Source organism: Papio anubis, chromosome 12 (assembly GCF_008728515.1).
Source record: "Papio anubis isolate 15944 chromosome 12, Panubis1.0, whole genome shotgun sequence".
NCBI lineage: Eukaryota > Metazoa > Chordata > Mammalia > Primates > Cercopithecidae > Papio > Papio anubis.
The window spans coordinates 106,635,299-106,779,477 of NC_044987.1; the positions used below are offsets into that span (position 1 = coordinate 106,635,299).

The 144,179-nt window shown below is 36.5% G+C and overlaps 11 protein-coding genes and 1 pseudogene across 13 annotated transcripts in view; 10 read left to right on the forward strand and 2 right to left on the reverse strand.

The window, feature by feature from the left end:
- The window catches only part of LOC101012664 (olfactory receptor 4A5), a 5,082-nt gene extending 1,199 nt beyond the window's left edge, over nt 1–3,883 (forward strand). The window contains 4 exon segments of the mRNA XM_031653560.1: nt 1–84; nt 1,077–1,812; nt 1,815–2,030; nt 2,033–3,883. The exon segment at nt 1–84 is cut by the window's left edge and continues 26 nt beyond it. Of these exon segments, the coding sequence (XP_031509420.1) occupies nt 1,128–1,812; nt 1,815–2,030; nt 2,033–2,073 (942 nt within the window). The 5' untranslated portion in view covers nt 1–84; nt 1,077–1,127 and the 3' untranslated portion in view covers nt 2,074–3,883.
- A 4,043-nt stretch (nt 3,884–7,926) lies between these two features.
- Nucleotides 7,927–9,104, forward strand: LOC101013391 (annotated as a pseudogene).
- Nucleotides 9,105–16,328: 7,224 nt separating this feature from the next.
- Nucleotides 16,329–18,823, forward strand: LOC110740385 (olfactory receptor 4A15). The gene is given in 1 exon segment (XM_021925773.2): nt 16,329–18,823. A coding segment is annotated over 1 exon segment (1,044 nt). The 5' UTR covers nt 16,329–16,513; the 3' UTR covers nt 17,558–18,823.
- A 2,839-nt stretch (nt 18,824–21,662) lies between these two features.
- LOC108580394 (olfactory receptor 140-like) lies at nt 21,663–36,033 on the forward strand. 3 transcript variants are annotated; one of them, XM_031653561.1, is made up of 4 exons: nt 21,663–21,701; nt 25,913–26,125; nt 32,541–32,586; nt 35,024–36,033. In XM_031653561.1, exon 4 carries the CDS (start codon nt 35,058–35,060, stop codon nt 35,979–35,981), a length of 924 nt encoding a protein of 307 aa, XP_031509421.1. In that variant the 5' UTR covers nt 21,663–21,701; nt 25,913–26,125; nt 32,541–32,586; nt 35,024–35,057; the 3' UTR covers nt 35,982–36,033. The 3 variants fall into 3 exon arrangements, with proteins under 3 accessions (XP_031509421.1, XP_021781467.2, XP_031509422.1); XM_021925775.2 differs by lacking the exon at nt 21,663–21,701 and having other exon boundaries at nt 24,383–26,125; XM_031653562.1 differs by lacking the exons at nt 21,663–21,701; nt 32,541–32,586 and having other exon boundaries at nt 24,383–26,125.
- Nucleotides 36,034–37,828: 1,795 nt separating this feature from the next.
- On the forward strand, nt 37,829–45,324 carry LOC108582145 (olfactory receptor 4C6-like). Its single transcript, XM_021925772.2, is given in 3 exon segments — nt 37,829–38,418; nt 42,034–44,640; nt 44,643–45,324. Coding segments are annotated over 2 exon segments (909 nt in total). The 5' UTR covers nt 37,829–38,418; nt 42,034–44,240; the 3' UTR covers nt 45,152–45,324.
- Nucleotides 45,325–56,935: 11,611 nt separating this feature from the next.
- Nucleotides 56,936–60,388, forward strand: LOC101008450 (olfactory receptor 4C15). The gene has a single exon (XM_021926927.2). It carries the CDS (start codon nt 58,706–58,708, stop codon nt 59,741–59,743), a length of 1,038 nt encoding a protein of 345 aa, XP_021782619.1. The 5' UTR covers nt 56,936–58,705; the 3' UTR covers nt 59,744–60,388.
- A 9,287-nt stretch (nt 60,389–69,675) lies between these two features.
- LOC101008081 (olfactory receptor 4C11) lies at nt 69,676–71,148 on the reverse strand. The gene has a single exon (XM_003909894.4). It carries the CDS (start codon nt 71,076–71,078, stop codon nt 70,146–70,148), a length of 933 nt encoding a protein of 310 aa, XP_003909943.1. The 5' UTR covers nt 71,079–71,148; the 3' UTR covers nt 69,676–70,145.
- A 2,384-nt stretch (nt 71,149–73,532) lies between these two features.
- On the forward strand, nt 73,533–75,046 carry LOC101011954 (olfactory receptor 4P4). The gene is given in 2 exon segments (XM_021925771.2): nt 73,533–74,237; nt 74,239–75,046. Coding segments are annotated over 2 exon segments (810 nt in total). The 5' UTR covers nt 73,533–74,103; the 3' UTR covers nt 74,915–75,046.
- Nucleotides 75,047–78,808: 3,762 nt separating this feature from the next.
- Nucleotides 78,809–85,282, forward strand: LOC101007730 (olfactory receptor 4S2). Its single transcript, XM_021925770.2, has one exon. It carries the CDS (start codon nt 83,193–83,195, stop codon nt 84,144–84,146), a length of 954 nt encoding a protein of 317 aa, XP_021781462.1. The 5' UTR covers nt 78,809–83,192; the 3' UTR covers nt 84,147–85,282.
- An 8,804-nt stretch (nt 85,283–94,086) lies between these two features.
- On the reverse strand, nt 94,087–99,472 carry LOC101011605 (olfactory receptor 4C16). Its single transcript, XM_021925769.2, has one exon. The coding sequence runs from the start codon at nt 97,649–97,651 to the stop codon at nt 96,710–96,712; it is 942 nt and encodes a 313-aa protein (XP_021781461.1). The 5' UTR covers nt 97,652–99,472; the 3' UTR covers nt 94,087–96,709.
- Nucleotides 99,473–113,307: 13,835 nt separating this feature from the next.
- Nucleotides 113,308–117,484, forward strand: LOC101011249 (olfactory receptor 5D13-like). The gene is made up of 3 exons (XM_031653970.1): nt 113,308–113,341; nt 113,436–113,506; nt 114,733–117,484. The coding sequence occupies exons 1-3, from the start codon at nt 113,308–113,310 to the stop codon at nt 115,768–115,770; spliced, it is 1,143 nt and encodes a 380-aa protein (XP_031509830.1). The 3' UTR covers nt 115,771–117,484.
- A 4,734-nt stretch (nt 117,485–122,218) lies between these two features.
- On the forward strand, nt 122,219–126,752 carry LOC101010912 (olfactory receptor 5D13). Its single transcript, XM_031653983.1, has one exon. The coding sequence runs from the start codon at nt 125,513–125,515 to the stop codon at nt 126,383–126,385; it is 873 nt and encodes a 290-aa protein (XP_031509843.1). The 5' UTR covers nt 122,219–125,512; the 3' UTR covers nt 126,386–126,752.
- The last annotated feature ends 17,427 nt before the right edge of the window (nt 126,753–144,179 follow it).

The window sequence follows — 144,179 nt, forward strand, 5'->3', positions numbered from 1 at the left end:
ATACGTTCAGAAAATGACCCAAATCCATGCCTTTTTACACTGAACATGGAATTTCTACTAGAACATGCTTCATTTTGGAATCTGGTAACTAAGATTCTTCTTTTTGCCTACTCTTGGTATCTAAGTAGTGTTATGAATAAAACTGCATCCCGCTGTTCTGTACCTTTTTCTACAGTGTCTATTTTCTCCTCTCTCTCTACCTAGTTAATCTCAAGAATTCAGAAGAAAAAAACTCCTGGCATATTTGGTAGTTGGTGATAGCCATGAGTTAGTTCACTTGAGTTCAAATTAACTTCTGAAAATTTGAATATTGTATATAAATATGGTAAAAATTGGAATATAAGCAAGGATAAAATGGAGAGAATCACAGCTCCTTATAAGGTGGACAGAGAGTCAGACTAAGTAATTGCTAAAGGGAACAATGTAATAAAAATATAATCATTATTTATACAGTTCAGAGTCCTGTCTTTTGGCATGTAATGAAAGACTAATGAATACTGAACATCCTTCGAGGCATGAAGGAATGGAGTCTAATAGTAGAAGGCCAGAGTACTGAGTGAGATATTTCAGAAAATGTTATTCTTGGTGCGACCCAGATCATACTATAAAGATACCAGAAATACAAACACCAAGGGATAAAGCTATGTCAATTTATTTATATAGAGTTTATTACCACTACCAATCAATTTATTTTATATAGAGTTTATTACCGCTACCAAAGAGTAAGGTTTTTGAGACCAAGAACCCATTGCCTATTCATCATAGCTGACTTCTATGCCAAGAAAAATGCTTTAAATAAGAAGTTATGTAATATATGAATGGCTATTGGAGCTTTAACACTCCTTCTGTATGGAATATTCACTAAAACATAGAGGTGGAAGCCTTTACCTGTGGCTGAAAATAAAATCTTTGAGGAGAAATAGTCATCAAGGGAAGATGGGCTCTTTGAATGAGAAACTCAGTAGAGACTTACTCAATGTTTATTGTGTTTTAATCACTATTCAGGATACAACAGTGAAGATGTGCTCTGTGACACAGTGGATGTGATCATATTCCTGTTCATTATTCCATTACAGGTCCTGTTCTCCTGAGCTCTAACCTCTGATACACCTTCTGAAAAAGAGTAAATGAGACAGAATAACAGTATTACAGAATTTGTCCTCCTGGGCTTCTCTCAGGATCCTGATGTGCAAAATGCATTATTTGTCATGTTTTTACTCACATATATTGTGACCATGGTGGGGAACCTGCTCATTGTGGTGACTATTATTGCCAGCCCTTCCTTGGGCTCCCCAATGTACTTCTTCCTTGCCTGCCTGTCATTTATAGATGCTGTGTATTCCACCACCATTTCTCCCGTATTGATTGTAGACTTACTCTGTGATAAAAAGACTATTTCCTTCTCAGCTTGCATGGGCCAGCTATTTATAGGCCACTTGTGTGGTGGTGCTGAGATCTTCCTTCTGGTGGTGATGGCCTATGATCGCTATGTGGCCATCTGTAAGCCACTGCACTATTTGACCATCATGAATCGACAGGTTTGCATCCTTGTCTTGGTGTTGGTTGTGACTGGAGGTTTTGTGCATTCTGTGTTTCAAACTGTTGTTGTGTACACTCTCCCCTTCTGTGGCCCCAATGTCATTGACCACTTTTACTGTGACGTTTACCCGTTATTGGAACTGGCGTGCACTGACACCTACTTTATAGGCCTCGCTGTTGTTTTCAATGGTGGAGCAATGTGTATGGTCATCTTCACCCTTCTACTAATCTCCTATGGGGTCATCCTAAACTCCCTTAAAACCTACAGTCAGGAGGGAGGGGTAAAGCCCTGTCTACCTGCAGCTCCCACATTACCGTGGTTGTCCTGTTTTTTGTTCCCTGTATTTTCATATATGTGAGACCTGTTTCAAACTTTTCTATTGATAAATTCATGACTATATTTTTTACAGTTATTGCACCCATTTTGAACCCTTTTATATACACGTTGAAAAATTCAGAGATGAGAAATGCTATAGAAAAACTCTTGTGTAAAAGTTAACAATATTTAGAATAAGAGTGTCCATTCTCTTGTAGATAAGGAGGTATGTAGACAAGGTCTTCCCAGTGAAATGTTCAGACTTCTAAGGATAATTCAAGGATCCCAAAGTGGGAAGGCAGGACTGAGATGCTCCCAGCTCAATTAAGAAGTCATCCCATCATGGCATCTGTTTGAAGTTCAAGATCTCAGCCTCTATATCCAGACTGAGAGTGGATGGAGCTGCTAGGGTTCAGGTCCTATTGTGCACATTTTAAATTATGGTTTTTCTCTATTATACATCTATTGAGTCGGGATATATCGATTGAGTCAGAATGGATAAAGGGAGGCACAGGTAATTAAAATAGATGCTCCTGTTCAAAAGGGAAAGCTACGGTGATTCCCTCTGAGTAATTTATTTAAAGGCCTGGGGAATATACAAGCACCATATTCACAAATATCTTTGAAACTGGCCCTTCTCAGGTTTGAGCTGAAACTCTATTTGCCATCAGAAAATACTCTTAAGAATCTTAGAATTATGTTCGTACAGTTTAAAGTACTTTTGAGACACACCATTAAATTTTTCTGAAGTCTTTTCAACATGTCTTAACATCCACAACTTTGAAATGACTTTTATTTTGATGACCTTTCTTACTTTTAGAGTGCTTAGCTCTTTGCAGAGACTGGAAAGGGAAACGATTTTTATCTCTGAAACCATCAAGTTCTGGCTCTTTTATGTTTCTTGTAAATTCTGTCTGAAAATGTAACAGTTAATCTTTTAAGTAATACATATATATATATTTTAAAAATCTATGACTTATAAGGTACAGTAGTGCCATAAGAAACAGCTGTAACTTTTAATATTCTATTTGGAAATTTTAGCCAAATCCACCTATTAAGTACATTTTTTATTTTCTGCCTTATTATAGGTGACAGAATTACTAAATTTTTTCAGCACTGGATAGTGACTGACTTTTTTTATAGCCGGCAGAACAGTTACATCTGTATTTTCAGCCTTTACTTATAATATCCTGGAGGCCCCTATTTTCGTATACTAAAGCCAGTGCCATACACTTTCAATTGTTGTTATGGAAGCACTACACCTTGACTTGCCACTTTTTATTCTGGTTCTTTCTTCGTGTATGGTGCAGGACTCCACATTTTGTGATTTCATACAACCATCATTTTATTTTATCTCAAAATTTTGTGAATCAGGAATTCAGATAGTAGTTGGCTGGGTATTTCTTCTGTTTTGTGTGGCAAGGGCTGAAGTCACTGTCTTATTCAACTGATAACTGAGATTTATGTAAACGCAGAATAACTCAATTCATATTTGTAGCCTATTGGAAGGGATCACAGTAAGAGATGCACTGGATCCCTCTTCCTTTCTCTTTAAATGAAGGAACACAAGATCACTCCAGAGAATAGTCCAGCGTTTTACATGGTGGTCAGATATCCCATTGGTAGAAAGTAGTTGGGTCCAGCCAGTTAAGGGCTATGTCCAGAACTGACACAATGTCACTTGCATCATATTCTATTTGTCACAGGGATCACATGACCACCCAGATTTGAGATTTTACAGATATAAAAGATAATCTTTGATGGGGAAGTGGCAAAGTCACTTTGCAGAGCAGCGTGCAGAACAATTGTCTACATCTCAAAAAGAGCATATTGGAGTTGTATTCATTTTAAGTTGGATCCATAAATCATCCTGTACTGACAACATCTTAGCAATGTTGGGTTTTCTAATTCCTGAATACAGTATATCTGTTAGGTATTTCGAATGTTTAGTTTTGAAGAGTTTTGTAGTTTATATTCATGTAAGGATCTTCCTTATCTATTCCTCAGTATTTATGTTTTCAGATTTCATCACAGATTTTTAATTTAAAAAAAATTCCAATTGTCATTGTTGCAAGTATATGTAAAGGAAATGGAATTTTTTATTTGACACTTGAGTCCTATAAACTTGCTAAATTTACTTCTTATTCCTACAAAGTTATTCTTTAGGGTTTTCTGAAGCGCTATCACGTTAGGTACACGTAACGAAAGCACATTACTTGGAAAGACATATGAGGTGTTTCAGTTTTTTTGTGCATGTCATTTTTAGAAGGTTGCCCTTTCCCTACATTTTACCTAATTCATCTAATCTGTCAAATTAATTGAAATGATGTATTTCATAACAATCCTTTTCTAACCTTTTAAGTCTAAAGGATCTATGGGTCATTATTTGTTTTATGATTTCTGATGTTGGTAATTTCATTTTCTCTTTCTTTTGATCACTCATGCTGGCAATTTATCAATTTCATTATAAAATTCCAACTTTTGGCTATTTTCATTTACTCTATTTTATGTTTTCTATTTTATTGGTTTTGATATTTATGTCCTTTCGTTTACTTACCTTGGCTTTTATATACTCTTCTTATTCTAGCTTCTTAAGGTGAAGGTTCAGATGGCTGCTTTTGAACATTTATTTAAAATGTAAGAATTCATAGCTATATATGTTTCTTTAAGTACTGTTCTGATTACACCTTACACATTTGGATATGTTTTTCTTATTGCTAATTTCTAAATATTTACTTATTTCCATTATACTTTTTTCTTTGATTCATAGATTCACTAAATATTTATTAGCATGCTTCCCAATATTTGAAGCATATTCTAGATATATTTATAAGTTATTTATTTATTCATGGCAAATTATTTCAAAACTTAGTGATTCAAACAATATGTACTCATTGTCAATTTTTGTAGGTCAGGAAACTAAGGCTAGTTTAGAAGGTTCCCATGCTTCAAGGTCTCTCACAAAACTGTAATCAAGGTGCTGGTTGGGGTTACCATCTCATATAAAACTTGACTGAGGAAGGATTTACTTCCACACTGATATTGAGATGTAGGTCCTATTTTTACATTAGTTCTTCATCTTGGAATCATAATTTAAACCATGGTATCTTTGACCATATCTGATAGTTCTTCAGAATTAAACATGTTTGTGCGGTTTTAGCACTTGCCAGTAACACAGCATAGCACTTATAGACATGCTCTTTGAATTTTAGCAGTAACACAGATTACATTTGGGGTGGAATAATTTAATCCATGTATTAGATAAGTTGAAAATGACTAACTTTTAGTGTACCCTCTTATGTGATAAGTGTCTACATAAAGTATTTATGTAATAAATATTTTAGCTGGTTCAGATAGGTATTTATGGGACTCTTTATCTAAGACTTTTATGACATAGAGATCCAATATTTAACTAAATGTATAATGAGATGTAGGGATTCAGTGGACCCAGTGGTAAGCCAAGTCATGGAAATAACAATGGAAGTCCTTGAATACTGCTCCCTTGTTGGCAAATACAAATTTCTTTATTGTAGAAACAGTTATTGAATTGATATGGGAATAAAATTTAAAAATTGAGTTAATGAATGTATTAATCTGTTTTCACACTGCTGGTAATGACATACCCAAGACTGGGAAGAAAAAGAGGTTTAATTAGACTTACAGTTCCACAGGGCTAGGGAGGCCTCAGAATCATGGTGGGAGGTGAAAGGCACTTCTTATATGGCAGTGGCAAGAGAAAAATGAGGAAGATACAATTCAAGTTGATATTTGGGTGGGGACACAGCCAAACCATGTCAGTGGGCTATAGATCATTACTGTTATATCTGACATAGATGCAGGTCTTGATCAAAAGCCAGTACTCTAACCTAAAACTGCAGCACTATGATTACCTATTTTTGCAAGAATCCGAAAGTCAACTTCCCTTCTTAGGCTCTCTGCCTCTGAGCCTCAGGGCTTCTTGGACATGGACTTTCTAATAGGAAGGGTAAGGCCCTCCTTACTGGGAACACTTTTAGAGAAGAGAACCTGGGGCTGGTTGTCTTTTATTCTGGCTGAAATATTACTTGCCTTACCTAAATATTTCATAACATGAAACCCATAAATTATTCAATTTACTTTAAAATTATTTTTTTCATAATGCAGGCATTTCACATTACTTGTCATTTAGTTATTCTTCCTAGCAATAATCAGTTCTTTTATCTCTAGCAATTTTTTAAGAAAAAAGTATACAGAGAGGTTGCTTCATTTGAATTTGTTCCAAATATTCTAATTAACTAGTCTTTAATGACCTTACTGTCTCTTTCTAAAATATTGTTGATGCAAAATTCATAGATTGTGTCTACACACAAAAATGGAAGAATTATTTTTCTGATAGAACAACCCAGGAGATATCAAAAAAGTTAACTTTCTGCCCAAGGTAGAGTATGTCTTCAGTTGGTATCTGGTCTTCTAAGTGTAATGTTTTTTGTAATATCTACCATTGCTTGTAAAAATGAGCGAAAGGTCTCAATTTCCTGGAATGAAATTGGGGAGATATAGAGACATGCTTTTACTTAGGAAAGAAGTGGTCTTATGGATATGCTAGAGTTTTTAAATGTAAGTGAGACTTAGAGAAGTTCAGTAAGTGACTCAAAGTCACATGGTAAGTGGTAAAGTTGGAGTTACAACTGAGGCAGTGTGGCTCCTCTGTCCATATTATTCACCACATGCTACGCTTTCTCTCCAAGGATTTCTTGGATCTGAAATATGCACATATTGAGTGGGAAATCTGTAGTCATAAGTTACTCACACTACTCATGAAACATTTACCACTGACCACCATTATTCATGCAACAGTCATGAGCTTGGAAATTGCCATTTAATTATAAATATATGAAAAATGAACAAAAGCAGAATAGAATAAGGGACAGGTGCACTAATAGTTTTGTAGATGGTTGACTAGAAAGGATTCTCAGTTCACTTAATTTAATCACTTTGTTTTCCAGTGAGCAAACTGAGACAGACATGTAAATGCATTCAGAAAATGAATCAAATTGATGTCATCTTCCAGTGAACTTAGAATTTCTCTTTGAGTATGCTTTTTTTTTTTTTTTGAATCTGGACACTAAGGGTCTATTTTTGAGTACTCTCAGTATCTAAATAGTGTTATAAATAAAACCATTTACCACTGTTCTGTAACTCTTTCTACACTGTCTATTTTCTCCTGTCTCATTATCTAGTTCACCTGAAGAATCTGGAAAAAAATACTCACAGCTAATGTGGCAGTTGGTGATAGCCATCAGTTAGTTTTCTTGAGTTCAAAATTATTTGCTGAAAGTCAGGATACTGTATGTTTATATGATAAAAAAATTGTAGAATAGGTAAGGATAAGATGCAGAGATGTACAGCTTCTTATAAGGCAGAGGGTCAGACCAAGTAATTGCTACAGCGAATAATGTGATAAATAGGACTTTACTATTTTTACAGGTTAATGTCCAGTCTCTTGACATTTAATTAGATATTTATAAAGACTGAACATCTTTCGAGGCATGAAGGACCGAACGTGTAACTGTGGAATGCCATAGTACTGAGTGAGATATCTCAGAAGATGTTATTTTCTATGCTACACAGAACATAACAGTAAAGACATCACAACAACTACAAACTCAAAGCACTGAGTCTTCGTTAATTTATTTAGAGTTTATTACCATCAGGAGAAAGTAACTTTCCTGAGACCAATAGTCTGTTGCCTGTAAATCATAGCTGACTTCTGTGCTAAGAAATATGTTTTAAATCAGGAGTTATAAAATATATGAATGGCTGTTGGGCCTTTCACTCATCTTCTATACAGAATATTCACTAAAAGTTAGAAGCAGAAACTCTGCCTGTAGGCTCAAAATAAAATCTTTGAGGAGATGAACTCAGTAGAGACTTACAAAATATTTATCATCTGTGTAAATCACTATTGAGGATACAACAATGAAGATGTGCTCTGTGACATCATGAATGTAATCATATTCCTCTTCACTACTTCATTACATGTCCTGTTCTCCTGAGTTGTCAACTGGGACACAAGTTTTAAAGAATACTAAATAGAACTGAGTAACAATATTACAGGATTTGTCCTCCTTGGCCCAACTCAGGATCCTGATGTGCAAAATGCATTATTTGTAATGTTTTTACTCATATACACTGTGACTATGGTGGGAAACCTGCTTATTGTGACTATTATTGCCAGCCCCTCCTTGGGTTCCCCAGTGTACTTCTTCCTTGCCTGCCTGTCATTTATAGATGCTGTGTATTCCACCACCATTTCTCCCATATTGATTGTAGACTTACTCTGTGATAAAAAGACTATTTCCTTCCCAGCTTGCATAGGCCAGTTATTTATAGACCACTTGTTTGGTGGTACTGAGATCTTCCTTCAGGTGGTGATGGCCTGTGATCGCTATGTGGCCATCTGTAAGCCACTGCACTATTTGACCATCATGAATCGACAGATTTGCATCCTTCTCTTGGTGTTGGCTGTGACTGGAGGTTTTGTACATTCCGTGTTTCAAATTGCAGTTGTGTATAGTCTCCCATTCTGTGGCCCCAGTGTCATTGACCACTTTGTCTGTGACATTTAGACATGACTGGAGCTGACGTGCACTGATACCTACTTTCTAGGCCTCACTGTGGTTTTCAGTGGTGGAGCAACCTGTATGGTCATCTTCACCCTTCTACTAATCTCCTGTGGAGTCATCCTAAACTCCCTTAAAACTTACAGTCAGGAAGGGAGGCGTAAAGCCCTGTCTACCTGCATCTCCCACATTGCCGTGGTTGTTCTCTTTTTTGTTCCCTGTATTTTCATATATGTTAGACCTGTTTTGAACTTTCCTATTGATAAATTCATGACTGTGTTTTATACAGTTAACACACACCCATGTTGAATCTGTTAATATACACACTAAGAAATTTGGAGATGAGAATTGCTGTAAAAAAAACTGGTGTAAAAACTTAAATATAGTTAGATTAAGTAAAAGAAAATAGGAAGAGAGGAACTTAAACTATGTTTGCAGACAACGTAATTCTGTATTTAGAAAGCCCCATAGTCTTGGCCCAAAAGCGCCTTGATCTGATAAACAACTTCAGCAAAGTCTCAGGATACAAAATCAATGTACAAAAATCACTAGCATTCCTGTACGCCAGCAACAATCAAGCCAAGAACCAAATCAAGAATGCAATCTCATTCATAATTGCCACAAACAGAATAAAGTACCTAGGAATACAGCTAACCAGAGAGGTGGAAGATCTCCACAATAATGTTTTCTTTTTACTTTTTTTTTTCCTTCAGAAACAGGGTTTCACTATTTTGCTGAGGCTGAGCTTGAATGCACAATCTTCCTGCCTTAACCTCCAGAGTAGCTGGGACTACAGGTGTGTGACTCCACTCTGGGCCCACTGTTTTCTACAGAAATTTTTTGGGGAGTTCAGCATCAAATCTGGGGTCATACATTAAATTTAGTTGATATTTCACTTTATTTTAACCTGGACAGCTTTTTAGTACTTCTTTAACTTTTTCTTACATTAACATTTTGAGGAACATCTCCCACTTGCTTTGCAGAATATCTTTCAATCTGAGTCTGATAATTTCCTTATTTTGAGATTAAACTTATCCATACATGTCAGGCATGCTACATGCTAACTTATCTTTGCCTGCATCAAATTACAAATTGAATTAAGGGTACTAAGGTTCAACCTGTTTACCTTGATTAGGACATCTTTGAGGCCACCCCTACCTTAAAGTTTCCTATAATACTGGCCTTTGATGCAATTACGTTCATGTTAATGTCTCTCTCTGTCCACTGTTTTGTTACAGGTGTTATTCCCTACAGCACTCACCAACAAATCCTGCATACAAATCTAGCAGAAATGATTTTTTTTTTTGGAAACCCAACCTACACATTTTTGTAAATGTTCTTTGCTCTTGGTTCTCTCAGAGGGGGTAATGAATTGAAATGTTAAGGTTCTCTTTTTGTGGTTTCTTCTTACCAGGCCTCTGTATAGATAGAGTAAGAGTTAAGGTTTTGGGGTGTCTTCAAAGATTTCTAGTTCATAGGTGACTTTTTTATATTTTTTTCAGCATAGTGAAATTTAAGTGAGGAAGGAAGAATTAAAATACCTGTAGATTTTGTCATACTTCTTTGTTTCCTCAGGACTTTAATTTCCTCTTTTCACTTCTTTATTTTTCTTTACCATGAAGTCACCCAAGAGTACATTTCCTTGCTACTTATCCTCATCTCTTCCAGAAGTGATGCCTTTTGGAGAATAGGAGAATACCATCGTAGGTCCTGCATATTTTCATTTTTTCCCTCTGCTCAACATCCTGCTTCATCAGACATCAAATCTCTTTCATTAGTGATTTTGAAATGGGTGTGACTTACACTTTTGTGGGTGATTCTGGCTGTGCTCCGTCTCCCTTAGGCTTCCTAGTTCCCTCTCCTGTTCTCTACAGTCTTTTCAGGGTTCCCTTACCTTTCTCTCTGTTTGGAGCTGCAGAGATCTCTCTGCTGGGATTTGATGTTTATTTCTCTATTTAGAGGTAATTTGGGATTCATAGTATTCTCAGTGTCAGTTATGCTGAATGTCCTAGTTATGTGTGATATTATGTACTTGCTGTGCTGTATGCACTGAATTTTTTTGGAGGATGTATAGAGAGATTTTGATTTCAGGAGCTGCCATTGTTATCAATCAGGCAAGAGAAAGAAATCAAGGGTATTCAGTTAGGAAAAGAAGAAGTCAAATTGTCCCTCTTTGCAGATGACATGATTGTATATTTAGAAAATCCCATTGTCTCAGCCCAAAATCTCCTTAAGCTGATAAGCAACTTCAGCAAAGTCTCAGGATACAAAAGTAATGTGCAAAATTCACAAGCATTCGTATACACCAGTAACAGACAAACAGAGAGCCAAATCATGAATGAACTTCCATTCACAATTGCTTCAAAGAGAATAAAATACCTAGGAATCCAACTTACAAGGGATGTAAAGGACCTCTTCAAGGAGAACTACAAACCACTGCTCAGTGAAACAAAAGAGGACACAAACAAATGGAAGAACATACCATGCTCATGGATAGGAAGAATCAATATCATGAAAATGGCCATACTGCCCAAGGTTATTTATAGATTCAATGCCATCCCCATCAAGCTACCAACGAGTTTCTTCACAGAATTGGAAAAAACTGCTTTAAAGTTCATACGGAACCAAAAAAGAGCCCGCATCTCCAAGACAATCCTAAGTCAAAAGAACAAAGCTGGAGGCATCAGGCTACCTGACTTCAAACTATACTACAAGGCTACAGTAACCAAAACAGCATGGTACTGGTACCAAAACAGAGATATAGACCAATGGAACAGAACAGAGTCCTCAGAAATAATACCACACATCTACAGCCATCTGATCTTTGACAAACCTGAGAGAAACAAGAAATGGGGAAAGGATTCCCTATTTAATAAATGGTGCTGGGAAAATTGGCTAGCCATAAGTAGAAAGCTGAAACTGGATCCATTCCTTACTCCTTATACGAAAATTAATTCAAGATGGATTAGAGACTTAAATGTTAGACCTAATACCATAAAAACCCTAGAGGAAAACCTAGGTAGTACCATTCAGGACATAGGCATGGGCAAAGACTTCATGTCTAAAACACCAAAAGCAATGGCAGCAAAAGCCAAAATTGACAAATGGGATCTCATTAAACTAAAGAGCTTCTGCACAGCAAAAGAAACTACCATCAGCGTGGAAAGGCAACCTACAGAATGGGAGAAAATTTTTGCAATCTACTCATCTGACAAAGGGCTAATATCCAGAACCTACAAAGAACTCCAACAAATTTACAAGAAAAAAACAAACAACCCCATCAAAAAGTGGGCAAAAGATATGAACAGACACTTCTCAAAAGAAGACATTCATACAGCCAACAGACACATGAAAAAATGCTCATCATCACTGGCCATCAGAGAAATGCAAATCAAAACCACAATGAGATACCATCTCACACCAGTTAGAATGGCAATCATTAAAAAGTCAGGAAACAACAGGTGCTGGAGAGGATGTGGAGAAATAGGAACACTTTTACACTGTTGGTGGGATTGTAAACTAGTTCAACCACTATGGAAAACAGTATGGCGATTCCTCAAGGATCTAGAACTAGATGTACCATATGACCCAGCCATCCCATTACTGGGTATATACCCAAAGGATTATAAATCATGCTGCTATAAAGACACATGCATACGTATGTTTATTGCGTCACTATTCACAATAGCAAAGACTTGGAATCAACCCAAATGTCCATCAGTGACAGACTGGATTAAGAAAATGTGGCACATATACACCATGGAATACTATGCAGCCATAAAAAAGGATGAGTTTGTGTCCTTTGTAGGGACATGGATGCAGCTGGAAACCATCATTCTTAGCAAACTGTCACAAGAACAGAAAACCAAACACCGCATGTTCTCACTCATAGGTGGGAACTGAACAATGAGATCACTTGGACTCGGGAAGGGGAACATCACACACCGGGGCCTATCATGGGGAGGGGGGAGTGGGGAGGGATTGCATTGGGAGTTATACCTGATGTAAATGACGAGTTGATGGGTGCTGACTAGTTGATGGGTGCAGCACAGCAACATAGCACAAGTATACATATGTAACAAACCTGCACGTTATGCACATGTACCCTAGAACTTAAAGTGTAATAATAATAAAATAAAATAAATTAAAAAAGACATCTGAATATCAAGTGTCAAATATTTCCATATTTAATTTTCTTCTTTCTTATCTTCATAATAATTTTTAAATTATAGGTCCTAATTACTTGTTTCTATATTTCTTTTTAAGAGGTGCATAAATTTTCCCTTCTCTGGGCAAAATTTCTGAGTTGGGTTTGATATGTAGATGTTATCTCATCTGAGTTGGATGGAAACTTTTAGTAAGTTGATTATCAATGATCTTTGCTATTCTCATTAAGTATGTTTGCCACACACAAAACCTTAAGCTTTCCATTTTACTCTGGTGCTTTCTTAGAGTTGAGAATTTCAACTGTATACTCATTAATCAGAAGCAAGTTAATCTTGCTCATGCAACTTTATGTTTTTGTGTTTTAATAAGGGGCTTGCTCTTTGATGCTACAATGCTACTTTTTTCACACTTAAAAGTGATTGTCCAGGAGAAACTTCTAAAAATGTAGAATACCCTGGAAAGATCATGTGGAAGGGCTCTTTTCTCTGGGGCATGATTCCTCAGTGAATTAATACTGAATGAGCAGCCGTGGGGACAAACAGTTTGAACAACTCAGTGAAATATTTTGTTGTTTATTGTTAAGTCATATCTTCTCTTACCTGGGAGAAGGTTTCTCCTCAGATATTAATGTTACTGTCCAAATATAAAATAAAAGCCGTTACCTTACTAGACATGAACCATACTAAAGCAGTCATATGAACATATGAGTGCTTTTAAAATATTCAAAACCGAGCCAAGTTTCTAGATTATCTTTGTGCACTATTGACTATGGAAGTTATAAAAGGTTCGTTCAATCAATGAGGTCAGTAAACATAATAAGGAGCTTTTAAATTTCTTTAACTTTGATATGTACATTTCTCAATGACATCTTTTCAATTTGGTGATTCATCAGTCATATCAACTGTTTATTCCTGAAACCAACTCTGGATAATCCCATAGTCCGAATGAAAATGTTTACGAAATTTGGAGAAGATGATCATGCTTTGTTCAGGCAAAAGGAGATATATCCCTGTGTGACAAAGCATTTGCAACTTTAGTGACCGTTTGCCCTCTTCTTTTCTTTGCAGTCACGCCTGGATTCATAGGGTTGCAATCCTGACTTATTTTCATCAAACTAGGCAGTCATCTTCTAGGACCAAAGAAAAAACTGTAGAAGCCTGGATTTGGAACAAGTGACCAAGGAGGAAATAGAAAACCAAGGTAACAAATTAACAAAAAATTTTTCACTGCTATTATGATAGGGATAAAATAGATTTTGTTTGAATGAGTTATACATCTTTTGTAAGAAGTAGGTTTTATCACTTAATCTCAAGCGTTTTATGCCAGAACCTCCAAGAATAAGACAACTTACACATTTTCTTCATTTTATAGTATAATAATAGAATAAATACAATGGCAATAATTTTCCCTAAATTTTTAATTAGAATTGTTTAATGACATATTGAAATACAGAAAATGCATAGCACAACAAAACAATATAACGTGACTATATTTATTATTTATAATGGCTTCATTTAGATTGCTTTATGTAATTTAGAGAATGCAACCATTATTTATCTTATATCTTAATACATTGATAATAATAGTAAAGATTACTATAGTTCTTTATTTTTTTTCACCTTGTATATAGTATTTTTAAATGTCCTGGTTCTGTGCTGATGTTTTATTTGTGTTGTTATTTTTTATTGTGGTAAAATATACATAACACATTGTTGTGCAACTATCATCACTGCCCATCTCCAAAACCTTTTCATCATCCTAAACTGAAACTCCATACCCATGAAACAATAATTTTTTCTTACCCCCTCCCCTTAGCTCCTGGTATCCACTGTTGTACATTCCGTGTCTATGAATATGACGATTCTAGGTGTCTTGTAAAAGTGAGATCATAACGTATTTGTCGTTTTGTGTCTGGCTTAGTATGTCTTCAAGGTTCACCCGTGTTATAGCATTATCACAGTTCCATTGCTTTTTTTTTAAGGTTGAATGATATCCCCTTGTATGTATATACTACAGTTTGTTTATTCATTCATTAATTGATGGGTATTTAAGTTGTTTCCATTTTTGGCTATTGTAAATAATTCTGCTATGAACATCAGTGTCCAAATATTTTTTTCAGTCTGTGATTTCTATTCTTTTGTGCATATGCCCCAAATAACATTGACATTACCATGTGAAAATTCACCATCTGTCTTTCTCCATAGCTCTTTGACATGTATCATTAAAATTAATTTATTCTGAAGTACCTTTTTGTAGGTTAGGGGATCAACTGGGTACAAAACAGGATGTGTCCAGTTTTACTCACTACGATTTTAAAACCCTAAAAATAGGGACATATTCACGTAATTAATTCAGGCAGAAATTGATGTTGGCATTTTCCCTAAGTTTCTATAGATCTTGTACCTAAGAAATTTATAACCTCTTTTTCCATGGACACGAAATTACCCTTTCTGTTAAGGTGTATGTGTAGGTGCATAAATTTACCTAGTAGCTAGATTTTTCAGAATACAAGTTTTTATATTTTGTAAAAATTGTTACTGTGGAATACCTATCATGGATTCACATTTTCTGAGTATTTCTTAATGATTTACTCATTCTTATTGAATATGTTAAGAAATTTGAAGAATCTTACAAATGTTTGAATCAGATATATATGTTTTCATAAAATATAATACTGATAAAATACAGAATTTTTAATCATCCAAAGTGATAATTTTCAATAGTTTAGAATAATAGTAATGCTCCAAAGAACATTTTAATAAGTGAAATGTCTATTGAGTACTTGAAATAAATACGTGTTATAAGTACAAACTGTCAACAGGAGAGACTGTCCTACTGGAGGTTATCTCCTGAATGCTCAGGTAGCTCCTGTAAATTGTGAGTACTTATTTTTCCATTATAAATGCAGAATAGTTTTATAAATGTCAGTAAAGGTATTTAATTATGTATATATGCAACAAAATATCAGAAGCCTCAAAGATGGAACTTCCAAGAAAGCTAATCTTATCTACTGACTTAGCCTAAAGTTTAAAAGCTGATTTTTAAAATTTTTCTTTGGCCCAAATATAAAGATTCCTAGAAGTAAGTGCTGACACTGATGCTGAGTTAGCTTCCAGGCCACCTCCTGATTGGCAGCTCTGGGGATCTGATAATCTTCTATTCACAACTCATTCAGGACTCTCAACCAAAATGCTTACCAATATTTCATTCAGCTTATGGCCTTTACTTATTTCCATATGCCTTTACTAAGTTATCTTTTATTTTATTTATGTCTATGTTTTTACTCTCCCTCTGACCCTTAAATATGTCTTGGCTTGCTTTGATGCATAAAGGATAGAAAAATCTCCTGACCATCACAAATGAGCATCACTATATATTCACTCACATATACCTTCCAGTTAAAACCATGAAGCCTCATCATTGTGGTTAAAGCAATACATTTGTATTTTTTAAATTCTTTTTTTTTAATTATACTTTAAGTTCTGGAGTACATGTGCAGGACGTGCAGTTTTGTTACATAGGTACACATGTGCCACATTGGTTTGCTGCACCAATCAACCCTTTGCCTACATAAGGTAATTCTCCTAATGCTATCCCTCCCCTAGCTCCCCACTTCCCGACAGGCCCCGGTGTGTGATGTTCCCCTCCCCGTGTCCATGTGTTCTCCTTGTTCAACTCCCACTTATGAGTGAGAACATGTAGTGTTTTGTTTTCTGTTCTTGTGATAGTTTGCTGAGAATGATGGTTTCCAGCTTCATCCATGACCCATTTATAAAAATGAAAAGGATAATTGTGGGAGAATATTCTAAACACTCCTTTTCTAATGAGCTGACCTGTGTGAGGCCCTGGTCAGGGGAAACATGGTTGAGTAAGGCATCACATTTTTGACATGGAGCTTCTGACAAATAATCTCAAATTTATCATTGACCCTTTTGTTTATAGGCTCTGACACCTGAGTCCAATACCTTCAGAAGAACACATGGAAAATAGGAACAATAAGAACAATGTGACTGAATTCATCCTCTTGGGACTCACACAGAACCCTGAGGGCCAAAAAGTTTTATTTGTCACATTCTTACTCATCTACATTGTGACGATAATGGGCAACCTGATTATCATGGTGACCATCATGGCCAGCCAGTCCCTGGGTTCCCCCATGTACTTTTTTCTGGCTTCTTTATCATTTATAGATACCATCTATTCCACAGCCATCGCTCCCAAAATGATTGTTGACTTGCTCTCTGAGAGAAAGACCATTTCCTTTCAGGGCTGTATGGCTCAACTTTTTATGGATCATTTATTTGCTGGTGCTGAAGTCATTCTTCTGGTGGTGATGGCCTATGACCGATACATGGCCATCTGTAAGCCTCTTCATTATTTGAGCATCATGAATCGTCGAGTCTGTGTTCTCATGCTGTTGGTGGCCTGGATTGGAGGGTTTCTTCACTCATTGGTTCAATTTCTCTTTATTTATCAGCTCCCTTTCTGTGGCCCCAATGTCATTGACAACTTCCTGTGTGATTTGTATCCCTTATTGAAACTTGCTTGCACCAATACCTATGTCATTGGACTTTCTATGGTAGCTAATGGAGGAGCGATTTGTACTGTCGCCTTCTTTACTCTCCTACTTTCCTATGGTGTCATATTACACTCTCTTAAGACTCAGAGTTTGGAAGGGAAACGCAAAGCTTTCTACACCTGTGCGTCCCACATCACTGTGGTCATTTTATTCTTTGTCCCCTGCATCTTCCTGTTTGCAAGACCCAATTCCACCTTTCCCATTGATAAATCAATAACTGTGGTTTTAACTTTTATAACTCCCATGTTGAACCCACTAATCTATACCCTGAGGAATGCAGAAATGAAAAGTGCCATGAGGAAACTTTGGAGTGAAAAAGTAAGCTTAGCTGAAAAAGGGCTGTATCCCTCATGAAAAGATGATATTCATTCTTTCGCAGAAGCAAGGAATAATTTCACTATCCTATCTGATTACAATTTCTGTAATCATTCCCCTTTAGTTACTTAGCTTACTTATTCTGAAGCAGTCATATAAATTAATATTTATCTACGTACAATATGTTATGCCCATTACAGACCAAGGTAATTGCATAGATTTAACAGTGTATACTGTTTTTTTAATCATACTGTGTTAAGATTCTTTGGTAGATAACAATATTTAGTTGTATTTAAAGATCTTTTTAATTTTAAAAATCATTTATTTTTCTTTTTTATTTTAAATTGACAATAATTGGGTATATTTATGGAGTACAATGTGACGTTCTGATCTATGTATATATTATAGAAAGATTTATTCAGTCTAATGAATATATCTATCACCTCCCCAACATAGTTTTTTTAATTATTTTTTTTAACATCAAAAATCTATTCTTATTTATGGGCTATGATATCTTCCTGGCACATATAAATGTAACCTAAAAAATTAGTTACCTTTAGTCAGAGGGAATGATATTTTAAACTTGCAAATTCAGACTGTTAAAAGAATATTAATCTAACAGTAAAAATAAATGTCAAATTAATGAATTCAAAGTTTCATAGATATGTTGATAGTTGATGCCAAATCTACTTTGTTATAAAGAAACAAATTTTGTTAATTTTATACTGTGATGGAGTTAAGATGTCCAGATAGCATATAGTTGTTTTTGTGTGTTTTGATTAACTTTTGAACAGGAAAATTGTTCTGTATATCTAGATCAACTGGCCTCCTCCAATAGTTGAAGTATGTGTTAAGTCACTCATGTAACAGTAGAGCCCACAGAATCTACCTACATTAAACTCTCTAGGTGGACTTAAAAAAAAAACACAGTGAATGTTAAACATTTTTGGAATGGAGTCTTCTGTTTTACACAATAAATGGCTTTCAGAATCTGTGTGAACTACATGTTCTCACTGACTGAAGTGATACATCAAAGGTGTCTTCTCTGTTTAGAGTTGCTCTAGAGTACGTTTAGAGAACTAATACTGTATTACAAAGATAATTTTTAAAGGCTCTGGCATTACATATTGCGTGGATGAAGTCAACCTACAGCATCTATATTAAGGTAAAAAGTTGATGTTATTTTTCTTTTGCCTTTCCTCAGTTTATAATAGATTTACTTAATGCACTGAGCAATATTAATGCTTCCAGTTATTCAACACATATTGAGCAAAAAATAAGCCATGAAATTGTATTTATTCTTTGTTGAAGGAAATAAAAAGTGCTGTAGATTTTTTAGTAAGAAAGGAATCTAATAGCAGGAAGTAGAACTTCATAATCATTGGAATTGGGGAATCTGGCATCTGTATACCGGAGTGAGCACAGTGGGATCGGGGATTCACCGTCCAAGCCATGATGCAGAGATGAGGAAGCTAAACTCAGAAACAAAGTCCTCTTGTCTTCTGTATATACTTCTCAAAGTCCTCTCCTGCTCTGAGTTTTATATAAAGATAATTTTTTCTAAAAGTTTAAAGTTTTGCTTTTCACACTAACTTGTCCGTTCTCTTCATTCCACACAAGGTTTGAGTTTTCAGGTATGGTGTGAGGTGGAAATGCACTTCGCTTTCTTATCATGAAAATAATTTTCCCATCGCATTATTGAATAATCATTTAATTGTCTACTACCTGGCAAGACAAGTACTTTTATATATAAATTGCAAATATAAAAATTGTTCTATTTCCTACTTTTCGACTTTGTTCAATTAGTCTAATCCTCTATTCAAGAGCCAATACTACGGTGTGTAATTTACTGAGTGTTTCAGATACTATTGCTGTATAATGAATCACCCCAGCATTTAGTGGTTTAAAACATTAACCATCACTTAATTATATCAGATAGTTCTGTGGGTCAGGAACTTGCGAGCAGCAGCTCAGCTGGATACTTCTAGCTCAGGGTATCTCGAGGTTGCAGTCAGAAATTGGCTGGTGCTTAAATCATATAAAACATTTCTTCAGTCACATGTCTGGTATGTAGGCTTGAAAGTCTTGAACAGTGAGGGCTAAAATAGTTGGTGCTTCTTGGGCATCTTCCCCTTTGTGGATGTAATTTTCCCATACGGCCTCTCCAGCATGCTGGATTGAGGGTAATGGAGGCATTTCACATGGCATTTCAGAGCTATAAAAAGCATGTGTCCCAAGAGAGTGAGCCAGGTAGAAGAGGTGGTGTTTCTTTGACCTAATCTTAAAAGTCACATAGAATGATTCTGCCATATTCCTTTAGTCAAGACACCGTAAAGTCTCTCCCACATGCAAGCAGACAGGATAGACTCCACGTCTTGATGGGGAAATGGCAATGCTCTGGAAGACCATATGCAGCAAGACATACAGTTGTAGAAATACAATCTGCCGCAGTCTGCCCCTGCTTTCAAAGCACATATCCTCCAATAAACATTGTAACTCCCCTTCCTTTTCTCCAGGCCCCTTTCCCAAGTCCCATTCACTTACAGCATCAGGCTCAGTTGGAGATACAGGACCTCATCATCTAAATCATGTCCACCTGTGGCTGAGGAGGCTCCTGTGGTGGTGTTCCTCCTGTGGTGCAGTCCCTTGAGTATTATTCTTTCCATTGAAATTTTCAATTGGAAGACCTTTGAACTAAAGAGACAGATTATCTGCCCCTTCTGTACCCACCCTGCTAATGTATAATGGTGTGACAGGTAAGACATAACTCCTATAGATACATTCAGAAAGGAGATGAAAAAAAAACAGTGACTGTTCCATAGCAATTCGGAAAGTCATCTAGTTACATGTCTTTTCAGTTCTTTGATTATTGTTCAGCCTATTTATGGCAGTGACTTTACATGACCCTTATTTCTTCTCTTGGGCTTTGAATTCTGTCTTCTCAGCTATCTGTTCTTTTCCATAATAAACTTGTGTTCCATAAAAATCTGTGTTTGTAGATTAGTAGTTTTATCAGCCTGCTTCTTATCTATAGAAGTTTGGAGGTCCAAAGTTATTTTATCACTTCATTTTAAACTGTCCCACTTTGTCCAAACTGATATAATTCCTGATTTTTCTATGAACATTATGGGGGTTTATTCCATCAGATAAAAGCCACAACCACAATTATCATTGAGATTTGCCTAAAACTCATTGGGTGCTAAGCTTTTATAGGTGAGCAATGAACATGTGTGACCTTCCATTGAAGGTCCCTGATTTTACTAGGAATGACAGGATCTTGGAGTGTTTATAGGCAAGGATGTAGAATTTAACCACTGAAGATAAGGCATGCATGCCATCATGATAGTCATAGAATTTAATCAGAATTGTTAAACTCAAAGGGACCATTGATGTTAAAAGCTGGTCATGGAATCCCTTATGTTCCACCATATCTGGATGATGATGCACATTGTTATGGGCCATGAAAGCAGCTTGGAGGGCGCTGTACCCTTCAAAGCCATGGGGGAAGATCTGCTCAAGGTTGTGGTAGCCCACCTCTTGCATCAGTGTGACCTGGATGTGAGACGTGGAGTCAAATGAGGACATTTTGGAGTTTTAAGCTTTAATGACTGCCCTATTGGATTTTGGAGTTGCATGTAGCCCCTTTGTTTTGGCCAGTTTCCCCCATTAAAGGGTGTATTTACCCAATGCCTGTACTCCCATTGTATCTAGGAAGTAACCAGCTATGCTTTTGATTTTACGGGCTAATAGATGGAAGGGACTTACATTGTTTTAGATGAGACTTTGGACTTGGACATTTGAGTTAATGTTGGAATGAGTTAAGGCTTTAGGTAACTGTTGGGAAGGCATGATTGTATTTTGAAATGTGAGGACATGAGATTTTGGAGGAGCCAGGGGAGGAATGATATGATTTGGCTGTGTTCTTACCCAAATCTCATCTTGAATTGTAATTCCCATCATCCCCATGTGTTGTGGAAGGAGCTTGGTGGGAGGTAATTGAATCATGGAGACAGTTACACCCATGCTGCTGTTCTCATGACAGTGAGTGAGTTCCACAGGATCTGATGGTTTTATAAGGGGCTTTTCCCCTTTTGGCTCCTGCCCCCATGTGAAGAAGGATATGCTTACTTTCCCTTCTGCCATGATTGAAAGTTTCCTGAGGCCTCCCCAACAATGTTGAATGGTGAGTCAATTAAATCTCTTTCTTTTATAAATTACCCTGTCTCAGGTATGTCTTTATTAGCAGTGTGAGAATGTATTAATACACCAGATATATGCCCAAAGGAGAATAATTTGTTCTGCCAATTTAAAAGATACCTGGACTTGTACGTTTATCACAGCTGTATTCACAATAACAAATACTGGAGTCAACCCAGATGCCCATCAATGATGGAGTAGGTAAAGAAAATGTACATATTCACCATGGACTACTAAAGAGCCATAGAAAAGAATGATATCATGTTCTTTGAAGCAACATGAATGCAGGTGGAATCCATTATTCCAAGTGAATTAACACAGAAACAGAAAATCAAATAACGCATGTTCTCACTTAGAAGTGAGAGCTAAACGTTGGGTACACATGGACATAAAGATCAAAATAGTACACACTGGGGTCTCCAAAAGTGGGGAGGAAGAGTGGAGGCAAAGGTTCAAATTGGATACCACGTTCGTTATTTGAGTGACAGGTTCAATAGAAGCACATACCTCAGTATTACACAATGTATCTATGTAACTAACTTGCACATGTACCCTCAAAACACATTAAAAAAAGAAATACCAACCTCAGGGTTTTAAATTTATAGTTCAAGCCAAGGACAGGGTTTAGGGAGCTTACATATCTTAAAAGAATGTCTTACTTCTTGTATCACAGGACTGACATAGTTGGAAACACATAGGTTAGTGAATTAGAATATAAGTTAGATTCACAGCCTCACTACTTTGCTTATTCAAAACAGAATGCATAGATTAGGGAAGAGAAAGATCCCTAGTATTGGAATGGGAGCACAAAGTGAGTTTGAATTTCCAAACTCTACTTGAGTTAGTTTTAACAACAGAAGCAGTTCTTCCTCCCTTTATAATAAACCTGGTCTTCCATTGCTTGAAATAACTGTTATGTTGGAGATGATTTTGTTCACTTAGTTGGTTGGACTGAAAACTCAGTTCAACAGTAGTCTATGTTAAATGAAGTTGAGATTCCAAAAATGTTCACATAAAAAAAAAACTTTTTGGATGTAGTATTGTGCACAGCTTGCTCATCTATTTTGTAACTATATCCACTCTGAAGGCCCAAAGGGCACTTCCTTGACTCAGAAATCAAGAAATACATTAGTGAGCAGACTACTAGTATCACTGAAAACTAAACCCCACTTTTAAACCTGGAACTGCAGCCCTAAGTGAAAACAGCTGACCCTGTTTTTCTACCCAAACATTGCCTTTTTTGATTGCCCCACCCCTACCCTGTGCACATAAAAGACTTCAGCTGGGAGGGCAACACAAGCAGCTGAGTGTGGAAGATACAAGAGGCTGAATGGAGAGCAGAGAAGCTATTGAGTATCAGAGACTATGAATAGACATGGCTAACTTCAGACAGTATGGCTTCAGAGAAAGATCACCTTCCCGTCCCCTTTCCAGCCTCTCTTTCTGCTGTAAGCCACCCACCACTCAATAAAGTCTTCCTCATGCATCACCTTTCAAACAGTTCTTGTGACCTGATTCTTTGTGGACTGTACAGGAACCTGGGTGCCGAGACGGCAGGGGCTACCACCCTGACCTTCCACTGAGCTGGTTGGCACTTGGCCATCCGTGGGTGGCAGAGCTGAAAGAGCATTGATTGTAACACACTTGGATGCTGCTGTGGGGCCTACATAGAGCCTGCTGCCGCCAGAGAGGAGTGACCAGCCAGTTCCAGTGTTTGTTCCCTCTGGTTCCCACACTTGCTCACTTGCATGTTCCCTCCCACAAGTGGCCAGTGGTGAACTGAGTGAAACGAGCCACTCCAGTTCCTGCCTGTGAAGGAGGTCAAGGGAACTATCCCATCTCATTATCACACACTATGGCCATGACTTTTGTAATTTGATGTGTGACAGCAAAGCTAGCATAAATTTCATTTTCCTTCATCACAATTTCACAAATATAAGTTTGTTTGTTTTTTTTTTTAACTGTAGATCTTAGCAACTTCAGCAGAGTTTTTTTTTTTTTTTTCCTTTTATTATTGAGTTGGGAACTTCTTTTCATTTAAAGGAAGCACTTTATGGCTTCCCTTTGGCATATCCAAATTGGCAGCATCACTACTCTTGCACTATTTGTGGCCATTATTAAGTAAAATAAGAGTTACTTGAACACAAACACTGTGATTCTGCAACTGTCAATCTAATAACTCAGATGGCTACTAAGGGACTAATCTGCAGGGGGCATCTACAGCATGGATATGCTGGACAAAAGGATGATTCACTTCCTGGGCAGGAGGGAGTAGGGTGGCTTATGATCTTAACATAATACTCAGATTGGCCTGCAATTAAAAACTTATGAAATGTTAATTTCTGGAATATTTAATATTTTTGGACCATTGTTGACCACAGATAAACTGTGGAAAGCAAAACCTCAGATAAGGCTGGGCACAGTGGCTCATGCCTGTAATTGTGGCACTTTGGGAGGCTAAGGCAGGCATATTGCTTGAGCCCAGAAGATCAGCCTGGGCAACATGGCGAAATCTCATCTATACAAAAAATACAAAAATTAGCCAGGCATGGTGGTGCGTGCCTGTAGTCTCAGCTACTTGGGAAGTTGAGATGGGAGGATCACCTGAGCCTGGGTGGTAGTGGCTGCAGTGAGCTGAGATCACGCCATTGCACTCCAGCTCAGGAGACAGAGTGAGACACTGTCTCAACACAACAAAAAATCAAAAAGCAAAACCTAAACTAAAAAACTAAACCAAATCAAAGAAACCAAAACAAAAACCTCAGATAAGAGAGGACTACTGTATATATTAAGACTCTAGAGGACAGAGTCAAAGGATGTATTTGGTGATAATCTCTCAGCATCTTCATTTCCCAAAAGGCCTATCTCACTTGAAAAACAATGGGGCTAATTCAAGCAATTATATAGATCAATTAAGCAAACAGAACAATACCTTTGGTTTGAATTATTCTAACAGATTGGAACTCAGGAAACTAATTTTTTTTTAAATTGTTTTTTCATTGTCAAATAATAATTGTACATATTCATGGGGTACAAAGTACCGTTTCCATACGTATAATGTATGGTGATTAGATCAGGGTAATTAACATGTCCATCATCTCAAACATGATCATTTCTATGTATCGGAAACAGTCAATATTCTTCTTCTAGCTATTTTGAACTACATAATATAACATATGTTGTACTATATAATGTATATTAATATATAATATATATACTGTTGTTAACTATAATGTACTGTTGTTAACTATAGTCATCCGACAGTGGCATGGAACACTAGAATTTATTCCTCCTATCCATCTGTAATTTTGTAGCCTTTAGTGAATCTCTTGCTATCCCTCCCTTCCCACTACCCTTCCCAGCCTCTAGTATTCTCTGTTCTACTTTTGACACCTATGAGATCAGCTCCTTTTAGCTTCCACATATGAGTAAGAACATGTGGAGTTTAACTTTCTGTTCCTGGCTTATTTCACTTAATTTCCTCCAGTTCCATCTATATTGTAATGAATGACAAAATTTCGTTGTTTTTTTTATGGCTGCATAGTATTCCATGTTGTATATAGACCACATTTCCTTTATCCATCCATCTGTTGTTGGACAATTAGGTTGATTCCATGTCTGGACTATTGGGAATAGTGCTGCAATAAAAAATGAGGACGTAGATGTCTCTTTGATACAATGATTTATTTCCTTTCTTATTGCAACAGGAATTAAAAGAAATTAAAGAGCGTGTAAGCAGAAACTCAGTTATATGTAAGAAAACCCAATTCCCCCTGAGAAAGAGAAAGAGCTGGAGTCCTTTAAAAATTAACTGCCTGTTTTTCTGTGGCTTGTAAGTCTTATCTCTCCTCCTTTCCCAGGGATTGTGAAGACCCTGTTTCCCTAGATATGCAGCTGCAAGGTCACTAGATAGATAAACTCAAGTCACAAAACATGTTTTTCCTTGAAAAGTAAGAAATGATGTAATACGTAGCTCAATAGATTGAATAACTGCCTTTGTTTCTCGCTTCTGTAATATGCTTCCCCCTGCACAGATCTCCCCCTGCCCCACAAAATGCTTAAAAGGTGACTTAACTCTTTGTTCAGGACTCAGTCCTTTGGATGTTAATCCAACTGGGCCAGTCCACCTAAATAATAAATATCCTCCTGAACCCCATTGGTCTCTCTGATTCCTTAAAAATCCCGCAACATTTCTAGGGGCTTGCCTGGGATAGGAGACACCGATTTACCGTCTCCTTTGCCTGCGGGACTAGAGCCCCGGGACTGGGGCAGACTCGGCATCCAAGGTGCACCACAGGGGAGCTTCACCTGGAAGGATACCAGCTCTCCCTGTGTCCCAGTGGCCTGCCCAGCAGCACAACGGAACTGGGGATGGGGTTGCAGGATGATACCAGCACTTCAGGAACCAGGGTAAGGAGCAAGGGCCCAAGGCAGGGAAGCCCGTTCCATAAGGATGAAGGAGAACTTGATCACCTCCCGGGGAACAACCACTAATCCAACCCAGAGCGGCTGGGGGTGGCAGCAGTGGCTTGCCAATTTGGATGAACCTCATATACCCACTAACAAAGCGAAAGTGGTTCGCCCGATCTGGAGACAGGAACTGGGAGTGTGCGGGTGTGTGTGAACCTGCCCGAGACACGAGAGAGGCTTATTTAGTCCAATGAGATGTCCTGGGATAGGAGTGGTGTGTGTATGTGTGTGAATGTGGGAGCCTAACTAGGCTTACCTGGGACATGAGAGAGGCTGGTTTCATCTGAGGAGGAGTCTTGGGGCAGGGGAGGTGTATGAAAGTGTGTGAAAGAGATGGTCTCAGGAGAGGCCAATGTGGACAGTGACATGGGGAGGCACAGATCCCTTAGCAGGGGCTGTGTGCTCTGAGGTGAGTGTGGCGGAAATCAGACCTAGGAGACTGCATACGGCTGACCTTAGGACCAGCTTCGCAGCTGCAACAGGCTGTGATGGGGAAGGCATGTTCCTGGCTAAAAAGTGTCCGAAACTCCTGTAATAGGACCCGGTCTGGTGGATCCAAGAGTGAAAATGAGAGTGAAAGTGCACTGCAAGGGAGGAAATGGGAGGGAAAGCCTCGAAACCAACTCCTCTGGAGTGCATGATAAAGAATTTTTAAAAAGGATTTAGAGGTGATTATGGGATGAAACTGAACACTCAAAAATTAAGGACATACTGTGAGATACATTGGCCTGCTTTCAATGTGGGTTGGCCCTCCGAAGGCACAATAGACAGGGAAATAATTGGCCATGTGTTTAATATGGTCACTGGAGCTGGAGGACAACCAGGATACCTCGACGAGTTTTCCTATATAGACTCTTGGCTCAATGTGGCAAAACTTGCCCCAAGGGGCTACAGCCCTGCCTAGAGGGATACTACAAAGCATTAGTGGCTCAGGCAGTCCAACCAAAGGAAGAAAGAAAAAACAGAAATAGGAACAAAGAGATGGCTCAATTTATAGCTGCTGCACTAGCAGAAAGTAATCCTGGATTTGCTAGAAGGCGTGGCCAAGGCAGAGGCTGAGGAAGAGGGCAGACAAGACCGGGAGAGGAAAGCTGGTCCCGATTGGACAGGAACCAATGTGCAAGGTCCAGGCAAATGGGCTACTGGAAAGATGAGTGCCCCGAAAAGGAAAAGAATGAAAATAATGGTCAATGGCCTAACACTCGAGTGTGGCATTTGGTTGCTAGTCATGGCGCCTCAAAGGCAGATCCTGATTTGGTCGTCTTAGTAGGGGCTGAGAATTCTGAGGACTGAGACCGACCGGGCTCCATCTTTTTAGGCCTGGGGAGCCTATGGTCTCTATGGAAGTATGGGGCCGATTAATGGATTTTTTCGTCAATACTGGTGCTGATTTCTCTGTGGTAACTCACTCAATTCCCCCCCCCTACAAGAACTGTGCTACTATCATAGGGGCTCGTGGGGCCAAAGAAAAGGGACCTTTTTGCAAATCCGGGAGATGTGTCATTGGGGGACAAGAAGTGTAGCATGAGTTTCTATATATGCCAAATTGTTCAGTGCCCTTGTTGGGGAGAGACTGAGTCCAGAAACTTCAGGCATAAATTTCCTTTACACCTAAAGAAAATAAGACTCTGGAGTTTGGAAAATCTAAAATGATGGTATTGACCCGGACTATCCCAAGAGTTGAGGAATGGCAGCTCTATGAACCGTGTGCCAGATGGCCACCGGAGCCAGACCTACGCAATATGTGGGGGATACTTTTCAAGGTACCGGGTGTATGGGCGGAGGACGACTGCCCTGAACTTGCTGCAAACAGACTCCTGGTGGTAGTAGACCTTAACCCTCATGCTGCCCTAGTGTGAGTCCGTCAATACCCACTACCCAGAGAGGCAATTGATGGAATAACAAAGCACCTAAATCGGCTTTATATGCATGAGATTATAGTAAAATGCAAGTCCCCATGGAATACTCCTCCGCTGCTTGTGTGCAAACCAAATGGGGAATACAGGCCAGTGCAGGACCTCCGAGCGGTAAACAAGGCCACTGTCACTATCCATGCCATAGTACCCAACCCATACGCAATGCTGGGACAGAGTCCTGCTGATGCCGCTTGGTGCACATGTCTGGACTTAAAGAATGCCTTCTTTTGTTTGAGGCTTTCTCCCCAAAGTCAGCCTATATTTGCCTTCCAGTGGAGAAGGCAATCACAATGTACCTGGACAAGGCTGCCTCAAGGCTTTACGAATTCTCCTACCATCTTTGAGTATGCTTTGGCTACAGATCTTGAGGCTTTTGTAACACCTCGTGACAATTGTGTGCTATTGCAATACCTTGATGATTTGTTATTCGCTGCCCTCAGGAGGGAGGAATGCCTCCAAGGAACAGAGAGGCTTCTTCACCTGCTGTGTGAGGCTGGTTATAAAGTGTCCAAGGACAAGGCAAAAGTCTGTTTTTGGGAAGTTAGATATCTAGGATTCATGGTATCCCAAGGCCAACGCAGGCTTGAAGGTGCATGCTAGGAGGCTGTATGTGCATTGCCTACCCCAGTTAAAGGAAGCAGGTCAGGGAATTTCTAGGAGCAGTGGGATTCTGCTGAATCTGGATTCCAAACTTCTCCCCTATAGCAAGGTCCTTACATGAGGCTACCAAAGGTAGGAAAAGAGAGCCCCTCCTATGGGAAAAGGAACAAGAAAACACCTTCAAGCATATAAAGGAAGCTCTCATCCAGGCCCTGGCACTAGGGTTGCCAGATGTAAAAAATCCCTTCTTTTTGTATGTGGATAAACAAAATGGCAGTCGGAGTCTTAACTCAGTTGTTGGCCTCTTGGCATCAGCCGGTAGCATACTTATCCAAAAGACTGGACTTGGTGGCCTTAGGTTGCCCCCACTGCCTCAGGGCATTGGCAGCTACCACAATCCTTACAGAAGATGAAAACAAGCTAGCCCTAGGTCAGAAGTGAATAGTTCGGGTGCCACACGCTGTAGTCACCTTAATGGACCAAAGAGGACATGGTTGGCTATCTAATTCTAGAAACTAAATAAAAATCAACAAAAACTGAATTGCATTTAAAGCTACGCAAAATTTTTAGTGTCCTTACTTAGTCACAATAGCCATGTAAAATTGAAATCTAATTTTCTTGTTTTTACAGAAGAAATAGAGGATCAGCAAGATTAAATAACTAAATTATAGAACATGCACATTGTCTTTGAGCCCAAATATTCTTACTCTGTATCCTGTGATATTTTCATTAGGCAGAATTCCTTGGAACTACTATTTTATTATGGTATGGTATATAAAACTATGTTTTGATACATATCATAAAAAGTGAAAATTTATTAGATTAAAAATTATTAGTGTCAACAAATAATTTTTTTCAGCAGTACATAGTAAAATATAACCATAAAACAATTTCACTGTTAAAAAGCTGGCTTTCAGCTTAGCTCCCTGAATATGAAATCCTTTTTGAAAACTGCTTTAGGAGATGGTTCATGAAATATACAGAAAGAAAACAGGAGTTATTCGTGGTTGACCAACAAAAATATTTCTCAGTTAAACAACTTACCTTACTTACAAGATTTTGTTATGAATAACTTTTGGATCTTTTAAAAAATGTGGCCTATTACCAAAATACAAATATATATCTCATAGATACATTTATAGCTACCTCTTTTGAGAGAAAAATCCAGCCTCCTAACTCATGGTTACCGTATGTTTTATTAAAAATTCTGTAGACTCCGTAATGTGACAATATTTAGCAAGTATATCATGATTGTGGAAACATGGTGGAAACACCAGCTTCAGGATCAGAAGACATGGGTTTATTTCTTTCTGTTCCACTGTATTCATTCCATGACCTTAAATAGCTCTCCCTATTTCTACAAGTAGTTTACTTAGAACTTTTAGAAGGTGTTTACAAGTTCTGTGATTATGTCCATACTAAGATCCTTAGTATCACAAATATTGCTATATTTTCTTCTATAACTAGAAGAGGGAAAACTGGAAGGGTTTTGAGTGATTGTGTGTCTACAGGCCAGCCGCTGAATACAACTCTAAACTTTTCAATTTTTAATAAACAACTTACGAGATGTCCTCCTGGGATAAAAGGGACTTTAGATTGGACTAAGAAAATATGAGCTCTGCTCTTGAGTGTTTTGTTACTTTGAGAATGTGTCCTTGAGTCTATTGAAGTGCATTAAACTGCCCATAAGAACACTGTCAGACACCTTCTTTTTGTTTAATTAGCTCCTGACTTGGATCTGTCAAATGTTAAATTTACACTCAACTGGTTTCTTACCAATTGTGATCTGATCCATATTTAATTTTTTTGCTTATTCCAGCTTACTGTTTTAGTTGGAAAAATCTGTGTTGCTGTCTCTTCAGTTTTTCCCGCTCACTTTTTGGACTTGTATTCTGGAAACAGACTTTTTCTTATAACTCCAGGAACTCCTCTTTTGAAAAGTTACCTTTATGTTCAACACTCTTTGACTGGGACCTAACTCTGTAGACTGTCCTTTCTTCACTCCATGCTACTCCAGGATCCCGGGAGCTTGACTAGACAGGTGTAGGGATTCCAGAGAACTCTTATCTATCACCATTCTTAGCTATTTAGAGACTGGATGGCCACTTAATGGGCCATGATGAAGAGAGTTTAACATTTTATTAGGTTGGGCGTGATGACCTTGTAAGCACATGCAAATTCTCTGATCTGGCTGTGTGCTTTCACTCCAGACTTGAGACAGTTCAAGACATTTTCACAGATGACACCTTAGCAAAATCCATATTTGTTATAGTTCTTTAGCTAGTTTCAAACCCTCATTCAAACTTTCTTTGCCACCTACCCTCATGAATATTATTATCATGGCACTACACTAGCTAAATATTTCTACTAGTAGATAATTCTAACATGCTTCACAATTGGCAACAACATAAAAATTTCATGACACATTGGTTGTAAGACAATAATTTAAGAATAAGGATCCTGGCCCAGAATTTAGGAGGCTTGGCTTCTAATTTTGCCTTGGCAGATGAGGTTCTAATTCCTTGATTTAGTTTTCCAAGTTGTAAAGAAGGAATACTGATGCCCATATCTTTCCCATGCCATAGGTATATTGTTAGATTAAATTTAAATGACTGAAATAAATGAATTTTACTGCTCTGAATATAATTTAAGAATGTAATTATTTTCATCATTGTCGTGTTAATCTGATTCCAGAATTAGCATGAGAAACAAGTACTTTGAAGTACTGTCAGCTATGACTGATGTGAAGTGCCGCTATTAGCAGACATTACTGTCACTTAATTTACATCTGAAAACAGATTAAAATTATGATAACCATGAAAGATAGATTAATAAGGAAATATGGTAATGAAAAATTTAAGTCAGTTACCCATCCAAATGTTTAATTTATACAATACCAAATATCCAGACTCCCTACTAAGTTTATTTGATACATTATCACATGTCCAAACTTATAAGTGGTCAACTTTTGTTTTTTTTTTTACACAATGTGATTAATATTCATGCAGACCTAAGCAAGGAGTTACAATTAAAGATTAATGCTGCAAACATTCTCCTCTCATGTTCTGTTAAGCAATGTGAACTAATTAGGCTGTAGGCAAGGTCTGCTAATAATAGTGAAACACCCGTGAGGTCTAATTAACCACAGCTAAGAAACTTTGCGGAATTTGCCTGCAAAGAAGATGTGTGGTAGCACTTCTGAGACTCAAGAGGAAGGTACTATCCAAAGATGCCATTTATAAATCCACAAAGACCTACTGGAGCTGAGCTAGTTGGCATTTTTTATCTTACAACTTCACTTCTTGATGAACTAACAGCTGCCTGGGGCTCTGGCCATGGAGCTATGCCAGACAAGTTAATAGGTGAGATTTGTTTTTTAAGAAATAGTATAAATATAGAATCTCAGGATTAAATGGACCTTAAAAATCACCCTTCTTCCCCATCAATTTAAGATTTAAGTCTCTTCTTCTGCATGTAAAGTATCAAGAAAGATAGAATCAACTATAATCCCACCACTTTAAAAGTAAAAATATTTTAAGGTCTTTTTTTTTCTATTGATATATGTTTAAATTAATTAGAATCATATTATGTATTCAAATTTGTGTCCACATTTTCCCCACTTAATGTTATAACATAAAAATTTTCATTTGATATTACACAAATTTTAAGAACATTGTTAAAAACTACACATTATTCTGAGAGGCTCACTATATCTTACTTCTCCACTTCTCTAATGTGAGACATTCCATTGAGTTTCTAATTTTTTTGCAGTTTTTAATAATTTTGTTCAACATATTAGTACTGAATGATTTTTCTCTTTTTAAAATATTTTCTTTTAGGATTTATTCTTAGAAAAAATATTGTGAAGTCCAAGGAAACAACAAGGTGACTTTAATTTATTCATATTTATTTTTAGATCAGGTTTATTATGTCTTCTCTTACTTTACATACACCATGCTCTTTCAGATCTGCTTGGGAGTCGACCTCAGAATAAGAGAAAAAGACGAAGCGGCTGCACTTTGTTTTCACATATGGACATGAGTTTTGTCCTGAACAATTAAAAAATAAACCCCTTTATCCACTTATTTTTCAAAAGAAAAATATATTTCACAGAATACACTTTGTTATATTTATGTTTTCTTTTTTCTTTTTTTTGAGACGGAGTCTGGCATACTTGCCCAGGCTAGAGTGCAATGGAGCGATCTCAGCTCACTGCAACCTCTGCCTCCCAGGTTCAAGTGATTCTCCTGCCTCAGTCTCCCAAGGAGCTGGGATTACAGGCATCTGCCACTATCCCAGCTAATTTTTGTATTTTTGGTAGACACGGGGTTTCACCATGTTGGCCAGGCTGGTCTTGAACTCCTGACCTCGTGAGCCACCCACCTCAGCCTCTCAAAGTGTTGGGATTACAGGCGTGAGCCACCATGCTCACCCTTGTTTTCATATTTTTGGGAAGTGCATGTCTCCAAACTGGGATAATTTTTCCTATTGTATTAATGATGCAGTTTTCTCAAACCAAGAGTGATGTACGATGGATATTAGGGAAGAGTGGGAGGAAAAGGCATGAGAATGTAAACAGCAGAAATAAAGTAGTAGAAGGGATTATCTATCCTGTGAGTAGGTGAATTGTTGTTATGTGGTAATAAACTGTCAAGGGAGAGCTGACAAAAGGGCTCTGTCAGGAACATATTTATGATTTTATACTGGCAAAAGTACAAGAATATGTAGAGTGTCCAATAAGTATTTGCTGAATGAGTGAATATGTAAGTCATAGATACTTACTTATAGTAACTAGTAGATTTTATATGTTTGTGTTTGTGTATGTGTGTGTATATATCTATATAGTACTTTATCTTATCTAGCAGTCTATTTCTGTTCTCTACATTGAGTTTCTATTTTTTAACTTTGAAAATAACGGGTTCTTTGGCTTTGACAGATTATGGACTGAAAAACTTCTCCAAGAGTTTCTTTATATATACATACCAGTCTATTGAAGTTTTAAATTTACTAAGTTGGGACTGTGTTAAATTGTATGTGGAACATAATTTTGAGGAATAAAAAATATTAATTAAAGAACATGACCGGGCACGGTGGCTCACACCTATAATCCCAACACTTTGGGAGGCCAAGGCGAGTGGATCACCTGAGGTCGGGAGTTTAAGACCAGTCTTGACAACATGGTGAAACCCCGTCTCTACTAAAAATACAAAAAATTAGCTGGGAGTTGTGGTGTGCACCTATAATCCCAGATACTCGGGAGTCTGAGGCAGGAGAATTGCTTGAACTGGGGAGGTGAAGGTTGCAGTGAGCCGAGATTGTACCACTACACTCCAGCCTGGGCAACAGAGCGAGACTGTCAAAAAAAAAAAAAAAAAAAAAAAAAAAGAAAAGAAAAGAAAAGAACATCGTAATTATCTTGAAAGTCAAATTACCTAGTACATAGTGTTTCCTGCAGGCAATTGATACTTCCATCCTCACCCTATATTATATGATAGAAACTATTAAACTGGAATGCATCTTCCTTTCAAAAATTTATGTTCTCTTGAGGTAGAGAGCATGAATAAACAGAGTGGGAGGACAAGAGTACTTAAATTCCTAGGTTTATGGGCTGGAGAAACACATGCATCCTTACACATGGAGATGTAGGAAGGGAAGATGTAGGGGAATTCACCAAGCATGTATTCATTGCCTGGTGGTTGCCAGGCACTGAAGATACTTTGTCAACCACCGCGTAGGTGCAGTGAGGAAAGTAACATGAATAGCATATTTGTTATGGTGGGTGCTAGGGAGAGTGTGTCTCTGACAACTTACGTTTCCCTAATCTGCCTACTTATGATGGATATTTCTTGACCACATCTTTCTCCCACTTAGAGCTGTGGGTTCAAATGTAAATTTACGGGAAGAGAGAATAATCCTTACCTGTGTGCAGCACTTTATAGCTTACAAAATCAATCTCACAGCTACAGTTTGTAAACTCACAGATGTAGAGGATGGCTCAGAAGCATGGGACACGGGAACAACTTAGCAAAGTCACATGGAGTTGGAACAAGAGGAAGAATCCAGGTCTCATGTGTGTAGTCAAGTATGTTCTCAGCAAACTACACGGGAACTGTTGCCTTATAGAGGTTTTGCAGGTGATAATACTAGGGATCTGAAGAGACTGAAAGCATTATGGAGGAAGTGAAAATGAATAATTTAAATAATTAGTGGGGTGAGGGAAGCCAAAGACATGCTCCACAGTTAACTACCCTATCTCTATACTGTGAAATTCAGACTGTAATCCTTTAATGATTAATAGATAATCTTTCTTTATCTCTTGTAGGTAATTCAGACCCCTGGAAAGTATTACTCTCTGAATGGATGACCTCAAGCCTCCCAACAATGTGACTGAATTCACTCTCTTGGGGCTCACACAGAATCCACACTTGCAGAAAATACTCTTTATTGTCTTTTTATTTATTTTCCTATTTACTGTGCTCGCCAACCTGTTCATTGTCATCACCATCTCCTCCAGCCCCACACTTTCATCACCCATGTACTTCTTTCTCACTTACTTATCCTTTATAGATGCCTCCTACACCTCTGTCACCACCCCCAAAATGATCACCGACCTGCTCTACCAGAGGACAACTATTTCCTTGGCTGGCTGCCTGACTCAGCTCTTTGTGGAGCACTTGCTGGGAGGCTCAGAGATCATCCTCCTTATTGTCATGGCCTATGACCGCTATGTGGCCATCTGCAAGCCCCTGCACTACACAACCATTATGCGACAAGGGATCTGCCACCTTCTGGTGGTGATAGCCTGGATTGGAGGCATCCTGCATGCCACTGTGCAGATTCTTTTCATGACTAACTTGCCCTTCTGTGGTCCCAATGTCATTGACCACTTTATGTGTGACCTCTTCCCATTGTTGAAACTTGCCTGCAGAGACACCTACAGACTTGGGATGATGGTGGCAGCCAACAGTGGAGCCATGTGCTTGCTCATCTTTTCCATGCTCCTCATCTCCTATATAGTTATCCTGAGCTCCCTGAAATCCCATAGCTCTGAAGGACGGCGCAAAGCCCTCTCCACCTGTGGTTCCCACTTTACTGTTGTTGTACTCTTTTTTGTGCCTTGCATATTCACCTACATGCGTCATGTGGTCACCTACTCTGTGGACAAGTTGGTGACTGTATTCTTTGCAATCCTCACTCCCATGTTAAATCCTGTAATTTACACCGTGAGAAACACAGAGGTAAAAAATGCCATGAGGAGCTTGTTAAAGAGAGTAACTTAATCTGTGCATAATGGCAAGAAGGTGATGATATGTATAAATACGGAGGTAAATATGTGGTGAATTGTGCGAGACTATTCACAAATTTACAGATCATTGACAAAAACAAAACAAAGAAGCAAACAATTTAAAAAGAACCCCAGAAACTAACATTTATTGAGCACTTAATATTGGCTAGGTCTTTTTGCTAGCTATTTTGATAGCCTTTAACATACTTTACCAACATTTTGTGTTCCTGTGCATTGATTCTGGATATGCAATGGAAAGAACAACTGTAAATCCCTAGCTTTATAATTTTGGAGTATGTTTTTTTCCTAGAGTCTCACTGTACTTTGCTAACATATGTTTGCTTCATACATATGTTACATATGTGAAATTGGCTTTTGCATAGAATCTTGATCTCAGAACTTTTAAAAATTTTGGTTGGCTCTTGGTAAAGCAAAATAAAGAAGCTAGAAATCCTTAGACATGAGTAGATGGAGGGTGACAATTGAGGAGCAAAAGAACCACTGGTGATTTTCTTCCATTGCTAATTTGTTCCTTCCCTCCCTTTCTCTCTCTCTCTCTTTCCTTCTCTCTCCTTTCCTTTCTTTCTTTCTTTCTTTCTTCTTTCTATTTCCTTCTTTCTTCTTTCTTTTTCTTTTCCTTCCTTCCTTCTCTTTCTTTCTCTTTTCTTTTTTCTTTCTTTCTTTCTTTTTTCTTCTTTCTTTCTTCTTTCTTTCTTTCTTTCTTTCTTTCTTTCTTTCTTTCTTTCCTTCCTTCCTTCCTTCCTTCCTTCCTTCCTTCTTCTCTTTCTTTCCTCCCTCCCTCCTCCCCTCCTCTCCTCTCCCCTCCTCTTCCCTCCCCTCCTCTCCCCTCCTCTCCCCTTCCTTTTCCTTCTCTTCCCTTCCCTTCCCTTCTCTTCCCTTCCCTTCCTTCCTCCTCCTTTCTTCTCTCTCTCTCATCATGAATCTACTGAAAGCAAAGAGAGATACTCACAAAAAAGAAAGCCATAATTAATAACCTATCTTAAAAATTTTTTCCTTGTCATGAAAAATAAACTGGAAATTCTGAGATTACACTTAGTTTGTTCTGATTTTCTTAAATCTCCTCATAGCTCACAGTTTTGCTTGAATATAAAGGACTTTGTTTTGTTTTCTTCACTAAGATTTGAGAAGCCATTTGAAGCAGCAAGATTAAACATTCTTGTATTTAATCTCAAAAAGGCATATGCTAAGTTTCCAAAGTTATTGCTCATTAGATATGCTACATATATTTATATTAAATGAGTGTCTTATTATTTATCAGACGTGTTCACTTCAGTTAGGTGACTGAAACCATACACTAAATTGCCAGTTTCAAGATTACTGCCCTCATTTTATAGAGAAACAAATGAAAGTTAGGATAGGTACACAAATTTGCTTGTCTCAGATCACACATCTGAGTTTCAGCAACAAAATTTGACTCTAGGTCTTCCAAATCTCAGTCCTACTTCAAATAAAACAGTTGTTTATGGTACGTTTATATCCATAGATAAGAAATTTATATGTAATCTTAGTGATTCACTTTGTCCTTCAAGAAAGATGATGCCAAATTTGTTGTAGCCTTTTATAACATGTAATATATATTACTACTGAAATATATTTCAGCAGTAATGTTCCTATATACAAATGGAAAATACCAGACCATTCTATGTTACTATAAAACATTTCATGAATCAAAGTTTCTCTGACTATAACACAGTTACTTCTCACAAATATTATCTTTCTCAAGCTCACTGGTCATCTTTACCTATTTCTTTCATGATTTGAGCATACAGTAATGCCAGAACATGGAATTTCTGTTATTTTGGGTGGGGGCATGACTGTGTGTTTCAGCTTATGCATGAAAGTTTCAAATTCATAAGAAATAGAATTTTTTCTCACAAAACCTAGGCCCAAAAGATGATATAATAAGCACTTAATCTAATAAAAATAATTAAATTTGCAATTACTGGTGAGATTTAAATATTTCAACAGAATCTAGATGAAATAATTTGTGGTTCACTTTGTATCATGATTGTTAGGGCATGGTTGAGTGTAAGCCAGGGATAGGGATAGTTGAGAAAGTGTTAAGAAAAGTGTTGAGAAAATGTTATTTCTATTCTAACTCAAAAAGAAAAGTTTGAGGATGGAAACTAAGGTCAATGATTGTGTCTTAGGAGCTACACCAAGTGCTCAGTGGTGGGGTGAGAAGATTAGTGAGACACAAATTATAAATTGTTCACAACAAACTTGGAAGGTGTAAAACCAAAAGAAGAAATGTAAATAAACCTGGCATTCTCAGTGGATGAAGTCCTGCCGGTTTATAAAGAATTTTAAAGAGTGTTAAGATATCCCTTTGCACCCATCATCAAGAGTCTCTCATGAGGACCAACTTCAATCTGATTATTTCTGGTGCTTAAAAATAAAATGATCTAAAAGTAAGTATGTACATTTCCCCCTATAAATTAAGCAGAAAAATAATATTTGGATCTGATGTATAAGGATGCTATGGTTTAATGTACACATTCAATTCAGTAAAATGCTAGGCATTATTTAGATAAGGGGAGTGAGCTTATTATTGTTAAGGCCGACTATGAAGCATACGTATTGTTAGGTTTTTTACATACTCTGCCTTCTGCCATGATTGGAAGCTTCCTGAGACCACCCCCGTCCCCACCACCACAGGCAGAAGCTGCTGTGCTTCCTGTACAGCCTACAGAACCATGAGCCAAGTAAGTCTCTTTTCTTTAAAATTACCCAGTCTCAGGTATTTCTTTATAGTGGTGTGAGAATGGACTAATACAGATAAAATAAAATACGTAAATTGGTGGATAGTATATCTGTGGTGTTAAATTTCAGAGGCAGGGTCATTAGGAGAACAAAACATCTAAAAAGCCTCCTCAGAAGGAAAATAAGGAAGAAAAAAAGTTGAAGATCATTGCTTTCATCCATGTCTACATGGTTAGGTAAGAACACAGAGTACCTTTGGTGCACGGAAAAGATAATTCAAGTGCAGAGGTTGGCCCATCACCTGTGAGCTCAGATCCAGTTAAATTGAGGGACTCTCCCTTCGCAGGATACTTCTAGGGTATTCAGTCAAATATGTTAGTGAACCGGTTGTAACCTGTGAAATATATTGCAAATGTAGAATAATAATTTTATTACTATTGAAGGTAGAAAAAGAATGAAGGCTATAGGCCAAACACGGTGGGGCTTACACCTGTAATTCCAGCACTTTGGGAGGCCAAGGTGGGAAGACCACTTGAACCCAAGAGTTTGAGACCAGCCTGGGCAACACGGCAAAACCCTGTCTCTGCTAAAAACACAAAAATTAGCTAGGCATGATGGTGCCTGCCTGTAGTCCCAGCGTCTCGGAAGGCTGAGGCAGGAGGATCGCTTGAGCTTCAGGAGGTCGAGGCTGCAGTGAGCCATGATTCTGCCACTGTACTTCAGCCTGGGTACAGAGTGGGATGCTGCCTCAGAAAAGAAAAAAAGAATGAAGGCTATAACTCCAAATATTTTGAAAATTAAAGCCATATTATTTAAGAATACTAAATGTTATGGAGTGAGAAGGAATTTAGTCCATATTGTTTTTCTGGCTGAGGTTCATTTTTAAATTCTTAAGAATGGCAGCTATCCTGCAGTTAGATGTGCCACAATTTCAAGAATAGTCTGAAAACATGAAGAGAGTATCAGACTAGGTATTAAAAAATTATGTCCTGATACTTGCTAGGTGGCCCAGAGAAGTAGTACTTGCGTTTCTTCATCTATGCTGTCAGGCAGGATAATTGTGTGGCCATTCTGTTACTGAAGGACAGAGGGTAGCTGAAGAGAAAATCATTGAATGGGGAATACCATGATCTAGTTTTGTGCTTGTGAAGCATCAGCTTGGCTTGGCTCCAGCGAAGCTCTGCCCCTTGGAAAAACCCAATCACTGCAGGGGTGATGTACTGTGATTAGCTTCTCAGTCAACAGAGACACAGCCTCAAAGGGAGGCGGTTGGAATGAGGCAAGTCTGCACATTGTGGAATTCTGTGCTATTTCAAAGTGGCACTCTGCCCTGTTATAGCCCAGGCCTAGGACCGAAAGATGGACATCTTATTAATGATATTTCTTCTGAAATGTGGATTGGAAGCTCTTTACAAATTGAGCTCAAAGTGCAGCGAAATGGCAAGTGTAGTCCCATGAATGATTTTGTAGACAGCTTAGCTGGCTACCTTTGTTGGTAACTTTTCCTATTTAGATAAAATTTAAGCTTCTTCGCCAACCAGCACAACAGTTGTTTTTCATTTAAGTTCTTGGACACTTAGAACAACTATTTTACATGTTTCTTTAAAATCCCCAGAAACTCTAGCCCTGTCGCCTTTCCATTAAATGATGAGATGATTTATTTTTTGGCCGGGTCCTGACTTACTTTGACACTCTACTGTGTCATGGGTCCTAGCTCTTCTGTACAAGAAAGTTCACATGAATGCGTCCTGGATGGGGCCAGACTTTCTGTCCCTCTGGCATGATCTTAAGAAAGTTTTCTTGCATAATCTCTGCCTTCTACTTAGCGGGATCATCAGGTAACTGGCTTTTGGGAGTCACAGAGATGACACCAGACACCAAATGAACCTTGGTGATGGCCTTAAATTTTTATTTGAGCATTAAACATATTCCTATTAATTTGAGCTACTATTTTGAAACTGTTAATTGAATAACTTAATTAGATGCACTATTATATTATGCTTAAGATGTCTATTAATTTGCTTGTTTTATTTGTATATGCAAATTCAGATCTCAGAATGGAGAGACTTTGTCAACAATTTGTAGCTTGCTTTGCTTTAATCTTTTTGGCAAGCTATCAAAATTTACCTCTGACAACAGCACTTTCGCTCCTGGAGGCAGAGACTGGCACTGCCATTGCCTGGGCCCCACAGTTCAGTGTGGTTTTCCTTGGATGAAATCAATTGGGTAGATTTAATTAATGTAATTAAACGTTAAGTATGTACACAGCACAGCATTAGAAATGTGCTGGAAAGAGAATAAATTAGACACCCTTAAGCACGCCCAGAAGAAGATAAAGTCAACATGACATTAAAAACATTAACAAAAAAGACAATTGAATTATTGTCAATATGCAACCTCTACAGGTGCATGTAACACATATCCAGGATGATGGCGGACATTGGGGAGGAAGTGAGGCATTAAGGAGAAGGGGTAATAGAGGGCCCTCTGTTAACAGAGGGCAGAGGCAGGAGGAGGTCGTGAGCTTATGTGAATGGAAGATAATAATGATGACTATCTGAAAAGTGCTCTCCAAACATTCTTATGCTTGTAACTTCCTGTAATTCTGGTGAAAGTGCTGTGAGGCAGACACAAAATTCTTGGATAGATTGTAGAGCACAGAGGTTAGTGGCCTGTGCTGTGAACTTGATGACATACTCACCCACAGGCTTAATCAGTTTCACTAGGTACCCAAAACTATCCACTGCAGCAGAAAGTAAGGATAGCAATAGTGTCTATCTCATGTGGCTTTTGTGATATTAAAAGAAAAAATCATGAAAATCTTCGCACAGTACCCTGAAATAGTGAGTGCTTTGTACATTGACTTTAATTACGATTGCATTGTTTTATTTTCACAAGGTTTGAAGTTTTTGTTGTGAGTAAGTGGCAGATTGGGCCAGAGAGCTAAGTCTGATCCCTCTGGATCTACGAACTTTTCCACTGTGCAAGACAGGCTGAGGCTCTGGCAGTAAGAGTTGGGTTTGACTGCAGTGGAGGAAGACCACAAAAAGAGAGGTTGATTACTATGGGAAAGAGGCTTGGATGTCAGGCTGAGAAGTGGAGATATATTAGTAGTTAAATAAAATATGATAGATTCATAGATTTTAAGGCAAAAGGGCATTATTATTATTATTGTATAGTGTACACCATTTAAAAATATTTTAGGTCTTGAGATTGTTCAAAGAAAATCTTACTTGAAAGTGTAAATGCTTAATACAGATAAGAGGTAAGCTGCTGAGTTTGGAAAGGACAAAGTCCCTGAGACAGCTTCTTTGAATTCCTAGCATTCCACTCATCTACTACACCCAGCCCACACTGCAGATGAGGAAATAAACTGAGACCCAGAGAAGTGAGTAATGTAACAACATGTTCTAGGAGTTAGACGGACAACAAAAGAATGAAATCCAGTTGCACTGATTTCCAGGATTGTGTTCTCTCCACTTCGTTAGAACTATTCAAGAACTTTAGAAGTTCTTGGGCTGCAGGTGGGAGAGGCCGGGTTTAGTACCTATTATTGATCTACAAAAAAACCTTTTGGTAGCTGTCTATTTAGTAAAGTGTAGAATACTAAGAATGGGCCTCTAGGTGTTTAGAAAAGTCTTAGGAAACAGAGTTTACATCTCCATTTAAAGCAATGGTCTCTGATACATTCTAACCAAGTGGCACACAGCCTCTATTTAAGTGTCTTTAACAAAGATCAATTTGCTACTTACTGAATCAGTTCCCTTACCATGTCATTTGGCTGTGCTAGCAATTGCATTTAGCCAGCTGAGGCTGCTGTTCACTTCTTCAGAGATACAGCATAAAGATTCAGAACTTATGCTTCAAGATGAGATTACCTAAATTCATAATTCCCACTCATCTTAGATGAGATGTTTAACATCTCCAAGCCTCAGTTTCCTCATCCTGAAGATACGATCTTTTATAGTACACATCTTGTATGATACAAAAAATAAATGCAATTATGCATGTAACAGATGCAGTTCATTGACGATACATAGTGGGTACAAAATAAAAGTTTTGAATTGATATTTTGATTATTCTTTAGAATCCTTTATCTGGTAGCAGCCTTTCATAAGGAAAATTGGAAGTGAGAAAGTGAGTAATGAAGGAGGAGTGATATAGATGTACATTATCCACAGAATGATTTAGACTGATTTAAATCACTCATGTGCAGGGATGGTGTCAGTTAAGTTGTAGATCTGAATCTTCTTGGAGCACAGAAAGAGGCTTAAGATTAAATTTGCTTTAATAAGCATATCTGGACAATGATTAGAATACTTGAAAACTTAGTTAATCACCGTACCTTCTACTTTCAGGATTGGAACATACATATTCCAATATACATATATATAATGAGAATATGCTCTTAATTATGGGATCGTCATTGGATTTTATTACAGAAGTGTTGAATAAAATAATCCCCGGAAGCATAAATTTATCTTACTGGATTGTTATGAAAATGAAATTATATTATGAAGGATAATATCTCATCCCATTTTCAGCATTCAATATTATAAAATAAGCAATACAGATTGTTGTTAGTATGAATTTTAGAGTAAGGAAAAGCTGGATTTGAGGTTTACTTCAGTGTTTACTAGTTGTGGGAAATTGCATCACTTTTTTTCACCTCTCTAAGCCTCAGTATCGAATATCTAAGAGTGTCTCATAGGATATTCCACTGACTGAGACATAGTAGGGACTAACTGAATATCAGAAATATGTAATAATAATGATAATCAAATTTGGAAAAAAAGACATGTAGATAAAAAAGTATAGTTGTTAATAAGTGAATAATCTTTGGCATGTGAACTGTGCTGTGAATTTAATGACACAGTATCAATGTCATCAAGAGCCTACAAGGCTCTTAACCAGCTCTCAGCTAGCATGTTCTAGGTGCTCAATAAATGTATGGAATAAATAAGTGAAAATTTATATGACATTTTCTTAGGTGTGTTAATGAAATGAATGTCAGCATCGTAGCTTGGAGTTACCCAAAAGCAAAGGCTAAGAGAACATCTTGTATATAAGTAGTTTATTTCAGAAAACAGAATGAAGGTATTGGGGAGAGTGAACAGGGAAGGAAAGAAAGTTAACCCAAGATGGTGTTAAGGTGATTACCATTTATCAATTGGCTCCTAGTTACTGATGGTCAAACGTGTTATTCCCTTCATATTTTCAGATGTGTGCACCAGAATGATGAGGCAGTGTCTCCTATGTGTCACAGCAGCAAGCAGCACAACAGAACGCAAGAGAGTTGCACCAGTGAAAGGAGGCGTCATTGTGGGGATCAGTAGGATGAAGCTGCTGCAAGGTTTTAATTCCTAGCAGCTGTTTTCTGTAGCAACAACTAAAGAAAAAAGGTAGGTTAAGAGGGTGTGAGACAGAGTATCAAAAATGCCCAACATACCTGTTGATTAGTAATTAAAAGTAATACTGATTTTGAAGATTTTTCAGCTCAGAACAATAAGCTTTCATCAGCCCGTCTTAAATGGGGACTTCAAATAATGAGACTGAATTCATTCTTTTGGGCATTACAAAAAATCCAGAACTAAGGAAAATATTCTCTGCTTTGTTTCTCACCATGTGTGTGACCACAGTGTTGGGAAATCTATTCATTGTGGTGACTCTGGCTGCAAGTCGGAGTCTGAGGTCATCTATGTACTTTTTCCTTACTTCCTTGTCTCTCATGGATGCCACCTACTCTTCTGTCATTGCCCCTAAGATGACTGTGGACTCTTTATCTGAGAACACTACCATTTCGCTTGAAGGTTGCATGACCCAGCTCTTTGCAGAGTATTTCTTTGGTGGTGTAGGGATCATCCTTCTCACTGTGATGGTCTATGACTGTAAGCCCCTGCACTACACAACCATCATGAGTCCACGGGAGTGCTGCTGTTGGTGGTAGAAGCTTGGATGGGGGGATTCATGCATGCCACAATACAGCTTTTTATCATAGATCAAATACCCTTCTGTGGTCCAAATATAATTGATCATTTTATATGTGATTTGTTTCCATTGTTGAAACTTGCCTGCATGGACACCCACATCCCGGGTCTCTTAGTCCTCCTCAACAGTGGGGTGATGAGTATGGCCATCTTCCTTATCCTAATTGCATCCTACATGGTCATCCTGTGCTCCTTGAAGTCTTGCAGCTCTATAGGTCAACGCAAAGCCCTCTCCAACTATGGCTCCCACCTCACAGCGGTCATCTTGTTCTTCGTGGCGTGTATTTTCTTATACACAAGGCCTGTGGTCACTTACCCCATAGACAAGGAAATGGCCATTTCCTTTACTGTTGTTGCACCCATGTTAAGTCCACTGACCTACACCCTGAGGAACATCAAGGTAAAAAATGTAAGAAAATTGTGGATGAAACAGGGGACCCTAGGTGGTCACTAGGTTACATGCTAAGAGTAAATTTTTAATGTAAGATCAGTAAGGTTTTACCCTCCTCATTCCCTCTAATCCACTGGATCACACAGGAGCCAGAGGCATTTTAAAAAATTTTTTTCATTTGGAGACAGGGTCTCACTTTGTTTCCCAGGCTGGAGTGCAGTGGCACAATCAGGTCTCACTTCAGCCTCAGCATCCCGAGCTCAAGCAGTCCTCCTGTGTCAGCCCCCAAGTAGCTGAGACTACATGTGTTACAATATTTGAAAAAAAACACAATGTTTAAATAAAAATGTTTATTTTAAAATTAAAATATATATGGGCAATCGCCAATTATATGAAATAATTACTAGGTTCATTCATTAATTGAAGAATATTTGCTGAGTTTGTAAAAAGTTTCACATACTCTTCCAGGAACTGGGTATACAGTGTTAAACAAGAAAATATGTTTTCATCATGTGTTGGAGCTTACATTTTAGTTCAGGAGATGACATATAGAAATGAAAATAAAATCATACAGATAATTGATTCTCAGAAAACTGTAACAAAGTGGTGTTGCACAACTAGTTATAATTCTAGTTAGGTGGACATGGGGGCTTTTCTGTGAGGAATTTCTAAACTGAGATTTCAATGATGAGATAGAACAAACTTTAAGCATTTCAACTGGATGTGCATTCTAGGCAAAAGAGAAAAGGTTGTGCAGAAACCCTAAGGCAGTCACTAGCCTGAAGTAAAGAAGGTCCAAAATTCAGTGCACAGTGGACAAGGGGAAATGCAGTGCAAGGTGGGATATGAAAGGTAGGCAGGGTTCTGATCAGAGAAAGCTATTACTTTTTAATCATTAGTTTATTGAGTTTACAGAAATTAAAGCGATGCTTAAATTTATAATAATCACATCCTGTGTTAATTCATTTTCATGCTGTTGATAAAGACACACCCAAGACTGGGCATTTAAAAAAGGAAGAAGTTTAATGGACTTACAAATCCATGTGGCTGGGGAAGCCTCACAATCATGGCAGAAGGTAAAAGGCATGTCTCACATGGTGGCAGACAAGAAAAGAGAGCTTGTACAGGGAAACTCCCCTTTTTAAAACTCTCAGATCTCTAAATCATCTCTTTCAAGTTCAAAGTTTAACAGATCTCTAGAGCAGGGGCACAATACCAGTCTCTTTGATCAAATATAGCAAGAATGACCTTTACTCTACTCCACAATAAGTTCCTCATCTCCACCTGAGACCACCTCAGTCTGGATTTCACTGTCCATATCACTATCAGCATTTTGATTGCAACTATTCAACAAGTCTTTAGGAAGTTCCAAACTTTCCCTCATCTTCCTGTCTTTTTCTAAGGCCTCAAAACTGTTCCAATCTCTGCCCATTACCCAGTTTTAAAGTTTCAGGTATCTTTATAGAAATGTCCTACTCCCGGTACCAATTTTCTGTATTAGTCTGTTCTTACATTGCTATAAAGAACTACCTGAGGCTGGGTCATTTATGAAGTAAAGAGGTTTAATTGACTTACAGTTCCACAGGCTGTACAAGAATCATGGCTGGGAGGCCTCAGGAAACTTTTAATCATGGTTGAAGGCAAAGGGGAAGCAAGCACACCTTCACTACTTTACATCAAAAGAGAGAGTGAAGGGGGAAGTGCTACACACTTTTAAACAACCAGATCTTGGGAAAACTCACTCACTATTATGGGAAGAGCAATGTGGAAATCCACCCCCATGAGCCAGTCACCTCCCACCAGGTCCCTCTCCCAACATTGGGAATTACAATCTGACATGAGATTTGGGTGGGGACACAGAGCCAAACCACATCAGTGTCCATCAACAGATGATTGGATAAAGAAAATATGCTGTGTGCGTGTGTGTGTATATCAATATACCATGGAATACTACAAAATACCTATTGGTTACAATGTTCACAGTTTGAACAATGGGTACAATAAAAGTCCAGACTTCACCACCTCAAAATATATCCATGTAAGAAAACTGCACCGTACCCCTAAAATCTATAAAAATAAAAACAAAAAAGAGGCAAATAAATAAATAAAAACCCTACCATCATGGTCTTATTGATGACTTTAGAAACTTAGCATCAAAATTCTTTACATATGGCTTCCATTTAACTTTTGCTATGTCAAGAGTAGAACATAGTTTTTGTTGTCTGCTTAACAGTATTTTAGAATTAGGGTTCAGCTCAGTGATTCATGCCTGTAATCCCAGCACTTTGGGAGGCAAAGGTGGGAGGATGGCTTGAATGAGTCCAGGAGTTCAAGACTAGCCTGGCAACATAGTGACACCCCATCTCTACAAAAAAAAAAAAAAAAGAAGATGGATGTGGTGGTGTGTGCCTGTAGTCCCAGCTACTGGGGAGGCTGAGACAGGAGGATTGCTTGAGCCCAGAAGTCTGAGGCTGCAGTGAGCTGTGATTGTGCCACTGCACTCTACTCAGCCTTGGTGATAGAGAAAGACACTGTTTCAAAAAAGAAATGAAAAATAGGAAAAGCCATAATATTTTAGGATTAAATACCTGGGTTCATTTTACATGTCTTCAGAAAAGAAGTGAAAGGATCATAATGAGATCCCTAACTTCAAATATTTGTAATCTGCTTGATAATTTTTATAGTTTCAGAAGTAGGTCTAGAATCTACATCTTCTACTTAATAGATAAGAGCTCTTCTGATCATTCATGCCAATATTGTTACTGGTCAGTTATATTAAAAAAAATTCCTTCTCTTCTGTATTCTATACATCCCCCAAATTAATTCACATTAAGTAGTTTTACTAATAAAACACATTACCTAGCAGCTCAATGCCTGACTTTTTGTTTTAAAACCCTCTTGACTTCTGGAATAAATCTTGGTCTTCATTTTTTTATAAGTGCTTACTGTTATTAATAGTTTATTAATCATGAATATCTATATATTTGAATTTAAAAATTTAGTTCTATTCATGATATAAAGGCATAGCAAACTAGGAATAGAAGGGTACTTTAAATAAAGGAGATATGCCTTAAAAACTACTGCAAATTGATTGAATCATAAGGTGAGCTTCCTTCCCATTTTACTGAGAAAATGTAAGTGATAAGAAGAGAACTTCCAGACTCTCACAAATATGTAAGCTGTGCCAATTTGCCAACATGCATCCACTTATATGCTGTCTCCCTACCTGCTACTACACATAGATTATCTGTTCCCCAATCCAAAGCCAAGAAAACTACTTTGTTGTGTGCTGGACTGAGGTCATGCTCTTACTGCTTACACAAGGGCATTGGTCTAACAATCTCTTCTGTTTCTTCTTTCATTGACATTTCCCTCTCTATTAGATCATTACATCAGAAAAGAAGCAATTTTTTTTTTTTTTTTTTGAGATGGAGTCTCACTCTGTCGCCCAGGCTGGAGTGCAGTGGCGCAATCTCTTGGCTCACTGCAAACTCTGCCTCCCGGGTTCACGCCATTCTCCTGCCTCAGCCTCCCGAGTAGCTGGGACTACAGGCACCCACCACCATGCCCGGCTAATTTTTTTGTATTTTTAATAGAGACGGGGTTTCACCGTGTTAGCCACGATGGTCTCGATCTCCTAACCTCATGATCCACCCGCCTCGGCCTCCCAAAGTGCTTGGATTACAGGCGAGAGCCACCGCGCCTGGCCAAGAAGCAATTTTTAAATCTCTCTTTTCTTTAAAAACAATCCTTCCATTGAGCCTACTTCTTTCATCAATTGTTATCCCATTCCATTCTTTTTCCTTTGTAGCAAAACTCAAGGGATATCTATGCTTGTCTTTCACTTCTCTCTTTTCATTCTTTGATAGTGCCTTTTAGTCATACTCAATATCTAATACTTTCTGAAAATGCTTTTCTCAAGGACACCAATGACCCCTGTATCATGACATTTAATGGTCACTTCTCATTTCTAATTTTATTAAATCAATTAGCAACATTTACATCAGTTTTCCTTGTCAGACTCTCCAAACATAACCAAGATTCCCCAATTAGTAAATATGTCCATCTCAGACTTCTGTCTTGAAGTTAAGACTTGGAAATCCAATCTCTTTCGTGTCATTTCCATCTGAATGGCTAATCGATTCCTTGAACTGAACAGGTCTAGAGATGTACTTCTGATTCTTCCCCCATTCTCAACCCTACTCTAATCACATTTTCTATCTCAGTGGATGGTACATTTGGTCTATCTCATACTCTAAATCCAGTCTATCAGGAAATCCCATAGACTCCATCTTCAACATGTATTCCACATTCAACCATTTCTAATCACTTTTAGAGCTGTCACCCAGTTCCAAGCCACATTATCTTTTACGTGGATTATTGCAATTGCCTCTTACCTACTCCTGCTTTTATTTCAATTTCCCCCAGTCCAATATTTGATTCTCAACACCACACTCAGAGGTGTCTTTTAAATTCACAAGTCAGTCACATCATTTCACACCTCTATTCAAAACTTTGCAATAGCTCTCTATGTCACTCAGGGTAAAATCTAAAACTACTGTAATTGTTAACTATCTGACAGCTATACTCTGGCTGCCCTATGATTTCTCTGAACACCTCTCTTACAACAAACAGCCTTTCTGTTCCTCTTACTGGCCAGGTATACTCTTGCTATAAAACCTTTACATAGGCTATTTTCTCAGCCTGGAAAACTTTCTTCCAATCATCTGCATGACCAGCTCACTTCTTGTTTTTAGATGGGAAGAAATAATGTATTTATTTTGAGATGGAATCTCACTCTGTCGCCCAGTCTGGAGTGGAATGGCACGACCTCAGCTCGCTGCAACCTCTGCCTCCCAGGTTCCAGCGATTCTCCTGCCTCAGCCTCCCAAGTTGGTGGAATTACAGGTGTGTGACACCACACGTGGCTAATTTTTGTATTTTTAGTGGAGACAGGGTTTCACCATGTTGGTCAGGCAGGTCTCTCTAACTCCTGACTGCAAGTGATCCGCTCACCTCAGCCTCCCAAAGTGCTGGGATTACAGGCGTGAGCCACTGCACCCAGTCCAGAAATAATATTTTAGATAGTACTGTCCTTACTCCTCCTGTACAAGTAGGATTGCTGCTCTGAAGTCCAGACTTCGGAGTGTCTTCATTAAAGTTTTCTACGTTTTCTTTCAGTATCTGTGACTGGGCAGTTTTTTTGATGGGGCATCCCAGCCCAGACCCAACTGCATGGATCCCCTTCCTGTCTTTTCTGTTTGGGATGCTGTTTGTCACTCTATTCCATGAGATTACCCAGACGTCCTCAGAAGCTCTGGCTGCTGCATCTATGATGTTATCCCAGGCTCTGTGGCCAGGATCAGAGTAGCAGAAGTACAGCTTGACAAGCAAATGTCTTCCAGAGGTGAGTTCATTATTTCTCTCATGGGATTGTACTACATTGCTCACTAGAATTGTGTTGACATGATGATTCTGGGTGACATAGGACAGGGACAAAGTTCTGGGATATAAATGACCCCTTACCAACACTTGGCCTTGGAAATGTGTGTGGGGCTTCATCAGTTTTTATCTGTTCATGCTTTGATGCGGTGCCAGCATCTCCGGCCCTGCAGGTGCTAAGAGTGGTGGCAGACATCTTTTGTCTTGTGCATCCTTAATGCTGGCACTCAGAAAGGCCACCTCAGCTCTTCTGCAGGCTCTATGCTATGTGTCAGGAAGTTCTGTATGGGTGGCTAGGCTTATTCATTTCAAGGGCTTTAAAGACTTTTGCTCTGGAGTGTTGACTGACTTGTCCAATGGTTGCCCCCTCTTGCTTCCTTTGGTAGCAAGGATGGTAACATTGTATTCTCCTGTGTTGGTCTTAAGCCATATGTGATGAGGGACATGTCTTGTATGAATGAAACCACTTTTCTTGATTCCCCAGTCAGTTTTTTCATCTGTCCTCCGCCTTGTTGGTGGTGTTTGGAAGGTAGGGCTATTGACAATTTCAAAAGATATCACTTTCCAGGAATACCATGATTATAGTCTAATGTGCTCAAGAGAAGGCATGGTAGGAAGAATTGTAGTTCTATATTAACGCTTTAAAATTCCAAAAGGTCAATTCGACATGACCAAGAAAGGAACTTGTTCAGATAATCTTGCAGCCTCTGGTTATCAGACTTGTGTCTGTGATCATTATTAAGAAAATATCTTTGAGAGAGTCATTGGAATCCCATATTCATGGACAGCCCCATAAATGATACAACATCATAAGTAATGAGGTAAAACAGAGTTAAATAAATAGTACAAAAGAAGTGCAAAGGCATTATTTCAACATAAGCAGGGTTTGCAAAGAACAAGAAGAGATGGTTCCTGGACCTGAATAGGAAGAGAGATGCTTGGGCACCAAGAAGAATTTTCATGTGCTCTGGTTGGACAATAAACAAGTACATAGGTGCCTCTTCTCTGCTCACAATTCTAAATCTCTACCCAACAAATCACTACATCAGACACTGGCTCAGAAATTTTGTAATACACTCTTCAGTCAAATTATTTTTTTTACATCAACCTGATTATATAAACAGAGTTCCTGCAGAACACATTTGGCTGACTTTGCACATTCTAGGGGAGACCCTGATTTTAGAGACATTAATTTTATGATGAATTAATACCCTCAGATTCCTCCCTCTATAATGATGAAACATTTTTTCACGTTAATTGATAAACCAGTTCTAAAATGCATATGAATGTGGGCCCAGGTTTGAATAGTAGCCTTGGTAATAAAAAGTGTGAGAAGCATAGGGATAGAGGACTAGATCTATTAGATATCAGGAACATTTCTTGAAGCTCTGCCTTGTAAATAACTTTGCTATAGGTTGCATGATAAGGAATTGCCTAGAAATTGAGTCACCTGTCTTTGAAAACTTAGTATAATTTTTTAAATTTAATAAATGATGAAGATAGAGTTTTAAATCAGTAGGAAAGAGTAGAATATTGGATAAATTCTAGAAGAAAAACTGGCTATTCCTTCACCTGCTATTTCTTCTCCTTGACTATAGCTCTCTCTGTCTCTGCCTTTCTCTTTTCTGATTTAAACTATTTAAACTTTTCTGAGTTATTCTATTTTTCATAACTGTGCAAATATAATATATTTCTTATGTTATCTCCCTACTCCATCTTTACAATCTTTCTCTCTCTTTTTTTGGTACAGGATGTTGCTCTGTCACCCAGGCTGGAGTGCAGCAGTGCAAATACAGTTCACTGCAGCCTCGACCTCCTGGGCTTAGGCAATCCTCCTACCACATTTCTCTGGAGTAGTGGGGACCACAAGCAAGTGCTGCCATACCCAGCTAATTTTTTAAAAAAATATTTGTAGAGTTGGGGTCTCCCTGTTGTTGCCCAGGTTACTGTCAAACTCCTGGGCTTTGGTCATCTTCCTGCCACGGCCTCACAAACAACTGGGATTACAGGTTTGAGCCACCGTGCCTGGCCCATCTTTACAATCTTATTTTCATGTTATAGTACTAATAAAGGATTAAGCAAAGCAGGACATGGGATAAAGTAGAAGATTCTAACAGTGTAACTGTGGTTTGAAGTGAGAACCAGGATTCCAGAATGAATTGCTGGGCTTGTTGCTGAGTGATATTTTAAAAATATCACTGTAACCAGGACTGTGGTCTATGCCAGGTGACTCTTCTGTTTCAGAACACACATCTAAAATCCCATGACAAGAAAACACTTCTCTGTAAATTCCTAGGCAATTGAAGTAACAGTGCTTCCGGGCCTTGACTTTTTTGATGAATCTCTTCAATCCTACATTTTTCTGTGGGATATGAGTAGATATAAAAATAGGCAGGATATCACACACACCAAAAGAAGAACTGAAAATAAAGAATGAAGTGGGAGGTGGTGAATGGGTTGAAGTACAGATGAAACAAAAATGGCACATGATTAGTAACTCTTGAGGTTGAGTGATGGGGTCTATTATACAATTTTATTTGTTTTGTATATGTTTAAATTTTTTTATAATACAACACTTGTATAAAAAGAGAAAGTTGATGTACAATGTTAGCTCTTAAGACATTGGTTGCCTTTATGGGAGAAGGAGGGAGAAAGTGATTGTTGGTGATATAAATGAGGCTGGTTTTACTTCTTGGTTACGTATGTATATTAGTCTTGTAATAATTCATCAAGCTTTACGTGAATGCTTTGTGTGTGTATTTCTGTATGCATGTCATTCATCAATGATAAAATTAAAAATTACATATTTGCAAAGAAATAGGTAAAAATGTTTGGAGACTGTGGAAAGCAGCCAATTGTTTGATGTGGTCCCTTTCTAAAGGGACCTGAGGTGATCAGTTTAAGTTGTCACTCAAGCTTCAGTCTCAATGCTACGTTATCTTAAACAGACCATATCTTCTTTTCAAATAAAATAAAATAAAAAGATAAAAATTCCTTTAATTTCTAGGAACTGTACTTTCTAGAGATTGTAATTTTTAAAGTCATGGCATCTCAAGATCAGTTTCTGCAAGAAAAAAAAATCACATTTCAATTACTCTATACCTCTTTGCATACCTATACATAAAATGTTATTCTTTAATAAGCACTCATCTCATTGCTACCACAGGCCCAAAACAACACATGTTGTCCTTATTGATTAATGCTGCCTCATCCCAGAAATCACTCTTTAGGGCGTAGTGAGTAGGCATTTTCCCCAAATTCTGCAGAGACATATTTCATCACAGTACACAGTGTTCTGTTCCTGAGCACAAAGGGAAAGGAAAGCATCTTCAAATAGAAACCCAGGAGAAGTTAAAACAAACAAACAAAGAACTCTAATTATCAGGGCCATGAAAGTTGTTTTGCAAACTCTTGAGCAAATGCAAACATAAAATTGCATCTTAGCAAATCATACTGATGGGACATTACCAAAACCCTGTGGGGAATGGAGGAGCTATTCTTCAAGTTCATGACCTCTCAGGGAAACCATTTTAAATTCCTGTTAGAAACCAAGGAGGAAACTTTTGTTCCTTCATTTATTTATTGATTTTCCTGAGACCATGTTGAAGACAGCACCTGAAAAGCAGTGGGGAACACTGCCTGCCTTGCCTGCCGAAGATGCTCTTCCTTTGTCTATTAAATGTAGAAGGAAGAGCTGGAAACAACCTCACCTTTAGCCACTGGATGGACTCTTCACTATAGAGACTAGGAGACTGGGCATCACCAAAATTTTCAGGGAACTGATAAATGGTGAGGTTATAATTCGCATTTTTGCATTTTCCGAGAGGATTTCAAGTTGTGTTGTAGTGCTTTAAAGTGTGGGTGTTGTGGTCAGGATACAAATTTTAATGCCATGCACGAGCCTACCTTAATAATTGTAAACTTGGGCAGTTACATAGCCTTTCTGATTCTCTGACTCCTCATATTTAACGAGGACAATAATATTAGCAAGCTCAAAGAATGCCAAAACAAATAAAATAATACATGCAGAGACCATAGAATGGCACTTGACACATAATAGGTACCCAGTAAACAGCAGCTGTTATAACGAAATGCAAGCTGGGATAACAATATGCAAGCTGGTGGTTTTTGGAGGGCCAAAGCACCTAATTACTTCAAGTCTAATAAAATAAAATAATTATCATTTATCCTCTAATGCTGCCACTTTCCTGATGTTTTAAAGAGTAGAATTTCCTGAGGCTGTATAAAGAAAACTGATGTAACATGGATAATTCAAGTACTACTGTATCATTTACAAGCTAAATACTGATTACATTTACTGATATAGAATGATAGTGACTATATTTACTGATATAGAATGAAACATTTACTCTTTCCACAATTATCCCCTAACAAATGGCCCTGAGAAGGACCCCAAGGATGAGAAATCATGACTCAAGCCACAGAGTAAATTCTTCTGATTTTAACCATGGCCTCCTCACTTTTCCCAAGTGCATTTGATGTCATAAGTAGCTTTAAGTTCCTTTCTTAGAATTGTTTAGGAAAATTTAAATGCCTGAAGCTGTGAATTGCTTTAGCGCTAGTTGTCATGGCTTTGTCTCCTCCTTAAAATGAGATAAATCACTAAGAAAACAGAAGGAAAAAAAAAAAAAAAAAAAAGAGCCAGGCACGGTGTCCCATGCCTGTAATCCTAGCATTTGGGAGGCTGAGGCAGGCAAATCACCTGGGGTCAGGAGTTCAAGACCAGCCTGGCCAACATGGCAAACACCCGTCTCTACTAAAAACGTGAAAATTAGCCAGGTGTGGTGGTGGCTGCCTGTAATTTCAGCTACTCGGGAGGATGAGGCAGGAGAAGTGCTTGAACCCAGGAGGGGAGGTGGAGGTCTCAGTAAGACAAGATCCATGCCACTGCACTCCAGCTTGGGCGACAAGAGAGAAATTCTGTCTCAAAAAAAATGGAAAAGAAAAAATAAAAAGGAAGGGTCAGGCATCTAATAGATAGGAGAAAGGACACCAGTGGAAAAGTGGAAAAAGAAAAAGGGTTTTTTTTCCTTCAAATTCCAGAAAGTAATGGTATAAAAGTTGGACCATTTAGGGAAATTAACAGAGCAACACTGAAAAGAGAGGAAATGATCTGAAATTCTGAAAGTTGAAGAGAACATTATTTCCCAGGTTGCCAGGGAAAGGAACATGCTTAGCTAGACAGGCCAGGAATAAACTTTTCATGGTTGAATAATAATCCTGGATCAAAAATGTGGTGGATTTAAGAAACTTAACAGGGAGGATAATTACAAATAGGATTTTAATTTGTTCTTCTTCTTTGTCCTAACAGTATTTATTTGGAAAAAATGTACGCAAATGGGACTAATATGCATTCATACGTCCACATAAACGTCTCTAAAATTTACTGCTTGAACTATAACTACAAAATATTACTTATAATGATAACCTTACCACTAATTCTTCTTATAGTTTTGAATGTTGTATATACTTCATACTTGAAATAGGAATTCTATTATTTCCAGGACAAATAGAATTAGTTTTGTTGGTAAAACTGATGGGAAGGAAATAGTAGGCAACGTGTGTAGAGGGGAATCAGGAGGCCACTTCCTCAGGTCACAGCCCAAGAAATGGCCCAGCAACCACAGTTCATTATGTGAGGGGCCCTGGGGCAGTCTCAGGGGTGACTCCAGCATATTAAGGGTATGGCTATCAAGAAAGGAAAGACCATGGAATGTTCTATGAGAAATATAAACAAAATAAGCCTCTACCTATAGGACAGTATGAATTTCAAATTGATATCAAAATGAATGTCTAAAGGGTGGAGAGGGCAGGGCCCATAATATGACTATTTATGGAAAGTATAGGAAGTTTAAAATTTTTACTATTTGATTCTGTGTTATGTTAACATTAGTTTCACGTGTGCAAATGAATTATCCCCAAGTTCCACCTCCTTTTTGAACTGTTTAGATGATGGAAAATATGGCGGTGTGAGTTTTAAACTTAATGTTTAGTTTTAAATATTCTTACAGTAATACAAGATATACAGAACAAATACAGTCTCTGTCATTTTATGTTTCCTTCTAGATCATAAAATTATATTATAAATATCTATACAAATGGGCAGAGTTATATTTTTTCTGTTTTCTCACTTAAAATATTGTGAAAATGCCTCGACTTCTATGTCCTCATGTCATTAATTAGTATTTTATTTATAGCACCATGTGATATTAATTTGTGATAGTCTAATTTAGATAAATATCTTCCTATGATTGTATATTTTACATGTTTCTCAATTTTCACTATTGTAAATGACATTGCACCATCTTTTATTATAAAACTTTCCCATTTCATTTCACTTTTAGAATATGTTCTTAGAGTTGAGGTTACTAGTATAAAGAAAATAAACATGTTTATAATTCTGAAGCTATTTACTAATATGTTTTCCAAAAGGATGACATGAATTAAGCAGTTTTACTGTAATTTTAGAAGGGATGTAGCTTAAAAATAGTATAGTTTTGAACACATGTATTATACTCTTATGATCGATTCAATTTTCCAGCTCACTTTGTGTATGTAGATGCTGCTTAAAAATAATATTGACATAAAGATTTCATATCTTACTTTTAATTTGTACTTTGCAGAACACATTCAGAATACTATCTATTGGACTCTCATGGGTGAGGAAGCTTCAAATGTTTTATCTATTTTACAGTAGAGGATTCTGAATCATAGTGTTTTGTTCATGGTATGCGACTAGTAGATGAAGCTGGGATTGCTAGCTTTTTGATAGCAGAAATAAAATACTTTTTAAGTAACTTTTCATTAGAAGTAATTTTAGATTAAGAGAAAAGTTGTGAAGATACTATAGAGCGCTTCTGCATACTACTCACTTAGTTTCCCTTAATGTTTTCATCTTACATTACCATGCTACATTTGTGAAGACTATGAAATGAACATTGATATATACTGTTAACTAAACACCAGATTTTATTCATATTTCATTATTTTTTCTCCTGTCTTTTTTCTATTCTAGGATTCAATCTGAAACAACACATCACATTTAGGAGTATTTTAAAATGATTTAAAACCATAAATCTTGTTACCATAAATTATGAAGATGCTATACTTTCTATTGTCAAAGTTTCCACACTAATTTTCGAAATCCCTTTTATCTGAAAGAAGTGGTTGGTTTCTTTATATCTAATGAATATTTTAATTCTAAAGTGTTATTGTTCTTAGAGCAGCCCAGATAAAGGAAGTGGAGAGATTAAGAATCGTTTAATTATTAGATTAACATAGAGCCTTGTCTTTCTTCCCATCTCCAACCCAATTAGGTTTTCTATGTACAATGAAGTTATTTGAAATAGGAGTGGATACTTGACAGAATGGGGGCCACAGTACTTTATTTAGGGATTACTAAAGACATTTAAAAGTGTTGTGCATTTTAAAACACCATGTCTGCACTGAGACCGACCAAATAAGATATTTAACATTTGTAAATTAATAAAAGGATGAGTAAAACCACCTTGGTCTTGGTAAAGCAAAAATTAGGGTAAAAATGTTATTTCTGCTCTGTGTCAATGGCTCTGAGAGCTTGTTCTCACCACTCAGCATGATCTTCTATGCTTCTTACTGCATCAATGCTTTTGTTTGCATTGCTTTATCTTATTCTCACAAGATATGTATGGATAGACATTCTTACCATATCCATGTACTGAAGTGGAAGCTGAGGCTTTGAGAATGTTAAGAATTTGAAGTGACTTATTCTGACATGCCATAGAACGAGTAGGAGAGCTTGGACTTGAACCTAGGTCTATATGAGTCTGGAGCTGAAGTTCTTACTCATTTCACCTCATCCTATTTCCCGCTTTGGCTCTAGGCTAAGATGAGCACTGTTGGATCATTTATTGCCATGCTTTACTTTGCAATAAATGGTTACTGATTTATCTAATAACCTAAGGTTTGTTTCAGCTCATATTTTCTTGGTGATAACTTATAACTGGATATGGAATTCCTAGTGCAGACACTGCTTAGAAATGGAACCTGAAAAATGGAAATGACTGTTTTAAAGTAAGCAAAAGAATGTATATTAACATATACAGTTGTAAATTTATGTTTTCAATGACAACAGAAGCACTCAATAATTTTGCATATGGATGAACCAACTTGTTGATGACTATGCTACTACAAATTGATTTGAAACAAATTTTACTTTGTCCTAATTGCAGATTCCACATGATCCCTGTCGGAGCTTTCATCTTTTCCTTGGAAAACATGCAAAACCAAAGCTTTGTAACTGAGTTTGTCCTCCTGGGACTTTCACAGAATCCAAATGTTCAGGAAATAGTATTTGCTGTATTTTTGTTTGTCTACATTGCAACTGTTGGGGGCAACATGCTAATTGTAGTAACCATACTCAGCAGCCCTGCTCTTCTGGGGTCCCCTATGTACTTCTTCTTGGGCTTCCTGTCCTTCCTGGATGTGTGCTTCTCCTCTGTCATCACCCCAAAGATGATTGTGGACTCCTTCTATGTGACGAAAACCATCTCTTTTGAAGGCTGCATGATGCAGCTCTTTGCTGAACACTTCTTTGCTGGGGTGGAGGTGATTGTCCTCACAGTCATGGCCTATGATCGTTATGTGGCCATTTGCAAGCCCTTGCGTTACTCTTCTATCATGAACCGGAGGTTCTGTGGCATTCTGATGGGGATAGCCTGGACAGGGGGCCTCTTGCATTCCATGATACAAATTCTTTTTACTGTCCAGCTTCCCTTTTGTGGCCCCAATGTCATCGATCATTTTATGTGTGACTTGTACCCATTACTGGAGCTTGCCTGCACTGATATTCACATCTTTGGCCTCTTGGTGGTCATCAACAGTGGGTTTATCTGCATCATAAACTTCTCCTTGTTGCTTGTCTCCTATGCTGTCATCTTGCTCTCTCTGAGAACCCACGGTTCTGAAGGGCGTTGGAAAGCTCTCTCCACCTGTGGATCTCACATTGCTGTTGTGATTTTGTTCTTCGTCCCATGCATATTTGTATATGCACGACCTCCATCTGCTTTTTCCGTTGACAAAATGGTGGCAATATTTTACACCATCTTAACTCCCTTGCTCAATCCTCTGATTTACACTTTCAGGAATAAGGAAGTAAATCAGGCCATGAGGAGAATATGGAATAGATTGATGGTGGTTTCTGATAAGAAATAAAATGTTAAACTTAAAAAAATCCAAAGTTATGAGTAAAAAAGGTCAAAATGATCTTAAGTAAAAACTTAACGAGATATACCTTTCATGGCAAGATATAAAGTAATGCTAGAAAAAAAGCATTAATGTGGGATCAGAAAAATTATGTTTCCACCCTCAGGTCATTCATCAACTCTGAGCTGGCAACTCAGTATTCTCATGTTCAAACTGAAGAGAGTTGAATTTTATGCATAGTTGGGATTTAATAATAAAAAAAGAATGACACGAAAAATTATTTGTTAGACTGCTGGGAATTCACTTCCTGATTTAGAAAAAAACCTTTGTGGAGGAAAGACACACATATCCTACAGAATAGGAAGAGAAATTTACTCAAACTTACATTTCAAGTAAGAACTTTATATTTAGGACATTGTTGTCAGTGATTCTAATGAAACAAACAAACAAAAAAAATTCAGGACTCAAGAAGGGCGCAGACCAGAGCATTTGCAGAACCTCAAATGTGGATTTTTCTGTATTATATGATTCCATCATTTAACAGGGGTTTATTACCATCTCCTTCAGGTCACTTGGTGAATTTCTTTTTTTTTTATTATTATTATACTTTAAATTCTAGGGTACATGTGCACAACGTGCAGGCTTGTTATATATGTATACATGTGCCATGTTGGTGTGCTGCACGCATTAACTCGTCATTTACATTAGGTATATCTCCTAATGCTATCCATCCCCCTTACCCCCTCCCCACATTAGGACCCGGTGTGTGATGTTCCCCTTCCTGTGTCCAAGTGATCTTATTGTTCAATTTCCACCTATGAGTGAGAACATGCGGTATTTGGTTTTCTGTTCTTGCGATAGTTTGCTGAGAATGATGGTTGGTCTAAAACACCAAAAGCAACGGCAATAAAAGCCAAAATTGACAAATGGGATCTAATTAAACTAAAGAGCTTCTGCACAGCAAAAGAAACTGCCATCAGAGTGAACAGGCAACCTATAGAATGGGAGAAAATTTTTGCAATCTACTCATCTGACAAAGGGCTAATATCCAGAACCTATAAAGAACTCAATCAAATTTACAAGAAAAAAACAAACAACCCCATCAAAAAGGGGCAAAGGATATGAACAGACACTTCTCAAAAGAAGACATTCATACAGCCAACAGACACATGAAAAAATGCTCATCATCACTCGCCATCAGAGAAATGCAAATCAAAACCACAATGAGATACCATCTCACATCAGTTAGAATGGCAATCATTAAAAAATCAGGAAACAACAGGTCCTGGAGAGTATGTGGAGAAATAGGAACACTTTTACACTGTTGGTGGGACTGTAAACTAGTTCAACCATTGTGGAAGACAGTGTGGCAATTCCTCAAGGATCTAGAACTAGAAATACCATTTGACCCAGCCATCCCATTACTGGGTATATACCCAAAGGATTATAAGTCATGCTGCTATAAAAACACATGCACACGTATGTTTATTGCAGCACTATTCACAATAGCAAAGACTTGGAATCAACCCAAATGTCCATCAGTGACAGACTGGATTAAGAAAATGTGACACATATACACCATGGAATACTATACAGTCATAAAAAAGGATGAGGTTGTGTCCTTTGCAGGGACATGGATGCAGCTGGAAACCATCATTCTCAGCAAACTTTGGCAAGAACAGAAAACCAAACACCACATGTTCTCGATCATAGGTGGGAATTGAACAATGAGATCACTTGGACGTGGGAAGGGGAACATCACATACCGGGGCCTATTATGGGGAGGGGGGAGGGGAGAGGGATGGCATTGGGAGTTATAACGGATGTAAATGACGAGTTGATGGGTGCTGACCAGTTGATGGGTGCAGCACACCAACATGGCACATGTATACATATGTAACAAACCTGCACGTTGTGCACATGTACCCTAGAACTTAAAGTATAATTAAAAAAAAAAAAGAAAAAGAAAATGCAAAAATCACCCGTCTTCTGTGTCGCTCACGCTGGGAGCTGGAGGCTTGAGCTGTTCCTATTCGGCCATCTTGGGCGTGCCCTTCATATGTATCCCGCTTATCTTATTTGTCTTTGGTTACCTGTGCTTTTGTTGTTGTATCTATGAAATCATTGCCAAGACCAATGTGATGAATCTTTTCCTGTATTTTTTTTTTCTACTAAAAGTTTTACAGTTCTAGGTCTTTGTCTTTAAATCTCTAATTAAATTTGAATTGATTTTTAAACTATGCTGTACAATGAGTCTGTTTTTGTCATTTGGCTTATGGATATCCAGTTTTCCCAGTAACATTGTTTAAATGACTATCTTTTCCTTAGGGTGTATTTTTGTCATTCTTGTTGAAGATGAGTTGACCATATCTGCCTGGATTTATTTGCAGAGTCTCTATTCTGTTCCATTGGACTATATGTCTGGGTTTATGCTAGGGTCATACTGCTAAAATTAGTATAAGTTTTGTAAAATATTTTGAAGTCAGGAACTGTGGTATCTGCAGCTTTGTTCTTTCTATAGATTGTTCTCATTATTCTGGGTTCTTACGAGGTCTGCATGGATTTTAGAATATTTTCCTTCGTTTCTGTATAAAAAGCCACTGAAATTTTGATAGGGATTGGATTGAATCTGTTGGTCGCTTTGTTGTATGAACTGTTAACAATGTCAGGTCTTCCAATCTATGAACATAGGGTACCTTTTCATTTATTTATGTCTTCTTTAATTTTGTTCATCTATAATTTGTAGCTTTATAGCACAAGTCTTTCATCTCTTTGGTTAAGTTTATATCTACAAATTTTATTCTTGGCTGAGAATGGTGGTGCATTCCTGTAATCCTAGCACTTTGGGAGACTGAGGCGGGGTGATTCTTTAACCTCAGGAATTTGAGGCAAGCCTGGGCAATGTAGTGAGACCTTGTTTCTACAAAAAAAAAAAAAAAAAAAAAAAAAAGGCTGGGTAGGGGGTGCATGCCAGTAGTCCCAGCTATGTGGGAGGCTGAGGCTGGAGGATGGCTTGAATCCAGGAGATTGAGGCTGCCATGAGCCGTGATTGCACCACTGCACTCCAGTCTAGGCAACAGAGTGACACCTGTCTTACAAAAATAAAATAAAATAAAATAAAATAAAATAAAATAAAATAAAATAATTTTATTATTTTTGATGCTATCCTAAATGGGATTATTTTCTTAATATCCTTAATATCCTTTTCAGTGACATTGTCATTAGTGTATAGAAATTCAACTAATTTTTGTATTTGATTTGTGTTCTGCAACTTTGCTGTATTTTTTGAGGTCTAACATGTTTGTATTTGTTTTTGTATTTTGTAATGTCATCTTTAAACAGGGATAATTGTGCTTCTTCTTTCCCATTTGCATGTCTTTTATTTCTTTATCTTGCCTAATTGCTCTGGCTAGTACTTTCAGTACTAATTTAAATATAAAAATAAATTTTGAGAATGGACATTCTTGTCTTGTTTCAATGGATCTGGTCATTTTTAAATATGAGGTACTGTTATTTTATGTCAGACTCTCTCCTTTCAGAACATTTCATAATTGATTTTTAAAATTATTTTCATTTAGTTTTTTCAATATTCAATATTATCGAAATTATTTATCTTTATTTTTATTTTTTGAGACAGGGCTGGAGTCTAGGTCGGAGTGCAGTGGTGCTATCGTAGCTCACTGCAGCCTCGAACTCCTGGACTCAGTGATATTTCTACCTCATCCTACAGAGTAGCTGGGACTACAGGTATGAATTACCACACCTGGCTAACAATTTCTTTATGTATTTATATGCTCTGCTGTTGGGTGCAGATATAGTTAATTGTTACGTCTCTTGGTGAATTAATCCTTTGATCATTATATTAATAGAATTATCTTCTTTGTGTCTTTTCACAGTTTTTGACTAAAAGTTTATTTTGAGATATAAATATAGCTACCTCTGCTTTCTTTTGTTTTCCATTTGCATGGAATATTTTCTTCCATTCCTTCACTTTTAATCTATGTGTGTTCTTACTAGTAAAATGAGCCTCTTATAGGAAGCATATAGTTGTATCTTGTTTTTTAATCCAATCAGTTGCTGTAAATGTTATACTGGAGAATATAACTCATTTATATTTAAGGTAATTATCAATGGGTAAGAACTTACTACTCCCATTTATAATTTGTTTTCTGATTTTTTTTTTCAGATCTTTTGATTCTTTCTCTCTTGTTGTCTTCTTTTGTAGTTTGAAGGTTTTATGTGGTGGTGTGCTTTGAATTCTTTCTTTTCATGTTATGTGCAAATAATACAGGTTTTTGTTTTGTGGTTACGATGGGGCTTACATAAAATATCTTACCCTTATAACAGGATACTTTGCGCTGATAACAACTTGCCGCCTTTCATTGCATGCAAAAACTCTATACTTTTATCCCATTCACCTTTTATGATTTTGATGTCAACATTTACATTTGTTTTTGTAATTTTTATGCCTTACCAATTTATTGTAGCTACAGTTGTTTTCAATAGTTTTGTCTTTTAAACCTCAATTGGGGATAAAATTTCTTTACACACTAACCTTACAGTATTAGAGAATTCTGAGTATGAATTACTTATGCCATTGACATTTTTTTAGTTTCATATGTGTCATGTTATTAATTATCAGTCTTACAGTAATTCCTCTGAAGACCTCCTGGTGATGAACTTCCTTAACTTTTCTTTCTCTGGGAAAGTTTTTATTTCTCCTTTTGTTTCTGAAGAACAGCTTTGCCAGGTAAAGTATTCTTATTTGACAGTTTGTTTGTTTGTTTTCAGCACGTTGAATATATAATCCCAATTTCTTCTTGCCTAAAGAGTTTCTGCTGAAAAATCTTCTGAAAGCTGTATTTGGGTTTCTTTGAATGTGAATTTCTAAAAATTTTTTAAATTCTTGCTGTTTTCAGTATTCTTTTTCTTTGATAATTTGATAATGATTGTCTTGGTGAATTCCTCTCTCAGTTGAATTTGATTGGTGACCTCTAATCTTCCTGCACCTGGATGATGTTGGCTTTCCCCAGATTTGCAAAGTTTTAGCTATTATTTTCTTGAATACGTTTTCTGGATCTTTTGCTCTCTTTTCTTCATAAACTTCTTAAAATATAAATGATAGTTTGTCAGATGATGTCCCATGATTCCTGTAGGCCTCCTTTTTTGTTTTTCATTCTTTTTTATTTTTGTTCTTCTAATTAGATTGTTTCAGATGTCTTATCTTTGAGCTCACTGATTTTTTTCTTTTTTTTTTCAAGACAGCTTTTGTAGCTTTCTATTGAATTTTTAAATGTAGTTATTCTTTATCTCTAAGATTTTGAGTTTCCTTTTAAATTGTTTCTATTTCTTTGTAAAATCTTTCATTTTATTCATTGTTTTCCAAATTTTATTTAATTTTGTATTTATGTTTTCTTAAAGTTCTCTGAACTTCTTTAAAAGGATTATTTTGAATTCTTTTGTCAGTTGTTTCACAGATCTCCACTTCTTCTGAGTCTATTATTGGAGCTTTATTAGTTCCTTTTGTGGTGTCATGTTTACAGGTAAACATGATCTTTTCATAATCTTTGTGTACTTAGATTGATGCCAGTGCATTTGAGAAGATAACCACCTCTTCTAGCTTTTGAAGCTGTTCTTTGGCAGTGATAAACCTTTATTACTAGTCTAGTCTGTGTTTCTGGATGAGCTGGCTGGTTGCAACTCCAAACAGGCAGACCATGGTGTTGGGTTATCTAGTGCTGCTGGATAATGTTTTGTGCTCTGAGGTTAAATGATACTGATGGCTATGCTCCATGGACTGATGAGATCACTCTGACATCAAGTGGAGCTGATGATTGGCACTACAAACATCTCTGATTAGGCAAGGTGACAGGTTGTCTTTCCTAGATGCACCATGGTTGTTTGGAATCTGTAGTTTTGCAGAGTTGTGTGCTGGAATCTGAAACTGGGTGAGGTCGATGGGCTTCCTGCTAGGCTACACAAGTATGGCAGGGCCTAAAATTATGCTTGATATGTTTTGACTTGGGCTTGACTCTCAGCCTGGGGTAGTCTTAAGCAGAGTACTGAGGCTTGGTCAAGTCATGATGCAGCTGCTGGCGTTGAATGGGGGCAGACGCTCCCTCCATGGATAACACTGACTTGCAGTTGGCTCCTGGGCTGAGGAAGATGTGAAAATGTGGCTTTCCTCAGTTCTCTGGTCCAAAAGGCTTTCTCAGACTCACTCTCAAGGTCTGGGATATTCGTGATAGTATTTTTTTGCCTCTGGATAGTTGCTGGTTGAATTTCTGTCATCGTCAGGGGAGTGAAAATGGGGAACTCCTATTATGCCGTGCTGCTAACATTACTTTCTGTGACCAACCTCTTTGTCTTTTTATTCTAACATTTTATATACAATGTGTCTTTATGGCAATCTTTTTAGGTTCAATGTATTTGGAAAACTTTAAGCTTCTTCAATGTCAATTTTCATTTCCTCTTCTATGCAATGTATAAGAGTTTCTGTTGTCCCACATCCTTGTCAACATGTGGTGGTGTTATTATTTTGAATTTTGGCCATTCTAATAGGGGTATAGTTGTATCTCATTGTTTTAATTTGCAATTCCTTAATAACAGATACTGTTGAGCATGCTTTTTAATGCTTATTTACCCATGTATATTCCCCACTAATTTTACTTTGTTTTTACAACCCTGCCTCTCAACGGTGTCTTCTGAAAGTGTGTGTACAAAGCATGGTAGAAAATAGATGGGAAGGCAAGGGAAAAGAAGGTTAAAGAGGAAGGAAAATTTCACTAAGTATTCAGTAGTCCAATCAATTAACCAAAATTGTTCTTGTGGGACCTCAATATAAGTAGATTTTCAATTATATGTCTCTTCCACCTTGTGTCAGCATTGAGGTGAAATGAAGAATAGAGAAGGATGCAGAAGAGTGAAAAGTAGAATACACTATTCCAGGTCATGTGCTATTAACTATGTGTAAATGATAATCTAGAGTTTGTTCACCTCTTATCTCTGCTATTTTAAACCTTAGTTACATGCCAGACACCAACTTAAATTGATGTCCCTTTGCCCCACTTTATGATTATCTCTTATACGCTCACATCAGAAGGATGCTCCTCTCTTTCCTTTACATACGGACTATTTAAAGTTGATGATGCAAATGTGCAGATACGGGAGCATGTTCCATAAAGACTCCCTCTTTTTATTTTAAAGTGATACCAATGCATTTAAAATTCTCTTAGGTTTTTATTTAATCCTATTAAAACAAAACTTGACTGTGTTATTTTGAGTTAAACTTTATTTCCAATTATAAATTACATTCTTTGAAAACAAAAGAAAAACATTGTTAATAAATATGGGTGGTTTATATTAATAAAAAACATAGATTTAAATTAATTTTTTGAAAAATCTATTTTATTATGAAAGCTCATATTAAATTTGTTATTTTAAGTTCTTTATGAATATTATTTTCTTTAATTCTGATGACAAGCCAATAAAATAGAAACTATTTTAACTTTTGATTTACAGATAAAAATTAGGCCTAAGATTTCACATATTTTTCTTAAAGTTACAAGGCTTTAAATTGGCAAAGCCAGGATTTGGATTTATGTAGTGTGATTCTAGGGTGCATACTACTCTATTCATCATATTCCACCACCCATCTTAAAGTTAAAAAAAGTTCAGTTCATAATCACTGCATCAACTTCCTAATACTTTTTATATTTTTGGCCATTTGAAAAGATGTTTCAATTAAGATTTTTTACTAACATAAACTGAGTTAAAACCTTAATGCTGTTACTTCTTAGCAAGACAATCTCAAGGTACTAATTTGTTCAGTTCTCTAAACTTTAGATTTTTCACTTCAAAATTTAATTTTTCAATATAAATAACAAACTTGGTATTATTTTAGTGAGACACAAGTATAATAAAAACAAAGAGTTTGGACACATTTAGACACTGCTTGTTCCTGAAATGAAGAGATAATCAGAATTTACACTTTTTCTTTTAGGTCAATCACTTTTGAGGGAGGATGGTCATTCCAAAATTACCCATCGAATGGATATGGTGTTGAAGAACTTTTAAAATATTTTATCTTTATTTTCCATTTTGATTTGCCTAATGGTACTTCTACAATACACAAAACATTTCAATATTCTTCCCCTGTATAGCTTCTTCTTATTCTATTTTCCAATCCTTATTTATTTATTTATTTATATTTTAATTTATCCTTTTCTTTTTTTTTCCTGTGCCTGTGCTTACCCATATACCTTTTTTCTAAACTTTTAATGTTCAATTATTTATCTGCAATGCAAATCAACATTAAGGCCTTTATAGGGTATGTGTGTGCATATGTGTGTTCGTGTATGTACGTGTGTTGTTGTGAAGGATATTAGATAAGTTAATAATGGAATCATTAAGTTTCCACTGTCTACTAAATATATGGCCTTCCTTGTGTATGATATGTCAACTTTGGGACACTAGTGCGAACACTGGAAACATTACATCACAGAAAACGAAGTGAATTGAGCTCATAAAACACTCACGTTATTTAACTGAATTTATTTTATTTATTTATTTATTTATTTATTTATTTGAGACAGTGTCTTGCTCTGTCACACAGGCTGGAGTGCAGTGGTGCGACCTCGGCTCACTGCAAGCTCCGCCTCCTGGGTTCACGCCATTCTCCTGCCTTAGCTGGGACTACAGACGCCGGCCACCAGGCCCGGCTAATTTTTTTTTTTTTTTGTATTTTTAGTAGAGACGGGGTTTCACCGTCTTAGCCAGGATGGTCTCGACCTCCTGACCTCGTGATCCGCCCGCCTCGGCCTCCCAAAGTGCTGGGATTACAAGCGTGAGCCACCGCGCCCGGCCAATTGAATTTATTTTAAATTTATCTTTGACAGGAGAACATGATTTCAATTGGTAATATTTTTCATTAAATAATGATAAATAAGGTTAAAAATGAAGTGGAATCTGGTAACAGTTATTAAAGATGTGGTACACTTTATTACACTGAAATAGATGAATATTAAAAGTCCATAATGGCCAGGCGCGGTGGCTCATGCCTGTAATCCCAGCACTTTGGGAGGCCGAGGCGGGCGGATCACAAGGTCAGGAGATCGAGACCATCCTGGCTAACACGGTGAAACCGCATCTCTACTGAAAATACAAAAAATTAGCTGGGCGCGGTGGCGGGCGACTGTAGTCCCAGCTACTCGGGAGGCTGAGGCAGGAGAATGGTGTGAACCCGGGAGGCGGAGCTTGCAGTGAGCCGAGATTGCGCCACTGCACTCCAGCCTGGGCAACAGAGCGAGATTCCGTCACACACACACACACACACACACACACACACACACACACACACCCCACACACACACACGCACACAAAAGTCCATAATATAAACATCTAAAGTGCAGTGTTTTACCTGCTGTACTCACTCTGGGCATGAAAATTCCCTTGCCACTTCTAACCTGTGAATCTATGCAGCCCCAATTATTAGGACAGAATAAATAGAGAGGTGACTTCCTATAGCAGTAGTAGTTTCTCCCTAAACCCACTAGAGACAAGTGTCCTGAGTGTTTTCTGAATTCCTATGACAATTTTATTTATTTCATTGACATCACCCAACTTTAAACACAATAGATCATACCATTTTTGGTTTCAACCATGTTCTACCCTTCTGCACTTCAGGCTCAGGAAATATGTTGTACCTGCAGTATATTAGCCTCTGACTCAAAAATATAGAAGTTTCTAAATACAAAGTAGTGATAAAATGTAAATGGACATCTTGATATACTGAGTTAGTTCCTTTGCCCTAGAAGTGTTCAGGAGGAAGCTTGATACCTTATTGTAAATGCATTATGGAAGGAATTTGATATTTCTTTGTGGGTGCTCACAAATTTGAACACTTGTGATTGTATAAATGTCCTTTTATTAAACCAGTGTAGACAGAGTTGTGATGTGTAGTTCACAACCAGCAATGGCAGAATTGAGCTGTTAGGAAAAGGAGGAGCCAAATTGAAGATTTCAGGGAGTTTATCAGTCTATGGTCAAAAGTACAGGAAAGAAGTAAGAAAATCAGATGCATTAGATTAGAATGCATAGAGATAGTCAGGTTTACACCTTAGAAAATGCATGACTGGAAAGGAAGATAATCTGAAAAGAAAAGACTATTGGTCCATAATCACCTTAATTAATCTATACTCTACCTAGTTCTGGCACAAAAGACAATGTCTTGGTAGTCGTAGCTCCTGTTCACTAGAAAACATAGGAACCCACAAACTTAGATATGATGTATATTATTCCCACAACATTCAGGTACTTTCCTATTTGATATCTATACTTACTCAGTTAAATCATGATTTGACTGAATAAATCATGATTTGACTGAATAAGTAATCAGGCCAGGCCCTCAATTTATCCTTTGTTTTCTGAAATAATTTTGCCATGCCATAACTGTCTCATGGCATTTTTCACTTCTGCATTTCTCAGTGTGTAGATGAGTGGATTGAGAAAGGGTGTTCCAATAGTATAAAATACCGCCACCATCTTATCCATGGGGAAAGTGGTTGGGGGGCGTGTATATATGAATATGCACGGGCCAAAGAATAAGATGACTACAATTATGTAAGAAGTGCAAGTGGAGAGAGCCTTTTTCCTCCCTTCTGCACTGCGGTTTCTCAGTGAATGCAAGATGACAATATATGAAATTATCAAAATCATGAAACCAGTTGAGCAAACTTCCCCACTGTTAGACACCAACAGCAGGTTGATCATGTAAGTGTCCATGCAGGCAAGTTTCAACAAGGGCTGCAAATCACAGCAATAATGATCAATCAAATTGGGTCCACAGAAAGGCAACCTTAAGGCCAGGATAATCTGAGCCGTAGAGTGTATAAAAGACCCTATCCAGGCAAGAACAATCAGGATGATGCAGACCTGCTGGCTCATGATGGTTGGGTAATGCAAGGGCTTACAAATGGCCACATAGCGATCAACAGCCATGAGGATGAGGACAAAGATCTCCATGCAGCCAAATAAATGTAGCCCAAAGACTTGTGTCATGCACTCATTGTAGGATATAATTTTCTTTGCAGAGAGAGCATCCACAATTAATCTAGGGGCTGTGGAAGTTGAAAAACAAGAATCAGCAATGGACAAATAAAATAGGAAGAAGTACATGGGGCTTCCTAGTGTCCAGCTGGACTTGATGGTCACAAAAATGAGCATATTCCCCACTACAGTTCCCATATAGAAAATTAAGAATATTACAAACACTATTTTCTGCTTCAAGGGATCCTGTGTTAATCCTAACAGTATGAATTCAGTCACACTGTGATTTTGCTGCATTGTTTCAGTTGATGTGAAGAAACCACAGATAGGAAATAGTTAATCTGCAAAGGAAGAAAAAAAGGAAATAAATGCTCGATTTGGAGGTCAAATACATATTCTTAGCAATGAAATTGCAACTTTCCAATGGGTTATTATTCACAAATCTGTGTATTTTTTCTTAGTAAAATGAATTCATAGTAACTATTCAATATATTTACCAAATTACTTTTTTTTTTTTGGAGACAGAGTGTCACACTCTCCTCTAGGCTGGACTGCAGTGGCATGACACAATTACACATGAAAATAATACAATGAGAAATAGAAAAATAACTTAAAAACAAATGATTTTTCAAACAAAGTAAACATTAGTTTAGAGGGTTGGTATGAGTAGGTATCTTTCTGAGCTGAATGTGTTTCTTTAGATTATAGCCAGGAATAATAAATATTTTGTACTCTGTTGCAATAACAGAAGAAAATGTACATTACTTACTTCAATAGGCTTTCACATTATTTGAACCTGATAGTACCATTATAATATATTTACTTAGTAAATATACTGATCATTCTAATAATGATTATTTAAATACTTCAGAATACCTTCCTTAATAAAATTTACATGTATGTGGGCGAGCACGTGTATGCACACACGTGCACACACACACATACAGAGAATAAGCATAAAATTTTTGCACTGAGCAAAATGTCAGTCATTCCAGCCCAACATGAGCATTATTTTAACCTCTTGCCTTGACTATCTTTATTTCCTTTTAATTTACCTCTGAAAATTTTCTAATTCTTTACAGCTCCAAATTCATCCTTTATTATTCAACTTTGCACTGCCTTGTTCTACTGTGTTGTCCAAAGTTAAATTCTTCCCTCTTTCATTATTCTTCTGGGTTCTTCAAAAAGTTTTCTTAAGAGACAAGTAGATACTGAGACTAAAATGAGGAAAAAAGTGGAAGAATACTTGACATATATATCAGGACATTCTTTCAAATTTCAGTTTTACAGGAAAGCATCAGTGACTTAGAAAATGAGATCTATGTGCTCCGAGTCAGGACTGAAACTTTCAATAGAATTTTTAGTTTGTATGTTCTTGAGAATCCCATATCCTGACTGCAAGAAAGAGAAGTTAAATATATATAGAGAATTAATATTTATTTGCATATATCAAATATTGAACAAATTGTTCCATATACCTTTTCACATATATATTCCACATGGTAACACAGTAAAAAATTAAAAGGGAAGTGCCTATATGATAAAATACATTTACAACACATATGCGAGACAAAAGCATAACTTTTTCAAATGTAAATGGATTTCACAGATAAGTTTCTGAAAAACATGACACAAATGAACATTAGGAAAACAACCCATCTTAAAAGAGATTGTTCTCCTTATGGTCAAGAGTACGCCTCTGGAAAGATGCTCAATTTCATTCACAGTTAAATACATTCAAATTAAAATTCCAGTTAGGTAAATTTCACCTATAAGGCTAATAAAGTAATCCTTTTGCTGAATGTCTTAACAAATAGTCTTGACGAAGGTGTGGGACACAGTCAACCCTACAAACTTTTGGTGGGAATGTAAGTGGGTGCAACCTTCTAGGAAGTGACTTCAGTATCTATAATATGACAACTGCATATAGAAATTGATCCAGTTATTCTGTTTCCTACAGACACACTCATTCATAGAAAGAAGGACAATCATTTTGCCTTAGATGGTAGCAAGAGATAGGAAACAACTTTATGCCCCTCGGAAGGGACATTAAAGAATCAAGGATGATATTTTTATGCAACCATTAACTAGAATGAAGCAGATACATACATCTGTGTGTTTATACACGCGCGCACACACACAGAAAATGGTCCCTGACATATGGTGTAAATTGAAATGTAAGAGATTAATACTGTATGCTTAGAATTGTAACATTTTCCTTAACATCAGTTACAGTCATTACTAGACACACCTCCATATTTAAATACATGAATTATAGTAGAAGAGTATGAAAAAACTATAATGACTCTGAGTGGGGAAATTGCATTCTTGGCATTAGAGATGGGAGAAAGACCTACTTTAAAAAATATTCACTTTGGTAATATTTGACCATGTGTCATAATAATGCTACATCAAAAATAATGCTTTAAAAGCTTTACCTTGGGAGATGGGTTGTTATTCACCTTGTGATGGCATGTCACTGAGCCATCACAACTGCCTTCTGTTGTAGTCAGGTATTCTAGTGGTATTCTTAGGGCTACATTAAGTTTCACAAATTTGAGTAAGTCAGATATAGCAGTAGTGTTGAAACTCAGTGCTCTGTAAATACAACATATGCAGACACACTGTCACTAACTGGAGATTCACTTCCTGTATTGAAAGTTTGTGAAAGCTCTTTAGCAAACAGAAATAAAAAATTGTATTTGTCTTCTCTTAAGTATTATAAAAAGACACACACACACACACACACACACACACACACACACACACACGTATCTCCAGAATAGATGAATAAGCAGGAATAAATAGATATAAATAGACATCATTACACATTTTTATAGTACTATATATTAGAATGAAGCAACATAAGAAAGAGTATCTTTATCTGTTCACTGCTAAATTTCAGTATTTATGAAAAAGTAGGTTTTTGATAAGTATCTGTTGAATGAATCAAAGAATTAAAAGAAATTCCTGTAGATCCAAATCATTAATGTTTTATACTATTTTATACTTAGTTGCCATTAAGGAGAAGGAAGACAGCATCATACCATGAGAGACATCATCACCTTCATGGGGCACTTCCTGGAACACCCCAATACATTTTATTTCTGTTTGTTTATTTATTCATTTTATTACTGCTCCTTGCAGAGCGGGGCTACCCTTAGGCAGTTTGTCCAGAGTAGCCTGTTTCGGTTTAATTATCTCCTACCCACGTCTACCAACAGCTCTTACCTGGTAGTGCCCATTTCCATCAAGATATGCTGTGCATGATTTTTATTCCCATCTTTTCACTTTAGATTGTAAAGCACTTCTAGAAAAGTCCATGAATTTCCCCACCTTCCACCAGTGCACCCAGCTCATTCACCAACCCATGTATTTCTTCCTCAATTACCTCTCACTCTCTGACCTTTGCTACACATCCACAGTGACCCCCAAATTAATGGCTGACTTACTGATAGACCATTTCTTACAATAGCTGCATGATACAACTCTTTACCACCCATTTTTTCGGAGGCATAGAGATCTTCATTCTCACAGGGATGGCCTATGACCGCTATGTGGCCGTCTGCAAGCCCCTGAACTACACCATCATCATGAGCAGGCAAAGGTGTAACACAATCATCATAGTCTGTTGTACTGGGGGGTTTATACACTCTGCCAGTCAGTTTCTTCTCACCATCTTTGTACCGTTTTGTGGCCCAAATGAGATAGATCACTACTTCTGTGATGTGTATCCTTTGCTGAAATTGGCTTGTTCTAATATACACATGATAGGTCTCTTAGTCATTGCTAATTCGGGCTTAATTGCTTTGGTGACATTTGTTGTCTTGATGTTGTCTTACGTTTTTATATTGTATACCATCAGAGCAGATTCTGCAGAGAGCCGCAGCAAAGCTCTTTCCACTTGCAGTTCTCATGTAATGGTTGTAGTCCTGTTTTTTGCACCTGCATTATTCATTTACATTAGACCGGTCACAACATTCTCAGAAGATAAAGTGTTTGCCCTTTTTTATACCATCATTGCTCCCATGTTCAACCCTCTCATCTACACTCTGAGAAACAGGGAGATGAAGAACACCATGAGGAAAGTGTGGTGTTGTCAAATACTCCTGAAAGGAAATGAACTTTTCTGAATTGTTTCTGCTTTTCATGCCATGGTTCCCTGAGACCACACTGATGAGTGAGAAACATTCACTCTCATCATGCTCTTGTCCTTGTTGTTTGGAGGGAAAAGTGAGCAAACAGGAAGCATATCCCTTGTGGTTTTATACTTCTGCATTGACGTCTCTTTTTTTTTTTTTTTTTGAGACGGAGTCTCACTCTGTCGCCCAGGCTGGAGTGCAGTGGCCGGATCTCAGCTCACTGCAAGCTCCGCCTCCCAGGTTCACACCATTGTCCCGCCTCAGCCTCCCGAGTAGCTGGACTACAGGCATTGACGTCTCTTTAACCAGTTGAACATTATTCTTATCCATACTCTCCTCCGCCTTTCTTAATCATTACGATTGTGCTCATGTGATATGAAATAACCAGAAAATTTCTTTAAAATACGGATTACATGGCTTTGTGTTGAAAAAATAAAATAGACTATGCATTTTCATGCCTTAAACTGCTAAGAAAATGAATGAAATATTACCTTCAACTTTTTGCATTTGTGCTGAAGTCTAAACAAAAAAATGCATATATTGCCTGTGTACAGCTCATGAACTTTTGCAGATTGAGCATGATCGTGTAATCAGCAACTGGATTAAGAGACAGAAGTATCAGCACATCAGAGGTCCTCCTTATTCCTGTTTATTATTAATACCTCCCAAAGTTAACCACAATATTTATTTCTAAATATTGTAGTATTGTAATCCCAGCACTTTGGGAGGCTGAGGTGGGTGGATCACAAGATCAGGAGTTCAAGACCAGCCTGACCAAGATGATGAAACCCTGTCTCTTCTAAAATTACAAAAATTAGCCGGGCGCAATGGGAACGCCTTTAATCCCAGCTACTCGGGAGGCTGAGGCAGGAGAATAGCTTGAACCGGGGAGGCGGAGTTTGCAGTGAGCTGACATCATGCCACTGCACTCTAGCTTGGGTGACAGAGCAAGACTCCATCTCAAATGATGATGATGATAATAATAATAATAATAATAATAATAATAATAATAATAATGTTTTTATCTGTTCCTGTACTTTGAAGAATAAGAATGATATAGATTTTGCTGCTGAATGTGTGCCTTCTCAGTATTTCAGTTGTGAGTCATTTCTCATGTTGGCAAGTTTTCTGATTGTTTTCATTAATGTATATGGTATCTTATCATGTGAATATATAATGATTAATTTATCCATTCCCTTGTTGCCAGGCATTTGGGTGGTTTCCCATTTAGGGTTATTATGTATAGTGCTGCTTTGAACATTTTGAAACGTATTTTTTAGTGAACATATGTCTTTTATTATTTCATTATGCTTTATAATGTAATTAAAACAATTTTAAGAAAGTAGTACTATATTTGTATTCATATCTTTCATAATATATTACTGATATAAATGAAAGATATTAATTGAAAAAATAATTAGCCACAGAAAAACACTAAGTGAAATAAAAGATTTAGAAATAAATATGTGAAATAGCTTACACTTCTAGGATCCACACAGTGGGATACGAGATAAGCTGATTAATGCAAACCTGTCTGTGAATCACAGGAAAAAAGGATGAATGCTCTTAGAATGGTAGTTTACACAATGAAGCTTAGAAAAACTTCCAGGGATGCAGCATTAGATTATGATAGCAAGATTAACACAGAAGTATCACCACTGAAAAATGTTATCAAATAGAATATTCATTGTAGCATATGAAGTCACTTGCCATATTAAATGAAACTGGAAAAATTCTGTATTTAGCTTCTAAGAAGGAAAAATAATGTACTTCACTGAACTCCCAATAAGGGCAGTGATGCCAAATGAAGAAGGCGTGCTATGAGTTTATGCTAACACTGGACTGTCACACACACCCTCAGACACATACACACGTGTGTGCAGACATCTAATGCAAAAAATAAAGTCTTTTCAGGAATTTATATTTAAGGCATAGTTGAAATAAATCTGCTCATATAGAAAACCAAAAATTAAAAGAAGAAAATATTTGCTCAAGAGCAAATGATCACACAATAAAAATGACTGAATATAGGAGGAAATTAGGTTGGAAACAGCTATGCCAGAGCACAGCATACAAGCATACAAAGACGGGATTTATTGTAGTTAATGGACACAAAACATAATATAAATCTTTATTGTATAAAATAGAAAATGATTTTAAAGTCAAATTACATTTAGTTTAAAAATTTTCTGGGCTGTTAGATAACAAAATAACTTCAATAAATAAATAAAATGATATTTTTATTAGAAACTCAGTGGATAAAACAGTAGTGTTTCCTAGTGAATTCCAGATATCAACAAATTTACTCAAAACAAAGGAGAGAGAGACAAATATATGGAAAAAGTTAAAGGGATATTAACAGACCTTAGAAATGGAATAAAAGGGAGCAACATATGTCTACCAGACTTCAGGATTTATAAAATAGTGAGAAAATACATTTAAAGAGATAATAATTGACAATTTCCAGAACTATGAGAAATATTTAGAAAAAAATTACAACAAAGTAAAAGAGTTGCTCTCTGAAAGAGCCCTACAAAATATTACTTCTAATTAATAATAATTTGAAACACGGGGCCGGGTGCGGTGACTCACGCCGGCAATCCCAGCACTTTGGGAGGCCAAGGCGGGCAGATCACCTGAGGTCAGGAGTTAGAGACCAGCCTGACCAACATGGAGAAACCCCATCTCTACTAAAACTGCAAGATTCGCTGGGCGTGGTAGTGCGTGCCTGTAACCCCAGCTACTCGGGAAGCTGAGGCAGGAGAATCGCTTCAACCTGAGAGGTGGAGGTTGCAGTGAGCGGAGATCGCACCATTGCACTCCAGTCTGGGCAACAAGAGCCAAACTCCGTCTCAAATAAATAAATAAATAAATAAATAAAATAATTCAAAACACAGAAAGACTACAAGCCAGAAGAAAATAGAATTACATTTTAAAAATGCCAAATGTAAAATATTATCCTTGAATTCCATCGTTTTTCAAGAAAAGTGAAGTGGGGAGTCTTCAGTAGAATAAAACAAAATAAACCGCCATTTAAAAATGACCAAGAATTTACTATACAGACACACTCACTTAAAGTAGTTGTAAATATTAATTTTTATTAAGAGGAAAGATGTTCCAAGAAGGAAAATTTAAAATCCAGGAAGGAATAGTGAATCAGGAAAATACTAACCTTATTTGTAAACTGAGATATTGTGTTAAAAATATTAAACATGTCTAATATATAGAAGATGAAAAATAGAAGCAAGAACGAAAAACGTAGACCACAACATCATGTAAATTGAAAAGAAGTATTGCTTAGTAGGAGAGAAAAGATACTGATTAAATTCAGACTTGGTAATAATAATGTACAGATATGATTTTTTGAGTAATTACTAAAATTGCGGGAGAGGAAAAGAGACAAAAAAATGTATTATTATTATTTTTTGAGACAGACTCTCGCTCTATCACCAGGCTGGAGTGCAGTGGTGCAATCTGGGTACATTGCAACCTCTGCCTCCCGGGTTCAAGCGATTCTCCTGCCTCAGCCTCCTGAGTAGCTGGGACTACAGGCGTGCACCACCACACCCAGCTAATTTTTGTATTTTCAATAGAGACAGGGTTTCACCATATTGGCCAGGCTGGTTTTGAACTCCTGACCTTATGATCTGCCTACCTCGGCCTCCCAAAGTGCTGGGATTACAGGCATGACCCACCACACCCTACCAGGGATGTATTTTTAAGAAGAAACAATATCATTCCAAATAAAAGGCAAGAAAATAGGAAGGAAACATAAAAATTGGGCAGAAACAAAAATAAAAGCAAAAAATGATCATACAAGCCAATTAAAATATACAAGTTAGAACAAAATTAACAAAATGAAGTAAATTCTTCAACAGAATAATGAAAATTATCATAAAGGTTTAAAATACAGTTTGTCAAATGTGCTTTCACAGAAGATGCACCTAAACCATTGATTACACATACACACAAAAGTGAAACTGAAAGCATGAAAAGGATAAAGCAGGCAAATATGTTAGCATTGGAAGCAATATTGATTATTATGTTTTAAATAATTAAATATTAATGGAATTTGCAAGATAGAAACATTTACAAATTCTAACTTCACATGGATAGAGAAGGATAGACAGAATTTGATCCAAAACCATCAAATGATCCAAAGCAGCATTAACAGACATATATAGAACAGTATAGTCAACAACTAAATCAAAGGAATTTATCATATTTTATAGTTAATTCTTCCACAGAATAATTCATTATAATTAACCTGCCACAAACAAATTCTTCATCAGCATCGAATAATCCACACCCCAATCTAGATCTGGGTTTTATACCCTTTACAAAAATTACCTTAAAATAGATAATTTTACTCATCTAAGTAACTGAGTAGCAGAATAGGGATTCCCCAAAGATGTTCGCATCTTAGTCCTCAGAACTTATCAATATATTTTGTTACAGGATAAGGTGATAAAGGTTGTAGATAAAAATTAAGTTTGCCAATAAGTGGACCTTAAAACAAAGATGTTATCTTGCACTATCCATGTGGGCTCAATGTATTCACAAGGTTTATTTAAAGTAGGAAAGTGAAGCAGAAGTTAGATTTGACGATGCTACACTGCCCGCTTTAGAGATGAAGGAAAGGAGTCATAAGGAAGCAGGTAGATTCTAGAAACTGGAAGAATTAAGGGAATGAGTTTTCCCCTACAGACTTCAGAAGGATTTATCCATTACAATGCCTTGATTTTAGCCCAGTGAGCCTCATTTTGGACTTCTCACCTGCAGAAATGTGAAATACTGACTTTGTATTAAGTCACTAAGCTTGTAGTAATTTGTTGCAGTAGCAACAGGAAACTAACACACTAGCTTAATCATGATGAATGTTTCCACAAACCTGTGCCTAATTGCTTTTTTACTTCCTGCTCTTAATGTTTCACTCATTTCTTCTGCTAACTCCAGATAGTGAAAATGTAAGCAGGATCTCTTTGACATTTTGGATGTTGTTTGAAATAAAGAAAAATGTGAGATAAGGTAAGAAGAGTAAAGTAAAAAGTCAAGCATGGGGAAAGAAACTAATAGGAATAGGAAGAGAAAAAGCAAGATGATTATTAGTTTTCGTGAGTCAACCTTAAGGATTTACAATATAAAAGTAAATGAATTAAATTCAACCCATACTTACTCCAAGCATAGGCCAAACATGAACCTTATCCCACCTATTTCTCCATAAATCAACATAGAATCAATTAAAAAGGAAAGCAATGTTCCCAAATAGCACAATCGAATATACTATTTTGTATTAAAATATAGCTTTCAAGAAAGAACAATTACAATTCAATAAATAACATAAAACAGATATCTTAATATGTTATATCAAATATGGACTATTTAATGCATATGATAAAGCATATTAATTCAAAAAACAAGGTTTAGAATGATAAAATTATTACTTCTCTTTGCTGAATTGCTTTGGATTAGGGCCACAGTCATGAATCTGAGAATTGATCGGTTTTTGTATTTAGCAATAATTTTTAAAATTTAATTTTAAAACATTGAACAGACACTAGAATTAAAGTTCATTGGTAGGGTTGCAATTTGGTTTTGACTATGGAGGAAGACTTTGGGGAAAAGCTGTCTCCAAGGTCATTGATCATTTTGCATCTTCCTCTTTAAATAGACCTATAAGAATAGAGAAAAGAGCATTTATTGCCAGAGACCCTGTGAAATGGCAGATATCAGTAGGCGAGAAAACCAGGAACAACAAAGACTGATTTCTACCAGCCTTTCAGTTTGGGGGGTCAGGTATTTTCTGGTACTAATTATTCACAAAGGAATTCCTCAGGCATCACTGTTACTTTGCTTTGGGCAGCTGCACCCAAATTAACTCAAGAAGAGATTGAAACACAAAGTGAACTCAAGCTCAGGAAAATACTGGTGAGTTTTTTTTTTTTTTTAAACTAAATACAGAATATTTGTGGAAAAAGATAATTAAATTGTTAGATTTTGAACATTTGTAATATAATTGATAGAGATTGTTCTTTGAAATACAGAGATAACCAAATTATTACAACGATGATAGTGGAGATAATAACATGCACCTAAACATGACTATGAGGTAGGGTAGGATGGATATGAATAAGAAAATGTCAATAATTTCAAAGGAAAGTGAGTCATTATGCCCAAAATACTCAGTAAAAGGAGGAAGGCATCCTTGCGATGGATATTGGCTTGAGATAAACAGCAAGATGCTACTGCATCAGTCGGAGTCAAGAGAGGCCATGATTCAGGTTAGCAGCCTTTACTAGGATGCACATTCTGATAAATGGAACTTTAAATCTCAATCCTGCAATCAAGATAAATTAGTCCCTTAATAAAATATCTTGGTGAATGAAAAAAAATTCCTCTAGAACATTGTGATATGGACAGTAGAGGAAAAATCCTCAGGCTTGTGTGCAAAAGCCCAGTTTCTTGTAGATGAGAGCCAAGCAACATAAATAATTGTTGCCCAAAACTGCTATGATGTGAGCTTCCTTAAGTTGAGGAGTTCTCTTAGTGGAGGATAGTATATTTCTTTTAATTCAGCAGGAAAACTGAAGAGGAATGAGTATGTAAAAGCAGGGAATGTGCGTCAGTCTGTACCTAAATCATATTATTACTATTACGTTTATAATCATTATTTTGTAATGCACAAGAGATGGCACGCCTGTAATGAATACTGTGCCAACTCTAACATGAATACCTGAAGAAACACAGCCCTGTAGTTTCCCAAAAGCTGGAAGTGTTAGCCACAATGTCACTGCACAGGGATAGCCGAGAGCACAGAGTTCAGTAGGTGTTGTCAGCATTCAGCTGGGTGGATCTTGAGAGGATCTACAGGTCTCTGCTAGACAACCTGTAATTGGAGGAATCACTTATATCTGTGGTTGATTTGAGAAACAGTCCTAAAAGCTCCTTTAATCAAAACTATTCCACATGCCCTTTTCCATCCAAACATACCAACGACCCCATTGTAGTGCCTGAAATTTCACCACTGAACATTCATCTATTTAAATAAATGCTGCGATTTTCCTAAACCCATCAAAATTATCATTCAGTGATGATCTCTTCCAGAACTATAAATCAACCAAACTGGGAGAATAAATACAACCCGAATAAAACTTGAAAGATTAGAAAGATGTATGAAGCAATGTTGACATTAAGGGACAGTCTTCTCTTTTTTACACCCATTTTCTTTGTTTCAGTTGATAGACAAATGTTTAAAATACAAAGCAAAGTCAGTCCTGGAAAATCCTAAAGTATTCTGAGTTTGTACATGGAGAAATTACATAAGACTTCACTCCACCTCCTTTCAAATCAACCAGGTCTTGCTTTCTCTCTAAAAGTTTCTTTTATTGCTTTACCTTCTCTCTGCCTTCCTATCAGGGTTTTATGAATATTTCATACTGACAGAGGTGATTTAATTTCATGGTTGAAATAACCATTAATATGATATGTGGTAGTGAAATTGAAACTGTTATTTCACAAATGGGATAAGAGAATTTCTATTAAGTTAAATAATTTACCTGGGGTTACAGCACTGTCATTTTAGAATCAAGTTTGTGTAATTTTGCTCTTCTTTCTATTATGTCACACAACATCTTGACTATCAGGGCTCGAGACCACATTGGCGGAGGTGCAGACGTGTGTACAATAGAGTTTCATGAGAAGAACTTACAAAGCCCGTGAGTGGATACACTTGCAGAGAAATTGCAGAGTATTTGTGAGTGGATGTGATCATCAGGCATGGCAATATTCAAAAGGTGAAATGTGGATATGTTTCACTTATGGGTCTAAAATAAAGCAAACATTTCCAAATGTTTGCCGATAGATAACATAGATGTGACCATATCCCAAAATACAGAAGTTGTTTCAAAACTCAATGTCTTGTACAAAATAAAAACTAAATAAAGTTTAGAAACAGCTAAATAAACATTAATAAAAGGTGAGAGAAGAGAGGCATATGATAACATATATATGAGACTGGGGGTTTTACTTTCTCTCTCTGGATTTTGCTTTCTCACCTGAAGTGAATGAATGTGATTTAATCTTGAGGTAAGATGATCAAAACAGATGCACTTCAATTTCGTTAAGTATGCATGCCAATCAGCATTTTTTCCTATTTTCAACTACTGTGATTTTCCATTGGTTCTGTGCTAGAAATAGAAGAAATATAGTCCTTTTTATGTTTTCTTTTTTTCAGGTAATTTAATTGTCTCCTAAGAACTTGACTCGTTCCATGGAAAAAATAAACAACGTAACTGAATTCATTTTCTGGGGTCTTTCTCAGAGCCCAGAGATTGAGAAAGTTTGTTTCGTGGTATTTTCTGTCTTCTACATAATCATTCTTCTGGGAAATCTCCTCATCATGCTGACAGTTTGCCTGAACAGTCTGTTTAAGTCACCCATGTATTTCTTTCTCAGCTTCTTGTCTTTGGTGGACATTTGTTACTCTTCAGTCACAGCTCCCAAGATGATTGTTGACCTGTTAGCAAAGGACAAAACCATCTCCTATGTGGGGTGCATGTTGCAGCTCTTTGGAGTACATTTCTTTGGTTGCACTGAGATCTTCATCCTCACTGTGATGGCCTATGATCGCTATGTGGCTATCTGTAAACCCCTACATTATACGACCATCATGGACCAGGAGAGATGCAATAAGATGTTATTAGGGACATGGGTAGGTGGGTTCTTACACTCCATTATCCAAGTGGCTCTGGTAGTCCAGCTACCCTTTTGTGGACCCAATGAGATAGATCACTACTTTTGTGATGTTCACCCTGTGTTGAAACTTGCCTGCACAGACACGTACATTGTTGGTGTTGTTGTGACAGTCAACAGCGGTACCATTGCTCTGGGGAGTTTTGTTATCTTGCTAATCTCCTACAGCATCATCCTGGTTTCCCTGAGAAAGCAGTCAGCAGAAGGCAGGCGCAAAGCCCTCTCCACCTGTGGCTCCCACATTGCCGTGGTCATTATCTTTTTCGGCCCCTGTACGTTTATGTACATGCGCCCTGATACTACCTTTTCAGAGGATAAGATGGTGGCTGTATTTTACACCATTATCACTCCCATGTTAAATCCTCTGATTTATACGCTGAGAAATGCAGAGGTAAAGAATGCGATGAAGAAACTTTGGGGCAGAAATGTTTTCTTGGAGGCTAAAGGGAAAAAGTTGGACTTAATAATTTAAGCTAGATGATCTTAAGATTTCTCAGCGTTGCTTAACTCATCTGTGCAATGAAGGCGATAATAACAATGTCATGGGATTTGGAGTGGAAAAATGAGAGAATAACACATTCAAAAGAATAAGGTATTATTTGTCATTATTATCGCATTTTTCTAATATTTCATAATTAGATAACTTCCTGAAATATCTATGACAGAGAAACATTATTAAACATAGAATCACAAATATGCAGAAGAGCAATTCCTCCTGGCTTTCCACTGGGTACCGGTTTCGATTACCCTATCTTGCCATTCACTGGTCTTGCCGTCATATCCCTGAAAGCAGAAACTCACCCTATGTTTAAAGTGGAGGAAATAAATTTTAAAAAATTTAGCATTCCCAAATGTGTGGGCAGTGTTTGCATATTTATGGGCTTAATTTTTGAGGTGTCAGGCACTATAGTATGACTCATATATTTCCTCCTAAAAAAAAATCCTTTACCCTGCTGCTGAGGCTATGTATAGAGTAGTGAGGAATTGATAAAATTGTAATGTGTGCTGGCTGCTGACATCCTGGGAGCAGCGAGAGGAAAAGGCCCCATAGTTCACAGCGTAGATTTCACTTATCCTTGTACGTGCATGTTTCATCACTGTCCCCCACATTAATTCCAGGAATTATTTAGCTCAGTCTTTCAAAAGAATAAACCTCCAATCTTTTGTGAAATAATATAGAGGAATTCTTACCTGGCTGTGTAGAAAATGGCCCGTGGAAATAAAATAATTTTCATGTAATACAATGTATGTTTCACTCCTACATTCTGTAGAATCATATGCTACAAGCATTTAGCATCTCAGGAGTTTTGCAGGTGAACTAACTTGCTAGTTTTCTCCGTCCTTGCTCAGATGGCTGTAACTTCCCCCACAACACTGAGTCAACTACCTGGTAACACTGTTCTCTATTTTTCAAAAAAATGTGTGACAATCTTTCACCAGACGGTATTTCCTGCCTGCTTTTTTGTCATTGTGGATTAACATATAATTTCTATTTTACTCTTATTTTAGCGACAATGCAGACGACAAAGGAAATACGTTTTTGTGGACAGTTTACTAAGTTTAACAGAAATTTTATTTTTTAAAATATGTACTTATTAGCTTTTGTCATAACACAATGACAAAAGAAAAGAAGAAAATGAAAAGTTGCATAATATTACCATACAGATGTCTTATTTACATGAATATATAAAGGAACACATTCATATTGAACTGTCTGAAAACTCAAACAGTTCAACAATGTAAAAACTGAAAGAAAAAGCATAATAATCACTTTCCTATCTTTTCTTAGAAACACACCATTGTTAGCAGTTTCTTATGATTCCTTCCATTAAAAATAATTTTTTACCTATATTCACTTATAATTTCTATTTTATGTTATGTTTGTAGTCACAGAAAGGAATAGTATAAACATTGACACGTAACTCTTTCCTTTAGAGAATAATATGATCTGACCGTCTCTCCACGACAGCACTTACAAATGAAACCCCAGGGTCTAGTCAGATTGGACGTGGATGCTGTCGCCACAGCAGGCACACTGGAGACCATGCCAGAAAACAGTCCTATCCCAGGGAAGGTCGAAGCGGCCAGCAGTGTGAGAGGGTGAGATGAACGAGGTAACATCCAGGGTTCGCAACTGATTGAGCATGTGGCCAGAGACTGGGAGGTAGTAATCGAGAATGTCCTTAGGATTGTGACCAGTCCTGTTTTCCGAACTAGACCTAAAGAAAAACACAACTGAGATAACTTCCTTAATGTTGCAGCAATTCCCAGAACCATAGCTGATAGAGAACATCTTCCTCTTCCAGCACCCATTTTCTCACCCTTGATTTCTTTCGCCCTTGGCCAGTACTTCAGTTGGTTTGGGTTGTCTACCCTGTGGGGTGACTGAAAGCATTATCTATAAGAGTTTGATCCCTAGTTGCCTTGTTCTTATTTACTGTAGTTGCTGCAATTGTCCAGTTACAGTTATCCCTGGTGTGCAAGTGCTAAGAGAGATTCCATTACCTTCTCTGTGTTCTGGATACAATCATCTCTGTCCTAATCCATTATGACAACACTAGCCACTCATGATAACCAGAATCAAGTACTCTAGCCAAAATAGTAACTATTTTTTTTTTTTCCTGCTGGTCCATTTGCATAAGGAGCACAAAATAGTGGTTCCTGCTGTGTTCCTGGAAAATATGTTTTTCTCTCTAGAAACCAGGGCTTTGGTCCTCGTGAATCTGAAGACTAAGAAAGTGAGTTTCTGGGAGTGCAAAAATTAGAAAACACTTTACTTTCACCCCCTTGAATCTCAGAATGACGTATATGGCAGGCAAATGGGGACTCCACACCGCGTACCAGGCATCGGGTCAGCATTCAATGCATACGCTGAATCCTGAAACGAGCATCCTGTCTCCTCCAGAGCTGACTTCTAGCTAGTCCCTTGATTGAGCGTTTACCAGTCCTTTCTCCTCTTCTATGAAGCTAGATACTTATGGGTGATGGGCTATACAGGAAGATCAGTGAATTCTGAGATCATGAGAACATTTTATATCTCCTTTGCCCCAAAATAGGTACCAGGTCCTAGGCAATCTTTAATGGATATTATGTCAATGTGTCAATCCGTCTGCAAGCTGTCAAATGTTGGTGTAGATGAAGGTACTATGGAGATGAAAGACAAATCTGCATCTACAGTGTCTATTGTTTCTGATTAGGACCAATTGCTTTCACTTTCAGGGTGGAAGAGGTTTTATATAATTAACACGCTATCAGGCACATGAATATTTTCCCAGAGATAGGCATCACATTGAGTGCTCAGGCATGGATTCTGCTACTGGCATGTTGGACACTCAGAGCGGGCAGACGGCAGATGAGCATTTATGGTAGGGAGCTCGTGTCGCTGAGCCCAGGCATAAAACATCCTTGCCAGTATAGACTCTCTGTTCATGGGCTCATTGTGCTATCACTGGAATATCCTTAGGGACGGACCATGTCAGAGCACAGTTCATCCTCATCATCTGGATAGTTAAAGCCTGTTCTCTTGTACATGCTTTCAAGTTAGGTCTAACTTCAATAGGTCTATTCACATAACTCTTTTCCAGATTACTTGGTCCAGTCTTCTGATCTTGCAGGAACTTTATCAACAAACTAGGCATTTACCACTGCCTCCAGTCAATGTATATTTATTACCCAGGACTCTTCCCCTTCTACACAAAGTTGAAACCAAGAATATTATTCAGGGTTTTGTCCATTAGCAGAAATTCTCTACGCTACATACCTTTAAGGCCACCATTTAGGGCTGGGATGTCCTTTTAGGTTAATGTCAATGTACTGTGGTGACTTGTATGTGAACCTGACCAGAATCCTTTCCTCCTCTGTCAGATGATCCCAGAGGCTTCCCGGTGAGGCCATATGTGTGACTTGAGGAAGAGGCATTGATTTAACAGAGATGAGTCATATGAGAGTCAGAACTATCCATTTGTTCCTGAACCACTCTTGTCTTCTGATTTGCTCAGGCCAAGCTTTTACCAGTTCAGGCTTGTATTTGTTGAATTCAAAAGATTGTTTTATTCCAAATACTGTATTTTATTATATTTATTTCATATGTTAACATTAAACCTTGAAAACAGTTGAATATTCATTTTTTTTTCCTGTTCCTTTCTCTAAATTAGTGTCGAGATTATCTCTTTTTGAAAGCAGCCTTCCCATGGAATGTTGGAAAAAAATTTTTTTCCTGCATTTCAGAGGGAGTACTTCAAGACATGATAAAAGGTTTTAGCATCCTAGACAATATTATTCCCTAAAGTTTCCCTTATTTTGCAAATTGAAATCAATTCCAATGTTGTAATAAATTTAACTTTTGGTTTGTCTATTTAGCCTACACGAACAGTAAGTTGATCTTCCTCATACTCATTAATTAGATACAAATGAGGATGTGGAGGTGCCTCAAGCACACCAAAGATACGAGGGAAAAATAGGAAAAATACAAATGGATGGTGGAGAGAGTGAGAGAAAACAGAAAGTCATTGGTTAAAGAAGATGTGGATCACCGAGAAATACTTCTGCTCCCACTGGTGATTTAAAGTTGCCCCTCCTGGCATTGGGAAATGAATTTTTCTAGCTTCAATAATACATTTATAATTTATTTGCAAGTAGTGTGTAGGAAAGGAAGTATGATGTTTCAAAACAAGAGGTTCTACTCTGTGGAATATGGACATCTCCCTCCGAGAACCCTCATATTCATAGCAAGTGGTCTGAGGATTAATATGCACACCAAGAACTTAATGTCACTTTTTTCAACTTCATTTCTATTTGTTTTATTAACTCAAGTTAGTAAAATAGCACTCATTACACACGTTTTTATTAACATAATTTTATTCTACCAAATATGTATTGAATGCTTTTTATATACTAGGCTCTGTTTATCACTTTGTAAAAGTTTGATCTTTTAATCCCCGTAACTATTCCATGAAGTAGGTAATAAAACTGAATGAAAACTGAAACTTACAGAAGTTAAGCAGCTTGCCCAGGTTGCTCACTTATCTACCCTAAGAAAATGTTGAAAATGACAATTAATGGTCGGCATTAAATAATCAATTGCATATTTATTAAGTAAATTAATAAATATGACAAATGAAACCACATTGGAAGAGAACTTGGGTAAGAGTTTATAATTAACTTTTCTGTAAAATTACCCATACGACGGTTAAGGATGTAAATAAAAGATTCTTTCTGAACTACACTAAAACTACTCATTTAAAAGAACAGCAGTGGAAGTGAGGCTGGGACTTGAGATACATCAAATGCTGCAGTAGAAATCTCTTTCACTGATACGACTTAGCACTTATAATCAACACACCAAATGAGATGTTGAAAGTGTCAGGATTTGCAACATCTATTCTATTTCAGCACCTATTCTAGAGTGCACTAGTTTTCATAATATAATATGGAGTGTAGTCTCAATAAGGAGAAAACATGCAATCTTTGGTGGTTATTTGTTGTTTTTCTGTACAATATCTAAATACTTTTGCAGATGCATCCTGCCTGCCTCATAAGAACACTAATGTCAAGTTATGGAAACTGTCTTGGTGGGCTCTGAACTCTCATTTTCCTCTAAGTAGCCATAACTTTGCCATTTTCAGCATATTTGGGTAATGTTTGGATTGTGTTATTTCTTCCCAAGTGTGTGAATATGACTCTCACTAGATTGATTATAAAACAAGTCCCCTAGGAGTTAATGATTGGATTGAAGCATTATTAGCAAACAAATGCAAAGTCAACACATTTTTCTGGACTATTGAGAGAAGTCATTTTCTTTTTCCTAATAGAGTTGCTGAGAGTACAGATACAGGACCCCTGCTTATAATCTTACCATGAGTTTAAAAAAGCCAATACAGAAGGAAGCAGAGTCAACAGATAATTAGAAGGAACCAGTTCTTATAATAAAATTTTAACAGCAGAATTTACCTATTTCTAAACAATTTTATCATCTTTTATTTATTTTATGTTACTGCTTTTTACATTTATTTAACTAATATAACAAATATGTGTAAATTTATTACCCATACCAAAACTTAAACTGTTACCAAAAATTAAATGTATTTTTAACCTCTTTTCTATCCGGTCCCTTGTCTCACCTTAAAGGGAGCCAATGTCCTGATTTTGTTAATGCATAATACTCTTATCGCTTAAAAATAAAACATATTTGCCTAAGATGGATATATTTTATAAAGATTTATCTGGTTTTGAATTTTAAAGAATTTAACATACTATATGTAGAGTTTTAGGAATTGATTTTATTTTGTATTCAGTATTCAGCATTAAGTTATTAAGTTTTATACTGGTTATTAAGTATAGTTGTAGATACATTTCATTGATATACAGTATTGTTTGTGTGATTATTTCAAAATGGGTTTATCTCTTACTCTGTCAATGAATAGTTGACTTCAATGAATAGTACAAATGTGGATATTTTTGGAGTGTTTGTGAACCAACTAATAAGCTGTTCACACTAGGAGAGAAGGATTGGGTAGCAGAATGTCCTATTTTTTTGTTATTGTTTTAATTAGAGGAACATATAAATTTTTATTCCACAAGACAACCTGGATTTACATTTTTTACTGTCAATTTAAAAATGTCAATTTTTAGTCATTTGGTCTATGTGATATGTGGAATAAAATTTCTTGAACACTAAAATAAACTGGTATCCTGTGAAAATGTGTGACCTAGAAGGTTAGATTTGAGGTATTTGATTATGCTTCTGGTAATGAGAAACATATCTAGAAAAATATACTCATCTACCCCTACACACCTACATTAATTAAAGATCACTTGCATAAGTTAGGAGAGGCATAATAATAAAGAATCTTGGAATATTTTATATCTTAGAATTCTCTCTTTCTTAGAATATAGACTGGACACAAAAGTCCAGTCAAGTAGAATAATATCTCTTGTCTGAAAAATTATAATGAGATGTATCATCTTCACTTTCTTATTTATTTGTTTCATGGCTCAATAAATAGACTTCCAGAACCTTGAGCCTTAAATGAACCTGGTAGCTTCTATTGGAAGACTTTGTGTGCAGTTACTTTAGCCTATAAGAAATTCTTAAAATGAAGACCTCAAAAAGCTGGCAATCAAAGACTAATTTGCCTTTTCATGATGGTTTCTTGGTGGCCTTGGTTAACCCAGCTTTACCTCACTTTTCTTGCTTGTGGTCTTCAGAAAAACTGTAGATTGTGCTGGAAATGCAATATTCTGAGATGAGTCACTGTGTGGAACAGCCCAGGCTATGTTTCTGCTCCTGCTAGAACAGGATGTCCTACAACTAGCATTTAAGCTAGTTAGGCGTCCTTGGGGCATAAAATTCAGAGAGAACTTGTTTTAGCCTCCCTCAGCTGTAGGCAACATGAGGCAAACACAGATGAGATTCCATCTGCCCTTGGCATCCTTTCTGAGCTTTAGGTGACTGGCTTGCCGTGAGTCCTGGACTTTATTGTCACTTCCAGGCTATCTGTGAGTAATAAAGTGTAAATGTTTTGTCTCATCAGAGTCAGGCAAGTGGTGGAAATTACAGCCCAAGATGCAGTGGGCTGAAGTGTTCACACTCTTATTCCTGGTGAGTGGCATTGTGATAGTCTTTACTATCCTCCGCTCAGTGGAAGTCCTCCCTTGGGAATGATAGGCTGTGCACAATAAATCTACTACAGAATTTTCATTCTATTGCATCAGCTTAAAACTCAGTATAATTTATTAGATTATATAGAGAGGCTAAATGCATAGGTCGAGTGTTTCTCTAGTGTGTAATTTATTGGAGCCTTCACTAGTCTTGCCATCATATCTGAAACCCAAAAGCCTCGATTTATGTTTAAAGTCTAGGAAATTAAAACAAACAAACAAATAAACACACAAAACCCAGTTATTTGGAATCTCCAAATGTGTGGCCAGTGTCTGTATATTTTTGGTTTATTTTGTGGGCAAGCAGCCAGTGTAACAGTCATATATTTTCTTCTAGAAAAAAAATCCTCCACCTTCTTACTTTGCATATATGCATAGTAGTGGAAAATTAAGGCATTCATGATGTATGCTGGCTACTGATATCCTGGGAGCAGCGAGAGGAAAGAGCCCCGTAGTTCAGTGTAGATTTTCACTTATTCTTGTACATGCTGCTACATGTTTCATCACTGTCCTTTACATTAATACCAGCAAGTGTTTAGCTCAACCTTTCAAAAGAATAAACCTCCAATCTTTTGAAAGATAGCGTAAAAGAAATATCACCAAGCTGTGTGGAAAAAGGTCTGTGGAAATAAAATAATGGCCATGAAATGCAATGGATCCTTCACCCCTACATTCTGTAGAACCTGATGGTCCAAGCTTTTAGCATCTCAGGAGTTTTGCAGATGAATTTACTTGCTAGTTTTCTCTATCCCTACTCAGATGGCTAAAACTTTCTCCACCCTGCTAAATCAGTTACCTAGTAATATTCCTTGATGTTTCCAAAAGTGCGTGAAAACCTTTCACCAGCTGGTATATCTGGTCTCGTTCATTTTGTCATTGTAGATTAACACAATTTTCTATTTTACTCCTATATTAATAACAATTTAGAAGGCATAGGAAATACATTTTTACAGATATTTCACCATATTTAACAAAACTTCTACTTTAAAAGTATATATTTATTAGTTTTTGTCATAATATAATGACGTAAAAAGAAAAAAACAAAAGTTACATAATATTGCCATGCAGATGAATTATTTACACAAAAATATAAAGGAGCACATGGGTAAGTTTTGAAAATTCGAACATTTCATTAATGTAAAGAATGAAAATATCTAATCATCTCTGTTCACTTCTTAAAAAGATACTCATTGTTAGCAGTTTCTTATCATTCTTTCTATTAAAAATAATCTTATGCCTTTATCCACTTGTTTCCATTTTACGCTGTGCTATAGTCACGAAAAAAAGATAGTCTAACCCTTGTCACATAACTTCCTCCTTTAAAGAAAAATGTATACTGACTATCTTTCCATAGCAACACTTAGAAATGAAACTCCAGGATGTAGTCAGTGGGTGCTCTGAACCCACCGCAGATACACTGGAGACGTGTCAGAATGGGCGCGGTGGCTCACGCCTGTAATCCCAGCACTTTGGGAGGCCAAAGCAGGCAGATTACCTGAGGTCAGGAGTTTGAGATCAGTCCTGGCCAACATGTAGTGAAACCCCATTTCTTCTAAAAAATACAAAAATTATCTGGGCGTGGTGGCACATGCCTGTAGTCCCAGTTACTTGGGAAGCTGAGGCAGGAGAATGACTTTAACCCTGGAGGCAGAGGTTGTAGTGAGCCAAGATCACACCACTGCATTCCAACCTGGGCAACAGAACAAGACTCAGTCTTTCTCTCAAAACAAACAAAGAAAAAAACACTTCAGGAGACCGAGGCAGGCAGATTGCCTGAGCTCAGGAGTTCGAGACCAGCCTGGGCAACATGGTTAAACCCCATCTCTGCTAAAATACAAAAAATTAGACTGGTGTAACAGCGTGCACCTGTGGTCCCAGCTACTCAGGAGGCTGAGTCAGGAGAACTACTTGAACCCAGGAGGCGGAGGTTGCATTGAAAGGAGATGGTGCCACTGCACTCCAGCCTGGGCGACAGAGTGGGACTCCATCTCCGAAAAACAAAAACAAAAACAAAAAACACAGTCCTCTCCCAGGGAAGGCCAAAGCATCTGGTAGTGTGAGAGGATGAGATGAACGTGATAGCAGCCAGTGTTCTCAATTGAGTATGTGGCTGGAGTCTAGGAGGTAATAATTGAGAATCCCCTGAGAATTATGACCAGTCATGTTTCTCAAACGAGATCTAAAGAAGGACGCAGACCTGAGATACGTTCCTGATTGCAACAATTCCCACAACCATAGCTGATAGAGACCATCTCCCCCTAACACCTCTCATTCTAGATTTCTCTCACTCTTGGCCAAAACTTCCGTTGGTTTGGGTTGTCTGCCTTGTGCGGTGACTGAAAAATTTATCTACAGGAGTTCTGTCCCTTGTTCTTGTTGGGTTGTAGTTGCTGCAATTGTCTAGTTACAGTTATCCTTGGGTGTATAAGTGCTAAGAGAGATTCCACTACGGTCTCTGTGTTCTGAATACACTCATCTCTGTCCCAATCTGTAGTGTCAACCCTAGCTGCTACTCCCAGCAACCAGAATCAAGTGCCCCAGCCAGAACAGTAACTCTTTTTTTTATCTGCTGATTTACTTGTATAAGAAACACAAAAGAGTGATTTCTGCTGTGTTCCTGGTAAACATTGTATTCTTCTCTAGAAACTAGGACCTCTGTCCTCATGAAACTGAAGACTAGGAAAGTGAGTTACTGGAAGTAACAACAAAAGAAAACACTACTTTTATCCCTTGGATCTCAAAATGATGTATGGTAGGCAAATGGGAACTACACACTATATATCAGGGATCGGATCAGGATGCATGTACAGAATCCTGAGAATAGTATCCCATCTCCTCCAGAGCTGAATTCTAGCTATTCCCTTGATTGAATTCTTAGCAGACCCTTCCCCTCTTCTATGAAGCTGGATGCTTAAAGGTGATGGGCTACATGGGAATATCAGTGAATTCTGAGATCATTGGAACATTTTATATCTCCTTTGCCCCAAAATGGGTACCAGATCCTAGGCAATGTTTAAGGGATATTACGTCAATGTATCAGTCCATCTGCAAGTTGTCAAATGTTGGTATTGATGAAGGCCATGTGGAGATGGAAAGCAAATCTGTGTCTACAGTGTTTATTGTTTCTGATAAGGAGAAATTGCTTCCACTTTCAGGATGGAAGAGGTCTTATATAATCAACCCACTATCAGGCACATGACTATTTTCCCAGGGACTGGCATCACACTGAGTGTTCTGGCATGGAATCTGCTACTGGCAGGTTGGACACTCAGAGGTGGCAGAAGGCAGATTAGCATTTATGGTAGGGAGCTCATCTTGCTGAGCCCAGGCATGGCTCACATTCTTGTTAGTACAGACACACTCTGTTCATGTGCCTTTTGTGCTGTCACTGGATATCATTACGATGGATAGATAGAGCACGGTTCATCCTGATCATTTGGATAATTAAATCCTACTCTCTTGTACATGTTTTCTAGTTAGTTCTCACTTGTATAGGTCCACTTACACAAGTCTTTTCTAGACCACTTTGCTCAGACTTTTTGTCTTCCAGATGGATCAACAATCCAGGCACTTGCCACTGCCCCTGAATCAATGTATATCCATAATCCAAGACACCTCTCTCTCTTTATACAAGGCAGAAAACAAATTTGTAATTAAGGACTTTGCTCAGTAGCATAATTTTTCCATGCTACTTATCTTTGAGACCACTTTTGAATTATGCTGTGATAGGCAACTGTTCCTTACAGGTTAATGCCCATGTGTTGAGATGACTTGTCTGAAAACCCAACCAAAATCCTTTCCTCCTCTGTCCATTCATCATAGAGTACTCCCAATGCGGCCATACACATGAGTTTGGAAAGAAGCGTTGATTTAACAAAAGTGAGTGATATGAGAATTAGAATCATCCACTTGTTCATGAATTATTCTTGCCTTCTGACCTGCTCAGGTCAACCTCTTACCATTTCAGGCTGTATATCCATCAGAACTTAAGATTTGTTGAATCCTATAATATCCAGTTCATAATGTGTAGTTGAGGTTGCAAAAATTTTTAGTATTTCTGGTCGGTCATTCAGTATCTTTTGTATGGCTAGTCAAAAATGAGCTGATTTTGTCTTCTGTATTTATAAGGATTGAGAAGTATGCATTCACCTGCTGTCAAAATTTCTGTGATTAATCTAAATGCAAAGTACTCAGGAAAAGGAGCTGTGATTGAGACGCCATCATTATCCACTATACTCCATTTGGTTTTAGCAGAGACCAGACAAATTAATAAAAGAGACAAAAGGTGACAGCCATCTCCATTGCAGAAATATGCTTTTCATCCAAACACCTCCATTGCTCTAATCAAGTTCTTTTCTTCTGCATTATTTGAAAATGTCACTAAAATAATTCATATCTGTGATGCAACTATTTCTGTTTCAAATCCTAAAATTATTTTCTGGGGTTATCACATTCGTTGTTTAATCTGTTAATATTATCAAAGTTCCTACCATCAACTTTTTGCACTCTTTATTTGTAACCCACATAAATATCTCCACCTTGACTTGAGCTATGCATCTTGTAGTCGTAATAGCCCTCTCTTATAAACAAATTACTATAATTGTTATGATTCAAGAGAAACATTAATGCTTCCCCAAATTAGAAGAGATTCTGTTAAAAGTAAAAAGTAGATTTTACAAAAAGCATAATTATATGACTACAACTCTAGGAGTGAGAGCCTTCCTAATATCAAGAGCTCTTCCAGAAGAGTGAATTTTCTCTCTGGGTTCTGTCACTGTTATAGAAGGATCTAGGTAAACTTATGAACACTTATGATAAGAATTCAGTGTATCTCTCAAGAAATTGAAAGGGAGATTACTTACATCATATATACTTCCCTTACAACAAGAAGTTTCTACACTTATTTAAATCTGGTACTTTCTGCTGAGTCAGGAAGAACAACTAAGTTGGTCATCAGACATGACAAAACCAAAGTATCTAATAAAGAAAACCATTCAGAAGAGGTAAAACTTGTCAGACTGTGAGTATATAGATGGGTAACTATTAGCAGGGAACTCCAGGAGAAGTCAACATGGAGAAGAACAGACAAACCTCAGACCAAAGCCATAAATAACATTTGGCAGTCAGGAGAGCCAGAAACATGGCAGTAAAGGAAATGAAATTTATGTATCTCTTTGTACCTCATCCTGTCTCTTCCTCACATAAAACTGACTCAACATTACTCAACGTTATTTATCCACACTGTCTCTTTTCCTGGAGGAGCTAGCATTCATGCTCCAAGATAGAGTTACATTAAATCAACAATAAAGAGATAATATTCTCTATTGACTTCTTCCAGGTCATTCCAAACTATAATGAAGAATTTGGGACCTTCTTTCATGTTTTTACATCTGAGATCAATTTCTTGCTCCACAACTTTCTCATGGCACTTTTCACTTCTGTGTTCCTCAGCGTATAAATCAGAGGGTTGAGCAAAGGTGTTCCAAGTGTATAAAACACAGCTATCATCTTATCCATGGGGAATGTGGTTGCAGGGCGTGTGTATATAAATATGCAAGGTCCAAAGAACAAGATGACCACAATGATGTGGGAGATGCAGGTGGAAAGGGCTTTCTTTCTTCCTTCAGCACTGTGGTTTCTCAGAGAATACAAGATGATGACATAGGAGAACATCAGCATGACAAAACTCAGTGTACAAATGGCCCCACTGTTGGAAACCAGCAGTAGATTGACCACATAGGTGTCTGAACAGGCTAGTTTCAACAAGGGCTGCAAGTCACAGAAATAGTGATTGATCACATTGGGGCCACAGAAAGGCAAACTGAGGGCAAGAAAAATCTGAGCTAAAGAATGCACACAGGATCCCACCCAGGCCACAGCCACCAACACACCACACACCCGGTGGCTCATGATGGTCATGTAGTGCAGGGGCTTACAGATGGCCACATAGCGGTCAACAGCCATGAGGATAAGGATGAAGATCTCCAGGCAGCCAAAGAAATGGAATGTAAAGACTTGGATCATGCACTCACTGAAAGAGATAGTGTCATTCTTTGAAAGGGCATCCACAATCATTCTAGGGGCTATGGAAGTAGAGAAACAGGTATCAGATAAGGATAAGTAGAAAAGAAAGAAGTACATTGGACTCTGAAGTGTCTGGCTGGTCTTGATGGTGATAATAATCAACAAGTTACCCAACAATGTCCCCAAATAGAAGAAAAATATACTAACAAACACAATTTTCTTCCAAAAAGGATCCTGTGTCAACCCGAGCAGAATGAATTCAGTAACACTGTTATTCAGTTGCATGGTTTTCATGAATGAGAAGAGGCAAATATGAAATTTTTTATCTGAAAAAAATAAAGGAATTAATTTTTTGTATGCTACGTGACGTTATTAAGCATTTTACGCAAAATTGAATATTTCTCATCAGAGACATTTTATTAGTGGTTTCTTAATAAGTCACTTCAATACTTTGTTTTTTCAATTTTAATGACCATTTCATAGGGTTACTATGAGTCTCAAATAGGCTTATGAATACCATGCTTTACTTTAGCATTCTTCACATACAAGCCCTTGTTAACTTTGACATCATTCTGATTACTTTTTCCAACTCAATGTATGTAAAAAGGTATGGATCTCTTGTAAGTTAACTTCATTTTTTTCCACTTTCAATAAATATTAGCATCTATTTTTTGCATGATTTATCACTCAGCATTTAGGATATAGTAGGCTGCCCTTGGAGATCCATGATATGAAGTCTCACACCACCACCATCCCACAGAGAATGTTTTATTTATATATAGTTTATGATTACAGATTCACATAGATATACATTATTGATAAATATATAATAATCTCAACTGCTAAGCAAAATTTTCCCCAGGTTAAAAAGAGGCTAAGGAAACACCCACAACCTCTAATTAATATGCTCCTACCTTGAAGCGTCATTATGATTGTACTGAAATGAATATTCTTTGATAGTTGGTAATATCTTAAATTTCCCATTTCTAATTTTCTCCTTCTTATCTATTAAAACACCTCTTGGAACACTCAGAATTCTTGAGTTTACATTTATATGAAAATAAACGAGAATGGGGTACTACTACTCACTAGTTCATGATTTCACAATTTAAGTTTTCAGCTTGAGCATTTTGTAACTGGGGTGGTTTGGAAGGATGTCATCAGAAAGTTGGTGTAGGCCTGGGTCATAGCCGTAATCCCCAGCAGGTTTTTTATTATCCACGTATCTGAAAACCCCGTGTTCCTAGAGCAGAGCAGAGATTCAGAAGAGGGAGGAAAATGTGGTTTTAGAGAAAAGAGAGATTATAGTTCGTCGGTAATTGACTTCTTCAATTTTTTTCTTTTCCAGAAAAGTCAGTGATCATTCAACTTTGAAATGTCACTTCTTTCAATGAAGGTTTGTTTATTTTAATGTGGAAAAAATATTATCATGAGGCTTCACTTTCAAGAACAAAATCTTTACTCTAGATCTTTCTTGTTAAGATGATATTGGAAGGTATGTATATACACATCAAAATATAACTGGAAGTGTAATTTATTTAAATATAATCTAGAAGACATACTTAACCCATTGTGTTTCTCCCCAGTTCCATCCTTACCTTCAAAACACCGTGTTGAAAGTTGTGAGCTGGCCAAAGCAAACAGTATGATAGACAAAACAGATACAGAATTCCCCTTATATATATTTATTCCTCTCCCTGGATAAATTTTCCTCTCCTGAACAGATATGAAATATACCTTATTTTCCTCCAAAAAAAGAAAAAAGAAAATGATGAAGTTATTCATTTTGGAGTGCTCAGAATAAAAAAGTATATGTATCTTTTGATTCTATAACTTCTGTCAAGTGCCCCTTAAACTATAAGGGAACTGAGTTGGTATGTTAATCATTACAATAAGCTTATTTTTCCCTTATTCATTTAAAACAGCAATCCATCAAAAAGTGTTTGTACTTGAGAAAAACGTGGTAGACTTTGGAGGCAATGGTCATTTTCACCTCTAATATTCCATGATTTTGAGCATTCTGTTGAGTGTACAGCTGTTGGTCTGCATATTCGCAATCCCATCAGGCTATCTATTTCCAGAACAAGGTTATCTATATTATACATTTGGACATAGCATTTTTAGGTAAATAAAAATTATATATATAATTTAATTAACTTTATTTTTTATTTTTTACTTTATGTATAATTTAAAATTATATATATAATTTACTTATAGTTAACTAACTATAATTCATTAACTAATAATTATAAATCCTCTTCAAATATTTATTCAATAGTTTAATCAATAGTCAATATCTGTCTTCTTCTCTGGAATTCCATTCCATTTCTAGCTACTTCAACCATCTTGAAACTTCAAGACCCAACTATGAAGAAACCTCCTCTAAGTGGCCTTCAATAATTGTCTTGCGATAAAGAAAATTACCTCTGCTGCTCTTTAAGGTCTACCATTATACTTTTTCTTATACCATTACACATAATTGCTTAAAGACAATTATTTGTGTACTTCTTTTAACTTCCTTCCTGGAATAAGAATTTTGGAAAGCTAGGTGTTCCCCAGATACTACTTTCCACTGTACCAAATCCAGAGTCTTGTATAACATAGGTGCTTGGCGTTTTTGATTTGAACATTCTCTCTTATCTCTAAAAATGTAATAGTAGTATCTGGTTATTTTAATGTTATTCTGATTGCAAAACACATTCACATCATTAATTTACTTGAGCTGTTAAGAATAGTAGACTGACAAATATGCTCCTCACTTAAAAAGCCAAAAAACAAAACAAAACAAAAAACAAACAAACAAAAAAAACCCAGCCTGAAATCAATTTTAAATAACTCAGTCAAGTAGCTCCATGACCTGGAGTAGAAGATGTACTCTGCACGGCATCACATGGCCATGGAAGGCTTTGAGACTCTGACTCCCATAAAAATGATAATCTCAAGATTATTATTTTTTCTATATATGAATCCTTGGCCCTTAAGAGATGCAAGGAGAGCCTTTACATTTTTCATAGCTTCCTGATAGTAATGCACACTTTTGTGCATGTGTGTGTGTGATTCTACATTCATTTTTTTTTTCCAGAGGAGTATTAACGGCTTTCATCAAGTTCTCAAAGGAATCAGACACAAAAGTGTGGGTTACAATGGTCTGGAGACAAAGCAGCACTAGTAATGTATCATATCTTCTAATAACTACTGCATTTGCTTCAATTTCTCAAACAAGATTAGCTAACTTTTATTCACTCTGCCATCTCGAGAAACTGTACTAGACCTTAAGACATGGAAAGTATCCTTTTCTCCCCAAACAAAAATGATGGCTTTTCATATGACTAGTGCCCCTAAAATATTTTTTGAGTTCAAAAGATGACTTTATTCCAAAGGTGATGTTTCATTCCACACTGACAGTAAACCTTTAAATTTTGGGTTATTTTTTCCTGTCCTTTTTTTTTCTCAGAAAATCTAACCACTGTACAGTTGCAAGACACAGAAATATATTTTTAAATTATTTTGAATTAATCTGTAATAACTCTCTAAGCTCACAAAGATGAAAATAACCTGTCACTTACATGTCAGAAGAGTCTCTAAATGAGTGTTGTCTGTACGTCCCTTTTTGAAAGCAGCCTTCCCAGAGAATATGTTTTAAAATGTTTCTTTCTACAACCTTGAGGGAATAGTTTAACACATAATGACTGAAGAGATGAGCATCGTAGAGAGAATTATTCCCTAAAGTTTTTCTTTATTTTGCCAATCAGAAACTTCTCAGGTGTTGTGATAAATTTAGTTTTTGCGTTGTGTATTTAGTCAAAACAAAAGTTAAATCAACAAGTTAACAGCAAGTTAACCCTTCTCATATCCAGTAACCAGATAGGTGCAAGAATGTGGAGGTGTTAGTGCTTCAGGCACACCAAAGGTACCAGTGAAAAAGAGGAGAAATGTAATATAGGTGATGGAGAGGGTAAGAAAGAACAGGAAGAAGAAAAAATGTTGTCGTTGGTTAAAAAAAAAAGTGGTTTACCACGAAATAACTCTTCACCCACCCAGTGCCCTAACTTGCCACTCCCTGAATTAGGAAACAAACATTTTTAGCTCCTGTAACACACTTGTAGTATATTTGCAAGTACAATCTAGAGAAGGCACAGTGGTGTTCTGAAACTAGAGATTCTATTCTGTGGGCTACAGATAAACCCCCACCAATGAACCACAGATTTATAGCAAGTCAGCTGAGGATTGACACATATGATCAGCACTGGATCTCATACTTTTTTTTTTTTCAAATTAATTTCCATTTTATTTACTAACTCCCGTTAGTAAATAAAAACATGTATTAAGGAATAAACTTTGTTGAAATAATATTACTTCACCCAATTTTTATTGAATACCTTTTATATACTTGGCTCCATGCTTGTCACTTTACGTAAGTTGTATATTTGAATTCACGTAACTATCCCATGAGGTATGTGTTAATGTTGACAACAAGAGTCAAACTCTGTAAAATATTTTAAGAGATTTATTCTGAGCCAATTATGAGTGACCATGGCCTGTGACACAGCCCTCAGGAGGTCCTGAGAACATGTACCCAAGGTGCTTGGGGTACAGCTTGGTTTTATATATTTTAGGAAGGCATGAGACATCACTCAAATACATTTAAGAAATACATTGGTTTGGTTCAGAAAGGCTGGACAACTCAAAGTGGAGACTTTCCAGGCTATAGGTAAATTTAAACATTTTCTGGTTGGCAGTTGGTTGAGTTTATCTGAAGACTTGGGATCAGTAGAAAGGAATGTTCGGGTTAAGATAAAGGATTGTGGAGACCAGGTTTTATTGAGTGAAGGAAGCTCTCAGCAGACTTCAGAGACACCAGGTTGTGAAATGTTTCTTATCGGACCTTAAAGGGTGCCTGGCTCTTAGTTGATTATCTCCTGTATCTGGAAAGGAAGGAAGGAAAATAAAAGTAAAAAGGATATTCTTTATAGAATGTAGATTTTTCCCACAAGGAGCAGTTTTGCAGGGCCATTTCAAGATACGACAGAAAAACAAGTTTGGGGGTAAAATATTTTGATTTTCTTCCTTGTTATATCAGAGTCAGATTGGAAAGTAAGCCATGACATACAGTGTCAAATAAAACCCATCTGATGAGAATTTATGGTTTGTAGGGCATGACTCCCCAGACCACTTAGATAGAAATTTGAGTAAGATGAAAATATCAGAGCTTAGTCCTCAGTAATAACATTTCACATGAGAGAAAACTGAAACTCACAGAAGCTAAGCAGCTTGCCCAGGTTACATATTTAGTAAGTTCAGTATTAAGATCCATACTAATTACTGTTTTATTCTGTGTTTTTTCCTCTTTCCACATTTTTTACATGCTAGCCTAAGACCACAGAGTACTAGAAAGTGATGATGAAAGATATTTAGAATGGCTGAGTAGTGGTATCTCAGGTTGAGGATCTTAGAATAAAAGTAAGGTAATGAGGACAGGTTGAAACTCAGGCAACCATGGCATATGCAAGTAAAAATATTCAGTAGACAGTTGAATTTTTTTAAGTATAAATTTCAAGTCAGTACTGCAGAATTTGATTTGGAAATCATTATTTGTAAATGACAGTTTAAATCATGAGGTTGTTTGAGGTCATCCAAAAGAAACAGAGATTGAAGAATTGAGCCAGAACCAAAATGTTGTGTTGCACCAAAATTTAGAAGAACCCCCGGAGGTGGAGAACAGTCTCCCACACCCTGCCTCCAGGCTGACCCCATGACAGAGGTTTTATGCAAATCACTGTGGCTCTAGGTACCATGACATTATGATTCCAGTCTTCAGAAATACTCCACAGACACAGGCTCCATGCCTTCCCAGCAGCAGGTCAGCCCCAGGCTCTGGGCTTGTCCCAGTGCCCCCAGGTTCCAGTGACCCCAGGGGCCAGGTGTGTTCTAGCAGACCTAGGCACTAGGGCTACCAACTAGACAGTAGAACCTGGACGGTCTCCACCAACCAAGGCTCCAGGACCACCCATTCAGATCCAGGCTCTAAGCCAGCTCCCTAGATGAAAACATAAGCCCACCTCTGTAGACCTCAGATCCATGCCCACTCCAATATCAGGCCCATTCCCATGGATTCAGGATCCAGGTTCAGCCCAGTGGACTAAGGATCTAGGTTCAGGTACTAGAATCAGCACCTCAATGTCTCCTGCAGAAGCAAGTTAAACACCAGGACTGCTCCTGTGGAATCCCCCTGGTCAGACTCCAGGTCAACAGGTCCTGGAGTCCAGTCTGGAGTGGATCCAGACTCCAAACCAATGGCATGGACCAAGTTGCCAGATCTGTTGACTTGCTGACTCAAGCACCGGAAGAGTTTACCTGAGGAATCCAACAGCAAGTCCACCTGCAGATCATGCAAAATGGCCTAGTCAGAATCTCTGGATAGGCTGATTGGTCAAGCCTTTCTCAGACAAAGCCAGTCTTCAAAGACTGAAATAAATCTCTACTTCTTCAAATGCACAGACAGCAATGCTTGGTAACAAGTATCAAGAACAACCAGGGAAACAAGACATTACAAAATAAACAAATAAAAACGCTAGTAGCTGACCCTAAAATAATGGAGATGTCTGAACTGCCTGAGAAATAATTTAATGTAATTTTAACAAGATCAGTGAACTTCAAGAAAATACAGAGAAATAATTTAACAAAATCAAGAAAACAATACATGACCAAAAAAAGAAATTTAACAGATTGAATTTCAAAAAAAAAAAAAAAAAAAAAAACAACAGAAATTATGGAGTTGAAAAATAAAATGAACAAAAGAAAAAATGCAAGAGAAAAACATTAACAAAAGAATTGATCAGAGGGAATCTCTTGAACTTGAAGGCAGCTTATTTGAAAATATACAGTCAGTTAAAAATAAAGGGAAAATGAAAAGGAATGAAAAAGCTTACAGGACTTATGGGATATCATCAAAAAAGCAAATTTTCAAGTTATAGGAGTTGGAGGAAGAGAGAGAGAGAAAGACATAAAGCTTATTTAAAAAAAAATAGCAGAAAATATTCCAAATGTAGGGAAAGCTATAAATATTCAAGTACAGGAAAGTCAAAAGTCTCCAATTAGATGCAATTCAAAGAAGATGATACCAAGATATAATCAGTACATCCAAAATCACAAACAGAAAATCTCATAGTAGGAATAATTTAGTAAGATCAGCAACAGATTTCTCAGCAGAAACCTCCCAGATCTGGAGATAGTGAGATGATAGATTTAAGTGCTAAAGGAAACACACACACACACAGACACAAACACACTCACACAAAACTACCAACTCGGAATAACTTACCCAACAAAGCTATCCTTCAGAAACAAAGGAGAGATAAGCTGAGGGACTTCACCATGACCAGATTAGTTTACAACAAATGCTAAAGAGAGTTCTTCAAACTGAAAGAAAAAAGCACTAACTAGGAACATGAAAACATGAAAGCATAAAACTCACTACTTAAAGTAAGTACATAGCCAAATTTAGAATACTCCGGGACTATTACCATGATGATGTGTAAATCACTGATATCTTTACTATGGTTTATTGACAAAACTATTAAAATAATAGTTATGACAATTTGTTTAGGGACATATAATATACAGTGATGTAAATCATGACACCAAAAAAAAATGCGAAGTGTAAATTGAATAAAAAGACTCATTTCATGTGAGTGATGTTAGGTTTTTATCAGCTTACGATAGGCTATTATAACTATAAGACGTTTTATGCAAACCTCATCATAACCACAGAGCAAAAACCTACATAGAAGATGAAAAAGAGAGAATCAAAGTATACAACTAGGGAGAAATCACCTAATCACAAAGGAAGACAATAAGAGAGGAAAAAGGAACCAAGGATCTAGAATACAACTAGAAACAATTTTTTAAATGGCAGTAGGTAAGTTCTTATCTACCAACAAATACCTCAGATATAAATGGATTAAATTATCCAGTCAAAAGACATGACATAGAGTGGCTGAATGGATGAAAAGGAAAAAAAAAAAAAACAACAAGACCCATTTTCTTATGCTGATAAGAGACACACTTCAGCTATAAGGAAACATACACATTTTAAAATATGGGCCCTTTCACTGTGTATATTCCTATTGTGTTGCTTTTTTTTTTTCTGAGACTCCAATTATATGCATATTGAATCTTCTTTGACTGTTGACATTTTATTTATATTTTGTCTATTCTTTTCCTTTCTTTAATTTTAATTTTCTTGATTGTTTTCCTAATTATTTTTTGTATACTTTATTAAATTATATTTGTGTTTAGTCTCCCTTTTCTACTTTGTAACTGTGTCTTTGATTTCTCCAATGGACTATTTCTTCAATTTGTTTATTAAGTCTGCCCAACATTTTTTAGGTATAAGTTCTTTTTATCTATTTATATTTTATTTAAAAATTTTAATTCAAGATATTTTTAATATTTAAAAATACTTATTAACTTATATTTAATTCAATCTGAAGTGTTATGGTATAATTTCCTTCTGTTCTTTTTTGTATTGTTATATGAAAACGTCATTTTCATTGGTTGGAATATTTTGTTCTTATTTGCTGACTCCCCTCCCACCCTTATAGTAGCATTGCATGGATAGAGATTTTTTTGTGTGCTAATTTTGTGTACTATGATGAGGGTTTCGTGTGGCTTAGAAAATTCTCAGTTTTAGGTTGTTATATTCTAACATTATAGTGTGTATGTGTCCCTGTGTGAGTTCCTGGTGTATGTGTGTATGTAGAAAGATAGGTATATATGTAGTTTGATTGATAGATTTATACATAGATGTCTATATATAGGTAGATAAGTACAGTCAGCCATATTCAGTTTATGAGTTCCACATCTGTGTATTTAATTAGCTGTAGATCAAAACTATTCAAGAATAAAATTGCCTCTGCACTGACCATGTATAGATGTTTTTTCTCAGCATTATTTTCTAAACAATACAGTAAAACAACTGTTTAGATAGTATTAGGTGTTATAAGTAATCTAGAGATAATTTATAGTATACCAGAAGATATGCATAGGTTATATGCAAATACTATGTTATTTTATATCAGAGATTTGAGCATCTGCAGATTTTGATATCCAAGGAGGTCATAAAACCAGTCCCCCATGAATACCCAAGGACAACTACATATACACACACATATAGCTGTGTATATATCTATATCTAAATACATAAATATACACAAAAATATTTATAAAATACTACCACCAGCAAACTTTGTTTGTGTGTGTGTGTGTGTGTGTGTGTGTGTGTGTGTGTTGTTTTAGGAGAATCCTCAATTTATTTGCATTGCTTCCTCTTTCTTAACCATTACAACTCTACAGGGCAATGTCTTCTTTCTACTCTCCTCCTTTTCCCTGGAAATAATTTTTCTAGGCTTTTCACAACAAGTTTCATACAATTGGTAGGCTTTTTTTTTTTTTTTTTTCCTGGGTAATGCTGTTTTCTATCAGGCCTTGATTTGGTTTTTAATTTTTTGTTATGAGAGTAGAACTGTCTTATTGATTTTATCTGTTTGATCCCACTAGTAGGATTTCTATTTTCCTTTTCTCTTTCCTAAGCTGTCTCTTCAGACCTTACTCTACATGGAATTATGACATTTTGAAATTCAGTTCTTTTCTTCTGAAAAATATTTCTCTGCCTATATTCAACTTTCACTTCATAGGGTCATCTGTCTTACAGTGATGCACAGATGTGTGATTTACATATTTGCTTTCTTTGATCTGAATGGATTTTGGGAGGATGGATAGAAAGAGTAACTTTTAAGTGCTATTATTAGCTTAAAGCTTTTTTCTGTCTTTTCTATAGAACTTATTATTTATCTTCATTTCATTGATATAGATATGCACTATCATCAAATTTATTCTGGTAATTGTCCTATGTATATCTTCTATAATAATTTTGCAATTTTGATCTGGATTATCCCTGTATTATTTTTAATGGCAAGCTTTTATGTTTTTAAATGAAATGCCTATTGTTTAGTAAAATATTGTTATTAATTTATGCTTTTATTCTGTCTTCATGGAATTCTATTTGCATATATTTCCGTTTTTGTTGACTTTACAGTTTTTAATATGTTAAAATATAGTCATGTTTTATGACTGCTCATGCGTCTGACAACTGTTTTCTTATTCCTGGTATCACTCTGCCCTCTAGTGGCTATTCTATTTTTTGCCACTTATAACAGAAAAATTTATTCTCTCAACTACTCTTTAGGAGGTGGAATTTGTATTTCTAGACTATATGAAAACAAATTCTACCAATTGCAATTGACTGAGAATGACACAGCAATTAGACAAGAGTTGACTTGGTAATACTGATGAAAAGTAAAATATTTTGTTCTCATTATGTCAAACTAGGATAAAATTTTAAAAAAACATTTGTTTATGCAAGAAAGAATTTTGAAGTAAGATTTATTTGTCAACCTCTTATTTAATTTGGTAGATTTCCTTGGAAAATCGTTAAAATATTCAAGTTTTGGTTAACCATTTGTAATATTTTTGAAAACCTTATAAATACATTCAGAAATTATTTGAGAATTAAATGGTATAAGTTTGATTTGTAAACATACAGTTTTGCAAAATGTAAAGGAAATGCAAAATGCAAACAGTATGTGATATATAGGTATACTTAAAATACATATATGTGGTTTATGCATAATGTATGTATATGTTTCTGTATTGCTCGATCCTTCTCTGTATGTATCTACGTCTGTCCGTCTATCACCTAGCTTTCTATCCACCTATCCATCATCCATCACCCATCTGTATTTAAATTAGTGCTTCCCTTAAGCCTCTGTTTCAAACATCAGGCATAAAGAGGATTTTATTGCCCAGAGGCAATAGCTCCACATTTATTTCTCCCCAAGTCCCTGGGAAGCAGTAATGTTTCTGTCTCTATAATTTGATGTTTCTAGGTACCTCATACACATAGTATCTTACAATATTTGCCTTTTGTGTTTGGCTTATTTCACTTAGCTTAATGTTTTCATGGTTCATCCATGTTGAATCATCTCTCCATGGATGTTTGGGTTGTTTCTACCTTTGAGCTACTGCGAATAACACTGTTAAGAACATTGGTGCACAAACATATGTTTGAATCTCTGCTTTCAATTATTTTGGTACATATTGGAAGTGGAATTGCTGGGTCATGTGTATTTTCCTGTCTAATTATTGGAAGAACTACTCTAGGTTTTTCTAGAGCGGCTTCACCATTTTACATTCTCACCAGTAATATTCAAGGGGTCCAATTCGTTCCATCTCCCCTAAAATTTGTTATTTTCCACTTTTTTCTTCTTTTTCTTTTTTTTTTTCCTTTTCATAATTGCCATCCTAAAGGGTGTGAAGTGGTAGCTGTTTTGTTTATTTGTTTATTTTGTTTTTGTGTGTGTGTGTGTTATTATTGTCATAAGACCAAATACATGAGCTCAACTTTCAATAGAATTTTAATTTTATGCAATATGGTATAAAAAAAAACCTCTAGGCACAATGTTGTACAGCAGAACTCTAGAATCTGTTCATTTTAAATACATGAGTTGCTGTTCGTTGTGGTTTTGATTTGCATATCCCTAATTATTAGTGATGGGGATATTTCCACACGCTTTTTGGCATGTTTGTAGCTTCTTTGAAGACATGCGTACTTAAGTTCTTTGCCTACTTTTGAATTGAGCTGTTTTTGTTTTGTTGATTATAGGGGTTTTAAAAATATATATTCTGTATATTAATCACTTAGAAATAGAATTTCAAAAGATTTTCTCCTATATTTTGGGCTGCTATCTTACTCTGTTGGGAGTGTTGTTTGAAGTTTTTAATTTTGATGAAGTCCATTACATGTATATATATGTGTGTGTGTATATATATATATGTAAATACTTTTGGCGTCATATACAATAAATAATTAACAAATTCAATGTCATGAAGTTTTTCTTCTAGGTCTTCTCATGACAAGGTTTGGATCCGTGTCCCCTCAAAATCTCACGTAACCTCCAGTGTTGGAGGTGGGACCTGGTGGTAGGTGATTGAATCCTGGGGGCAGTTTCTCATGAATGGTTTAGCACCATCCTCTTGGTGCTGTTCTTGTGACAGTGAGTGAATGAGGTCTCATGAGATCTGGTTATCTAAAAGTGTGTAGCACCCTCCTCTCCCATCTCATCCTCTTGCTCCAGCCGTGTGAGATGTGCCTGCTTGCTCTTCGCCTTTCGCCATAATTGTAAGTTTCCTGAGACCTTCTCAGAAGCCAAGAAGATGCCATCATCATGCTTCCTGTGCAGCTTGCAGAACCATGAGCCAATTTAACCACTTTTCTTTATAAATTACCCATTCTCAGGTATGTCTTTATAGCAAAGTGAGAACTGACTCATGTATCTCCTAAGAGTTCTATAGTTTTGGCTCTTACCTTTCGGTCTTTGATCCATTTTAAGTTACTTTTTTGTTCATTGTGTAAGACAAGGGTTCAAATTGATTATCTTGCAGGAGGCTAGTTTTCTGAATACCATCTGTTAAAAAGACTGCCCTCTTCCTATTGCATGATCTTGGCACTCATGTATAATACATTTGACCACATATATGTATGTTTACTTCTGGGTTGTCTCTTCTATCCTATTACTCTCTATATCTTTCTTTATACCAGTACTTCACTGCTTTGATTACTATAGCTTTTTGGTAGGTATGAAATCAGAAAGTGTGAAACCTCCAACTTTGTTTTCCTTTTACAAGAGTGTTATGGCTCTTTAGGGTCTCATGTAATTCTGTCTAGATTTTAGAATGGATTTTTTTCTATGCAAACAATGTCATTGAGATTTTCATAGAGTTTTCAATGGCTTTGTAATTGCTATGGGGAGTACTGACATCTTATCATATAAAGGCTTCAAATCTATGAACATAAGATGACTTTTCATTTATTTATGTCCTCTTTAATTTCTGTCAGCAACATTTTATACTTTTCAGTGTATTATTCTTTTGTCTGTTTGGCTAAGTTTATTCCTAAGTATTTCATTCTTTTCTATGCAAATGCAAACAAATTGTTTCTTATTTTTTTTTTTGGAGGGGACTTGTTCTTTCAAAGTAAAGAAATGCAACAGATTTTTGTATGTTTAATTTGTATCCTGGAATATTGTTGGATTTATTAGTTCTAAGAGTTATGTTGGGTAAATGTGTTCACCTGAAGTCAGGAGTTCAAGACCAGCCTAGCCAACATGGTGAAACCCCATCTTTCCTAAAAATATAAAACATGAGCCAGGTGTGGTTGTGGGCACCTGTAATCCCAGCTATTCCCCGCTATTCAGAAGACTGAGGCAGGAGAATCTCTTGAACTAAGAGGTAGAGGTTGCAGTGAGCTGAGATCGTGCCTTTGCACTCCAGCCTGGGCAACAAGAGTGAAACTCTGTCAAAAAAAAAAAAAAAAAAAAGTCATCTGCTAAAATTCTGATTTTTTTTTCTGTCATATTTGGATGCATTTTGAAAACCTGTGTCGCCTAATTGCTCTGGCTAGAACCTTTAACACTATTTTGAATGAAAGCAGTGAAAGCAAACATCTTTGTCTTATTCTTTATCTCTGAGGAAAATCTTTTAGCCTTTCCATCTTTGAGTATTAACTGTAGGCTTTTCATATATCACTGGCCTTTAACTTGCTGAAGATGTTTTCTCTATTCTTAGTTTTTTTAGTGGTTTTATTATGAAAGAATGTGGACTTTTGTCAAATTGCTTTTCTACATCAATTGAGAAGATCATGTATTTTTTCATTTACGCCGTTAATGTGGTGTATTACACTGATGAATTTTAATGTGGCAAACTGTACTATATTACATTCCAGGAATAAATTCCACTTGCCATGTGTTTAATTTTAATGTCTTTTTACGTGCTGTTGAATACAGTTTGTGGTATTCTGTTGAGAAATTTTTGCATCTCTATTTGTAATGAAATTCACAATTAATTTCAAGAATCACCAACATACATATTTAATAAATTAAAAAATAGTGCATATCACGTTTACTTAAAGAAAAGATGAACAGGTATTTATATAAGTTTAATAGCTATTTGTTACCTAAAATGAAGCTCACACTACAATTTTATATGAAAAAGGATAATACACAATATAGCTATGATACTTATTGTATAAGCTTTGTTTCAGATACTCACAAATACATATATACCCACATAGTGGTGAGAAAACCAGAAATACAAAAATTGAGAGTAGTTATCTCTGGATTGTTGCCCAATAGCTGATTTTTTTCTTTTTTGCGTTTTTGTATTTTTCAGGTATGTTAAGTCAAAATATATTGTCTGGTTCAACATATTTAAAAGAAGATCATGGGATTAAAGTTTATAATGAAATTATTCAGCAGTCACTACAAGAAATTACATGCAACCAGGATATCACATGGGGCATTGTTTTATCTAATTGCTTTATTTGTGGCCTCCTAGGGAATACTTCAGTTATATTCTCTAGGGTTAACATCCCTAAGGCCTTTGTGGCATATATATGTGTGACACAGTTTGGTGTTAGAATTTAGCCTTTTGGTCTCTTTTCCTCTCTGTTATCACTGAGATTATTTTGAAAAAATTAGGGGAAAAAGTTATTTTCTTAAAACATTTATTGAAATCTAGTATAGACTCCTGTCACTTTTATTGTGATTTGCTTGTTTTTTTATTTAATTTGGATTCTCCTCAGGCACTTCCCTGGAGTCTATTAATCTTTGCAAAAGAAGCGTCAGAAAATGAATAAGTCAATTCCTTCTGCACTTAAGTGAGTTATTCAATTTTTACTTTATATAACTTTAGAAGGAAAATAGTGTGTTCCAATAATCTTTGCAGGAGGCAAACCCATGTATAAGTCTAACTGCTATGGTAATCACTTAGTTCCTTTAACTAGGAATATTTTATTCATTATCTTTCACCATATTTATTATTATTAATTAGCCTGTATTTCTAGGAAATACTTTTATTCTTTTGATCACAATATTCTTCTTCTTTTTATGTGCACAAACTTTAGTTTAAGAATTGTATGCTATATTGTATAATTTGCAGTTACATGCATTATTCCTCGGAATAATTAAGAAAAAGTTTGGAGGTCAAGGCCAACATTTTATAATTTTATAGTTTCTAAAATGCCTATTACAGTGCTGAGTACGCAGCAAATGCACAATTGGAAAGCCACGTTAGGTGTCACTACAAAAGAGGGAAAGCCTCTGCACAGTACCTTGAGCCCTCATTCAGCTCAACAAGGGTGACACTTCCGGGGGTTAAACGGGAGATTGTGAACTTTGGCCCCAAGTCTTTTGGTAAAGAAATAGAGTGTAGGAAGTGGGTTGAAAAGTGCCACACATAGAAAGGATGTTTAGGCAACAATAAGTCAAATACATATTACAAAATACAGTCTTTGATGGAAGTGATTTTCTTTTCAAGCCCAGCCTTCTCAGAGCTTGTTAGAACGTCCTTAGGAAAGCATACAGATATTGGAAAATGCTTGAAAAAGTGTATTCCATTAGGAAATTTGCATTCAATGAGTTTTGTGTTAAACTAAAACATACACTGAGAAAAATGACAACAAATGTAGAAGATCAAATCACAGGTACCAAATGAAGTGAATCTAAAGGAGCAATTAAAGAAAGAAACCACATGGATATGTAAGTTGTACATAAAATAATTTTATATATAATCCCAACCCTAACCTATATAATTCTATATGTGTAATCATATATATATTTTTATATATACACATATATACTGCATGCACTTGTGTTTTCTGCAAAATATAAGTGCATGCAGTATATTGTCTTTGATGCTAAACATTATAACAACTCAGTGTAAACTATAGAGTGTTTAATTTCAGCTAATGATAAAGCATAGAATTTTTACAGAATGCTGTGTGGAATGGTGCTCTTTTTAATGCCTACTGCTATTTTAGCTTTCGGTAAGCAGTCATGACATGGTTCTGGATTAAACTGGCACAACAAGGTAGTTGAGTTATTTCTAATAAACTCAGAACATTAAAAAAAAAATCCAATGCCTCATTTACCCTTCTAACTGTCCTTGTTTTATTCTAATTCAGGATGCTTAGGTCTCATGGGGTTTCACTATTGCTACTTCTTCTGTAGGACTCAAGATGTGACTCAGTGCATTGTGAGTTTACAATGTGGTCTTGATTTAATAGGCAAGTTCAACTTCTTTAGTATTATTATAAACTTTTACCCCAACACATGTATAATATGTGGCTACATTTATTCAGTCATATATACATTCATTTATTCAATAAAGATTGTGGAGAACCTACTATGTCCTAGCCTTCCATGTCTGCCCTCATTAATAGTATTTTATTGTAGAAAAACAATTTGTTGAAATGTAGAAGAAGAAAACATGAGTAAAATATATATTACAGATGTTGCATAATATCGATATTTTTCAGGGTTTATAGTTACTGATAATGACATAGTTAATACTATGACCATGATTCTGATGAAAAGTCAAGTTGAGATAAAATTGTTGGAAAAGATGAAGAACCTAAAAGAATAGGGTATCGGAAAGATTATCTGTGTGTCTATTGTAAGCAATTCAATGAAAACAAAACAAAAACCTCCTAACCGAATAAAAACCATTGTAATTCTTCTGGAAGTGATGCTTCATCTTTGGAGGTTTGGAGGTAGACTGAATTTTGACCACCTGAGAATGATATGGCAGAAAGTACTTCAGAATAATAAAAATGATCTGGATGTATCATTATTGTTTGTTTCCAGCCCAAATCATTCTAAATATCTTATATTATAATATATCAAGAAAAGCTAACAGAGTTTTACAATTTTCAATAATTAGATAAGTGTGACTGCCAAAGTGCACTACTCACATTAGACAGGAAGAATCTAAAATCTGTGGAGAAAAATGTGTGATTAAATGTAGGAAGGTCATTGGAAAGGTAAATTCAGAAATAGATATAGAAACAACTGTTACAAAAATGTAATGATCATTTTACTGAGTCATTGATTTATTTTTTGAGTTCCAAGTTCTCATCATTTAATAGGTGAAGAAGTGAAAAAATTACTGAAACTCAAAATAAGCATTGTATTGAAATGAAATAAAATGGAAATCTTCCTTCAAGACAGGCATTTTCACTAGATTCTGACTCATGCAAAAGGTAGACTGGCCTTTCTCATGAAGCCAGTTGCCTCTGAGGCTACTGAACCAGATCGTTTAAAATATATCAGAGCCAACTGCTCTTCCCCTCTCAATTCCCATATTTTATTATTACACTGACACACATTTTATATGTACTGTATAATTATGATATTAGTAAATTTTAGCTTTTGAAACAATGTAATGGTTAAAACTAAGCATTTCCATAACACTCTTTATAGATAATCACTAAACCTCTCAACATTTCCTCATTTTACTTGGCCTTGTCCAAATATTTCTCTTGCGTCTCTGAATCAACTGTCCTATTTTGTCCCAGGGACCAAGAAAATCAGACTGCTGCAGTCACCTTCATCCTCTTGGGCTTCTCGGAATATCCAGACCTTCAGATGCCCCTGTTCCTGGCGTTCCTGACCATCTACACAGTCACTGTGCTGGGGAACCTGGGCATGATCATGATCATCAGGATCAGCCCGAAACTCCACACCCCCATGTACTTTTTCCTCAGCCACTTGTCCTTTGTCGATTTCTGTTATTCCACCACAGTTACACCCAAACTGCTGGAGAACTTGGTTGTGGAAGACAGAACCATCTGCTTCACAGGATGCATCATGCAATTCTTCTTTGCCTGCATATTTGTGGTGACAGAAACATTCATGCTGGCAGCGATGGCCTATGACCGATATGTGGCGGTGTGTAACCCTCTGCTGTACACGGTTGCAATGTCCTGGAGGCTTTGCTCCTTGTTAGTGACTGCATCATACTCTTGGGCGATAGTCTGTTCCCTGACTCTTACCTACTTTCTACTGGAATTATCCTTCAGAGGAAATAATATCATTAATAACTTTGTCTGTGAGCACGCTGCCATTGTTGCTGTGTCTTGCTCTGACCCCTATGTGAGCCAGGAGATCATTTTGGTTTCTGCCACATTCAATGAAGTAAGCAGCCTGGTGATCATTCTCACTTCCTATGCTTTCATTTTAATCACTGTCATGAAGATGCCTTCCACTGGGGGGCGCCAGAAAGCGTTCTCCACGTGTGCCTCCCACCTGACCGCCATTACCATTTTCCATGGGACCATCCTTTTTCTCTACTGTGTTCCTAACTGCAAAAGTTCATGGCTCATGGTCAAGGTGGCCTCTGTCTTTTACACAGTGGTCATTCCCATGCTGAACCCCTTGATCTATAGCCTCAGGAACAAGGATGTAAAAGAGACAGTCAGGAAGTTAGTCATTACAAAATTATTATGTCTCATAATATAGAGTCTAGAAGACATACTTATTCCTATTCAAGAATATTGTGCAGAACTGTCCAAAATTTGTAGAACTGCTAACAATTCAAATTCCTTTCTCAAACAGTAAAGCAGTGCATGTACTTAATGTAACCCCTAGTTAACTGGTTATTTGACATCTGTTTAAATTCTAGTGGATTAGCTAACAAGTAACACAGTAATTTAATCTCTAATAATTTAAGTTGTCATTAAACCCAGAATTTGTCATATAAAGATTTCTGAGTTAATATCCGTTACCTTTTTATTGCTCAGTTAACCTTCTGTTGTTCTTTTGCAGTTGTTGGAGGATGGGCTTGTAGATTTGTTCTGAAAATTTATAGCTTACTGTGAAGGAAGATATAGCAAATGCAATACAGTAAACTAAGAGATATTCAGCATTCAGACACTAAGTTTAAAAGAAATATTTATTTAATTCCACATAAGGCGCATTGGTATATTATAAGTGTGTATAAGGCATAAGTCTGCCCACAAAGTCCAGAATATTGTTTAGTAAAATTGTGTTGGTTAACATACAATTTTATTTGGTCATTGTACACAATATATCAAAAAATGAAAATAGCCACATGTTTTAGAAATAGACATTTTGAAATCTGAATTTATCATTCATGACAATGTTGATTTGTATGCTATAAATTTGATCGATAACAAAATACCATAAATGTCAATGATACATAACATTAGGTAATTATTAACTTTTTGTCAACTGACTTGGCAGTCCTGCTAATATCAGCTGGTGCTTCTTGGTTAATGTTACCTAGTCTAACGGGTCTAATGGAACTCATAGACCTACATAGCGATTGAGTAGCTCTGCCTCTGTGTCTGTGGATCTCTGAACCATTGGGCTAGCTGGAGTATTTTCTTCCAGTGTTGATGGGTGAGTCACAAGGGAAAATGTACAACAACAAAAGCTAGTTCAAGCTTCCATTGGGTTCATGTTTGTTAGCATTATTTTAGGCAAAGAGAATCACATTGCTGGGCTCAAAGTTAATGATTGAGGAAGGATATTTGCCTCTTATTGTAGAATTGAAAAGTTACGTGGCAAAGAACATGAATACAGAGAGAAATGAAGGATTCTGCCTACGTTTCTATATATCTAAATTGTTGGGAAATTTTAGTTAATGGGAAATTATCCTTCTTATTCCAGATAAATTTAAGAAAAAAGAAAAATGTGTTTACAGAATGTGAACACAGTGTAAAATCAACTATATTTGGCACATTCTAAAGGTCCTTGGATTTAAAATCCTATTTGAAAAAAATGATATGATAGATATTAGGTAAATTATAATTTGTAAACTATAATTAGCTTTCTATATTGTAAGAGAAAACAAAACAATGAGTTTGAAGAAAATGGGTTTATTACAGTAAGACAGCTGTGAACATTTCTGTCAGAATCTTTGTAAAGGCACATACAGCACTTTTATTTCCTCTTACAAGTACCTAGGAAAGATAGCCGAGTCATATGGTAGGTGTACGTTTAACTTTTTAAGAAACTTCCAAATGATCTTTGAAGTGGCTGTACCATTTAAAATCCTACTGGCTGGGTATGATAATACTGATTGTTTCCCATCTTGGATAACTAACTACATGGTAATTTCTTTCAATCTTAGAAATTCTTATAAGTATGTAATGGTATCTCATTGTGATTTGTGTTTGCATTCATCTAATAAGTAAGTTGAATATATTTTCATGTGATTATTGGTTATTTGTATTTTTTTGGTAAAGTCTATGTTCAAATACTCTGCCTATTTTTAATTGCACGTATTTTCTTATTATTGAGGCTTGATAATTATTTATATATTTTAGGTACAACTATTTTTTCTATTCAAATTTGTGATTTGAAATATTTCTACGAATATGTGGCTTGTCTTTCACCCTCTTTACAGTGTGTTTTCTAAAACAGATATTCTGGATTTGTGTAAAAATGTATATAGAAATGCAAAGTAAGTGAAATATCCAAAAATATTTTTTAAAGAAAATGATTGGAAGAATTGAAGGTTTACTATAAAACAAAAAGAAACAAACCAGTGTGGTTTAGGTATAAAGATAGACAAATTGAGACTATAATAGAATAAATAAAATAGAACCCAGATGTAATCCAAGAAACATATAATCAATTGATCTTTGAAACATATCTGAGAAAAACTGGATAATTGAATGGGAGAAAATAACCTCATCTCCTACCTCTCTCCATGGAAAATTAATTCGATATTTATTATCAAATTAATTAACCGTAACAGTTGAAATACTAAGGCCTCTGGAATAAAGAACGGGTGATTATCTATAGGAAAATTGACAAATGAGACTGTCAATAATTAAAAGCTGCTTATCATCAAAATAGATCATTAAAAAAAAAAGAGACAACCCATAGATTAGAAGTAATTATCTGTAGACTGGGAGTGTATATTAACAATATATAGAGTTGTCAATTACTAAATATATATATATTACAAATAATAAGAAAATTAAAATAGACTAATGTGCAATTACTTTGTAAAAATGTATGGATGGATAATAATCTCACAAAAATATTCCAACATTATATGTTTTCAAGGGAATGTAAATTAAATATCAGTTTACACACTATGATTGCTTGAAGCTTTAAAAATAATGAATTTTTTAAAAAGGCACAAATACTAGTTTTCAAATGTTTTCATTCCCTGGGGTCACATCATCTGCTAATATATTGCTTTCCAGAACTTTTAGATATATGTATTTTGAAGAGTTCTCTCTAGCTTTTTTTATGTTCTCTGTATCTCTCTATCTTTGTTGCAAGTTGTATCAGTTCCTCATAGATGTCACAAAATTTATTAAGTTTTTGTAATAACTTTTTGGCCTTAGAAATACCTTTCATAGTCTGGTGAAGCATATGAGATCTTCTTTAGAAAAACATTTAAAAATAAAATAGATATAAATATAAATCAAACATATATTTATATAAAATTACCAAATATTAAGAATATTAACTTGTATGGACTTGTATAATATTTGTGCTTTATTATTCATATTAGATAATATCTACACACATGCATATTAACTACTATAATTTGGAATAAAGATGATCATAGTAATATTTTTAGATAGGTTATAATATATAAATAATAAAAATATATCTGTGATTTCTATGGTGAGAGTATTGCTAACAGTACTGTGCTTTGTGGTCTACCTTCATAATTAAAAACACACTAAACTTCAGTTAGAGTTAAACAAAAATAATTTTATATTTTTTCCATGTTATTTCATCATAAACTAGCAGATCATTTAAAATACATTGTACACCACGTTGTATAACGGATCCGTAGAACTTATCTTGCATAACTGAAAATGTGTACCCCTTGAACAAGAGCTCCCAATTTCCTCCTACCCCTAGGCCCTGGCAAACACATTTCTACTCTCCACTTCTATGAGTTTGGCTCTTTTAGATACTTCATGTAAGTAGAATCATAATAATGTAGGACATTTTCTTGACCCCTTAACAGGTCTTGCAACGGGGGTGCCTTGTTTACTCAACCTGCCCTGCTCAACCCCTTGCTGAAGGGAGCATGCAAGTGAATGAGTGCTGGAACTGGAGCGAGCGAGTGCAGGAACTGGAGCAAGCAAGTGCAGAACCAGCTGCTTTGGTGCCAGCTGGAGCAAACTCCATGTGAGCTGCATGGCAGTATCCAGGTGGGGTGCCTGTGTGACCCCAGGCCGCAGAGGGTGTGTTAAAATGCTCTCTTAGCTATGCTTTTGGCAGACAGCTGTGTTACCAGCTCAATGCGCCCTTTGCCTCATCACATGAGGAAATTGCCTTCTACCAGTAAGGGCAAAGGGCCAAGGTGACAAACCTTTTGGGTACCCACATCTGGTGCATCCTGAATTTTAGTCTGGTGCCCAAGACAAATGAGGTCATGTGGACATGACCACATTGAAGGAAGGTGAATGTGGAGAATTTTATTGAATGATGAAAGCTGCTCTCAGTGGAAAGGGAGGAGCTGGAAAGGGGATGGGAAGGGAAGGTTGGTGTCCCCGAAGTCAATCCGCCTCTCTGCCTTTCTTTTCCGAAGTCTAGTTACTTCATCCAGCCACTGTCTCTGAAGTCAAAGTCACTTCTCCCTGATGTCCAGCCACTTCTTCCTGAGGTTGAGCCACTTTTCTCCTCTGCTAGCTGGGTCTGGGGTCTTATAGGCACAGGATGGAGTGCGGTGAGCCATAGGTAGTTTTGGAAAAGACAACATTCAATTGGTAAAAAGACATTATTCAGAAAGAACCAATCAGGAGAGAGCAGACACATAGGGATGGAAGTTCTCACTTTGGGTCAGGGGTTTCAGGCTTTTTGGCTTGAAGGTGAGGTTTTGCTAAGGACCTGCCCCTGTCTGCCTAGAATTTCTCTGCCTCCTGTCATTATCAAGAACATATTTGTACTTCTGTTGCTCATTTATCTAATTTGGCATAAGGCCCTCCAGGTTTATTTCTGTTGTCACATATAGCAGGATTCCCTTCTTTTTAAGGCTGAATAATATTCCATTTTATGTGTATGCCGTATTTTTTTGTTTCCATTCGTCTGTCAATGAATGTTTAGATTGTTTCCATATTTTGGGTATTGTGAATAATGCTGGAGTGAGCATGGTAGTGTAGATATCTCTTCAAGATCTGGATTTCAGTTCTTTTGGTTATATACCCCAAAGTGAGATTGCTGGGTTGTATACTAATTCTAGTTTTAATATTTTAAGGAACGTTGATATGTTTCCCATGGTGGCTGCACCACTTTATATGCCCATCAACAATGGACAAGTGTCCTATATCTCCACATCCTTGCAACACTAATTATTATTATTATGTTTCATCATAGCCATACTAAAAGATATGAGGTGATATCTCATTATGGTTTTGTCTTGTAATTCCCAGATGAATAGTGATTTCATCGTCTTTTCATGTACATGTTGGCCATCTGTATGTCCATAATGGAGAAATGTCTATTTAAGTCCTATGCCTGTTTTAATTGGGTATTTCCCTTGTGCTATTGAATTGTAGGAGTTCCTTATATATTTTACTTATTAACGTCTTATAAAACATATAATTAGCAAATATTTTCTTCCATTTCATAGGTTGCCTTTTCACTCTGTTGTTTCTTTTGCTGTGCAACTTTTCAGTATGATACAGTTCCACTGATCTATTTTCACTTTTATTGTTCGTGTTTTTGTTGCCATGTTCAGGAAATAATGGACAAAACCAGTCAGGAAGATTTTCCCCTATATTCTCTCTTACAGTTAATGACCCTAAATTTAATTTTTACTCTATTTTGAGTTGACTTTTGTGTATCATGTCAGAAGCGGGTCTGACTTCATTCTTTTGCATGTGGATATCCAGTTTTCCTAACAGGATTTGTTGAAGAGACTATCCTTTTTCCCATTATGTATTCTTGGTACGCTTGTTAAAGGTTAGATGTCTGTATGTGTGTGGGTTATGTCTGGGCTTTCTATTCTGCCCAATGGTCTATGTGTCTGTTTATATGCCAGTACAATACTATTTTATTTATTGCGATTTTGTAATATATTTTGAAATCAGGAAGAGTGATGCCTCCAGCATTTTCCTTTTTTATTTCTTGTTTAGCTGTTTTGATCTTTTGTATGTTTACAAAAATTTGAGTTTTCTATTCTATTTTAATTGACATTGCATTAAATCATTACATATATTTGAGTAGAATGAATATTTTAACAACAATAAGTTTTCTAATCCATGAACATGGGATGTGAAGCATAAAGTTAACAGAAAGATGGAAATAATAAATGTTAGAACAGAAATAAATGAGATAAGTAATATAAAAAACAATAGAATAAATCAATAAAACTCAGGTTTTTAAAAAATGTAAACATAATTGGCCAAATAATAGGTGGACCAAGAAAAAAGGAGACTCAAATATAAGAGAAACATTGCATCTAACCTACCGATGTCTTAGAAATTAAGAAGGACCAAAATTGACTACTATGAACAATTGCATGCCTACAAATAGGATGACTTATAAGAAATAAGTAAGTTTTTAGAAATATACAACCCACAATGACTGAATCATGAAGAAATAGAAACTCTGAACAGATCAAAAACTAATAACAAGATTGAATCAGTAATCAAAAACCTCCCAAGAAAGAAAATGTGGGACAAGACAGTTTCACTTGTGAATTCTACTAAACATATAAAAAGTACAAACACTAATATTTCTAAAAACATTCCAAACATTAAAGAAGTGAGAACACTTTGAGACTCATTTTATGGAACTGGCTTTATGTTGATAACAAAGACAGGCAAAGATACTACAAGAAAAGGAAACCACAGGCGAATATCTTCAATGAACAGATTCCTATTGCTTTTCTATCTGTAGTTCCTTAGTTGTATCGTGTCTGAGACACCATCAGCTCTTTTGCCCTTGATTTCCCTCTGTGCTATATGAGGTCCTCTGCAATGAAATGAGCTTTTCTCTGAAAACACATTGAAAGGTTGTTGCATGATTCCCTCTTCCTCACATGTAAGACACAACCATAACCTCGGGCGCACCATGACGGTGGTGAAATATAAGTAGAAAGGAACACGGGCCCTTGCATTACTACATGTAGCAGAGATGCCCAATGTTTACGAATGCATTTTGGACCTTGCGCTAGTGAGAAATAAGCTTTTATTCTTTAAAAACAGGCTAGATAGATTGCCAAAATTAAGGAATATATCATCTTCTCCATAAAATGGCATTTTCCATAAACTGGTTTATTTTTAGAAACATATAACCCAGTTTTTTTCAGATCCAATAGTCAACATAAACATCTGAAGATCATTTAGCCATATTTTAAAAAGGCCAACACAAATTGTTTTCTATTAAATAAAAACAATGGTGTAGCTACCAATTGAAGTTTATATTGCTAACAAATGATAAATAAATGATGTAGCATTATTTAGGCAGCTCTGTATTTGGACATATAATAACATAAATGTACCTTCATAAAAAGAGAAAATAAATTCCTCATGAGGTAATAATATCCATGTCTAGACTATTGCTTTACAGCTGATTTTTCCCTTTCATATTCCTGTATTTTAAACCTATATAAAGTCAAAATTCAGTATTAAGATTAATTAAGTGAAGTTGGTAAGACAAATGTCAAGGGCTTTAGAAGAGCACTATACAAACAAGATATCACACGGGACAGTGTTATATCTAATTGTACAAACTGTAGGCTCCAAGGCAATACTTCAGTGATATTCTCTAGTCTTGAGGTCCCCAAGGTCTTGGGGGCATATATTTGTGACACAGTTTGGTGCTAGGACTTAGTTTCTAGATGTGACCTTATTTCTGCTATCTATGAGTTTTCTTAATAGGTTGGGGAAAAAAGTAACATTTAAAATCTTCAAGGAAATATACTCTCGACACTCCTACTGTTGTTTTCAGGTTTGTTTCTATTAATTAAATACTAAGTGGGAGCATTATTGGAGTTCATTAATTTCAGCAAAAGATCCTTCAGTAAATGAATCACTCAAATGCCTCTGTATTTAGGTGAGTTGATTTAGATATTTAAATTTTATTTTAGAAGAAAAATACTAAGTTCTGGTAATCTTAGTATGAGACAAACACACGTGTAGGTCAAAGTCCTCCCCAGTCCACTTAGTTCAACGAGCAGAGGACTTTTGTTGTTATAGCCCAATTCCTTCTCTCTTTCAAATGATATAAATTCTGGTTTTCTCATCAGGCTCCCACCATGTACCCAGCAATGAAATCAATACTTTGGCAAATAAAGAAGAATAAAACAAAATTGGCCTTATCTTTAAACTTTCTATACTTTCTGAGGAGATAAGTGAGACTAATAACCAAATATGTAAATGATAGGATATGACTTATGGTAATTTTGAGTTATAAACACTAATGTTTGCAATGTATACAGAGGAGAAGAAACAATGAGTAATTTTTATAACAGTAGAAGGTAAAATAAAACATTATAAAGGTGATAATAGATAGCACACTTTATGTAAATGAGCATGTGCTCTATGACAACCTGATACATCTACCATGACTTTAAGAATGTGTTCGTGGTAATGAGATTGAATATCTAGATCTAAGCAGTTTGCGCAAATCCAGACTGCACAATGTAGTTCTCATGCATTCATCAATAAAAAGCATTAGGGATTGTTAAAGTCATTGACTCTCAGGTTAAATTGATTACAGAAAATTATTCTTGCAATGTTGCAAAGGATATTTCACACTGAGGAGCGTGACTGTGGAATACAGTCATAATCTAGTTTTATAGTGTTAAGATTTTTATAAATAAGTGTTTCAGGGAAATTGCTGAGTAATTGCTCCTTTTGGAAGATATCGTTCCTACAGGTACAAGCTTGTGGGAACTAGAGAAAGCTATTTCGTAATGGAAAAACATAAAGGAGAATTGGGAATATATAGTTATGACTTAGAGTAAAGCCACAAATGAAATTCTACAGTACTTCCATTGTGTGGGTTCAGGAAAATGATTCTCTGCATTGTATTCACAAATGTGTCCACATGTTGATAGCTGTGCTATATAAGCCTCATTTCAATAACTATTCAAGGTTTTTGAAACAACACTAATTAGCTATAATTCTAAGAAATATAAAACTGAATATCTAATACGCTTCATAGCATGTCTTGTAACCATTACAGTCATTAGCAATCTTTCTGCTTCCATTCTACTGATTTAAATTTCATATCATGAATATATTATCACATTTTATCATTGAGGAAATGCCTAGTGGCACCAAGGCATGTTCATTGAATATTAAGATCTCCTATTTGAGATGGGTCCCCCTGACACTTATCCTTGGCAAAGCTTTAAATTTAAATCAAAGGGACAGAATGTATTTTTCCTAAAAACTAATATTTATTTGCACTATTCAGTACTTTTATGTTTATTATTGTCTGTCACCTACCTATCTTCTGATGTTTGCCACCTCAGAAAACAACTTTTCGTTTACTATTACTTCAACTATTTTGTTGCAATAACCTTCTCATAAGTGATATGATACATCATTAAAAATAACATTAAACATTTTTCAAGTTTAGTTCAACATGCATGAGAAAGATTAGCATATTAGTGCAACACAGCTCCAGAATATGTTGAAAGTATTGGATTACAAGGAATGAGAAGGGTGTTAAAAATAAAGCCACCAATAAAATGTTAAATTTACCATTTTACAGGAATGTTAACATTTTACAATTTGTTAAGAGTTGTAAGTTAACTGTCTCATAGCTTTAGAGGCAGGAATGAAACTGTAGAAAATTATATATTTCCTCCAACAGAAATATTTTCACTTATCTCAGATTCATGCAAACTCAGAGTGGCCCTTCTCATGAAGCCCGATGTCTATGATGATAGTGAGTCTTATCTGAAATATGGGAAGGTACACCCTATTTTGTTGTTATTCCTGTCTTAATTTTGTTTTTTATTATTCCAGTCACAAAATAGTCCTATTCACCTCGTAATCTTTATATAAGATATACGTACTCTACCTTTTGACATAATGTAACAGTGGAAACCTAGTATTTTCAGCAACTCTTAATAAAGACCCACTAAGTATCTCAATATTTCTTCCTTTCCGTTTCTTATTGCACATATTGGTGCCTACTTCTCTGGATCAACTTTCTTATTTTCTTTCATAGGATTCAAAAAAATCAGACTGCTGCAGTCACCTTCATCCTCTTGGGCTTCTCAGAATATCCAGACCTTCAGATGCCCCTGTTCCTGGCGTTCCTGACCATCTACACAGTCACTGTGCTGGGGAACCTGGGCATGATCATGGTCATCAGGATCAACCCCAAACTCCACACCCCCATGTACTTTTTCCTCAGTCACTTGTGCTTTGTCGATTTCTGTTATTCCACCACAGTTACACCCAAACTGCTGGAGAACTTGGTTGTGGAAGACAGAACCATCTCCTTCACAGGATGCATCATGCAATTCTTCTTTGCCTGCATATTTGTGGTGACAGAAACATGCATTCTGGCAGCGATGGCCTATGACAGATTTGTGGCCGTGTGTAACCCTCTGCTGTACACGGTTGCAATGTCCCAGAGGCTTTGCTCCTTGTTAGTGACTGCATCATACTCTTGGAGTTTAGTTTGTTCCCTGACATACACATACTTTCTGTTGACTTTATCTTTTTGTAGGACTAATTTCATTAATAACTTTGTCTGTGAGCACGCTGCCATTGTTGCTGTGTCCTGCTCTGACCCCTATGTGAGCCAGAAGGTTATTTTAGTTTCTGCCACATTCAATGAAGTAAGCAGCCTGGTGATCATTCTCACTTCCTATGCTTTCATTTTAATCACTGTCATGAAGATGCCTTCCACTGGGGGGCGCCAGAAAGCGTTCTCCACGTGTGCCTCCCACCTGACCGCCATTACCATTTTCCATGGGACCATCCTTTTTCTCTACTGTGTTCCTAACTCCAAAAGTTCATGGCTCATGGTCAAGGTGGCCTCTGTCTTTTACACAGTGGTCATTCCCATGCTGAACCCCTTGATCTATAGCCTCAGGAACAAGGATGTAAAAGAGACAGTCAGGAAGTTAGTCATTACCAAATTACTATGTCATAAAATATAATGCTAGAAATATTAATAAATTATCCTGGAGAGTAACAGTGCAGTTGTTTAATAACCAGTCATTGCATGAAATTGTGATAACCCTCCGACAGTCCAATATCTATTCACACTGATGTTTAGTAAAATAACTTCGAAGTTAAAAATACTGTAAGTATGAAATCTCAGATCACTTAAACTAAATTATTTATGCAGAATATTGTAATACAAAAGTTTTTGTGTTAGTATACATTTATGTGTGATTGCCTAGGTCAAATTTCAGTTCAATTCAAATATGGCAAAATGTAAAAATTTTGAGATGATCTGAAGAATAGTAGTTTACAATGAGGAAGTTTACCTGATAACAAAATTACTATAAGAGCTCTTCAGTATAAAACACTATCTAAAAATAATTGCAATTGATTCTACATGGGCAATTTTGGCATTAGAAGATTTGCAGACAAACAAAAATAAATAAGAAAATTATCTTCCTTACAAAGTCCAGAATCTGGTATAGTTAAATTATACTTGGTATTATAAATTATATTTTTCTTTATGCAATATAATAAGAAAATGATAAATATTTTTGCAAATAAATGCCCATCACCCTAGTGTTGCCATTTATGCCAATATGATTGTGCATGTTATTTATTTATTAAAAATTTAATTGAACTAATTTTCTATTCATTTTCCTTTGTAAGAAATAATATAGAGGAATTCCAATTATCTTTTAACCAGTTTCCCCCTGTGATAGTACAATATAACAACCAGGATAATGATATTGAGATAATACACATATATTATTCAAGCATTAGTTATTTATTGATGAAAATAAATATTCATAAAGTCAGTGATATCCAACAGTAAGTAATCCTTTCGAATAAGTGACTTGACTGGGGTAGCTCTGTTGATATCAGTTGGGCCACTTGGGTGTCAAGAATAGGGTAACTTGATTAGCTATCTTTGGATCTACAGACCTGTATGTATGTCATCTTCTTTGGACCATTTGGCTAATAGTCTTTGTTGAAAGCAGAGCCACGATAGAGTATTCCAATAATAAAAGCATACTTCAAGTTCCTGCTTGGGTCTCACCTGTTAACATTTTATGAGTCAGAGAAAATCACATGTCCAAGCCCCAAAGCAAGAGTTGAGAAAGTTATCTACTTCTTGTACAGCTGCAAAGTTACAAGTCAACAGTGATGGGTACAGGGAGAAATGAAAAACTGGGTTAAAAATCGATTGAAACATTTACATCTTTAAACACATTCTTCCTTGATAATGCCAGATAACTTTATTGCAGAAAACAGATAACCCATGGCTGTAACTGGTTTTAGAGAAGTTTTCAAATAATTGAAATAATTTGACTGCCTCAACCAAATGGCTGGTTGAGATTAGGTGTTAAGAACTTACTTTTTCTCCTTGTGTCTTGGCAATCATGATTAAGACTTGCAAGCACAGAATATGAAGACAACCATATGTTGTAGGTCCAATCCAACCTATTAAAAGTTGCTTGTTTACCCTCAAGGTTTATTTTTATTTTCAATAAAAAGTTGAATAATTTTTTACTGTAATGCTTTACACCAAATTACATGTCTATGTAACTTACTGTACAGGGATACACAACAAAATTCTCAACACTTACAGAACATAGCAAAAGTAACAGAGGATTTACTTTAATTTTTAACTGTCAATAATGAGTCATAATTAAACGCTCTAGTCGAGTATTTTAAAAGCTGTGTGTGTGTGTGCATGTGTGTATAGTTTAATAAAGATGTTAAGGAACACAAAAAAGGATTTAGAAAGTTTGAGTATGCACTGCAGAATATTTGGTATATTCAATAAGGTTTTGAGGATAAACTTAGAATATATTATTTTTAAATATTGATTTTGAAGTTATGTAAGCAGTAATTTGGTAGGTTTCTTTTAGTAGAAAATAAAAATAAAAGAAAAAAAGAATAGCTGCAAATCCCTTTAAGACGTGATTTTTTTTATTTTGATAAATGTTCATTAAATGGACAGTTTACACAAATATAATGCAATTTTCCCCCAACATTATCAAATTGTACTTTGAATCTGAAAGTAAACATGTTAACTGTGAAGATAAATGTATTTTAGATAATGTAAGCTCGCTAATGGTCATATTAAGTGATAGCTATGGGCTATTTTTTTCTACAAATACGTTTGTATGCTGCTCTTCTTTTAAACCTTTGAATCCAGTAGGTATAAATGTGACTTTTTTCCTGTGGAGGGCTGCGGCAGGACATTTGCTGAGCATATGCACAATACTAAAGGAAGTTCTATAGTTTAATGCTCACTTCTTAGTGGATTAACAACAATAAAAATTACATCTGGACCATTTTGTAAATGTCAACTTTCATATTATGTTGACTAAATGAAGATGGCATCAAAGATTGTATTAGAAATTTAATTTCTAATAAGAAATTAAGAAAAGGATAATAAGAAAATAAATTAAGAAAAGGATAAATTAAGAAATTACATTAAGAAAAGGATAAATATTTGATTCAATAATATTTCCTGCTTATGGCATTCTAGATACATAGAATATGTAAGCTCAAGAACACCTTGTTGGTAAAAGTTTCCCCCTGAAACTTGTCATGCAGTTTAAACACCAGGAAAAAATCCTAGGGAGAGTAAATAAAAACAAGCCTCAACCTGTGGATGTGAGAGAACCAAAGTTCAGGAAAATTTTTGGAGGTAATTCTTGGCGATTTCAGATAATAACTTATGAACAGAATATAGAATTCAGCAATACTAATAACAAAGTTTTCGCATAAATTTCAACAATATATAAAGCAAGTTGTATATTATTCTAGGAATTTAAAGTGGATATGTCATTTAAAATTCATCAATGAATCTACCATATTAGCAAAATAAGGGAGAAAAGCATATGTTTATTTCAATTTATATAGTAAAGATATTTATTAAAATTTATATCTTGTATTAGTCAAAATTTTCCAGAGAAATGGAACCAAGGGAATGAATATCTGCTTATCTATATCTGTATCTCTCCATTTGGAGGTATTTATTTATTTTAAAGAATTAGCTCATGCGATTATAAAGGCGGACAAATACTGAGAACTTCAGGGTAAATCAGCACGCTGGATCCCAGGGGAGCCAATGATGAAATTCTAGTCTAATTTGGAAGATCCAAGAACCAGAGGGCCATGGGTGTATTTCCAGTCAGAAGGTCAGCAGTTTTGAGACCCAGGAAGAGCAATGTTCCAGTTCCAGTCTATAGGCAAACACCTAACGTCCCAGTTCAAAGGCAGAAAGAGGAAGGAATCTGCCTTTGCTTGGGAGAGAATTAGCCTTTTGTTAGACTCAGGCATATACTGACGGACGCTTCCCGTTCGCATTACCAAGGGCAATCTGCTTTACTTAGGCTTCTGATTTAATTGTTAATCTCATCCAAAAACACCCTTATAAAAACATCCATAATAATGTTTGACTGAATATCTGGGCACCTGGTGGCCCAGTTAATTGATGCATGAAAATAACCTTCACGCACCTGTTCATAATAAAACAAAACAGAAGAAAACAGAAGCTCCCAGACAAAATAGAAATAGAAATGTCTTAATTTTTACCCACCAAATCTATAGGTAAATATCACAATTAAGTTAAAATAATCGGCCGGGTGTGGTGGTTCCTGCCTGTAATCCCAGCAATTCGGGAGGCTGAGGTGGGCAGATCACGAGGTCAGGAGATCGAGACCATCTTGGCCAACATGGCAAAATCCCGATTCTACTAAAAATACAAAAATTAGCCTGGCATGGTGGCATGTGCTTGTAATACCAGCCACTCAGGAGGCTGAGGCAGGAGAATCGCTTGAACCAGAGAGTTGGAGGTTGCAGTGAGCTGAGATCGCACCACTGCACTCCAGCTTGGAGACAGAATAAGACTCTGTCTCAAAAAAACAAAACAAAACAAAACAAAACAAAAAGAAATAATAGACACTTTGTTTTAAATTTCAACTCAAGGGAAGCGTGTTCATTATTTCCACTTCTGTGGAAACGTCCTAGACAATTGAGTAAGACAAGAAAAAAAGAAAAGAATATTAGTGAAGATAGAATAACACTTTCATATTTTAAGATAATACAATTGTATGAACATCCAAATCCAAAAAGATCTATCAAAACCAATTAGAATTAGTAAGAGAATGTAAAAGATCTCTCAATGTAAGATAATTAACATTTCTTTTTCCTGGATCTGTGTTATCTGTCTACATCCTTCCACACTGTATTAATCCCAGCATGCCTCAGCTTTAGGGATGATAGTTCTTTTCTGCAGTAACCAGTACTGTGGTATATTAAGGTTTTGTGGGATTTTTGCCTTTTCATCAATTATTTAACAATTGCAAAAATAATTTTCTGTAATAAATGTTATGTTTTGAAATCTCTAGAAAAGATTGTGTTTTTCTTGAATGTACTCAGACTCTTGTTAATAATGCTCTGTGAGCTAGACCTTCAAATATGGGTATCTAATCATATCCTTGACTGTGAAGATAGGGCCAAGCATCTTTAAAACAGAAATTGTATTCAGTAATCCATGGTGTATAGTAACATGGCTGACTAAATAATCCTTTGTGCATGATTACAGTGAAGTGCTCACTGAATCAAATGCCTGGAGGACTGAGGTGGCAGTTTCACAAAGCTGTCATGGAAGTGGTGGTGATTACAAGAACTGGGATCTTCTGAATGCCTGGGAGAGCTTGCAAAAAGATAATAAAAATTCAGGGCATCCAAATGTTGGCACAATTTACTGTCAGAGAACTACAGATATTTATGGTAGCCTTAAGACACTGGGCAAGTGTCCTAAATTTCTTAGTGAGAAACTGATGTGTCAGAGATTATGTCTTAAATAAATCCTGTAAAGATACAAGTATTCTTAACATCAGAAAATAATTCTCCTGATTTTGTGCTCTGCAGAGTGTTGAGATATCCTCTCCAAAGCAATGACAACTTAGGGCAACTTGTACTGCAATTAAGCGATTTAAAACGTACTGGGTCTTTCAGTTATAGAGGCAACACATATCACATTTGAGTAAGCTGTTGCAAACCATTCGAAAAGTAACCTTCAGCTTGCCTCTCTTGCATAATTCCTTATACCAGACACTCTTATTGTCTCACCTCTATCTTTTGAATTTTACTCCCAGTAATTGTGGTAGTCAGCCACACATGGAACCCCCAATGATCCTATTCTCTGGTATTCACATCATCGTGTAGTCTCCTCCCATACTTTACCTGGCTTGGTCTACGTGATGAATAGCATGTGGTAGGAATGAGAATACCTCATACCTGAGGTTCAGTTTTAATAGGCTGTATTCTCTCTCTCCACCTACATTAGGTCTTTCACTCAGCAGGAAGTGGCCAAATTTAAATAACCCTGTCAAGGGACCTTTGGGATGAGGAACCTGAGCTTCTGGCCAACAGTCATCAAGGAACAAGAGGTGCCAGCAACCTTGTGAGTGAGGTTGGACGCAGAAGTTTGACATTAGTTGAGCCTTGAGATTACTGTAGCTCTGGAAGCCTGGTTGTAACCTCATGGGAGACTCTAAACTCAGAAATAAGCTGCTCCTGGATTTCTGATGCATAGAAACAACGAGGTAATCAGTGCTTATTGTTTCAAACTGCTAAGTTTTGGGGATACCTTTTAGCTGTCAATGAACAATTAATGCAGATGTATTAGTCTCTTCTCACACTTCTATCAAGAACTACCTTGAGACTTGGGGATTTATGAAGAAAAGAGGTTTAGTTGACACACAGTTCACAGGCTGTACAGGAGGCAGGTCTAAGGAGGCCTCAGGAAACTTTCAATCATGGCAGAAAGGCGAAGGGGAAGCAGGAATGTCTTCTCATGGCCGGCAGGAGAGAGAGAGTGAAAGAGGAAGTGTATACACTTTAAACAACCAGATTTTCTGAGAACTCATTTACTGTCAGGAGAACAGCAAGGGGGAAGTCTGCCTCTGTGAATTACCTACCAGGTCCCTCCTCCAACACTGAGGATCACAATTGACTTGAGATTTGGGTGGGGACACAGAGTCAAACTATATCAGCGGATTTTTGGTGCCTGGGAATATATTGTTGCCAAATAAAAACCCCAGATGTTAAGGTGGCTTTGGAAATGGGCAGTTTTGAACAAAATATCATTGAAATCTTAATATGTTTTGGAGATCTTTGATAAGATTACAATTTAGAGATTCCAGGTGAGTGAGAAAAATATTATTGGAAGTTGTAGAAAAGAATATTCTTGTTATGTAGGGCAGGTGTTTAGCAATGCTATTGCGTATAGTAATTTGAAAAGTAAAAAATGTGCCTAACATTCTGGGTTATCTAATAAAAGATATTTTCTAAGTGAAATGTGTAAACTTGCACCTGGTTTCTCCTTGAAGATTAGAGTAAGGTGAGACAGGCAAGAAACACACTAAATTATTAATATTGAAAGATCCAGGATTTGATGGCTTTGAAATCTCTTAGCCTCCCATAATGGCAAAAGTTGACTAAATTAAGAAACGGTTTCCAAGGATGATCAGATCTATGGCATTGCTGTGAATACGTGATTTAAAGATGAAGTCTAGGATTTGACTATAAAATCTTAAAAAAAAATAGAAAAACCCCAGAAAGATCTAAAGTGGAATCTCAGAGTATATTCACACAAACGACTCTCGAAAGAGATGAAAAGTGCTCCACATCCTCTATAAACAACGAGGCTTTTAGGAATCTTAAGTGTGCCATCTCTGAGCCATCTCATAGAAGTCCAAGGTAGGGAAAGACATATCTAAAATACTTAAGGATGTGTTTTTATCTCTAATATAGTGGAACTCAATAAGATTCATAGAAGATCCACAAAGTCCATTTATGTATATATGTGTACATGTATACATACACACAAAGCACGCATGCACACACACACATATATAGATACACACAAACGCGCACACACACACACAGAGAGAGATCATTATCTTGAATTGAAAGACACAGTGACTGAAAAAAATGGAAAAAATCAAAATTCTTTTAGCAGAAAACAAGCTAAGAAACCTGCTAAGTTGCAAATATGTTCCACATTTCATAAGAAGAAAGGATGATTCAGACAGTGGCACCAAAAGTCCAGAGGTCAGAGCCAAGGAACCAAGACTAATTAAACTAATTATTCCCAGATTTTGCAATTTAACCAAAGAAATTTCTAAATTTCCCTGGCTGGACTTCAGAATTGCAAAGGATGAGTAATTCCTTCCCATCTGTGGAACAAGAATGTTTCTTGCAATATCTCTTACCAGTACCAACGTTGTATGCTAGGTTTATAGAGTAACCATTGCTTGTCTCCTTAGTTTCATAGGTTGAGAGAAACTGGAACTGAGAATCTCTAATTAAGAAAATACATCCATGGAGCTTCCTTTATATTTGGTCCTGATGGTGATTACATATTGTCAACTTTAACAAAATGCTGTGGTGGAATAAGGCATTTGGGCCCTTGGGAGGATTTGAGTGTTTTTTATGTGGTGAAGGGACAAGAGTCATTGCGGATCCAAAGGTGTCATGTAGCATCCAAACCCCAAAATGGCACCCAGTAATTTCTACTTTCTTGTAATGATTCATTTGTTTGAAAGGTCCCCAAGATCTGTTTTAATCAGGTATGGTAAAATATACAGAAGTTGACATGACTGTGTTAAAAGAAAAATTTTATTATACTTACAGATCCCTAGAAAGAGGAGGCATGACATGTTCCACGGGGCTATACAAGCAAGCACCAGAGTTGAGTTGGTCCAGAGGTGGAGAGAGTGAAGGGAAATACGAGCAGGAATATTTTTTTGTTGTTGTTTCTGAGATGCAGTCTTGCCCTGTGCCCAGGCTGGAGTGCAATGGCACGATCTCAGCTCACTGCAACCTCCGCCTCCAAGGTTCAAGCAATTATCCTGCCTCCGCCTCCCTAGTAGCTAGGATTACAGGTCCCTGCCACCACGCCAGGCTAATTTTTTGTATTTTTAGTAGAGTTGGTATTTCACCATGTTGGCCATGCTGGTCTCAAACCTCTGACTCCAAGTGATCCACCCACCTGGGCCTCCCAAAATACTGGGATTACAGGCGTGAGACACGGCACCCAGTGAAATGTGAGCAGGACTCTTTATTGTGGTTTACATGGAAAGGAAATGATGAACAGACTTGTGATTGGCTAGCTTGAATAATTTCAGCAGGCCCTTGTGTGTAGAGGCTTTCCCTAGGTGTCTAGCACCTGGCCCTAGGGATGATTTAAGAAGGAGGATAATGGCCCAGAGCATGAGCGCCTGATAGAGGAGGTGACCTGAACAGCGGTTCCAGATTGGTTAGTTTGCATTAGCAAGGCACACGCCAGGGTGAGTTGTTTATCGTCTCTAAGAATTGGCTGACTATGGGTGGGCCCATCCCTCCAGGGTTCACAAGGCCCAAGATGTCAAAGCATCAGAATATAGAACATAAAATACATGGTTAGTACCCTTGTGTAGTCCCCTCGTAGATTGTGTAACCAATGGCATACAGCAAAAGTGACAGTGTGTCACTGGGAGATTGGCTCATAAAGGTCTCCAACTTGTGTGTTCTCTTGAATCCCTCATCTGGAATAAGCAAAGAGCCATGCTTTGATCTGCCCTTTTGATAAGCACCCATGGGAAGGAACCAAAGTTTCTGATGAATAGCCCATGAGGAACCTGCCAATAATCATGGAAGTGAGTATAAAGGTAGAATCTCCAACCCTATGGAGCCGTAAGTTTACTACAGTTCTGAAGAGACCTTCAGCCAGAACCAACCACCTCAGCGGCTTCTGAATTCCTGGTCTTCAGAAATTATGGAAGAAAATAAATATTAGTTAAATAACTAAAATACTGTCCAACCTCTTACTGTCCAAATCATCATTGTTTTGCCTAAGGAATTTTTCTGAAACTCAGTAGTTAGATCATCACAAAGGTAAGGCAAGTGAGATGTTTGAGGCAATGAATCCAACCAAACAGATCTCATTCAATGCGTGATAAAAGTTGGTGTAAAAGATCCCAGTAAGGGCCTGGTGCCATGGCTCACGCCTGTAATCCCAACACTGGGAGGCCAAGAGGCGGGTGGATCATGAGGTCAGGAGATTGAGATCATCCTGGCTAATATGGTGAAACCCCATCTCTACTAAAATATGAAAAATAGCCTGGCTTGGTGGTGTGCACCTGTAATCCCACCTATTTGGAAGGCTGAGGCAGGAGAATCGCTGGAACCCTGGAGGCAGAGGTTGCATGAGCCAAGATTGTGCCACCGCACTCCAGCCTGGGCGACAGAGCAAGACTCCGTCTCAAAAAAAAAAAAAAAAAAAAAAGATTCTAGTGTGATCTATCCTTGATGGGTGATTATTAGCTATGTTCTGTACTGTTTTCCAGACTATTCTCATGAGACTAAGCTTCGTTGTCCTGCAGTTGCAGCTGACTTCTCAGTGCTTCTTATTTGGTTGTCTTTTCTTTCCTGTTTCACCTAGACAGGTACTATTACTAGTTTTACTTATTAAATAAATTACTGTATTAAATAAATTACTTATTAACTAAATTATCTGAGCATGACTGCTTGTATCTAATCTGCTTTGGGGAAAATAAAGAAAAAAACACACACACAGTTTTAGTTCAAAAGAAATCTTTAGCTTTGGCATGGGCTGCCTGAAATATTTCTCTGATTTGGGCATTTTAAATTGGCAGATTGGATGATACTCACAGTGTTAGATTCCACAACTGGAGGACGGTACAATGAGATTGGTAAGCCAGAGCAAAGTAAAGCTCTTCCTCATTGTGTATATGTGTGTTCTTGTTCCTGTAAGCATATGATATTTTTCTCTATGGCAAAACCTGGTTCAAACTTCAATATTGTTATTCCCCTCAATTCATCATGTTAATCATATGGCTGTACTTCCTTTAATTTGACTGTATATAATAATGTTGGATGGATGTAAAAAACTCTAGATTAGATTATTATTGAGAACATTTTCTTTCTGTCTATTCCATTGGATAGATAAATTTCTCATTTCAACTGGGATTGTTATTATACCTTATATTAGTAATACCTACAATATTCTTGTATGTTTTTGTGTTCCCTCTTGTGTTTCTACCATAACTGTAAGAAGATTATGCCCAGGTGGCCTGCTAGTCTCAGAAGAAAGAGAAACGAGGATCAGGGCTACCCTCAGTAACTCCCCAGCTGCAGTGTGTAGCATAGCCATGTTAGCTGATCCCCTGTTGTGTGAGCAAGAAATGTATGCTCAATGCTTTATGGCATTGGGGTATTATAATTTGTGTATGTAGCAGTAACTTGATGATACAGAACTTGGCACTTTGAAATGAGATGCTCACCTTTGTGTGTGTGCACACAAACACCAACACACACACACAACTCTGAGATAGGTAGGCTTTGCTCTAGGCCAATTGGTGAATGGTGAGTGATTGAAAGTAAAGGGGGCTATTCAACATAAGCCAATGTTTTTATAATTAAAAGTTATTTAAGCAAGTCAATGGATTGATCTTATGTATGTTTAAAATTGTGTGTGTATTCACTTTTGTCATGTTGGTAATTCAGATGCTATCTGTTTTGCTTTATGGTGTGATAGGGATATGCCGTTATTCCACCTCCATACACTCAGAGGCATGTTCTTTCTCCACATATCTGTAGTGTAATACCTGCCATATTGAAGTACCTCTTAATAACTTAGTCTGTTTCTGAACATTTTATTACGTTCTACTCTGTGCTCATCTGTTCCTACAATAATATCACACTGCATTAATTACCATATGGTAAAGCTAGTCTTGATATTCTGTCAAAAAAAGCCTCAGGGATTTTTTCATTTTTTTTTTACTCTAGAGACTTACTATTCTTGGCCTTTCACATTTTCAGAAAAATTTTAGGATGTTCTTGTCACTCTCCAAAGGAAATGACAATGATGATAATGACAATCCAGACGATGATGACAAAAATGGTAACAGATTGGTATTTTTATTGGATAGAATGAAGTTTATTTTGGGAGAATTATATATTTTTCCAGTCTTTGAACTTGATATAATTATTTTTAGGTCTGCATTAAATCCTCTTAATATATCTTGGTACACTTATCTTTTATTATTTTGTTGTTGTTGTTGAGACAGAGTCTTACTTTGTCACCCAGGCTGGAGTGCAGTGGTGTGATCTTGGCTCACTACAACCTCCATGTCCCAGGCTCAAGCGATTCTCTGCCTCAGCCTTCTGAGTAGCTGGGATTACATGCACACACTATCATGCCCAGCTAATTGTTGTATTTTTAGTAGACACGGGGTTTCCCCATGTTGGTCAGGCTGGTCTCGAACTCTTGACCTCATGATCTGCCCTCCTTGACCTCCCAAAATGCTGGGATTACAGGCGTGAGCTACCACGCCCTGCCTGGTACACTTACCTTTAGAGTTACCTCTAGGTATTGAATATTTGATGCCATCATAAGTAGTCTATCCTTAAATATTTCATTGTAGTTTGCTGTTTTCATAAAGACATACAGTTGATTTTTGTATATTCATTTTGAATTCAGAAACATTACAAAACTCTCATTCATTTTTCTCTTATCCATGTTATCTCTCCATTACTATGTATTATTATCTGTGTAATGCCATCTTACGAAAATGACTTTTTAAAATTCTCTTTCTATTGATCTGTCTATAATTGATGCTTGTTTATATGCATTATTACAAAACTGTAGCGGTTAAAAGTTATAGTACAATGATTGACAAAATAAAGAAAACTGTAAATATTATTATGATTTAAAAAGTAATATCTTATGTTTTAATATTAAGCCTGTTTGTCCTATAGTTACTTGAAGCTCCGTTATGAAATTAAGAAACATATAGTTTTATTTGCTAAGGAAGTTTTCATATGCTTTGATATTAAATTTTAAAAGAAATAGTTCCCATGAATGTTTATCTTATCAAATGCCTTTACTATTTTAATATATCAATGTTTGGAGGTATGTGAAGTGACATTATTTTATTATAATTATTATTATTGTCATGGAAAATTTATCTAAAAGTTTAAGGAAAAGACATTGCTCAGACACTTCTTAGGCCTGAAGTCCCCTGGACTTGTTATTCCAGTTTACTTTGATATTTTCCCTTTATTTTCTATCAGAGTCCTTTAGGATACTGTCAACTTTTATAACTTAGAAAAATAAAATAATTTCTCCCATTTGAAAGAATTTTTTATTATACTTTCAGTTCTCGGTTACATGTGCAGAATGTGCAGTTTTGTTACACAACCATCTGATGTTTGACAAAACTGACACACACAAGCAATGGGGAAAAGATTCCCTATTTAATAAACGGTGTTGGGAAAACTGGCTAGCCATATGCAGAAAACTGAAACTGGACCCCTTCCTTACACCTTATACAAAAATTAACTAAGGGTGGATCAAAGACTTAAATGTAAGACCTAGGACCATAAACATCCTAGAAGAAAACCTGGGCAAGACCATTCAGGACATAGGCATGGGCAAAAACTTCATGTCTAAAACACCAAAAGCAATGGCAACAAAAGTCAAAATTGACAAATGGGATCTAATTAGACTAAAGAGCTTCTGTACAGCAAAAGAAACTATCATTAGAGTGAACAGGCAACCTACAGAATGAGAGAAAACTTTTGCAATCTCTCCATCTGATAAAGGGCTAATATCCAGAATCTACAAGGAACAGTTTTATGACTGTTTCTTAAATAGCAATTGGATTGAGACTATAGACTTTTTCTTTTTAATATCTCTCTTGCCTGGCCTCTTGGATCTTAACATTTCTTCTGGGAAAAAAAATTACCTACAGTTTAACTAGTTCATTTAAAAAAAATTTCTCTTACTACGCATATTTTGGCAGTAAAAATGACAAATTATATAACCAAATCTATTCTCTCATTGATTACATGACTGAGAAGAGTTTGGCACTTTCTTTTAAATAAATCTTTAACTTTGAACTGGCAGAAATTTATTGAAATACTTTTTTTTTTAGCCCAAGAAGGTGACATGTCATCCATAATTAAGATCTCTATTTAAACAATTTGTTTATATAAAGCAATTTCTCATCCCTCTGTTGAAATAGCCACAGTCTGGGTTTCTGTTTTTAAAAACGTGTTCAGAACTTATGAAAATAATGACTTAAAGCTGTAATGAAACCACATATTGAGGATAAAATATGTTAGTATCATATGCACAGATCATTCCTTAACCAAAACTTGCATGCAACTCTGAACAAATTTTGTAGGATTGGAATTTAGAATTGCAAGATAATAATACACATAATTAATACTTTTAAAGTTAAAACTTGTTGCACAAATGTGCTTGTGACAACATGGGCTTTCATTGTCTTATTCATTTACTTATGTTTAATTTTTATGGCTACATAGTAGTTGTACATACATATGGGGTACATGTGAAATTTTGATACAAGGATGCCATGCCTAATGATTAAATCAGGGTAATTGGGATATTCACCACATCAAGCACTGGTCATTCTTTTAAGAGTATTCCAATTTCACTCTTCTAGTTATTTTGAAATATACAATAGATTATAATTAACTATGGTTGTCCTATTGTGTTATGAACTACTGGATCTTATTCTTTCTATCTAACTGTATTTTGGTACTGATTAATCAACACCTGTTTATACACCACTCTCCCCACTACCCTTTGCAGCTTGTGATAGCTATTATTCTATTTTCTACATCCATGAGATTGACTTTTTGGCTCCTACATATGGGTGAGAGCATGAATATTTGGATTTCTGGGCCTGGCAAATTTCCCTTAACATAATGACCTTCAGTTCCATCTACACTGTTGCATGTGTTAATCCATTTTTGTTTTGCTATAAAGGAAATTCTGATGTTGGGTAATTTATAAAGGAAAGGGGGTTATTTGGCTTACCATTGTGAAAGCTGTGCAAGAAGCGTGGCATCAGCACCTGCTTCTGGTTAGGGTCTTAGGAAGCTCACAATCATGGTGGAAGGCAAAGGGGGAGCAGATGTGTCATGGCAAGAAAGAGAGCAAGGCAGACAGGAGGGAGGTCCCAGACTCATATGAACCACCAGCTCTCACCTGAACTAATAGATCAAGGGCACCAAGCCATCCATGAGGAATCCATCCCCATGACCCAAACACCTACCATTAGGCCTCACCTACAACATTGGAAATCACATTTCTACATGGAATTTGGAGAGGACAAAGATCCAAACTATATAACTGCAAATGACAGAATTTCATTCTCTCTATGACTGAATAATATTCCATTAGGTGTTTATACCACATTTTCTTTATCCATTCATTCGTTGATGGATACAGGTTGATTCCATATCTTAGCTATTGTGAATAATTCTACAATAGACATACAAGTGCAGGTGTACCTTTGATTTACTGATTTCTTTTTCTTTGAATACATACCCGATAGTGGATTGCTGGATTGTGTATTAGATCTATATTTTGCTTGTCTTTACTTTTTTGGTTTTGTCTTATACACTAAGATATCTACAAAATAAAAAAGTAAAAAAAAAAAATCTTCTGTTTCTGAGTGATATGTTTCAAAGTAATCCTTTGCTTAGATTCTAAAATTATTTTCATTGATTTAATCCCTGACTTGACTTCAACTGGAATAGCAGGTAAAGCGTGTTGGTGGTCAGTCGTAGAAGCTTCCAAGCAGATATTTAATTTTTGCTGCCCATGCCCTATTAGAAATAGCTCATAATATAAATACAAACCATAACTAGCTGCTTACATTTAGCCTATCAATTTTCCTAATTTTTTAAATACTAGTTTCACCAGAATTTCCAATCCTTTCGAATAGTTCCAATCCATCTGAATCCCTTTGTCAGATGGATACAATGCAAAAATTTTCTCCCATTCTGTAGGTTCCCTGTTCACTCTGATGATAGTTACTTTTGCTGTGCAGAAGCTCTTTAGTTTAATTAGATCCCATTTGTCAATTTTAGCTTTTGTTGCCATTGCTTTTAGTGTTTTAGTTATGAAGTCTTTGTCCATGCCTATGTTCTGAATGGTATTGCCTAGGTTTTCTTCTAGGGTTTTTATGGTTTTAGATCTAATGTTTAAGTCTTTAATCTATCTTGAGTCAATTTTTGTTTAGGGTGTAAGGAAGGGATCCAGTTTCAGCTTTCTGCATATGGCTAGCCAGTTTTCCCAACACCATTTATAAAATAGGGAATCCTTTCTCCATTTCTTGTTTCTGTCAGGTTTGTCAAACGTCAGATGGTATTCAAAGAGAATAAAATACCTAGGAATACAACTTACACGGGATGTGAACGATCTCTTCAAGGAGAACTACAAACCACTGCTCAAGGAACTAAGAGAGGATACAAGCATATCAAAAAACATTCCATGCTCATTGATAAGAAGAATCAATATTGTGAAAATGGCCATACTGTGCAAAATAATGTATAGATTCAATGCTATCCCCATCAAGCTACCATTGACTTTCTTCACATAATTGGAAAAAACTACTTTACATTTCACATGGAACCAAAATACAGTCAGTATAGCCAAGACAAGTCTAAGCAAAAGAACAAAGCTGGAGGGATCACGCTACCTGACTTCAAACTATACTACAAGGCTACAATAACAAAAACAGCATGGTACTGGTATCAAAACAGAGATATAGACCAATGGAACAGAACAGAGGCCTCAGAAATAACACCACACATTGACTTTGAGAGTCTTAAGGAGTACTTTCCACATATCCTGTAGAGTCCTCCCACAACTGGGTTTTCCTGATGATGTTCTCATATTAAGCTGGGTTTATGGGTTTCAGGGTAAGTAAATGGCAGAGGTAAAGTGTCTCTCTTATAACATCATGTCAGGGGTACATGATACTCACATCATGATACCACTGGTCATGGTAACTTTCACCCTATGCTTAAAGTAGTTTTACATGCCTGGTTTCTTCACTATGAATTTGACTGTGGAATTTGAAATGCAGTTGTATTAATACTAGCTATTCTGAATTGTTCCTTATTTTTTTCTTATTCTCAAACTTTGCTGTTGATGTTTTATTTGGTGAACATGTACAATTTCAATTATTCAAGGCAATTAATGGAATAGATGTGGTGATGTGATTATCCCTAATGATTTAGAAGAAAATACATCTATCATAATGACACAAGAGACTGCCAATTAATTGTGTTTGGAGGCCAACCAAGGAAACTCTAATTATTTTCTGTAGTCATGGGGACAGATAAAACCCAGAGTTTAGTAGAATTATATTATAGATTTGGCTTTTTGGTTTTTCCTTGTATTCAGATTTCTTATATACTAGAAATAAAATGCTGTTTTGCTGGCACACTCATTGAAATATACTACCACTTTTGAGCCTCAAGCCTGCTGCTATCTTAAAGAATGTTGGACTGTTGAGAAGAAAAATGCCTGTGGTTCATTAATCAGAGAAGAAATTCTCAGAAAATTAATCAAGAGCTTCTGGCTTCAGGTTAGTTAATTTATCTTTTGCTATCTTTCAATTCAGGTGGAAAACATGGGGGTTCAGCTCATGTAGATTACCCTAAAACTTAAATAGGCCTCTTTAACATGGGGGTTCAGCTCATGTAGATTACCCTAAAACTTAAATAGGCCTCTTTTTATGGCTAGAGACATTTTAAATTTACCAAAAGAGCATGAAGTATTTATTAGAATTACATTTTGCATTACAGACACTGCCAGTGGTGGCACTAGGGAACAATGGAGAAAAGTCTCCAAAACCTTATGAGATATTTGTTGATTTTGAGCTTCCCTATGCTTGGTTTGCCTTGATTACAAGCCTAATGCCAACCCATTGATGTTTATGAAATGCTTTTGAAATAGCTAACCCTTAAATATCAGGTCTCTTTCTGAGATTCTTTTTTGTTGTTGACCTGTTAACTGTGCCGAGTATCCCAAGCAGTGGTAGCAGCCTTTATTACTCTGGTCAAATGTTGAAGGGTGAGCCATTCATTAACATTGTGTGAAGAATAATGAATGCTTAAAGTGTAATCACCCAGGCCTACTTGTTACTGGAAAGAATATGCTCATGATGAATGCTCTGTGTTGGGGGTTGCTTGCAGTACATGTTAAGGAAATGCATAGGACTGGAGCTTGACACTCATTCCAGGTAAAGCTGAAAAGATGAAAAAAGAAATATACATGTGTTTCTGCTGCATCATCCTGTCTATATCTTCATTCATGCGTTTTCACTCATAACAAGTTCCATTCATTTTATGACTTTATTGTTTTCACTCTCCTGTCTTCTTAAAGTTTGTCTTTTCATGAAAGATAGATTATTTCTCATTGGCTAAGAAAATGTGTAATTTTTATTATATCATTTTCAGGGTATCATAGGACATATTTTGTATGAAAATATTGTTGACAACTACAGATGTCTCTATTTTTCTAATATATTCTGCATTTGCACATATAGAATACATATTATGTACATACATGCATACATATATATGCATATCTTAGAAGAGATTACCTAAAGCACATTGAGAAACAGATAGTGAAAATTTAATTAATTGACTTTATTTAATAAAATAATAAAAGTTCAGCAAATTGTCAAAATGTCCGTAAAAACACTCTATGAGATAACATACATTGATGAAAATTTTAATGGAAGCTATATAAACATCTTAGAAATGGGCTTCCGCAGCAGACTCTTAAGCATTAGGTGGGAGGCATAGGTTATATACATTTTATGGTTTATTTATATTCTTAAATTCCACAGTCATTTAATTCTGTGTTATGCTTAGCAAAGGTAGAAGATACTAACATTTATGTGC

What these genes read in the sequence shown, in the direction of transcription:
- LOC101007730 (XM_021925770.2), top strand. Translation starts at nt 83,193, where the DNA reads ATGGAAAAAATAAACAACGTAACTGAATTCATTTTCTGGGGTCTTTCT.
- LOC101008081 (XM_003909894.4), bottom strand. Translation starts at nt 71,078, where the DNA reads ATGCAGCAAAATCACAGTGTGACTGAATTCATACTGTTAGGATTAACA.
- LOC101008450 (XM_021926927.2), top strand. Translation starts at nt 58,706, where the DNA reads ATGACTATGCTACTACAAATTGATTTGAAACAAATTTTACTTTGTCCT.
- LOC101010912 (XM_031653983.1), top strand. Translation starts at nt 125,513, where the DNA reads ATGCCCCTGTTCCTGGCGTTCCTGACCATCTACACAGTCACTGTGCTG.
- LOC108580394 (XM_031653561.1), top strand. Translation starts at nt 35,058, where the DNA reads ATGGATGACCTCAAGCCTCCCAACAATGTGACTGAATTCACTCTCTTG.
- LOC101011605 (XM_021925769.2), bottom strand. Translation starts at nt 97,651, where the DNA reads ATGAAAACCATGCAACTGAATAACAGTGTTACTGAATTCATTCTGCTC.
- LOC101011249 (XM_031653970.1), top strand. Translation starts at nt 113,308, where the DNA reads ATGACATGGTTCTGGATTAAACTGGCACAACAAG. An exon ending in GATTAAACTGGCACAACAAG is followed by an intron (nt 113,342 to 113,435) that starts GTAGTTGAGTTA and finishes ATTCTAATTCAG; the next exon opens with GATGCTTAGGTCTCATGGGG. An exon ending in AAGATGTGACTCAGTGCATT is followed by an intron (nt 113,507 to 114,732) that starts GTGAGTTTACAA and finishes CACTCTTTATAG; the next exon opens with ATAATCACTAAACCTCTCAA.